The sequence below is a fragment of the Spinacia oleracea genome, chromosome 6 (genome assembly GCF_020520425.1).
Source record: "Spinacia oleracea cultivar Varoflay chromosome 6, BTI_SOV_V1, whole genome shotgun sequence".
Classification (NCBI taxonomy): domain Eukaryota; kingdom Viridiplantae; phylum Streptophyta; class Magnoliopsida; order Caryophyllales; family Amaranthaceae; genus Spinacia; species Spinacia oleracea.
The window spans coordinates 3,768,723-3,884,808 of record NC_079492.1 but is presented as its reverse complement, the minus strand read 5'-3'; the positions used below and the strand labels follow the sequence as shown (position 1 = coordinate 3,884,808).

At 36.5% G+C, this 116,086-nt stretch overlaps 7 protein-coding genes, 1 long non-coding RNA gene and 2 other non-coding genes across 17 annotated transcripts; 7 read left to right on the top strand and 3 right to left on the bottom strand.

Annotated features, from left to right (window-relative positions):
* Positions 1-33,367: 33,367 nt before the first annotated feature.
* TRNAI-AAU (transfer RNA isoleucine (anticodon AAU)) lies at positions 33,368-33,441 on the bottom strand. Its single transcript has one exon. It is a non-coding gene; the product is annotated as a tRNA-Ile (tRNA).
* A 9,466-nt stretch (positions 33,442-42,907) lies between these two features.
* On the top strand, positions 42,908-46,430 carry LOC110777465 (uncharacterized). Of its 5 annotated transcripts, none has more exons than XM_056831434.1 (3): positions 42,908-43,201; positions 43,293-43,353; positions 44,457-46,430. In XM_056831434.1, exon 3 carries the CDS (start codon positions 45,107-45,109, stop codon positions 45,668-45,670), a length of 564 nt encoding a protein of 187 aa, XP_056687412.1. In that variant the 5' UTR covers positions 42,908-43,201; positions 43,293-43,353; positions 44,457-45,106; the 3' UTR covers positions 45,671-46,430. The 5 variants fall into 5 exon arrangements, 4 of the variants coding, with proteins under 4 accessions (XP_056687412.1, XP_056687414.1, XP_056687415.1 ...); XM_056831436.1 differs by adding an exon at positions 43,865-44,371 and having other exon boundaries at positions 42,908-43,353; XM_056831437.1 differs by adding an exon at positions 43,860-44,371 and having other exon boundaries at positions 42,908-43,353.
* LOC130462875 (putative F-box protein At1g33530) lies at positions 44,007-45,005 on the top strand. The gene is made up of 3 exons (XM_056831842.1): positions 44,007-44,062; positions 44,112-44,184; positions 44,457-45,005. The coding sequence occupies exons 1-3, from the start codon at positions 44,007-44,009 to the stop codon at positions 45,003-45,005; spliced, it is 678 nt and encodes a 225-aa protein (XP_056687820.1).
* A 12,286-nt stretch (positions 46,431-58,716) lies between the features above and the next one.
* LOC110777466 (protein S40-6) lies at positions 58,717-62,351 on the top strand. 4 transcript variants are annotated; one of them, XM_021982073.2, is made up of 3 exons: positions 58,717-58,872; positions 59,089-59,195; positions 61,309-62,351. In XM_021982073.2, the coding sequence occupies exon 3, from the start codon at positions 61,339-61,341 to the stop codon at positions 61,933-61,935; it is 597 nt and encodes a 198-aa protein (XP_021837765.2). In that variant the 5' UTR covers positions 58,717-58,872; positions 59,089-59,195; positions 61,309-61,338; the 3' UTR covers positions 61,936-62,351. The 4 variants fall into 4 exon arrangements, with proteins under 4 accessions (XP_021837765.2, XP_021837766.2, XP_021837768.2 ...); XM_021982074.2 differs by having other exon boundaries at positions 59,089-59,208; XM_021982076.2 differs by lacking the exon at positions 58,717-58,872 and adding an exon at positions 58,976-58,994.
* Positions 62,352-64,527: 2,176 nt separating this feature from the next.
* LOC110777464 (F-box/kelch-repeat protein At3g06240) lies at positions 64,528-68,355 on the bottom strand. Its single transcript, XM_021982071.2, has 2 exons — positions 67,035-68,355; positions 64,528-64,961 (listed from the first exon to the last, which is right to left on the bottom strand). Exon 1 carries the CDS (start codon positions 68,263-68,265, stop codon positions 67,060-67,062), a length of 1,206 nt encoding a protein of 401 aa, XP_021837763.1. The 5' UTR covers positions 68,266-68,355; the 3' UTR covers positions 64,528-64,961; positions 67,035-67,059.
* Positions 68,356-68,699: 344 nt separating this feature from the next.
* On the top strand, positions 68,700-69,183 carry LOC130462532 (uncharacterized). Its single transcript, XM_056830966.1, has 2 exons — positions 68,700-68,843; positions 68,938-69,183. Exons 1-2 carry the CDS (start codon positions 68,700-68,702, stop codon positions 69,181-69,183), a joined length of 390 nt encoding a protein of 129 aa, XP_056686944.1.
* Positions 69,184-71,792: 2,609 nt separating this feature from the next.
* Positions 71,793-79,918, top strand: LOC110777462 (probable beta-1,3-galactosyltransferase 3). The gene is made up of 11 exons (XM_021982070.2): positions 71,793-72,169; positions 74,163-74,247; positions 75,002-75,063; positions 75,151-75,362; positions 75,470-75,533; positions 76,421-76,493; positions 76,614-76,734; positions 77,732-77,819; positions 78,235-78,360; positions 78,506-78,615; positions 79,227-79,918. Exons 1-11 carry the CDS (start codon positions 72,045-72,047, stop codon positions 79,373-79,375), a joined length of 1,215 nt encoding a protein of 404 aa, XP_021837762.1. The 5' UTR covers positions 71,793-72,044; the 3' UTR covers positions 79,376-79,918.
* A 3,141-nt stretch (positions 79,919-83,059) lies between these two features.
* On the top strand, positions 83,060-87,435 carry LOC110777468 (uncharacterized). The gene is made up of 2 exons (XR_002530442.2): positions 83,060-86,807; positions 86,907-87,435. It is a non-coding gene; the product is annotated as an uncharacterized lncRNA (long non-coding RNA).
* Positions 87,436-87,439: 4 nt separating this feature from the next.
* Positions 87,440-88,730, bottom strand: LOC110777467 (uncharacterized). The gene is made up of 3 exons (XM_056830964.1): positions 87,711-88,730; positions 87,552-87,620; positions 87,440-87,469 (listed from the first exon to the last, which is right to left on the bottom strand). Exons 1-3 carry the CDS (start codon positions 88,728-88,730, stop codon positions 87,440-87,442), a joined length of 1,119 nt encoding a protein of 372 aa, XP_056686942.1.
* A 16,643-nt stretch (positions 88,731-105,373) lies between these two features.
* Positions 105,374-105,479, top strand: LOC130464682 (small nucleolar RNA R71). The gene has a single exon (XR_008925042.1). It is a non-coding gene; the product is annotated as a small nucleolar RNA R71 (small nucleolar RNA).
* Positions 105,480-116,086: the final 10,607 nt, after the last annotated feature.

Here is a 116,086-nt window from a genome sequence, read left to right as displayed (position 1 = left end):
GCTTTTCACTGTTGATGTTCGTGCTCATAAGAAGATGATTAAAGAAACCGTATATTATGTTGAATAAAGAGTAGAATGCTTCAGAGCTGGCAAAGAAGATAGGAATTTTCCCAGGTGAAAACTAACTTGAATTGAATACTTTTAGATAGCCTTCTTTCTCCTTTGTTGACGACGAAAGCTAAGTTGGAGCCTTGTTTGGAGATAGGATCAAAGTATACCTGATCAAATTATCAACTCAAGGCCCTGTTTTGTAGCTTTTTAAGTATGCCCAAACTTAGACGGGTAATTAGCCATTTGGTTGGGTTCTCGATAAATGTGGCAAATTTGAATGATTTTGGAGATTTTTTTTTTACTCCATACTTCCACTTTTTACCTCATTAATACGTGGAGATTAAAACTGACTAGTGTATTTTTTCAAAAAAAGTATTTTATCACAAATTGGTTGTAATGTTCGGCAATTTTGATCATGCAATCAACGATTTTATTTCCTATTTGCCCTCCAAAATGAGGAAATAAAATACCATGTATTTTCGGAAGATGATAGAAGTACAAAAGGTGTGCAAGAGTATGTTGCACAGTTGCACACCACCACATGCCACCTTAATTTTAAAAGATTCATCTCTTATGAAAAATTTTAAACTGAAATTTGAAATGTGTTTTGAAATTTTAATTTTGAATTTCAGTTTTTTTTTTAAATTCCCAACAATCAGCAAATAATTATCTTTAGTTCTCGTAAAGACAACGAGCACATTCCCTGTAAAGACACCGAGTAACCAAAAAATCATCCAGTATTTTCTCTTCACATTCGAGATAAAAAAATCCAGTTAAAATCCTTATTGCAAAACATGGAGAATTATGTCAACACGATAAATTTTACTTTGGGAAAAAGATGGTTGGACAACTTTTGTTCACATATCTATATTGGTGCACTTAATTTATAATTCTATAAATTCTTACTTTGATTGTACTATCTTACAATTAGTAAATTAGTTCAATCAACTATGTTAAACTATTACTCATATTTCATTCATACAAGTATTTGGTCTGACTATAATTTTATCCTTTCATGTATTGGAATCATTAATTGCAATATAGAATATAATCACTGTTTAATTGCAATATAGAATATAATCACTATTTAACACGAAATCATCAAAACGATATTAAGAACAACAGCAAAAACGACTTAACACGGAATCATCAATGTTTATCAGAATTATAATAACATTTTTACGAAGATTCAGAATTATAATAACCTTGAATCATCATTCTCAGCATCATTCTCAGCATCATCATTCTCATCATTGTGGTCAAGAAAATCAGTGTCTAGATCATTATATCGTCCATATCACTGCGATTGCAAAATGGAATAGTAATCAGTATACTCTGAATTCATACATTTAAAGAAAATCGAAATTATAATTCAAGCATATTCAGCATTCAAGTCAACAAAATCAGGACACATTATCAACCGTATTACATTTCAACTAAATCCTTTTATAAACGCAAGAATTCCTTAAATTGTTTAATTAGTTTATTAATAATTAATTGCTCAAACCATCGTAAACCCTAATTTTTTACGAAAAAAAGTAATGCACAATTGTACAATTAGAATTTTACAAATGACCTTGCACAATTGTTGAACACAGCTGTAGATCAAATCGAAATTATAATTCAAGCAAATTCCGCATTCAAGTCAACAAAATCATTACACATTATCAACCGTATTACGCGAAATGGTATTTCAACTAACCCTAATTTTTGACGAAAAAAAGTAATGTAAATTTAGAATTTTACAAATTACCTTGCAGAATTGTTGAACACAGGTGTTGTAACACCCCGACCTCTAATTCAATTATTTAATCATAATTAGCAGCGGAATTAACCTAATTCGGTCGGGAAATTACCCGCCGTAACTCCCTCTTGGGAATTACAAGGCAACTATCAATCATAAGCTATTAAACTCCAAAATTCACATAATCATCCTTCTCAATTCCTTAATAAAAGTACGAAACTTAATCAAGAATCTTTACTTAAACTTGTTACAACTTAACATTAACTTAGGTGAACTTGGTAATAGTGAAATCCTCGCCACTACTCGTTTCCGTGGTCCCCAGCAGTACCTAAAACGGAAAACAAAACGGTGAGCCGAAGACTCAGTAACTGAAGGAAATAATGCCCTTGGTCCAAGTATGCATTCAATGTTAAGTCTAATAAATGCGGTTCAGTATTAATTAACAAGTTAATAATTCAGTGAGATCAAGTGAGCTGAATGCCTAGCTAGAGGCCGCTTCAGTTCAAGTGGAATTAATGATATTAATCCACAGCTTACTCTTGACTGAACCCGTAGGGTCACACAAATAGTACGTAAACGGATCAAGTATTTAATGGCATTAAATACTCCATCTATGGATATTCGGAATCGACGGATCTTGGTTTCAGTGGGAGCTGAGATCGTCACAGGCAAGAAATGAATACTCCGGAAACGATGATATTGCCGGAAACGGAAATATGGATCGTATCGGAAATATAAATATTATCCAAGTCGTAGATGTTGCCGGAAACGGAAACATGGTACGTATCGGAAAATATTATCGGAAATGGAAATATTGCCGGAATCGGAAATATTGCCGGAAACGGAAATATTGTCAGAATCGGAAATATTATCGGAATCGGAAAATAATTCCGGAAACGGAAATATTAAATATTTGTTCGAAACGGAAATTGATTCCGGAATCGGAAATATTGAATATTGTTCGTATCGGAAATGAATTCCGGAATCGGGAAATTAATCGGAAGCGTATCGTACGAATTAGCATCGGACGAGGCCTGCCAGACGAAGGCCCAGCACGAAGCCGGGCCATCGCCCAGCATGCCAGCGCGCCACAAACGCACCAGCCAAGGCTGCGCCAGGCCCACCGCAAGGCAGGCCCAGCGCGCGCCAAGGCTACGGCAGCGTGTGGGCTTGCGGCAGTGGGCTGCGAGCTCGCGAGCTGCGCACGCGCGCATGGCGCCCCTCGTGGGCTGCTGTGCGTGCGTGTGTGTTTGTGTGCTACTCGAATCCTAAAGCTACCGGGATTTGTCATATGATTAAATCTAATCCTAAAAGATTTAGTTTATTTAATTAGAGTCCTAGTAGGATTATAATTAAATAAATTAGTATCCTAATAGGATTCCAAATCCTTTTCCATAACTCTATAAATAGGTGCCTAGGGTCACATATTTACATCGAGCATTCAAGTATTCAAAGTGAGTTTTTGAGAGCAAAATTCAGTCATACAATTGCCTATAAAGTGCCGAAAATTCTAAGTACCTTAAGGGCGATTCTAGTTGGTCAATCTTAAGGCGGATCCGGACGTGCTGTGTGAAGGAAATAATGCCCTTGGTCCAAGTATGCATTCTATGTTAAAGTCTAATAAATGCGGTTCAGTATTAATTAACAAGTTAATAATTCAGTGAGATCAAGTGAGCTGAATGCCTAGCTAGAGGTCGCTTCAGTTCAAGTGGAATTAATGATATTAATCCACAGCTTACTCTTGACTGAACCCGTAGGGTCACACAAATAGTACGTAAACGGATCAAGTATTTAATGGAATTAAATACTCCATCTATGGATATTCGGAATCGACGGATCTTGGTTTCAGTGGGAGCTGAGATCGTCACAGGCAAGAAATGAATGCTCCGGAAACGATGATATTGCCGGAAACGGAAATATGGATCGTATCGGAAATTTAAATATTATCCAAGTCGTAGATGTTGCCGGAAACGGAAACATGGTACGTATCGGAAAATATTATCGGAAATGGAAATATTGCCGGAATCGGAAATATTGCCGGAAACGGAAATATTGTCAGAATCGGAAATATTATCGGAATCGGAAAATAATTCCGGAAACGGAAATATTAAATATTTGTTTGAAACGGAAATTAATTCCGGAATCGGAAATATTAAATATTGTTCGTATCGGAAATAAATTCCGGAATCGGGAATTTAATCGGAAGCGCGTCGTACGAATTAGCATCGGACGAGACTTGCTAGACGAAGGCCCAGCACGAAGCCAGGCCTACGCTCAGCAAGCCCAAGCGCCCAAAAACACGCTGCCAAGCCACGCCCGGTCCAGCGCAAGGCCAGGCCCAGCAATGGCCTTGGCGCGCGCGCGGGGCTGCGACAAGTGGGCTGGCGCTGTGCGTGGGCCGCAAGGCCTGCGTGCGGTGCTAGCGTATCACTCGAAGTGTGTTACTCGAATCCTAAGGCTACCGGGATTTGTCATATGATTAAATCTAATCCTAAAAGATTTAGTTTATTTAATTAGAGTCCTAGTAGGATTATAATTAAATAAATTAGTATCCTAATAGGATTCCAAATCCTTTTCCATAACTCTATAAATAGGTGCCTAGGGTCACATATTTACATCGAGTATTCAAGTATTCAAAGTGATTTTTGAGAGCAAAAATTCAGTCACACAACTGCCTATAAGTGCCGAAAATTCTAAGTACCTTAAGGGCGATCCTAGTTGGTCAAGCTTAAGGCGGATCCGGACGTGCTGTGGACTATCTACGGAGGGACGACACTTGGAGTCCTAAAGACTTGTTCTTGTTCGGTTCGGGCGCAGCTAGGGAAGGCACGCAACAAAGAGTATGCATCTAAACTATGCTAAATGATTATGTGTAAATAATATGCTTTCCTAGCTTTATGGTTTTTCCGCATGATTTATGAATTGTCATATGTATCATAACCTCACAGTGGTATCACGAGCCTCTTATTATTTTCATAATCTAAATTGCATGAACATGGTTAAATATTACAAATTTGCAAGAATTAAAAGGGGTGATTAATTTTCGTAATTGTTAATTAATTGCAAATTGCGTTTATTTAATTATACGTACGCAGTTTTTCGGCAGTTTCTTCGTTACTCATCCAAATCGAGTGATTTTTGTGTCAATTCCGCATGTAAAAGGCATTCTAAAATTTTGACAAAAATAATATTTTTCGGCCGAACCCAGAATTCTCAAATTCGAAGCCTAACTATGACTTTTCGGAGGTTTTAGTTTTTTGAATGCAAAATTTCGTAAATTTAAGATGTTAAATTAAATATTTGCGATTCTTGTTGATAAATCTTGAATTTTTGATTGACCTACTGTATATGTTTAACAAGTTTGAATGCCTAGCCTTGTTAATTATGCAATCTAATTTGTAATTATGATTAATTTGTTGAAAATTGGAATAATTTAGAATTAATTTGATTTTCATAATTAGTTATAATTTAATTAGATACCTATGATTAAAAACCACCATAAAAATTGTAAATTTATGTTAAATTTTAAATTTTTATGACCTAGACTTGAATCCATGTTAATCGGAAATCAATTGAATAATAAATTTTCGATTTTTCGCCCTAAAATCATGAAATTAATATTATTTATTAATTTGTCATTAATTTTGAATATAAAATTTAAATTTTTATGCGATTCGCTCATATAACTTGCACGCACAAAGCAATGGATGCTACGTGTTACCCTTAAGGGGTGTTGTATAGTGCGGGCATGTGACGACGAGCAAGGGAGCTCGTCGCCCATGCGGTACGAATGCAATGAGCAAGGCCATGGTGCACGAGTACAAGGCAGCAGCCCTGCCTTGTGTCGTGGGCTGTGTGCAATGGGCGAATGGGCGAGGGCGAGAGCAAGGCACGAGCAGTCGCGTGTGGGCAGCAAGCGAGCTGCGCCACAGCGCGCACTGCCTCGCGCAAGCGTGCGGAGCCTCGCACGCAGCGAGCGTAAGCTCGCGTGCCACGAGTGCTGCGCCAAGCATCGATCTCTCGCGCGCAGCGAGCGCTATTGTGCGTGCGACGAGTGCTGCGCCCAGCGATGGCGTGCGAGTGCTTGTTGTGCGTGCGACGAGCGCTGCGCCCGGCGATGGCGTGCGAGTGCTTGTTGTGCGTGCGACGAGCGCTGCGCCCAGCGATGGCGTGCGAGTTCTTGTTGTGCGTGCGATGAGCGCTGCGCCCAGCGATGGCGTGCGGGTGCGTGTTGCGACGTGCGACGAGCGCTGCGCCCAGCGATGGGCTGCGGCAGCATGCTCGTGCGTCGAGCGCTGGCGCGCGCAGCGAGCACCATGCGTGATGCCTTGCGATGGTGAGCAGCAGCGATGCGAGGCAGCGCATGGGCTGCGCGCACATGGCCAGCGATGGCTGTGTGCGTGTGGCCCATGGGCGTGCGATGCGTGGGATTGTTGCGTTGCGATTAGATCGTTTTGAAATTTTTAATTTGAAATTTTCAGTTTACGTAATTTTAATTAATTTTAAAATTAATAATTTAAATTATTTTCTTGGATTTTAATTTTGAATATTGTAATTATAATAAATTTTATTTATTCTAATTATTTTACTAAAATTAAAATCATGAATTAATTTAAATACAACTGAAATTAAATTAAACTTTTTGGATTCAATTATAAATTTATATGAGCTTTAAATTTTAATTAAATTTGTATGTTTCCGGTTAGACTAGAAATACATTTTTATGTTTAAAATTAGTAAAGCATATGAATTTATTGGTTTAAGTGGGAGCCCTTTTTAGTCATAAACTCTTGATTAGGTCTACAAATCCTTAAGGTTAAAACAACTTGATTAGAATTAATAAGGACTGAATAATTGGTAGATTATTGGTGCCCTTGATTAATTGCTGCAAATGTTTACGTGATGCATAATGTGTTTTACTAACCAGCTATGTGGGCCATTCATGATAATGAATGGGTGAATGGTATATATTGTATATGTACTGTTTTGCAGGTTATGAAGTGACTAGTATGGCCCAAATAGGATAGAAAATATGGTATGCGTACCATTAATTTGAATGTAATTGGTCTAAAGTACCAAAGTTGTTTTTCAATTCAAATATGGTCTGCGTACCATCAAATAGTTGTAATTAGTTTTAATTATAGCTTATTCTATTTGAAGAAAATGGTGCCTCCCACGGAGATTTTCAAGACGGACTTTGAAGTTAAAGCTTCAAGATGAAGTCGGGCCATACTAGATCACATTTATCTTATGCATGTTTTAAGTTATTTATTGCTTTTAAATATGTCTTAAAATGCATGAGATCAAAAGCTTGATTATGTTGCATGATTAAGGATTTTAGTTCACTTAAAATCTAACCAACATAGTAAGAGCCTTAAGTTCCAAACTTAAAAATTGAGTTAAAAGGTGCCATGCCAAAATATACACTTGCTTGGATATCCTTTACATCAATCTAGTAATAGTTTTCGCTCAGCGAGGTGTTACTTATTGGCCCTAAAGGGGCAAGGTACACAAATAATTGTGGGTACATGTTAGTTTTGGTGAAACTCAACGATATAAGTAAAGAGTCCTTTTATGCCGTGGCAAAATCGATAGGTTTACCTAGTTCTTAGACGTACCTATCAACCAAGAATAGTTTCTAGACTATTAGCAAAAGGCTTTTGCTTACCTAAGATGTTTTAGGATTAAGTCGACAAACTGTGCTTAGTTCTTCAATGATTTTAGGATCTTGGAATCATTTTATTCACACCTGCCGGAACACATAACTTGAATAAAATGCTTAATAAACATTGAATTATGCATGTATGCTAGAATTTAAGTTTATTAAGAGAAACTGTGAATGGTTATTTATTTGTTTATTCTTTTCAATTGTAGTTTTAAATATGGCAAACAACAATCAAAACATCATCATGGGTTCTGAGCTTATGGTCAAGCTGAACCTGGCAAATTTTCTTGAATGGGAAGCTAAGCTAGTTGAAATAGTCAGACTCAATGGACTTGAGTATGTACTGACCAATCCCATGCCAAGCTACTATGCCAGAGACATGACCCCTGAGAGATTTTACGCCTGGGATGCGGATCTCAAAAAGGTTATGAGTCTCATGCTGAACAATATCCCTGATGATTGGGCTAGAAGGTTTGTAGCCTATGAACCTTTTACGCTCATCAAGAATCAGAGGGATATCTGTCGTGGAAGCACGGAGGACAGGGACCTGAACGTCCATGAGTTGATTGAATCAATGTCTGGTCTAAAGGTTAGTTCTCCCAACAGGTGTTATAGGATGGAAGTCCAAGAAACACATGTTCAGCTCCTTCGCACTAAACAGAGGGTAGGCGTCCCACTGAGGTTCCATGTGGATCTTATGCGTTCATACTTTGATCGCCTAAGTCTACTAGGAACACCAATAAGCGAAAGGATGGCAGTCTCTATCTTGCTCAATTCACTACACAGTGGGTTTGGTCGCTTCAAGCAACTATACCTAAGTGAACCAAGAGAAGAAACAGTTGCAGAATTTGTTCACCTTGTCAGAAAGGCTGAAATAATACTGGACTGTGAAGCCAAAGATTTACTCAAGGCTAGAAGGAGACCGTTCAAGAAAAGTGGAAAGTCCAAGGGCGATGCTAAATCAAAGCAGGACAAGTCCACATCAAGCTGTCTTTATTGTGATGGAATAGGCCATTACAAAAGAGAATGTCCAAAGCTAAAGGAAGATCAGAAGAACGGAACAGTCGTTCCATCTTCAGGTATTTTCGTTATAGACTGTATACTTGCTAATTCAACTTCTTGGGTATTAGATACAGGTTGTGGCTCACACTTATGTTCCAATCCACAGGGACTAAGAAGAAGTAGAAAGTTAAGCAAGGGTGAAGTCGACCTACGAGTGGGAAATGGAGCACGGATTGCTGCATTAGCTGTAGGAACTTATTATTTTTCGTTGCCCTCCGGGCTAGTTTTGGAACTGGAAGAGTGTTTCCATGTTCCAAGTCTTACTAAAAACATCATTTCAGTTTCTTGCTTAGATGCTAAGGGATTTTCCTTTTTAATAAAAGACAATAGTTGTTCGTTTTATTTTAAAGAGATGTTTTATGGATCTTCTAGATTAGTCAATGGATTTTATTTATTAGATCACGACAAACAAGTATATAACATAAATACCAAAAAGGCCAAAAAGGATGATTCAGATCTCACCTATCTGTGGCATTGTCGATTAGGCCATATAAACTTGAAACGCTTAGAAAGACTTCAAAAGGAAGGAATTCTAGAACCATTTGACTTAGAGGATTATGGTAAATGCGAATCATGTTTACTTGGCAAAATGACAAAGCAACCTTTCTCTAAAGTTGGAGAAAGAGCAAATGAACTATTGGGTTTAATCCATACAGATGTATGTGGACCAATGAGTACAAATGCTAGAGGTGGTTTCAGCTACTTTATCACTTTCACTGATGACTTCAGTAGATATGGTTATGTCTACCTAATGAAGCATAAGTCTGAATCCTTTGACAAATTCAAGGAATTTCAGAGTGAAGTAGAGAATCAATTAGGCAAGAAGATTAAGGCACTGCGATCTGATAGAGGCGGTGAATATCTGAGCTATGAATTTGATGACCATCTGAAAGAATGTGGAATTCTATCAGAATTGACTCCTCCTGGAACACCACAATGGAACGGTGTGTCGGAACGGAGGAACAGAACCTTGCTAGACATGGTCAGGTCAATGATGGGTCAGGCCAAACTCCCATTAGAATTTTGGGGACATGCACTAAACACAGCTGCACTCACTATAAATAGAGCTCCGTCTAAAGCTGTCGAAAAGACTCCATACGAATTATGGTTTGGAAAGCCTCCAAATGTGTCTTTTCTTAAGATTTGGGGATGTGAAGTATACGTCAAACGATTAATTTCAGACAAACTTCATCCAAAATCTGACAAATGTATCCTTGTGGGCTATCCAAAGGAAACAAAGGGGTATTACTTCTACAATACATCTGAGAACAAGGTGTTTGTTGCTCGAGATGGTGTCTTTTTGGAGAAAGATCACATTTCCAAAATGACAAGTGGGAGAAAAGTAGACCTCGAAGAAATTCGAGTCGAACAACAAACTCTAGAGAATGCTCAAGATGACATTCAGGATGAAACTCAGAGATCTTTAGAAGAATCTGGTGAGAATCATGGTCAATCTAGAAATGTTACCCCGCGTAGATCGCAAAGATATAGATCTCAACCGGAAAGGTACTTAGGTATTTTGACGAACGAGAGCTATGACGTTCTATTACTTGAAAGTGATGAACCTGCGACTTACAAACAAGCTATGACGAGCCCTAGCTCCAAGCAATGGCAAGAAGCCATGCAATCTGAATTAGACTCCATGTCTGAAAACCAAGTATGGGATTTGGTCGATTTGCCAGATGGCTACCAAGCCATTGGAAGCAAATGGATTTTCAAACTGAAAAAGGACAAGGATGGGAAACTTGAAGTTTTCAAAGCTAGATTGGTTGCAAAAGGTTACAGGCAAGTCCACGGTGTGGATTACGATGAAACCTTTTCACCAGTTGCAATGCTAAAGTCTATTCGGATAATGTTAGCAATCGCTGCATATTACGATTACGAAATATGGCAGATGGATGTCAAAACTGCTTTCTTAAACGGTGTTTTAACAGAAACTGTGTTTATGACACAGCCTGAAGGTTTTGAGGATCCAAAGAATGCTAAAAAGGTATGCAAGCTAAAGAAGTCAATCTACGGATTGAAGCAGGCATCCAGGAGCTGGAATATACGTTTTGATGAAGCAGTCAGTGACTTTGGTTTCATCAAGAACGCAGACGAATCTTGTGTATACAAGAAGGTCAGTGGGAGCAAAATTGCTTTCCTAGTATTATATGTCGACCACATATTACTTATCGGAAATGACATTCCTATGTTGAAATCTGTCAAGATTTGGCTTGGGAAATGTTTTTCGATGAAAGATCTAGGAGAAGCACAGTACATATTGGGCATCAAGATTTACAGAGATAGATCTAAAAAGATGATTGGACTTAGTCAAAGCACTTATATCAATAAGGTGCTTGATAGGTTCAAGATGGCGGACTCCAAGCGAGGCTACCTACCCATGTCTCATGGAATAACTCTAAGCAAGACTCAGTGCCCAAAAACACTTGATGAGCGTAGACGAATGAATGGGATTCCATATGCATCATTGATTGGTTCAATAATGTATGCTATGATATGTACACGCCCGGATGTTGCGTACGCACTCAGTGCTACGAGCAGATACCAGTCAGACCCAGGAGAGGCGCATTGGACTGCTGCCAAGAATATTCTGAAGTACCTGAAAAGGCACAAAGATGACTTCCTGGTCTATGGTGGAGATGATGAATTAATTGTTAAAGGCTATACGGACGCAAGTTTCCAAACCGACAAAGATGATTTCAGATCACAGTCTGGGTTGTCTTCTGCCTCAACGGGGGTGCAGTAAGCTGGAAAAGTGCTAAGCAAAGCACCATTGCGGATTCTACAACTGAAGCGGAGTACATTGCTGCACATGAAGCAGCAAAGGAAGCTATATGGCTAAGGAAGTTCATAGGTGAACTTGGTGTAGTCCCCTCCATTAAAGGACCAATAGCCCTGTATTGTGATAATAACGGAGCTATTGTACAGGCAAAGGAGCCTAGACACCACCAGAGAGTCAAGCATGTACTTCGTAGATTTCACCTTCTACGAGAGTTCGTTGAAAGAAAAGAAGTCGAGATAAACAAGATTGGAACTGATGACAACATATCAGATCCATTGACTAAACCTCTGCCGCAGGCAAAGCACAACTCGCACACTGCAGCTATGGGAATCAAGCATATTGGAGAATGGCTTTGATATCCCTGTTTAATGTTTTAAAGTTTTAGAGTTTAAATCTTTGTAAAAGATTGTTGGTTAATCATTCACAATAAATGAAAAGAATTCATTTTTCCATTTAATTTGTGGTTTATTAAATGATGAGTCCCTTCAATTTGACGATATATTCAAGATAGACTGTCAGGACCAGTCCTGTGACTAAGAAATGTCTATCAAGTGAACTTGAATGTCAAAGGTTGAAAATGGTCCCTAGTCGGAGTTTTCTATAAAATTGGACGCATAGAAAACGTTAGACGATTAGAATGCAAGATGACTAGTAGTTCTGTTTCTTGAACTATGTGGACATGGCAATGTCATAATCATTTGCATAGATACTTACTTTGGGAAGACTAGTATCGGACAAGACCTATGAAACTTTACTGTAAGAGATGAAAATCTGTCATAAGTAAATTTCATTAAAATTATTAGACACTAAATCCTCAATACCTGAGTGATTTGAGATTACTTGTTTGACAACTGGTTGCTTTGACGTTGACCAACCGTCGCACCGTAAAAGGAGGCTATAAAGGCAACGCTCAGGTAATCACCTATCAAACGAAGTCTAATCTCAAGATTGCAAGATTGGGATTGTCCTCCCATAAATCGGGATGAGATGCTTAAAAGTTGTACAAGGCCACTCGGAGAGCTAGAAACTGTGAAATGCATGGCCGTGCTCGGATGAATCATAGGCTATGATTATCTGTTTATTTGATCAGTTGAACTCTGAAACCGAGGAACACCTCTGGACATAATAAGGATGACAACTTCTACCTTATGTTCAAGAGCAAGCATCGAGCGACAAAGGAATTAGGAAATGCACACTTGTCCCTAAGGACAAGTGGGAGACTGAAGGAAATAATGCCCTTGGTCCAAGTATGCATTCTATGTTAAAGTCTAATAAATGCGGTTCAGTATTAATTAACAAGTTAATAATTCAGTGAGATCAAGTGAGCTGAATGCCTAGCTAGAGGCCGCTTCAGTTCAAGTGGAATTAATGATATTAATCCACAGCTTACTCTTGACTGAACCCGTAGGGTCACACAAATAGTACGTAAACGGATCAAGTATTTAATGGCATTAAATACTCCATCTATGGATATTCGGAATCGACGGATCTTGGTTTCAGTGGGAGCTGAGATCGTCACAGGCAAGAAATGAATGCTCCAGAAACGATGATATTGCCGGAAACGGAAATATGGATCGTATCGGAAATATAAATATTATCCAAGTCGTAGATGTTGCCGGAAACGGAAACATGGTACGTATCGGAAAATATTATCGGAAATGGAAATATTGCCGGAATCGGAAATATTGCTTGAAACGGAAATATTGTCAGAATCGGAAATATTATCGGAATCGGAAAATAATTCCGGAAACGGAAATATTAAATATTTGTTCGAAACGGAAATTAATTCCGGAATCGGAAATATTAAATATTGTTCGTATCGGAAATAAATTCCGGAATCGGGAATTTAATCGGAAGCGCGTCGTACGAATTAGCATCGGACGAGACTTGCTAGACGAAGGCCCAGCACGAAGCCAGGCCTACGCTCAGCAAGCCCAAGCGCCCAAAAACACGCTGCCAAGCCACGCCCGGTCCAGCGCAAGGCCAGGCCCAGCAATGGCCTTGGCGCGCGCGTGGGGCTGCGACAAGTGGGTTGGCGCTGTGCGTGGGCCGCAAGGCCTGCGTGCGGTGCTAGCGTATCACTCGAAGTGTGTTACTCGAATCCTAAGGCTACCGGGATTTGTCATATGATTAAATCTAATCCTAAAAGATTTAGTTTATTTAATTAGAGTCCTAGTTGGATTATAATTAAATAAATTAGTATCCTAATAGGATTCCAAATCCTTTTCCATAACTCTATAAATAGGTGCCTAGGGTCACATATTTACATCGAGTATTCAAGTATTCAAAGTGATTTTTGAGAGCAAAAATTCAGTCACACAACTGCCTATAAGTGCCGAAAATTCTAAGTACCTTAAGGGCGATCCTAGTTGGTCAAGCTTAAGGCGGATCCGGACGTGCTGTGGACTATCTACGGAGGGACGACACTTGGAGTCCTAAAGACTTGTTCTTGTTCGGTTCGGGCGCAGCTAGGGAAGGCACGCAACAAAGAGTATGCATCTAAACTATGCTAAATGATTATGTGTAAATAATATGCTTTCCTGGCTTTATGGTTTTTCCGCATGATTTATGAATTGTCATATGTATCATAACCTCACACTGTGGACTATCTACGGAGGGACGACACTTGGAGTCCTAAAGACTTGTTCTTGTTCGGTTCGGGCGCAGCTAGGGAGGGCACGCAACAAAGAGTATGCATCTAAACTATGCTAAATGATTATGTGTAAATAATATGTTTTCCTGGCTTTATGTTTTTTCCGCATGATTTATGAATTGTCATATGTATCATAACCTAACAGTGGTATCACGAGCCTCTTATTATTTTCATAATCTAAAATTGCATGAACATGGTTAAATATTACAAATTTGCAAGAATTAAAAGGGGTGATTAATTTTCGTAATTGTTAATTAATTGCAAATTGCGTTTATTTGATTATACGTACGCAATTTTTCGGCAGTTTTTTCGTTACTCATCCAAATCGAGTGATTTTTGTGTCAATTCCGCATGTAAAAGGCATTCTAAAATTTTGACAAAAATAATGTTTTTCTGCCGAACCCAGAATTCTCAAATTCGAAGCCTAACTATGACTTTTCGGAGGTTTTAGTTTTTCGAATGCAAAATTTCGTAAATTTAAGATGTTAAATCAAATATTTGCGATTCTTGTTGATAAATCTTGAATTTTTGATTGACCTACTGTATATGTTTAACAAGTTTGAATGCCTAGCCTTGTTAATTATGCAATCTAATTTGTAATTATGATTAATTTGTTGAAAATTAGAATAATTTAGAATTAATTTGATTTTCATAATTAATTATAATTTAATTAGATACCTATGATTAAAAACCACCATAAAAATTGTAAATTTATGTTAAATTTTAAATTTTTATGACCTAGACTTGAATCCATGTTAATCGGAAATCAATTGAATAATAAATTTTCGATTTTTCGCCCTAAAATTATGAAATTAATATTATTTATTAATTTGTCATTAATTTTAAATATAAATTTTTTAAATTTTATGCGTTTCGCTCATATAACTTGCACGCACAAAGCAATGGACGCTACGTGTTACCCTTAAGGGGTGTTGTATAGTGCGGGCATGTGACGACGAGCAAGGGAGCTCGTCGCCCATGCGACACGAATGCAATGAGCAAGGCCATGGTGCACGAGCACAAGGCAGCAGCCCTGCCTTGTGTCGTGGGCTGTGAGCAATGGACGAATGGGCGAGGGCGAAAGCAAGGCACAGCAGTCGCGTGTGGGCAGCAAGCGAGCTGCGCCACAGCGCGCACTGCCTCGCGCAAGCGTGCGGAGCCTCGCGCGCAGCGAGCGCAAGCTCGCGTGCCACGAGTGCTACGCCCAGCGTCGATGCCTCGCGCAGCGAGCGAGGCTCGCAGGATCGAGCGCTGGCAAGCGCGTGCAGCGAGCAATGGCCCGCATAAAGCGAGCGCTGGCTCGCATGAAGCGAGCGCTGGCGAGCGAGCGCAGCGAGCGATGGCTCGCGTGCATCGAGTGCTGGCGCGCGCAGCGAGCACCAGCTCGCGTGATGCCTTGCGAAGGAGAGCAGCAGCAGCGATGCGACGCAGCGCATGGGCTGCGCGCACATGGCCAACGATGGCTGTGTGCGTGTGGCCCATGGGTGTGCGTTGCGTGGGGTTGTTGCGTTGCGATTGGATCGTTTTGAAATTTTAATTTGAAATTTTCAGTTTACGTAATTTTAATTAATTTTAAAATTAATAATTTAAATTATTTTCTTGGATTTTAATTTTGAATATTGTAATTATAATAAATTTTATTTATTCTAATTATTTTACTAAAATTAAAATCATGAATTAATTTAAATACGACTGAAATTAAATTAAACTTTTTGGATTCAATTATAAATTTATATGAGCTTTAAATTTTAATTAAATTTGTATGTTTCCGGTTAGACTAGAAATACATTTTTATGTTTAAAATTAGTAAAGCATATGAATTTATTGGTTTAAGTGGGAGCCCTTTTTAGTCATAAACTCTTGATTAGGTCTACAAATCCTTAAGGTTAAAACAACTTGATTAGAATTAATAAGGACTGAATAATTGGTAGATTATTGGTGCCCTTGATTAATTGCTGCAAATGTTTACGTGATGCATAATGTGTTTTACTAACCAGCTATGTGGGCCATTCATGATAATGAATGGGTGAATGGTATATATTGTATATGTACTGTTTTGCAGGTTATGAAGTGACTAGTATGGCCCAAATAGGATAGCAAATATGGTCTGCGTACCATTAATTTGAATGTAATTGGTCTAAAGTACCAAAGTTGTTTTTCAATTCAAATATGGTCTGCGTACCATCAAATAGTTGTAATTAGTTTTAATTATAGCTTATCCTATTTGAAGAAAATGGTGCCTCCCACGGAGATTTTCAAGACGGACTTTGAAGTTAAAGCTTCAAGATGAAGTCGGGCCATACTAGATCACATTTATCTTATGCATGTTTTAAGTTATTTATTGCTTTTAAATATGTCTTAAAATGCATGAGATCAAAAGCTTGATTATGTTGCATGATTAAGGATTTTAGTTCACTTAAAATCTAACCAACATAGTAAGAGCCTTAAGTTCCAAACTTAAAAATTTGAGTTAAAAGGTGCCATGCCAAAATATACACTTGCTTGGATATCCTTTACATCAATCTTGTAATAGTTTTCGCTCAGCGAGGTGTTACTTATTGGTCCTAAAGGGGCAAGGTACACAAATAATTGTGAGTACATGTTAGTTTTGGTGAAACTCAACGATATAAGTAAGTAGTCCTTTTATGTCGTGGCAAAATTGATAGGTCTACCTTATAAGTTCTTAGACGTACCTATCAACCAAGAATAGTTTCTAGACTATTAGCAAAAGGCTTTTGCTTACCTAAGATGTTTTAGGATTAAGTCGACAAACTGTGCTTAGTTCTTCAATGATTTTAGGATCTTGGAATCATTTTATTCACACCTGCCGGAACACATAACTTGAATAAAATGCTTAATAAACATTGAATTATGCATGTATGCTAGAATTTAAGTTTATTAAGAGAAACTGTGAATGGTTATTTATTTGTTTATTCTTTTCAATTGTAGTTTTAAATATGGCAAACAACAATTCATTCAACATTCGATCAATTCTCGAAAAGGAGAAGTTGAACGGGAAGAACTTCCTTGACTGGCAAAGGAACTTGCAAATAGTTCTTATGCAGGAAGAAAAGGAGTATGTCCTAGAAGAGGCGATGCCCGAAGCCGCAGGCGACGGGGTCACTCAGGCAGCCCTCAATCGTTGGATTGATGCCAACAAGGATGTGAAATGTCTAATGCTCGCCACCATGAGTGCGGATCTGCAGAAAACGTTCATCAACTCAGATGCTTTCACAATCATCAGTGAGTTGAAGAACATGTTCCAAGATCTGGCTCGAGTCGAAAGATTCGAGACTCATAGGCAAATTCTTGAGACCAAGCTTAAGAAAGGCGAGCCCGTAAGTCCACATGTTCTCAAAATGATTGGACTCATTGAGAATATGAGTCGGCTGGATCAACAATTTTCTCAGGAAATGGCTATAGACACCATCCTCCATTCTCTTCATAGCGGGTATGATTAGTTCAAACTGAACTACAGTATGAATAGTCTGGAAAAAACGCTCACTGAGCTTCACGGTATGCTGAAGACCGCTGAAAAGACGCTCAAAAGTGATAAGCAGGATGTGCTTATGGTGCGTGGGGGCAAGTTCAAGAAATCTGGAAAGAAGAGGAATGCTAAGAAAGGCGGCAACAAGGCCAGCCCAACTAAGCAAACTGGCGCCAAATCTGTAAAGAGGAAGGTCAGTCAACCCACTTCTGAATCCGAATGCTTCTACTGCAAGAAGAAGGGGCATTGGAAGAGAGATTGCTTGAAGCTAAAGGAAGATCAGAAGAACGGAACAGTCGTTCCATCTTCAGGTACTTTCGTTATAGAGTGTATACTTGCTAATTCAACTTCTTGGGTATTAGATACAGGTTGTGGCTCACACTTATGTTCCAATCCACAGGGACTAAGAAGAAGTAGAAAGTTAAGCAAGGGTGAAGTCGACCTACGAGTGGGAAATGGAGCACGGATTGCTGCATTAGCTGTAGGAACTTACTATTTGTCGTTGCCCTCCGGGCTAGTTTTGGAACTGGAAGAATGTTTCCATGTTCCAAGTCTTACTAAAAACATCATTTCAGTTTCTTGCTTAGATGCTAAGGGATTTTCCTTTTTAATAAAAGACAATAGTTGTTCGTTTTATTTTAAAGAGATGTTTTATGGGTCTGCTAGATTAGTCAATGGAATTTATTTATTAGATCACGACAAACAAGTATATAACATAAATACTAAAAGGGTCAAAAAGGATGATTCAGATCTCACCTATCTGTGGCATTGTCGATTAGGCCATATAAACTTGAAACGCTTAGAAAGACTTCAAAAGGAAGGAATTCTAGAACCATTTGACTTTAAGGATTATGGTAAATGCGAATCATGTTTACTTGGAAAAATGACAAAGCAACCTTTCTCTAAAGTTGGAGAAAGAGCAAATGAACTATTGGGTTTAATCCATACAGATGTATGTGGACCAATGAGTACAAATGCTAGAGGTGGTTTCAGCTACTTTATCAGTTTCACTGATGACTTCAGTAGATATGGTTATGTCTACCTAATGAAGCATAAGTCTGAATCCTTTGACAAATTCAAGGAATTTCAGAGTGAAGTAGAGAATCAATTAGGCAAGAAGATTAAGGCACTGCGGTCTGATAGAGGCGGTGAATATCTGAGCTATGAATTTGATGACCATCTGAAAGAATGTGGAATTCTATCAGAATTGACTCCTCCTGGAACACCACAATGGAACGGTGTGTCGGAACGGAGGAACAGAACCTTGCTAGACATGGTCAGGTCAATGATGGGTCAGGCCAAACTTCCATTAGAATTTTGGGGACATGCACTAAATACAGCTGCACTCACTATAAATAGAGCTCCGTCTAAAGCTGTCGAAAAGACTCCATATGAATTATGGTTTGGAAAGCCTCCAAATGTGTCTTTTCTGAAGATTTGGGGATGTGAAGTATACGTCAAACGATTGATTTCAGACAAACTTCATCCAAAATCTGACAAATGTATCCTTGTGGGATATCCAAAGGAAACAAAGGGGTATTACTTCTACAATACATCTGAGAACAAGGTGTTTGTTGCTCGAGATGGTGTCTTTTTGGAGAAAGATCACATTTCCAAAATGACAAGTGGGAGAAAAGTAGACCTCGAAGAAATTCGAGTCGAACAACAAACTCTAGAGAATGCTCAAGATGACATTCAGGATGAAACTCAGAGATCTTTAGAAGAATTTGGTGAGAATCATGGTCAAACTAGAAATGTTACCCCGCGTAGATCGCAAAGATATAGATCTCAACCGGAAAGGTACTTAGGTATTTTGACGAACGAGAGCTATGACGTTCTATTACTTGAAAGTGATGAACCTGCGACTTACAAACAAGCTATGACGAGCCCTAGCTCCAAGCAATGGCAAGAAGCCATGCAATCTGAATTAGACTCCATGTCTGAAAACCAAGTATGGGATTTGGTCGATTTGCCAGATGGCTACCAAGCCATTGGAAGCAAATGGGTTTTCAAACTGAAAAAGGACAAGGATGGGAAACTTGAAGTTTTCAAAACTAGATTGGTTGCAAAAGGTTACAGGCAAGTCCACGGTGTGGACTACGATGAAACCTTTTCACTAGTTGCAATGCTAAAGTCTATTCGGATAATGTTAGCAATCGCTGCATATTACGATTACGAAATATGGCAGATGGATGTCAAAACTGCTTTCTTAAACGGCGTTTTAACAGAAACTGTGTTTATGACACAGCCTGAAGGTTTTGAGGATCCAAAGAATGCTAAAAAGGTATGCAAGCTAAAGAAGTCAATCTACGGATTGAAGCAGGCATCCAGGAGCTGGAATATACGTTTTGATGAAGCAGACAGTGACTTTGGTTTCATCAAGAACGCAGACGAATCTTGTGTATACAAGAAGGTCAGTGGGAGCAAAATTGCTTTCCTAGTATTATATGTCGACGACATATTACTTATCGGAAATGACATTCCTATGTTGAACTCTGTCAAGATTTGGCTTGGGAAATGTTTTTCGATGAAAGATCTAGGAGAAGCACAGTACATACTGGGCATCAAGATTTACAGAGATAGATCTAAAAGGATGATTGGACTTATTCAAAGCACTTATATCAATAAGGTGCTTGATAGGTTCAAGATGGCGGACTCCAAGCGAGGCTACCTACCCATGTCTCATGGAATGACTCTAAGCAAGACTCAGTGCCCAAAAACACTTGATGAGCAGAGACAAATGAATGGGATTCCATATGCATCATTGATTGGATCAATAATGTATGCTATGATATGTACACGCCCGGATGTTGCGTACGCACTCAGTGCTACGAGCAGATACCAGTCAGACCCAGGAGAGGCGCATTGGACTACTGCCAAGAATATTCTGAAGTACCTGAAAAGGCACAAAGATGACTTCCTGGTCAATGGTGGAGATGATGAATTAATTGTTAAAGGCTATACTGACGCAAGTTTCCAAACCGACAAAGATGATTTCAGATCACAGTCTGGGTTTGTCTTCTGCCTCAAAGGAGGTGCTGTAAGCTGGAAAAGTGCTAAGCAAAGCACCATTGCGGATTCTACAACTGAAGCGGAGTACATTGCTGCACATGAAGCTATATGGCTAAGGAAGTTCATAGGTGAACTTGGTGTAGTCCCCTCCATTAAAGGACCGATAGCCCTGTATTGTGATAATAACGGAGCTATTGCACAGGCAAAGGAGCCTAGACACCACCAGAGAGTCAAGCATGTACTTCGTAGATTTCACCTTCTACGAGAGTTCGTTGAAAGAAAAGAAGTCGAGATAAACAAGATCGGAATTGATGACAACATATCAGATCCATAAACTAAACCTCTGCCGCAGGCGAAGCACAACTCGCACACTGCAGCTATGGGAATCAAGCATATTGGAGAATGGCTTTGATGACCCTGTTTAATGTTTTAAAGTTTTAGAGTTTAAATCTTTGTAAAACATTATTGGTTAATCATTCACAATAAATGAAAAGAATTCATTTTTCCATTTAATTTGTGGTTTATTAAATGATGAGTCCCTTCAATTTGACGATATATTCAAGATAGACTGTCAGGACCAGTCCTGTGACTAAGAAATGTCTATCAAGTGAACTTGAATGTCAAAGGTTGAAAATGGTCCCTAGTCGGAGTTTTCTATAAAATTGGACGCATAGAAAACGTTAGACGACTAGAATGCAAGATGACTAGTAGTTCTATTTCTTGAACTATGTGGACATGGCAATGTCATAATCATTTGCATAGATACTTACTTTGGGAAGACTAGTATCGGACAAGACCTATGAAACTTTACTGTAAGAGATGAAAATCTGTCATAAGTAAATTTCATTAAAATTATTAGACACTAAATCCTCAATACCTGAGTGATTTGAGATTACTTGTTTGAGAACTGGTTGCTTTGACGTTGACCAACCGTCGCACCGTAAAAGGAGGCTATAAAGGCAACGCTCAGGTAATCACCTATATAACGGAAATATTGTCAGAATCGGAAATATTATCGGAATCGAAAAATAATTCCGGAAACAGAAATATTAAATATTTGTTCGAAACGGAAATTGATTCCGGAATCGGAAATATTGAATATTGTTCGTATCGGAAATGAATTCCGGAATCGGGAAATTAATCGGAAGCGTATCGTACGAATTAGCATCGGACGAGGCCTGCCAGACGAAGGCCCAGCACGAAGCCGGGCCATCGCCCAGCATGCCAGCGCGCCACAAACGCACCAGCCAAGGCTGCGCCAGGCCCACCGCAAGGCAGGCCCAGCGCGCGCCAAGGCTACGGCAGCGTGTGGGCTTGCGGCAGTGGGCTGCGAGCTCGCGGGCTGCGCGCGCGTGCATGGCACCCCTCGTGGGCTGCTGTGCGTGCGTGTGTGTTTTTGTGCTACTCGAATCCTAAAGCTACCGGGATTTGTGAAATATAAACTCATACTCTTTTGTACTCTTAAATACAAACTCATGCTCTTTCGATACTCTAACAATCAACCTTAAATAATTCATAAACATAAAAGTTCCTTAAAACAGTTCATATCCACAAAATCATGCTGTTATTAATTCTTTCATAAACTTTACTTCCTTGAGGACACCAATGATTCTTAAACATTTCATAACACATCCTTGAAAAAATATCTATGACATGATTCAAATCTAAAACAGGAAACTTAGGTTCAAACGTACATAAGAACTAAATTGAAATAGTATCAGCGTTGGCGTCATCTTCTTCTTCCTTGTCAGCTCTCATCATGTAAGCCTTTCCAGATATTGGTGGTCGTGGTGGGTCATGATTAACCCTAGCATTGTTGTTGTTTCGTTCATGATTGGTTGAGGTTGCTCTTCCAGTATCTGTGGGAGGTGGTTTAGGGCAGTCTCTGACAAAATGATCTTTTCCTCCACATCGGTAACATGTCTTTGTTCCTGCACGACATTCACTTTCAGTATGGTTTCTCTTTCCACACTTAGCACACCATACCTTACGAGATGCTCTTTCATTGCAACCTTGGTCTCTACTATCGTTCCTTCTATTATTATGGTTTCCTTGGTTTGGCCTTTTAGCTCCTCCATGGTTTTGATTATCATTCTTCCTTTTATCACCAACATTTTGTGCTTCTCGAAGTAATACAACTCGTTCAGCGTTAACTGCAATATCAACCATATCTTGATAGGAAGTAAACCTTTGAGTTGCCAATCTATCTTGGTATTTCAAATGAAGACCTCGCTCAAAACGGTTCATCCTGGATTGCTCTGTCGATACCAGCTCCGGTGCAAATCTTGACAATTCCATGAACTTGTTTACATATTCCATAACACTCATTGTTCCTTGTTGCAAGTGCAAAAACTCGTCTTCCTTTTGTTTCCTCAGGGATGGTGGATAAAACTTATCTCTTAGTAACTTTTGCAGTTCGGTCCAACCAAATCTAGGCTCATTCTTCCTTTCCTTATTAACTTTCCACCATAAACTTGCTTGACCCGTTAAGTAAAATACGGCGAAATTAACTCTCCATTCCTTAGGACATTGCAAGGTTTCAAACAACTGATCTATGCGATTAATCCAATCCTCGAATTCTACAGGGTCGGGCTTGCCATCGTAAGATGGTGGGTTTAGGGATGAAAACTTCTTGAACATTGACGCATTTTCATTCGCATTCGTCGATTTCTGTTTCTGAGAATCTTTGATTAATTCAGCTAACATCGTGCTAACGGTTTCTAATCGTTCCATCCTTTCTTTGTGATCTTCGATAGGTTGATCGTCATAGGGATCATCATGGGCAACATCCTCGTAGATAGTGTCATCGTTGACATGGACGGTGTGCTCGTTGTGAGCTCCATCGTTAATATCGTTAGTCACCTCGATAGTCGACATTCTGCATAACGTGCTCAATCAGGAAAACATACATAATAGGAAAATAATCCCTTTTCAGCCCGTTCCTACACTCACACTCATTTCATTTTAATTTAACATGATTTTAACATATTCTTTTATTCTTTAAAACTCTTTGCTTAAAGCCTATTGAATTCTACTATGCGCAAAACCCGTAAGGTTTAGCACTTATGGTCCTGAACCTTGGCTCTGAATACCAAACTGTAATACCGCGACCTCTAATTCAATTATTTAATCATAATTAGCAGCGGAATTAACCTAATTCGGTCAGGACATTACCCGCCGTAACTCCCTCTTGGGAATTACAAGGCAACTATCAATCATAAGCTATTAAACTCCAAAATTCACATAATCATCCTTCTCAATTCCTTAATAAAAGTACAAAACTTAATCAAGAATCTTTACTTAAACTTGTTACAACTTAACATTAACTTAGGTGAACTTGGTAATAGTGAAATCCTCGCCACTACTCGTTTCCGTGGTCCCCAGCAGTACCTAAAACGGAAAACAAAACGGTGAGCCGAAGACTCAGTAACAAGTTACCCTAGCATCGTAACATCATTTCAATTCATTTTACTTAATAAACAGGAAGAATAGAATATAGTAAAACATTTAATAAATCAATATTTCAGAAGCATCATTTCAAAAACATCATTTCAGGAACATTAATTTCAGGAACGTCATTTCATTAATCTTTTTCCTTTTAACAGTATTTATTCTGGTCGTCATGACTTTACAGGAAAACATGGTAGGACGTCTCCTACGAACAGGGGAAGCCAGTGCTTCATAACAGGGGGAGTCAATGCTCCATAACAGGGGAAGCCAGTGCTTCATTTCAGGGGGAACCTTGGTTCCATATCAGGGGAAGCCAGTGCTTCTTATCAGGGGGAACCTTGGTTCCATATCAGGGGAAGCCAGTGCTTCTTATCAGGGGGAGCCTGGGCTCCATAACAGGGGAACTTGACCAGTTCTTACACTTTCATTTATCATGTTTACATTTCTTTTAATAGAACATTAATCAGGAAAATCTCAATCATTCAGGGTGGTTCAATAAACCATTAAATCTCGTTATTTCATAAAATCATTTCTTTCAGGAATAATAATTCATTAAATCAATACTTTCCATAAAGCTGCATTATCGTAAAACAATTCAATCAAATCATACTTGTAATCCTGCAATTCATAAAACATCATTATAAAACATCAATCATTCATAACATCATTCATAAATACATTTCGAAGGGAATGCAGGTACTAGCAATAACCGTTACCTCAATTCCACGATTTGCTAAGCCTTTTCGTTGGTCCGTTCGTCCTGAGCTCCGAGTTCGATTTCTTTCAAAGTATCCAATTATTGAATTAGTTATTAAAACGATAAACACTTTAAAACCAATATTTTATAAATAATGAATTCATAGATAGTGAATTTTGAAGTAATGAATTTCATAAAAATATATTTTTATAAATTATTGAAAATATTATTCAACAAGATTTCAATCAAAATTTCATAAATCGATTTACATAAATATTATTTAATTTCATAAATTAACGAAAAATATTATTTAAATAAAATCGGTACTATCATTTAAAATTTATACAATTAAAATAAATAATAATTGATTTTCATGAAATATTAACATGGGTGTTTAAATAAAAGAATAGAGCTTACTTTAGGATATTGGGCCAAAACAAAGGGTTGGGCTCAATTTGAGGAATAAAAGAAACAAAGTTCCAATCACTGGAACTCGTTTCTTTTCGAAACTGAGGCTCGAAGGAACAGGGGAAGCAACGCAAAGGAAGGAGAGAGGAGAGGGGAAGGAGGAAGAAGGGATGGCGGTGGCTGAATCTTGGGCGGCACGGCGGCGCGAAGGTGCGCCGGTGATGGTGGTTGTTGGCTCACGGCGGCGGAACAACAGGGAAGGGGGAAGGGTGGTCGCGCGAAGCAGGGGAAAAACAGGGGAAGGGGGGGTATTTTCCGGGCTGTTATGGGCGGCGGTAAGGGCGGGGCACCGGGGGTTTTTGGGCGATGGAGATCAGGGTGCAGGGTGGTGATGGTGGGCGGTGGCTGGGAGTGGTGGTGGCTGCGGTACGGTGGTGCGGCAGGGGAGAAAGAGATGAGGGGCAGGGGAGGTTTGAGGGGTGGTTTCCGATGAGTTCTGGGCGGGGACAGAGGTGGTTGAGTGGTGTGGGACGAAGGTGATAGTGGTGGTAGTTGGTGGTTGAGGTGGTGGCAGTTGCGGTTGTTGATGGTGTTTGTTGTGGTGGATCGAATCAGAGGGAGCAAGAGAATGATTTTCAGTTTTTGGTTAACTGATTTTGTTGGAAAAATGGTGACAATTGTGGCTTGTTTATAGTGTGAAGTTGAGTGATCAATAAGCTGAAATTCTTGGGAAGCAAGGCATGCATTTGGACTGAATTGTGGGTGGAGAGGAATGAAGGAATTCCTTCATTCTTGTTCTTGTTTGTATGCTGTTGTTTGAACGTGAATAGCAAGGAAAGAGAAGGAAATATGCCAATTTGTTCCTTAGGGGCATTTTGGTCATTTCACTTAGTTAGGCAAGATTTTCTGAAAATTTGATGCTATTTTAGGAAATTAATAATAATGTTTAATTAAAATCAAGCTTCCAAATAATCTTTTGTTACGAAAAATAAAATTTAGTTTTTGAATAAAATAAAAACGTTTCGAAATTATTAAAAATCCGAAATAATTAAGATTTAAAAAGAGTCGTTGAGTTCGTAAATTTGAAATTAAAATCGTGTAATGATATTAACATTTCGCGGGAAATAAAACTTCGTAATTAAAAATAAAGTTCGAAATTAGGATTTAAAACGATTTTAAGCTAAATAAAAATAATTAAGCCTAATTAACCGAGTATTAAAAATTCGGGGTATTACATTCTTACCCCCTTAGAAAAAGTTTCGTCCTCGAAACTTGAAAATTAGATTTATAAAATGTTTGTTGAAAATTGAAAACGCTTGAATTAAAGTATGATGTTTTATTTTAAAACCAAGATCTCACAATTTCAATTCTGACAATGTCTAGCTTTCATTCCGCCATCATCTTTTAGGACTCCGCTTCAACTCGAGACCTAGAATCGAAGAGTAAAGTGTACAAAAGGGGCAAAATTTATATATTGATCCTTAATCGTCATTAAGGTCAATTACATTCCGCCATCGTCTTTCGTATCTCCACTTTACTTCATAAAATAGGATCGAGGAGCAAAGAACATAAAAGGGGCAAACTCGTTAGCATAGACTAGGCTCCTATTTTACTTTGCGAGATCTTGTTTGAAAATATTTCCTACCAAAAATATTAACTTTTAATGCAACTTATAATTCTGAAAATATATGTGTACATAATAAATATTCATCTATTAATTGCAATACTCAAATAATTTGTAAAAGTTGTTTATTATATCAATCTCGTACTCTGAGCTCAGGAGAACTTCCATCGGAGGCGGCATCCATGAATAACAATTAGATTACCAGTACAATCATGTCAGCATAAACATAATCCATATCATAGAGACATAATTCATATGAAAATTCAAATTAAGCATAACATTCATAATCATTTGATCTACCACACGATCATGGTTGACCATAACATAATCATTCATAGAAAACATAGTCATTTGCACATCATATCGTTCGTGGGAGAATAATTAGAGATATTTCGCTTTCATTCTCTATTGGTCTCTTGTTGCTGGAATCTTGTCGTTGAATTGACTTCCGTTATTCGATTCGTTTCGATTTCGATTTCTGATCTTTTCTTCTACGTCACACAACTTGTTGACTACGTTCGTTGCGGGGGTTCGAGTCCATTCACGTGACGGGAAATACATCGTTAATATACGACTTCGCTATATCCTTAGTATTTTAAGTCGACAAACACTTGGGCTTTGGCGGATAATTCTAAGCCATCACACGTGCCTTTATCAGAAACAATCTAGATTCCAGAAACTTAGTTCATACTACCTGGTTTTACAGACATGTCATTTTGTCGATTTTCTATTTCTCAACTCCATTGCATTCCTCAATCATTCATAAATTATTATTATTTTCGAATTTCATAGCATTTATTGATACCATCAACCTGATAGACATACTAATTCTTGATAACTTATTTTGGTAAGATCCTTAAAGCTTATATGCAAACTCAATCTCATGCTTTCACCATAAGTCATATTTTTCCACATAACATTTTTGTGAACCTTACATTTCCTTGCTTAGCTTCCTTTATGGAGATTATCAAGCATTCTTTCAAAAACAATCCCTATAAATGATACGGAAAGGTATACTAAAAACACCATCAATCTTATTGACAGACTAATTCATGATAACTTCCTTTGGTATAATCCTCAGAACTCCATGTGTAGCCTCAATTTCATATTTCCATCATGTTTGGTCTCGATCACATAATATTTTTGCATAACTTTTTTAAGATTCTAGCTCAGATTCCTTAACATATATGAAAATACACTTAGGTACTTACAACCACAAACAATCATTATGAAGGGTGCGGAATAATAACCCATAAATCATAGCTTAAACGCTTTAAACCTTAAATAACCTTGAGTTAAGTGATGATTTTCCATTTATGAAATATAAACTCATACTCTTTTGTACTCTTAAATACAAACTCATGCTCTTTCGATACTCTAACAATCAACCTTAAATAATTCATAAACATAAAAGTTCCTTAAAACAGTTCATATCCACAAAATCATGCTGTTATTAATTCTTTCATAAACTTTACTTCCTTGAGGACACCAATGATTCTTAAACATTACATAACACATCCTTGAAAAAATATCTATGACATGATTCAAATCTAAAACAGGAAACTTAGGTTCAAACGTACATAAGAACTAAATTGAAATAGTATCAGCGTTGGCGTCATCTTCTTCTTCCTTGTCAGCTCTCATCATGTAAGCCTTTCCAGATATTGGTGGTCGTGGTGGGTCATGATTAACTCTAGCATTGTTGTTGTTTCGTTCATGATTGGTTGAGGTTGCTCTTCCAGTATCTGTGGGAGGTGGTTTAGGGCAGTCTCTGACAAAATGATCTTTTCCTCCACATCGGTAACATGTCTTTGTTCCTGCACGACATTCACTTTCAGTATGGTTTCTCTTTCCACACTTAGCACACCATACCTTACGAGATGCTCTATCATTGCAACCTTGGTCTCTACTATCGTTCCTTCTATGATTACGGTTTCCTTGGTTCGGCCTTTTAGCTCCTCCATGGTTTTGATTATCATTCTTCCTTTTATCACCAACATTTTGTGCTTCTCGAAGTAATACAACTCGTTCAGCATTAACTGCAATATCAACCATATCTTGATAGGAAGTAAACCTTTGAGTTGCCAATCTATCTTGGTATTTCAAATGAAGACCTCGCTCAAAACGGTTCATCCTGGATTGCTCTGTCGATACCAGCTCCGGTGCAAATCTTGACAATTCCATGAACTTGTTTGCATATTCCATAACACTCATTGTTCCTTGTTGCAAGTGCAAAAACTCGTCTTCCTTTTGTTTCCTCAGGGATGGTGGATAAAACTTAACTCTTAGTAACTTTTGCAGTTCGGTCCAACCAAATCTAGGCTCATTCTTCCTTTCCTTATTAACTTTCCACCATAAACTTGCTTGACCCGTTAAGTAAAACACGGTGAAATCAACTCTCCATTCCTTAGGACATTGCAAGGTTTCAAACAACTGATCTATGCGATTAATCCAATCCTCGAATTCTACAGGGTCGGGCTTGCCATCATAAGATGGTGGGTTTAGGGATGAAAACTTCTTGAACATTGACGCATTTTCGTTCGCATTCGTCGATTTCTGTTAATGAGAATCTTTGATTAATTCAGCTAACATCGTGCTAACGGTTTCTAATCGTTCCATCCTTTCTTTGTGATCTTCGATAGGTTGATCGTCATAGGGATCATCATGGGCAACATCCTCGTAGATAGTGTCATCGTTGACATGGACGTTGTGCTCGTTGTGAGCTCCATCGTTAATATCGTTAGTCACCTCGATAGTCGACATTCTGCATAACGTGCTCAATCAGGAAAACATACATAATAGGAAAATAATCCCTTTTCAGCCCGTTCCTACACTCACACTCATTTCATTTTAACTTAACATGATTTTAACATATTCTTTTATTCTTTAAAACTCTTTGCTTAAAGCCTATTGAATTCTACTATGCGCAAAACCCGTAAGGTTTAGCACTTATGGTCCAGAACCTTGGCTCTGAATACCAAACTGTAACACCCCGACCTCTAATTCAATTATTTAATCATAATTAGCAGCGGAATTAACCTAATTCGGTCGGGACATTACCCGCCGTAACTCCCTCTTGGGAATTACAAGGCAACTATCAATCATAAGCTATTAAACTCCAAAATTCACATAATCATCCTTCTCAATTCCTTAATAAAAGTACGAAACTTAATTAAGAATCTTTACTTAAACTTGTTACAACTTAACATTAACTTAGGTGAACTTGGTAATAGTGAAATCCTCGCCACTACTCGTTTCCATGGTCCCCAGCAGTACCTAAAACGGAAAAAAAAACGGTGAGCCGAAGACTCAGTAACAAGTTACCCTAGCATCGTAACATCATTTCAATTCATTTTACTTAATAAACAGGAAGAATAGAATATAGTGAAACATTTAATAAATCAATATTTCAGAAGCATCATTTCAAAAACATCATTTCAGGAACATTAATTTCAGGAACGTCATTTCATTAATCTTTTTCCTTTTAACAGTATTTATTCTGGTCGTCATGACTTTACAGGAAAACATGGTAGGACGTCTCCTACGAACAGGGGAAGCCAGTGCTTCATAACAGGGGGAGTCAATGCTCCATAACAGGGGAAGCCAGTGCTTCATTTCAGGGGGAACCTTGGTTCCATATCAGGGGAAGCCAGTGCTTCTTATCAGGGGGAACCTTGGTTCCATATCAGGGGAAGCCAGTGCTTCTTATCAGGGGGAGCCTGGGCTCCATAACAGGGGAACTTGACCAGTTCTTACACTTTCATTTATCATGTTTACATTTCTTTTAATAGAACATTAATCAGGAAAATCTCAATCATTCAGGGTGGTTCAATAAACCATTAAATCTCGTTATTTCATAAAATCATTTCTTTCAGGAATATTAAATCAATACTTTGCATAAAGATGCATTATCGTAAAACAATTCAATCAAATCATACTTGTAATCCCGCAATTCATAAAACATCATTATAAAACATCAATCATTTATAACATCATTCATAAATACATTTCGAAGGGAATGCGGGTACTAGCAATAACCGTTACCTCAATTCCACGATTTGCTAAGCCTTTTCGTTGGTCCGTTCGTCCCGAGCTCCGAGTTCGATTTCTTTCAAAGTATCCAATTATTGAATTAGTTATTAAAACGATAAACACTTTAAAACCAATATTTTATAAATAATGAATTCATAGATAGTGAATTTTGAAGTAATGAATTTCATAAAAATATATTTTTATAAATTATTGAAAATATTATTCAACAAGATTTCAATCAAAATTTCATAAATCGATTTACATAAATATTATTTAATTTCATAAATTAACGAAAAATATATTTTTTAAATAAAATCGATACTATCATTTAAAATTTATACAATTAAAATAAATAATAATTGATTTTCATGAAATATTAACATGGGTGTTTAAATAAAAGAATAGAGCTTACTTTGGGATATTGGGCCAAAACAAAGGGTTGGGCTCAATTTGAGGAATAAAAGAAACAAAGTTCCAATCACTGGAACTCGTTTCTTTTCGAAACTGAGGCTCGAAGGAACAGGGGAAGCAACGCAAAGGAAGGAGAGAGGAGAGGGGAAGGAGGAAGAAGGGACGGCGGTGGCTGAATCCTGGGCGGCACGGCGGCGCGAAGGTGCGCCGGTGATGGTGGTTGTTGGCTCACGGCGGTTGAACAACAGGGAAGGGGGAAGGGTGGTCGTGCGAAGCAGGGGAAAAACAGGGGAAGGGGGGGTATTTTCCGGGCTGTTCTGGGCGGCGGTAAGGGCGGGGCACCGGGGGTTTTTGGGCGATGGAGATCAGGGTGCAGGGTGGTGATGGTGGGGCGGTGGCTGGGAGTGGTGGTGGCTGTGGTACGGTGGTGCGGCAGGGGAGAAAGAGATGAGGGGAATGGGAGGTTTGAGGGGTGGTTTCCGATGAGTTCTGGGCGGGGACAGAGGTGGTTGAGTGGTGTGGGACGAAGGTGATAGTGGTGGTAGTTGGTGGTTGAGGTGGTGGCAGTTGCGGTTGTTGATGGTGTTTGTTGTGGTGGCTCGAATCAGAGGGAGCAAGAGAATGATTTTCAGTTTTTGGTTAACTGATTTTGTTGGAAAAATGGTGACAATTGTGGCTTGTTTATAGTGTGAAGTTGAGTGATCAATAAGCTGAAATTCTTGGGAAGCAAGGCATGCATTTGGACTGAATTGTGGGTGGAGAGGAATGAAGGAATTCCTTCATTCTTGTTCTTGTTTGTATGCTGTTGTTTGAACGTGAATAGCAAGGAAAGAGAAGGAAATATGCCAATTTGTTCCTTAGGGGCATTTTGGTCATTTCACTTAGTTAGGCAAGATTTTCTGAAAATTTGATGCTATTTTAGTAAATTAATAATAATGTTTAATTAAAATCAAGCTTCCAAATAATCTTTTGTTACGAAAAATAAAATTTAGTTTTCGAATAAAATAAAAACGTTTCGAAATTATTAAAAATCCGAAATAATTAAGATTTAAAAAGAGTCGTTGAGTTCGTAAATTTGAAATTAAAATCGTGTAATGATATTAAAATTTCGCGGGAAATAAAACTTCGTAATTAAAAATAAAGTTCGAAATTAGGATTTAAAACAATTTTAAGCTAAATAAAAATAATTAAGCCTAATTAACCGAGTTTTAAAAATTCGGGGTATTACAGGTGTCGATAACAATTTTTCTTATCTTTTTCTCTCTCTTTCTCTAATCACAAATGTAATGATCGGTTTTTGTTAGCTTATGTCATAATGATCTCGGCTTTTTTTAAGAAAGGAAACATACGTGTTTTGTACTTCCAACCCTCCTTATTTCTCTTTCTTTCAGCAATAATTTATCATTTCATTTTCTATCTTCTGATCGAGTGACCAAAGCTGGATGTGTTGAACAAGGACGCCAAGGATTTTGAATCCCGTCCTTTAACACACTTAACCATTGAGATCGCACTTGATAACATTGTAGAAATTTGAGGACGCGCGCGGAAGTTTTGATGGACCTGATAATATAACAAAATTAGATTGTTATCATTGATTACATTAATAAGATTTATACAACACTATTTGCTTTGGTAGAACACTTGTTTACCCCTTATATTTTGTCGGAGCTCTCTTGATTGGTCCACCTCTCAATTTATGCGCATTCAACATATTTATAGTTGGTGTATCCTAGTTTCTAGATTTTTCTACACTTGTTATTTATCTAGATTTTTTTACTAGATTTTTCTTAAGATCATTATAGAAATTTTCCAAGATTATTTTAGATTATAATTTACATTCATATATTTCTAGATTGTTCTACATTAACACATTTCACTACTAGATTTGTACAATCATATTATCTAGATTTTTCTAGACTAATATTTTAACAAACATCACTTAACCATTGAGCTCGCACTTGATAACATCACCTAACCACTGAGCTCGCACTTGATAACATCACTTAACCACTGAGCTCACACTTGATTATCTTGGTTGAATGGTTTTCTTCCTAATTTTCTTTTCAATAACTTAATAATCTGTCATCAACTTTTGTTGACGTCAGCAATCGCGGGGCATCTTGGGTGCCATGAAAATGGTATTTTATGTAAGACCGCATGTCTTATGTAAAAGTGTGTAATAATCCATAGACATGGTATTATTATCCATCACTATCCAAAAAAAAAAAAAAAATGTCTATGAAATAATTACAAAGGGTAACAAGATCTCTGGGGGAAAAACAAAAATGGCCCATGCAGGTCTCGAACCTGCGACCTTCGCGTTATTAGCACGACGCTCTAACCAGCTGAGCTAATGGGCCAATTGATGAACAAACCATATTTTATTTATGTAATATTAACCTCAATTAACTCATTTTTATTAGTCCATACTAATGGACTAATGGTAGATACGTATTATGGTAAGATCACAAGTTGTTAGTTTGTTACTATAATGATACATTATTAGGTTTATATTATTCATTTGAAACATTCTAGGTTATAATTCTATAAACGGATTTTTCATGAAATGACTCCGAGGTTTGCGTTAATGCACCAAATAACCTTAATGTCTCCCGAATGCACCAAATACCCCTGACGTATTAAAAAATAACACAAAATGCCCATAATGAGCATTTTCCGTCCATTCCGTTAACTTTTCCGTTAAACTTAATTTTTTTTAGTTTTTTCCCCTTTTCCCTTTTTTTTTCCCTTTTTACTTTTTCTTTGGATCTTCAATGGCAGCACCATGGGTCCATGGCCTTCCTTTTTCTCTCCTCCTTTCCCCTGAAATTGGATCATCTTCAAAATTGAGAATACCTGGTATCACTAAACACTCGAAGAAGATTAAATTCCCAAAAATCAATTTCACAAAATCACAAAATAGAAGTAGTAGAAGTGTTTGATAGTTGAAGAAAGGGGGAAATTAAAGAAGAAGAAAGAAGGAGGTAGGTCGGCCGTCGGCAGCAGTGGTCGGTGATGTGGAGGTAGGTGCCATGGAAACCACCAACCTTCTTCCATCCGCTTCCTTCATCATCAAATTTTGTCTCAGGGATACAAGAATTTAAACCGTAAGCAGCAGCCCCACCGACAGCTCCAAGGGCAACCGCGACACCAATCACAACATTCCGGGAACCCCCAAATCGAGACCCTAAACCAAACCCAGCAACAGAAGCAACGAAAACAAAGATGAACTCGCTATCCTCGTCGGAGGTGACAAACTTTCAACCAACGATTGGACACCCGACAACTCCCGTTGGTGCCCGAACACATAAGCGGCGTTTTCATCACTTGTACTTGAAAATGTGGGTGTTACGTATCAGAGAAACGGAGCTTCGAGATCGACACGAAAACGGTGCCATTTGAAGGTGGATTTGATTGGTATACGGATGAATTTGGTTTGGGATGAATGGTTTGATTAGGTTTGATTAGGATGGGTAAAAGACGAGGAGAGAAGTGAAGAAGCAGATCAGTGGTGGAGAAGCCAAAAAAATTGGGGGTCAATTGATTTTTTTAGATAATAGAGTAGTTAATTGATTTTTTAAGGGTTTAATTAAATTAATTAAGGGTTTAATTAATAATCAAGGGTTTAATTACTTAAATTAAGGGTTAATGTTATAATTAATAGATTAAATGGTTGATTAAGGGCAAAAGGATAAACCTACGCTAACGGCGACTTAACGTCCGTTAGCTTTATGGGCATTTTGTGTTATTTTTTAATACGTCAGGGGTATTTGGTGCATTCGGGAAACATTAAGGGTATTTGGTGCATTAACGCAAACCTCGAGGTCATTTCATGAAAAATCCGTTCTATAAATGTTTGGAGTTACATTATGTTGTTTTAATTTCATCATCAATTATAAATCAATCATTTCAACCACGAAAATCAAGAAGGTTGATTAGATCAATTGTTTATCGTATCAAAGTCATATAATTAGCTCCTATCCATGAAATCTTACTAGATTTGTAATGGCATGAGAGATATGATTGTCACCTTCTATTCATAAGCCGAAAGAGTTGGATTCAGAACATAACCATAACCAAGGCGGAATAAAGTATGCACCCTTTCTTAACTTATGTAATTATCTTATAACTTAACAATATCAAGCTATAAATATGTTGCACTTTTTTAGTAAGTAAATTTTAATATATCCTTCATTTCCGTCATCAAATTATAAATATGCATTCTTTCTTTAACTTATGTAATTAATTATCTTATAACTTAACAATATCAAATTATAAATGTGTTGCATTTTTTTAGTAAATAAATTAAATTTTAATGTATCTTCGATCAAATAATTTATTTTTGCGTAAAAAGTTTTGTAGGATCGGTTGTTTATTTTTGTACTCAAATAATTTGTTTCTTCTTCGTAAATAATTGCTAAATTGCATGTAATGTGAGTAACAATTGAACGTACATATATTATTTGAAATATATTAATTTGAACCTAATTTGAATTGCGCATATGTCATTGTAATTTGTGACTTTGTGAGCATGTGAGTTTTGAATTAAAAGTACATAATAATATATTTTGAACGTGTATTATATATTTTGAGTTGAACTAATGTTAGTTTAACAATTTCTTTATATCTGTGATTGCTTGCTTGCTAAGCTTGTCGTCATCCATTCAATTTTCAAGTGCTCGTTCTCCGTATCTCTATGATATCGAGCTAAATTATAGAGAAATATGTATATGAATATATGATGTCTCATATTATAAATTCATACAAACTTTTAGGAAAGACGGTCTAATGGTTAGACCACTTTTATGTACTGGAACCAATTAGTTATTCACTTTAATTAATTAATTAGTTAAACACTGAAACCAATTAGTTAAGTCTGAAATTCAATTAGTTAAGCAACAAAACCAATTAGTTATGCAACCGAACCAATTATTATGCATTGAACCAATTAGTTAAACAATGAAACTGATTAGTTAAGATTTATGAGTTTTATTTAATACCCCGTAATAAGTTTGTTCAAAAAATAATAACTATTTGACTCATAAATTTAACTACTTGTCTTTATACCTTAACTATTTTGTTATTCAATTTAGTTATAATTTTGTTAATTTTAGTTATATTTTACACTAGTTTAGTTAGATCATAAAACTGGTCTAATCATTATGCGATCTTACACAAAAGTTTATGATTCATGACATATGCCTTTGTTTATATATAGTACAAAAACTAGATACCGTTTATCTCTATTCTATAAAGGAACAGCTGAGGTCTTTTAGGTAATTTAACTTTTCGTGTCCCCCAATTAAAAGACAAAAATACAGACCTCAATTTGACTGAAAGAATGTAACGCCCAAAATCAAGAATATGGGCCCATTACCACAGAATAAAATCCTCTTTAACTCAGTTACCAAAATTGGTGTTGATTGATGGATTAAATCAGGAAAGAAATGAAAAAAAGGAAAATAAAATATTACAATTATAACAGTTTCCAAATGAAACGAAAATTATTACAATACAAAAAAAGAACAACACATCTAAACGAATAAAAAGTTTCAAATTAACTGCAGAAACCAAAAACATTCAAAAAATCTCCATTGTAAACCAAAAGAGGCAGAAATTTTCCAGAAATCTACTGCTGCATCACTGTTCTTCCTTCTTGAAGTCGCCCACACGTAAGTACACTTTTCGTATGAATCCTTGCAAAAAAAATACACACAGAAACTAAAATTTTTTTTATAATAATAATTCATAAATTTTAATACATAACCATAAAGAAACAGAAATTAAACAATTTTTCTTTTAACAAATTCGTGATTTTCTAATTTAATTGTATGGACATATTCAAATCTGTGTATGCATAAAAATACAAGAAATGTTGTACGCATAACAATATCATTTTTATTTATACAAGACTATAAAAAATAAGAACAGAAATTAAATTTGTGAATGTATGCATAAAACAAATGTTCTTTTCTAATATTGTTGCGCTTATTTAATTTGCAGATTTCAAGATACAAGGTAGGTTATATTCTTTGCTTTTATAGATTTTAATTAATTATTTTATATTTTAATTTATGCATTTGGTTAAATAATCTCTCATAATTTTTTTATTTTTTAATTGTAGATTTCAACAACGAAGGTTTGTGATAATATAACTTTTTGTTATTAGAATTATGATTTTAAATATAATTGACTTACATTTGTTTTAATGCAGAATTTAATTGGGGTTTGAAGTTGATAACGAGGTGCAACGACCAACGACATACGGTAAACTCTTAATCTTTAAAATCTGGAAGGAAAACTAAATACCTCACATCTATCAGATCTTTGCTTTCCCAAATCTAAGATGTTTTTCATTTTTTGATAAATTTAAGGAAGTCTTGCCAGATGGGTTTGCATTTTTTGTTCATTAAGTAAATCAAAAATCTGAAATAAATTGTTCTTTTGCAGGTTATAATTTCGGTTTTAAGTTTGATTTTGAGTTGGTTGTTAAGTTCATCAAGGCATACTATAACAACGGCATAAGGTATGTGGCCAACCAATCTCTTAAACAAAATATTTATATGCATGCTTTTTATTGATTTTAATTACTTATTACAGATTACTTTTCATGCTTTTAATTGAATAAGTTGTTATACCCTTCTCATTTTTAATTATCAAGTAACTCAGTTAAACATGTGTTCTATAAAATTAGAAATTGATTATTACATCTACATATAACTTATAAATAGCAAAAGGGGAAAAAAATACTAAAGGTATACATGCGTTTACAAATTTTAATTAACTATTACAGATTTTAGATCATGCTTTTAATTACATGGAACGAAAAGAAAATCATCAAATTTCATTCTAACTAAATCAACAAATCTCACCATAACAACATACAATCACATTTGATCCAATAACACCCAATAGTCTCATGAAAACAGCAAAATCAGATGAACAAATAAAACATCAATAAAAGTGAAATTCAAATCAGAATATAACCCCATGCACTCAAGCTATGTTATTAAGTCCGTTAAAACATGTCTTAAACCCCAACTAACAATAATATATTCCAAAACTAAATTAAACAAAAAAAACCTCAAAATTCAAGCAGAAATCGGCATCAATTGTCAATCAAGAACGAAAAAGATAAGGCTGAAATAACCGAACCCTTCTGCAACGCCTTAGTTTTAACGAGTTCATTCCTCTGTGTAGCGAGCATCCGTAAATGCAGCTCCATAAATTCAGCGTTACGGATTCCATTGACTCGGCATTGTGAGCTACCAGAAAATAAGGAAATATCATTTATAAACTGATTCTGCATTGTGAGATATATCAAAATATGAAAAAAGAATTATCTGGCGCTAATCAGAGTCGAGGGAAACAAATCAACTGAAAACAGCCATCCTAAATGCAGTCACCTTAATATGTTCAAACTGAAAAAACCCAAATTCTTTTTTACTCAAATCTAACGTTAAACGCAGTCACCTAAATCCAAACATTTGGTTAACTTATAAAATCAAAACACAGATAATACATCATCATCATAGAGTTAATTAATAAACTGCCATCCTAAGTACTTAAAATGTGTTTTTTAAGAAACCTAACAAACAAACAAACAAAACCCACAAATTCCTCACATTAAAAGAGATTTAAACTATTCCCATAATTTCACATTGATAAGTTTAAAGCATGTCAAAGACCCCAACACTTAACCTCACCAAATTAAAACATGTCAACAATCACATCACTATTCTATGATCAATACTTAGAAAATTCGCATTTCATCAAACAGTGCAATTTTTAAATTCCTAACATGAATTTCAGTCCAAATCTAACAATTTGATCATATTTGTCAACCATTTATGGTCATTCCAAATCAATTTCTACTGTATTTTCCAAAATCTTAAGTTTTTGATTAAAAAACCCACCAAGAATTCAAAAACCAAAATTGATTAATTCAACTGATAAAGGAAACATTCAAATCCACAATTCAAAAAACATGCAGAATAAACAAGGATAAAATTCAACAATACATCATACAAAATTACACAAAAACAATCAGGGACCAGAAATTAAACGAATCTACAACAAACTCACCAGAAATCTAGATGCGCCTCCCATCGTCTCGCCCAAACGCCTCGCCCAAACGCCTCGACCAGCACCTCGACGGCTTTCTCTCCAACACGACATGCAAATCAAAATTCCCAAAAAAATCAATTAAGCAAAAACTGAGAAAACAAACCCCAAATTAAATTAGCTAAACAAACCCTAAATAACTATCTATTCTACAATTCGATTTTGTGCATGAAGTAAATTTCGATTATTAACCCAAAAAACATGAAGTGCATAAGTAAATGTCGATTATTAACCCAAAAAACATGAAGTAATCAAAACCTTAAAATTCTAAATCAAGGTCAAATAAGGCAAATTTAAGACGAAAATAAGGGTAATATACATGTGAAAGGAGAGAGATCCTCCCGATATTTAGATTTCATAGTGTTGTCGCCATTTTTTTCCTCAAAACATAGAAAGAAACAATTTTAGGAAAAAACATTTTTTGATGAGATCAAAGAAGAACCGGTTAGAGAGAGAAAGGAATGAAGAAAAGAGAGAAGAGTGTTGCTGCTGTGAGATCGGCGGTGGTGAGAAAAGAAAGAGAAAGGAAAACAAACTAAAATGGAACAAAGAAGAGAGAAGAGGGGATGAGCGGCGGTGAGAAGGAGAGAAAAAGTAAAACAAATCCAAATAGGTTTAAGGAGATATAAAGAGAGCAACAAAAATGAAATAGGGCAGCTGACATTTTTACTGAAATGACCCAATTAATCTATTATCAATATTTGAGAATGAAATGGGCCAGCCTATTATCCGAAATAAGTTTAAAAAGAAATTAATACTATATATCTCTTATTATTCCTTCAAAAAAAATATATATATATATCTCTTATTAGCTTGACAAGTTATGTTTGATTATAGACCCGTTATCCACACTTTATTAAAACGCAAATGAATAGACTTTTATTTTCACGGAAAGTAAAATATAAATAGCATCAAACTAAAACATTTTTTTTAATTTAAGTCTTAAATTTTTGTTTAAGCAGAAAAGAAAAAAAATGAAGCACAAAAAAATAGAAAAGAAAAACAAAAGGCACCAAAATAATAAATTATTTTTATATTATATTTTAAAATAAAACTTTGTATTAGCAGAAAAGAAAAACTTGATTATATCTTAATTAATTCATGTTGTTTTTATATCTTAATATATTTTTTAACGTTCATGCAATCTAATGGACGTAATCGAGTGGTGGAAAAAGTATTTGCGTGTTTCGGAAACAGAGCTTTTTCATAGGTGCTACATCCACCAACTGGAGCTTTTAATCCTGAACATTCGTATACGGTTGGTTATGTGTTGCATCTCGATTGGGCGAAGGAGTGCATGTGGTTAAATAAATATATTGCGAGCAACCGAAGAAAGTGATACTTACTATTTTTTATGTTTAATAACTTTACTTCAGTACTAATTTTGGTTTTTCGATGGGATATGTTAGTTGTATCAAAAATAATGTTAAGTTTTTTAATAGCTTTTATTGGTCATAAGATTCGATCATTCGTCATGTAAGGCTACGAGTATTGTATGACCTCAATATGCAAAATATGGACTTTTTGGTGCCTAAAATTTGTAAAATTCTGCACGCATCGCTTGCTTGAAACACTAGGTACAATAAAATTTCTAAAATTCGCGCACGCATCGCGTGCATAAAATACTAGTAATATATGTGCGTACAAATAACCTGATTTAATTTGGACTATTGTTTTGCACCAACAGTTAGGCCCGCCTGACTTGTTGCCCTTCATTAATCTAGGTTAAAGAATCCGAAGTAGTAAAATAATCTATTCTCCAAAATAATCTGAAATTAAGATGTTTTGATATGATTATAAGCATAGAATTCAATTGAACTCACCTTTTTCAACTTTGACATTTTTACACATGTTAATATTACTACTTATTTCGTTCTCTTTCAGTTGCAATGTTTGACTTTAACGTCATTCTTATTATTTATTTTGACCATCTTTCGTGATTTGTTCGTAAATTAAAACATAGTCATGTGCATGCGATCTTGTTAGTTTTATCTCAATTTTTAGTTTAATAATATTATATAATTCTTACTTATCAACTAAGAAATGAATGGCTAAAGATGTGTGTTGAAAAAACGTGAAAGTCAAAACGTTGTAACTAAAAGATAACAAAGGAAGTATAGTCATGGTAAATTATCATATGACGGTCATGAATAGTTGAATACATATTTTGTGCAAGTTGGGGACAAAACATAGAGAATTGGAAACATTTCCATTATATTCTTGTTCATTTTTGGCCCCGGCTTCACTATTTATTGTTTGTAGGACATAGCTATATATTCATGTATTCTTTCCGTCTCTAATAAATGACACATGACCACACGTTTGACTAGATATTCATACATAAAGACGTGACAACAATTTACACTATCGGAGTGAAAAAAAGGAGAATAGTATGGACGATTGTTTGGATAGCTACTTAAGTACTTAGCTAGTGCGGGACTAAAGATTACGTAGATAAAGGGCGTAAATCGTGTATTTCATCTGTTTCTTTTTAGTTTACACGTTTTTGTTATCACGTTTGTCACACTGCAAAACTTCACTCTTTAATATCTTTAATATTCATGGCCAATAAAATACGGAGTATACCTTTAATATTCAACAAGCACAAATCACAACAAGTTGGTATTCTAGAACTATGAAACGAGACGATGCTAACAAAATTGTGAATATATAATTTTTTTTTCATTAAGTATAACTCATGCAACTCCGACAAAGGGTAAAAAGTGGAAGAACTCGAATAGCACACGTCGACTCGTCGTGCGCGGTAGGCAAAATGGGGCTCTGGCTCTGCGCACCAGCTGACACCTTTCGAACCACTTTCACAACTGTTAATCAAAATAGGTTATGTGAATAGTGTCAAAAGTCAAAATAATGCAGGAGGCTAGCTCTACTGCAGAATGTTCTCCAGTGATGATAATTGATGGTGATAGAATGTAGAAGATGAGTTGAGGGAGAATATAGAAGAAGATAGAAGAAGAATTAGAATGCTTTAGAGAGAGAATAGAGAATAAGATGAAGATGTTTGTATTAATTCTTGAATGAAGAATACAATCTACGATGCAACTTATTTATACAAAAGTAAAGCTAAACAGACAAAATAATTAACTAACTTTTACATTTCTCCCCTAACATTCCTCCCCTAACACAAAACTGCTTTGTAAAGTAAATTTTAAGAAATATAAATGTTGTTAATGTAGTAATCCGTGACATCACACGGACTCAAAAACTAGTGTAAGTTTCCAAAACTTATTAAGTTTTGTTGATTGAGCCTTGCTTAACGTACCCTTTTCTCTTTCCCATGTGTACCAAAACACCCTTTCTGGGAGCAAAAGATTTTGTGTGAGACTGTCTAATTGTTAGACCACTTTTTTTGTACTAACTAAATTAGTGTAAAACATAACTAAAAGTAATAAAATCATAACTAATTAAATAACAAAATAGTTAAGGTACAAATACAAATAGTTAAATTTATGAGTCGAATAGTTATTATTTTTTAACAAACTTATTATTAACTAAAACTCATAAAATCTTAACTAATTGATTTTATTGCTTAACTAATCTGCTTCATTATTTAACTAATTGATTCAGTGCTTAACTAATCAATTTTATTAGGTGATAACAAAGTGGTATAATCGTTAGACGGTCTTTCATGACGGCCCAAAGAATGGTATGGGTCACCCTTTAGTTTCCAATACTCCAAAAAAATCGGGAAAAGTCTTCCTTCTTCCCTCACTCACTCACTCACTCACACCGACTTTCTCCCTCCTCTTCGCACGAATTCCTTCCTCCTCAGTCCTCATCACTCCGATGCACCACCGTACTGCTACCACCGTATCGCCTCCCTTCCCCGTCAGTTTTCATTGGTGTTGTTGTGATTGTTGCTATTATTGCGGTGCTCTACTTCTCCTCTCTCATTTCTGCTCTACTCTCGTCCTCCTCCGTCGCCACCAACAATAGTCGAGGTCCCATCGTCAACTTCACTTCATCTTCAATTGAGTAATCTATCTTATCCTTTATAAATTGGTTGATTGAATTGAAAAATTTGAAACCCCAAATTATAAAACCCTAACTTTCTACAAGACTACAGCTAATATAGTCAGATTCAAAGCTCTACAAGACTACAGCTAATCTGCTATTGCTAATTACAGGTATTTCTATCCCAATGTCATCTTCATCTTCAAGTAAATTCCGATTTCATTTTATTTGATTTGATTAAGTGTTGCCTATTTTCAATTCTTAATTCTTAATTCAAGGAAATTCCGATTTCATTTTATTTTGTTTGATTAAGTGTGGCCTACATTTCAATTCTTAATTCTTAAATCAAGTAAATTCCGATTTCATTTTATTTTGTTTGATTATACTTTTCAATTCTTAATTCTTAATTCTTAATTCGAAGTAAATTCCGATTTCATTTTAGGCAAAATTGTCAAAAAGTACATTGTTTTTGCCTCAATTTGTGAGCTAGTACCTTATATTTTTTATTTTGTCAAATAGTACCTTGAATTAAAAAATTATTTAAAAAATGGGACCTTACTCCAACATTCCGGGCATAAATTAACTTTTTCCGGCCAATTTTTCAAATTTCCCTCCAAACTATTATGCGTGTGCAACAAACAAGCCACAAACTCACGCGCCTTTGCTTTCCTCTTATAAGAACAGCAACAACAACACCTAGACAACACTTTAAGATCTACGACATTTTATTTTGGAGGGAAGCAGCAGGTTTATTGGGGGGAAACCAACTAAATTGAGCCAACAAACGGAATGGATGTCAGTTTTTGGACCACATTAAAGGACGAAGATGACAGCAGCAATTGGAATCAATGACAGCAACCAGAAAGATAAAAGTGATAAATGGTGTGGTTGAGTTTTTAATGTTGACTGAAAATGGTGGTTGAGGATTCAGTGTTGGAGCAGAGAATGGAGTAAATGAGAAGATGAAAGGGCGTTGGATGTTTAAATGTGGTTTGATGTTAAAAGTGTGTGTGCACGCGTTAATTTCCCTCCCAAAATGAGCCAACAAACGGAATGGATGGCCGGAAAAGGTTAATTTTGCTCGGAATGTTGGAGTAAGGTCCCATATTTAAAACAATTTTTTAATTCAAGGTACTATTTGACAAAATTAAAAATATAAGGTACTAGCTCACAAACTGAGACAAAAACAAGGTACTTTTTGACAATTTTGCCTTCATTTTATTTTGTTTGATTAAATGTGGCCTACTTTTCAATTCTTAATTCTTATTTCATGCAGGTTTCGATTGATTGCAATATGAAGAACAAAACCCCAAAATCTGAACCAAGACTTCAATACCCAACTCTCCCCGACGATATAATAGTAGATCATATTCTTCCGAAACTCCCGGTAAAATCCCTAATTCGCTTCCAATCTGTTTCCAATTATTGGCACAAAACTATTTCAAGTAACAAATTCGCAAAAAAACACCTCGAATTCTCGTCTTCTAACACTCGAACTATCCTATTTCATAATTCTGAAGATTCCTATTTCTTAGCTTATGATGAATGTAGTAGTAGTTTGAAAGCTTTTGCTAAATTGGAATACAAACTCACCCCCGTGAAACCTCCAATACCTCCTGAATACGAGATGTCCAACCTTACTTATGAGGTGGGATCTTGTAATGGACTCGTTTTGTTAAGGGACTCCGAAGATTGTTGCTTGTATTTGTGGAACCCGGCAACGAATGAATGCTACGCTATTAGTTTTCCTGATGTTGTTTATGAGTTTGAAGTTAGTCCGTTTTTGGGGTTTGGGATATATCTTCCATCAATGACTATAGGATAGGGTGTTTCTTGTTCCATGGCGTTGGTCATGTATATGTTTATTCCGTCAAGTCTGGGGAATGGAAAAAAACAGCTACTTTAGATTCGAATCTTAATTCTTCAATGGCTTCACCACATGCGACTGTGTGTGTTGATGATACTATATATTGGCCCCCCAGAACAATTAAAGATGATGAGAAAAGCATTGTCGAGTTGAATTTGGTTAGTGGGCAGATGAAGAAGAACGCTGTGACGAATTTGCTTATTGGTTACAGCGAAGTGTATATGTATCGGATAAAAGGATGCTTGTCATTGTGTTGCATGAAGTATGTGAATGGTGACTATAACCGGCCTTTTTATGATATTTGGAGGTTGAAGAAACATGATGATGACTGGGGTTCTTGGGAGAAAATATTCTCTCTGAATATTAAAGGCATGATGAGACTTCTTTGGTTACACGAGACGGGAAAGTGTCTTGTACTATACAAAGAAGGTCAACTTATGCTACATGATCCAAGTCAACATGAAAAAGATATTGATGATTTTGACACTCAAGAGAATGAGCAAGAATCAGAAGAAGAAGAAAGTCCTCTCGCTTATGCTCAAGTTGTGGGGGAATATGCTGAGAGTCTCATGTCGCCGTATGGAATCTTGTATGATTATGACTCTCTACTCTCTAGAGAGTAAAGAACCTGAACCTGAACCTGAATCTGAATCTGAATCTGAATCTGATGAATCTGAATCTGAATCTGAATCTGATGAATCTGAATCTGATGAATCTACATAGAGAGTTGAAGAAAGCATCAAGCATAAGTGTCATTGTAATATTTAGTAAGTTTCTTCTGCCTCCAGCTTTTTGTGTTGCTCGACTGCTTAAGCCGCCTTAAGGGTGTATGTTACATGTACTAGCTACTACTAAGTACTAACCAGGAATTACTGTGCTGCTTATTACTCCAGTAAGAATCGTTTGCTCTAATTTGCTATGTGAAACTAATTGGTAAGTTGATGGTGTTTAACCTTTAAGTACTATCACTGTTTAGTAGTTCATTTGTTGGTTCTTGGCTCTGTGTGCTTTTGTGACCAACATATTTGAAGATCTCTCTTTGGAACTCTGTTGCAGAACATTTGGCACTCGATGCGTAACCTGAATTCCTCAAGGCTTTGTTTGGTAGAGGGGATTTGGGAGGAAAAGAAAGAAAAAGTTGTCATTTATATTTCCTTTCTTTTCTCTTCATTTCTTTTCCTTAAACTAAACACAGTAAAATAAATTATCTTTCCCTTCCCTTCTTTTCCTTTCTTTTCCCTTGATGACCAAGTAGGGCCGAAATCATTTTTACTGTTGGGCCGTCTGGTTATGTGTTTTCCATTGCTGACTACAGGATTCCATGTTTGTTGTAATTTGTGTTTAAAGTAGTCTTTATATATGGTGAGTTTTTATTGTTCGGAATTATCACACATGGATAGTCTTTATATATGGCTTGTGGTGGGCTATTAATATTAGTATTTCCTCCGTCTCTTAATACTCGCCCCGTTTCTGTAAATAGCATGCTTTTTCTAATATTATATCATTTTCACTTAATCACGTACCCACTATATTCCTAACAATTCAACCCCTATCCCCATTCGCCATTTCCATCCCTTTATTTGTGAGTATATATTAATGGTCAAGATTTGCACGAGGCGCGAGCGTGAGATTTAATTAAGAGTATTAGTTAATATTTAATTACGTTTTTGGTTAATCACGTAATATGAGGTTAATTAACTTCCTCTTAGAGCAAGATCTAGGGGGTCTTGTCTTAAGATTTTCTTCATTTGCCATGTCAGCATTTCATTAATATTAAATAATTAAATTATTATTAAGACTCCTTAAGATTCAATCAAATTTAGCTCTTCACCCATTAAATCATTTAAGACTTGTAAATTTATGTAAAATATCATTTTATTATTTAATTTAACTCACATATCAAGTTTTAAGTTGAGTCTTAATTTTTCAAGACTCACTTTAAGACTTTGATAAGACTTGTCTATTTCAATGTTACAATTTCTATATGTCTGATCTTAAGATTAATGAATCATATGCCATGTCAGCGCAATTTATGTCTTAAGACTTGGGGTTGATCATGCTCTTAGTCATTATTGGTTTGCTACAATCAATCTCAGTTTAGGGAAATCTTGGAAGTATTAATCATTGGTTTGCTAGAATCAATCTCAGTTTAGGGAAATCTTGGAAGTATTAATCGTTATTGGTTTGCTACAATCAATTTAAGTTTAGGAAATCTTGGAAGTGTTTATCATTATTGGTTTGCTACAATTAATCCTCAATTTAGGGAAATCTTAAAAGTATCTTAGCCGGTAACTCATAGCAAAAAATAATGGGGACTAATATATACTTTAAGGACAGTGATAATCACGGCCCTAACTCTTCATCCTAAATTCTTTCTTAACAATTTGGTGATAGAGCCTAGGAATATATGGATTAGTATTTACGGAGGACTGGAAAAAGGGCTAGTTTAGACAAAATAGGCTCGAAATTTCTCTATCAGTTGATACATTTGATTCTGCGGTACTCCGTATATAATTATTTCTGATTTCTATAGGTTGTTTTTTTAAACTTGGCCAACGAGCGGTTAATCCCTCTATATTTATTTAAGGGATATACTTGGCTGAACGCGGGTATTAAAAAGAAATATTATATGAATAAAGTAATAAAAAAAGTGGGGTTATGGTAGATATTTTAATAAGTAAGACAAGAGGAGACCATGTCATTTTAGAAGGGTGGGGTGTAGTTCTGAAATTATTTGTTAAATAAGGTGGTGGGACATGGAATATATTAGATAGATTATTTAATTAGATGGTAGAGTTGATAACTTACTAAAAATGACAAGTGTATCTCCTAAATGAATACGGCCGAAAAAGACAAGTGTATCTCTTAAGTAAATACAGAGGGAGTATTTGAGTTTAATGCGGGCTTTGCACCAGTAAAAAAAAAAATTAACTGCCCGTTGGTATCGTTTCATTAATGGGGCCAATGCAATGATTTTTTTTTTGTAAATTTGTAAGAAAATTTGATATTCATTCCTATGGTAATGTTAGTTCACTTAAAATTTTATCTTTTATTTCATAAACTTCTATTACGGAGGACGGAGTACTATACATTACCATTTGGTGGAAATGTAAATTTATGAAGAAAAACACTAAGTGTGGGATAAAATTTCATTACTTTGTATATCATTATGTTATTTTCTTGTCAAATAATACTTTAATTTGTTCTTATTTCTACCATCTATTACCGGCTATTGATCGGTCCATAAAAGCTTTGCAACTGTCGATAAGCTTCACAAGCCGTCATGAATAGTTGAATACATATTTTGTGCAAGTTGGGGACAAAACATGGAGATTTGGAAACATTTCCACTATATTCTTGTTCATTTTTGGCCCCAACTTCACTATTTATTGTTTGTAGGACATAGTAATAGATTCATATACTCCTTTCGTCTCTAATAAATGACATACGATCAGACGTTTGAATAGATATTCATATTTGAAGACGTGACCAAAACTTAGCACAATATCAGAGTGAAAAAAGGAGAATATTATGGACGATTGTTTGGATATGTACTTAAGTACTTAGCTAGTGCGGGACTAAAGATGACATGGATAAAGGGCGTAAATAGTAGTGTATTTCGTATGTTCATTTTTAATTGACATATTTTTGTTATCACGTTTGTCACACTTTAAAACTCCACTCTTTAATATCTTTAATATTCATGGCCGCATGGCCAATAAAATACAAAGTATATCTTTAATATTCAACAAGTACAAATCGTAATAAGATGGTATTCTAAAACTATGAAACGAGGCGATTCTAACAAGATCGCGACTTTATAATTTTTTCCCCCTTTAAGTATAACTCATGCAACTTGGCAAAGCCGAGCCAGCATAAAGGATAAACGGTGGAAGAACTCGAATAGCCCACCTCACGCGGGGTTAGGAAGATTGGGGCTTCGGCTCTGTGCACCAGCTGACACCTTTCGAATCACTTTCACAATTGTTAATCAAAACAGGTTATGTGGATAGTGTTAAGGTCGAAACTACTTTACATAGTAAATTTTTAAGCATACTTTAATTCCAATCATGATCATAAATAGGGCAATTCAATTTGCTAGTACAAATTTCTCAACAACACTACACCACTAGAGTCTAGAGTAGTACTAGTACAATTATATGATGAATTGAGGGTGTTGTTAACTCTTTCCAAATGGACAAAATTAAAAATGAAGATAGTACTAACAATAATTGTAAAAAAAGGGGGAAAAACAAAACAAGTTGACCCACAAATAATCTAATAGGTTAATTTGATGACCCGAAATCAATCCAAATGGTGTTTGATTATGACCCTTCAGCTCTTATCCCTACTATACTACCAGTACTATGTGCTGACATCTACATTGCCTCTCTTACAACTTACAAGCCCCCCACCAAAATTCCTTAATAATACTCTATTAATTAATACCCCTCCAAGTTAAATAATTATCGTTTTAGCATTTGCAAAGTAATTAAGGAGGACAACAAAAAAATGAGGTACCCCATATTTTATTTGTCATATAAGAGTAAGTAACATCATAATTAAGAAAAGTGAAGCCCTGAAAGCAGTGGCGGATCTTGGCCAAAAAGTTAAGAGGGGCCTAGGTTTGAAACTTTAATATATTAATGAATACGGAGTATATATAAAATTATAAGTGCAAACAATCAATATGTCACCATCATTTTATATGTAATTTTAGCTTGTACGAAGTATAATTTATAATTTCAAAAAACTTATCAGGGGTCTGGCCCCCTAATGGCGCCGATGGAAGGTCCTCCCCTGCCTAAAAGCCCCCAATATACTCAAAAACGCTTCATCATTTTACATTAATACTTTTATTTAAGCATCATCACTCGGAAATACTTCAGAAGTTACGCCTTTTGTAGTTTAAGCTCACACCAAGGCGTAGACTTATGCATTTAAGATCCTGTCGTGGTACGAGCTTAAAATTCATAATTCTACACCATGGTAAAACTCAAAATTCATAAGTCTCTAATTTTTTTTTCCAGAAATATTAATTCAAATTCAACAACAAATCAAACCCTTAAATACACATATACTTACACATATTAAGCTCACACCATGACGTAAACGTATTCATTTTAAGCTTCTGCCATGGTACGAGCTTAGAATTCATAAGTGTGTGCAATGGTACAAGCTTAAAATGCATAAGTATGTGAATTATTTTTCCGAACAAAAAAAATCATATGTTGTAAAGTCGTCGAGGTTCCGCCGGTAGACTCGGACATGTAACAATTGCGACGCATTTTCTCGCCTGCAACGTTAGCCTCGATGCGGCGGTCGGAGTTGGTGGTGGTCAGAAATGTGGTGGGAAGGTTAGAGGTGGAAAAAGATAAACGAGGAAGGTAAATGGTGAAAGGAGTGAGGTAAGTATAGGAGGGTATATGGTAAATGAACGAGACTGTTTTGAGTAATACGAGGTGGTAAATAGTAAATAAATCAATCAATTTCGATACTTTGTAATTGTTGAGATTCGATCATTAAAATACTCTTTCTCCAACATTTCTCTAGCTTGGAAATATTCTGAATTCCTCTTTTCCTCGACGTGACTTTGAATTTCCAGCTTAGTTCTATATTGACTATTGATGATCAATATCTTAGTGCAATAATGTACTTCATACATTATCAAAGTGAAAGTTACCTCGACTCTTTAAAAGCGACAATTATTTACTCCCTCCGTCCCGGAATACTTGACCTGTTTTCCTTATCGGGCCATCCCTTAATACTTGATCTGTTTCTAAAAATGGAAATATTATAACAATATTATATTATTTCTCACTCCACCCCTATTAACCCACCTACTCACTACTTCATACAAAAAATAATTAAAAATTCAACCCCTACTCTTCCCCAACCCCACCCCTTTACACATTTCCCACTAACTACATTAAAATAATACCCCCTATCAACTACTACCTATTAAATTAAATAAGTCAATTCAAGTCCCTTAAACTCTGTGCCGATCAAACCGGATCGAGTATTCCGGGACGGAGGGAGTAAAAAAGAACAGTTAAAACGATATAACTATTTAGAAACGAGGGAGTAATTATTAAGAGAATAATAATAATACTCCATATAAGGCCAAATTTCTCACTGATAATCTGTTTTTATCTCTGGAATTGTCTGTGTATTGGCCACAAAGCAATAATTTCCCAAAACCAGGGAAGTACGGAGTAGAAGAGCATTGATGAATGAATTTAAACAATGTAATTTAAACAATCCTACTTTCTTACAGTCTGCTATCCTTACGTTATTTTCCCTACGTTATTTTCCCTCGTCTAGGTTCAAATAAGATTATGTAAGAAAAGAAATAATATATTCAGATAAGATCAAATAAGAGTTAATATTTTCAGATAAGTTCATGGAAGATATAATAAGCTCAAATGTGATACGCAATACTTGTATTTTAGAAGGTAAAAAACGGTTCAATAAATTTTGGGTTAATAATATGGAGTATAAGATTATAAATAAGAAAATTTCATGATCAACAAAATAAGATAAGATAAGTTAAATTCAGATGAAAAAATATCACCTTTTTGTTTTTTTTGACCGGAAGTAAAAAAAAACATTACCTTAATGTATCACTATTTACTAAGGATTATTTTTGTGTGGACCTGGTCGGCTGGCCCACAATTTATTCTAGCACTCCTCTAGTCCTCTTGCATGCCCTTTGTTGTGGACCTAAAGCCAACAATTTATCCTAGCACCCCTTTTACCTGACAATTTTTGTTCACTATAATAAATTAAGCACAATTTCCTTAGATATAGTAACCTTTTTTTTGAAAAAAAGTAACCTTATGTTTTTTTAGAAAAGAGTGGTTACTTAAAATCACATTATTCAAGCACAACATGATAGTTCTTTTTAATAATAATTATAATAAACACGTCAAAATAAATTAGAATCAAGTTGTTGATTTTTTTTAGGCATGATTCACATAAATTAGTGTGCACCATATCCATTTAAGAATTAGGGTAAGTATTAGTCGTAGAAAATAATTAACATTACCAAGATATATTTCCGATAGTACAAGTGTGTATTCTTTGGACATTATTAATTTCTCATCCATATCCCATGAAACTAGGTACACAGGAATTCCTAAGCAATATTTGATAAAGACAAATTTTATATACAAAAGTATATATTAATGGAAAACTTGCAATTTTTATTTTAATGTAAAATCAATTCATTAATAAAAAGTCATACGCCATCAAAAATAGAAATCGAATTGAACAAATACATAACAAATTGAATCAAAAAGAGGTATGCCTTCATCAAAACTACCATCACTGGGAAAATATTGCACTATGGGACATCTCTCGCACATATCGCTGAAATATACAATCTTTTCGGATAGACAGTCTAATGATTTTTTTATTGACGCGAGGACGATTACCATCCGATTCATCTAAGTCACTTTGAAAATTTGATAATTGTTCTGATCTCGTATGATTCTTTATCAACGAACTGTATTCCCGACGATACTCCACCAAAGTTATACTAAACCCCAAAAAATCAATTAAACCAACCATTGAGGAACTTACTATACTCAAACAATGTAGTTTTATTGAATCTGAAGACAAAAAAACATGAATATTAAAATCAAAAGGGTCGAAAATAGCCAAATTTCTTTAACCTTTGAGATTTGCAAACCCGAGAGAGACAAAATGGAGGAGAAATGATAGAATGGAAAACTTGCAAATAATTGCAGAAAGAAAAAAAAAGATGAATTTTGCTTTTACATATACAACATTTGTTCTTCTTGGAAACTCCTTCAACAATTTCAACGCGGAATTATAAAATACCCCCTTATTTTACACCCGGTATACGCGAATTCAAAAATTTATACGAAGTATATGACGGTCTTATGTATAAGACCAAGTCTTGACAAATTTTAAACTTTTTAATCAAGTCATTACTCAATGTGATCAAATAGTTATATTTTATTGCAAAGTATTATTAATTATATTGTCTAATCAAATAGTTATCGTTTATAAATAGTTATATTTTATTGCAAAGTATTATTAATTATATTGTCTAATCAAATAGTTATCGTTTATAATATTGACATCAACAGTTTTACACAGATGATGGACCGATAGCAAACATATACATGCACGAGCTCCTAGGTACATTCAACATTTTCCATAGCATAATTCTATGCATGCATATCAATGCAAGAATATTTCATAAGCTCCTCGATGTGCTTTTAATTTTATTCCAAAGCTAGTTTATTTATTGCAACTATGGTGTATAGTCACCATCTTCAAGACCCTCTATTTTTAATAAGAAAAAGAATTTTAAAAAATAGCATAATTTCAGTTGCGTGAGTTTCATTTTCAATGTGAAAAGATAATGTAAAATATAAGATCAAATCAAAAAAATAAATAAGCATTTTTGCCATGAATACATGACAATATGTAATGGAAGTTTCAAAGTGGGTATAACTACCTTAGCTTGTAGATACAACATTCCCAAAGGTTATAGTATTGTTTATTGTATAATAAACTTAATAAACTTAGATCGTCGTACTACGTTTCTTAAGGTTTGATTTCGTGACTTCAAGGTCATGAGATTAAAATACCGTTATAGTCTCTTTAAGGATGGGAGAATTTAAAACTAATCTGCCTAGTCCTATACTCCTATTTAGGTCATGTTCTGTTCATCTTATTTGCACTTATTTCAGGAAAAATATGTTAAGATAAGTTTAGTTAAGTTCATATAAGATAAGTTCAGGAAATATAAGGGTTAACCAAGTGCATTTTATAATTAAAATAAGTTTAGATAAGTTTTAACAAATTCAGACAAGTTCAGATAAAATAAGTTCAGAAAAAATAAGTGAAAATCAGGTGAATAGAAAGCACTTTTAGTGGGTTTGCGTTAAAGATGAGGTATTAGCTTAATGGTTAAAATCAATGGCCTATATAAGATATATCTTCTTAGCCTCTTAGATTTCTATTTTCCTTCTATTTATAATTTGTATTGCTCTTATGGCTCATTCGCACCAAAAATAAATAAATGAATTTAAAGTGCTTAAATGTACTTCGGTTATTGCATTAACCCAAACGGCTAGAAAGAGCAACCGAGTGGAGTTATTATCTACATTTCTTGGTTTCAATTTCAACGAGCAAGTTCTTTTACTACCCTTTTTTTTTCTTCTTAGATATAGTACTATGTAACATTTATTTAAGGGTAAACAAATAACATAAGTTGTACCAAAATTAGTTGGCGGGAAATGTAGGGATGATGGTAAACAAATAAAATAATTCTATTAATGGAAGGTGTGGAAGTAAAATTGCCTTGGAACAATAAAAACATGGGATGTGTTGAGAAAAACAGACACAATACATGATGGTTCGTAGGTCATGTTGGGTTAATCTGGTTGAATGTGAAAATTATTAGATGCATCCGGATGTACCGTGCATCCAAAGGTATTTTTATGCCCACCAATAGTCCCTCTTACATTTTCTCCTCACATGTAACTATGTAAAGGGAAAATGTGAGAGGGTGCACCTGATATGTTTTAGGTTGAATGGGTCTAGAGTATTTAGATGGTTTTGGAGGGTTGCGTGAGTTTGGTGAGTTTGGCGAGTTTGAGCCATTCAGATTGGATTTGGAAACTTATTTAGGCTCAAAAATACAAAATTAATAGTATGAATTAAATTAATTAAGTTTGATATTATTGACATACTCATATAAATTAAGTAATGTATCCGAGTTAGGTGAGTTGTGTCATGAATTTTAAGTGAGTTTGGTAAATTTAACCCGAGTAAACTATACTGGAGGTCCCTAAATTTTGGCAAAAGGAGCAGTTAAGTCCCTCAAGTTTCAAAAGGAGCATTTTAGTCCCTCAAAATGGATGGAATCGGCTACTTTTGTTAACACCGTTTCATTTTCTGTTAAGTTCAATAAAATAATAATAAAACCGCTTTAAAGAAAAGGAAAATTAATTTACACGTGTATAAATAAATGAAAACAGCTGATTTTAATTATGACTTAGCTTTTTCATATGGCTTTTTCTCCATTTACACGTTTCACCCTTTATATTCCCCTTTTCTAGGTTTTTCCACAACTCTTCCTAATCAAATCGAATTTAGTGAGTAACCCAAGCAAATTTACTCTAAATTTTCAGCAATTATCGCCATAAACTTCAGCTAATTGTTGTTCTTCCACAACTCTAAAGTTTCAAATTCTCTTCTCCCAGATGTCTGCTACTACCACTAGTTCTTCTTCTACCTTTTTCTCTCTCTTTCTCTCTCCTCTTTTATTATGGATTCTCTTCAATCTGCTTCTCTTTCTTAATTCCTGGATTTCTCCAACAATTCCATTGTAATTTCACATTTTCACTGATTTTCCCTTTTTTTGTTCCCCTGTTTTTTATTTATTTTGGGTTGGTTTCGATTTTTTTTTTCTTATTTATTCTGGGTTGGTTTCAATTGAAGAGATTCTGGGTGGGTTTCGTTACCACATGGTGACCCACACCCCTGCTCCCCCATTTTCTCTCTCCTCCCTTTCTGAAAAAAATTGATCTCCGATTTCATTTGGGGAAACCACTTTCTTCTTCATAATCCTATTCAATAATTCTGAGAAAAATAGTTACTTCAATATTTCAAAACTTACTCCGTATTTCAAAAGATTGTTACCAAGAAAAACAGAACGATGATGATTGATGGTGATCATGATGAGGATCAACGATGATTGATGGTGATCATGATGAGGATCTCAAGCTCAAGTTGATAGATGATTATTGTGATCTTTGAAGGTGCACGATTATTGTGATCTCAAGCTCAAGTTGATAGATGATTGATGGTGATCATGATGAGGATTACAGTGGAATTTTACACTTAGACCCCGCATTGTTGTTTGATCCACAAAGTTATGTTAGCTAGCTAGGCTGTTGATAAGAATATAATTGAAAGAGTATGGTTGAGCAGAGTACTAGTAGTCGTAGGCTCGTTAGATTTCATGTATGAGTTGCTGATTAAACATGAGACTGAAGATGATGATGATGCATGGAGTTTATGGGTTTGAGCTCGGATGAATTTTACCGGAAATGTAAGTTACTTGGGTGTGCACACAAGGTGTTTGATAAATTGTCTCTGAGAAATGTTGTTGATTAACCTATGCTTGTTGGGTGTGTTAATTTGGGGGATTTGATTAGTAGGAAGCGTTGATCCTTTATTTTATTTTATTAAGTGTTGAATAATTTGGGTACAAATGGCCTTGTTAAATACTTTGAACTGCTAGTTTTTGTAAAAAGCTAACTTAAAAGGGTTTCCCTTTATTTAATTATTGTTAATATGTAAAAGTAACTGTTATTTTGTCATTTTCTGCCTTTTATATTAATTTGCCTTTATTTTTAATTCATTTAACAGACGTTAGTAACAGAAGTCAAAAAGCAGCGGTTTCCATCCATTTTGAGGGACCTAAATGCTCCTTTTGAAACTTGAGGGACCTAACTGCTCCTTTTGGCAAAGTTTAGGGACCTCCAGACCTATTTACTCAATTTAACCCACTACAGGCTGTGTCAGAGTAAGATTTTAGGTTGTGTCATACCTGACCTACTAACCATCTTAATCCATGACAAATACTTTCTCCATATTTTTAAAAAGATATACACTTTTCTTAAACGGGCGTATTTTAAGAATATTTTTAAAAAGATATACACTTTCCTTAAACGGGCGTATTTTAAGAAGAGATACACTATCTTTTTTTTACTTGTCTTGATCTCCACTTTCAACTATATTAATATTTCTCTCTTTTTTGTCATTATACTTACTAACAACATCTTTTAACTATAATAAATAACCCACCTACTACTCCACGTTTATCTTATTTTAATAAATCCAAATCACTCTCCTAAAACTACGTGTCAGTCAAAGTGTATCTCTTTTTAAAATACAGATAGAGTAACACGTAGTACTTCCTCCAATTCGCAACTTTTGTGATTTCTACACTATTCATATATTATACTTTGACCATTGTTGGTGATTTATACGTAAGATAAAACAAAGTCAGGCGGGATCTTATTAGATTCGTTTTAATTTGTATTTTTAAAATATTAACTTTTTATAATTTTTGCTTAAAGAGAATTAAAAATAGTAATAATCAAAGTTGTGTATTGACATGCGTAAAAGTAACAAATATTACGAGTAAAAATGAACAGAAAAAAGTATAAAATATTGTAAGATGTGCCTTAATTTACTATAAATACATATAAGATGGTAAACAAACAAAATATTTCTAATAATGGAAAGTGTAGAAGTAGAATTGACTTTGAAACAATAAAAATAAAAATAAAAATAAAAATAAACATGGGCAGATAGATAGGGTGGAGAATAGTAGACCACCGTAGGTGGCATTTACTGCTGACGCCGCATCAGCTAATTAGCTGTGTGAGTGACTACTGTGACAGAGACACCAGTGTCCTCCCTGTAATTGAGAGTTTTGGATAAGCTTTACAGATTCAGCAAATAAGCTCATCTCATCACGCCAATCCACCTTTTCTTTATCCAACCAATCATAGCGTTTTCATCAACTCCCTTATTTACTAATCATATCTTCTAATCTACCCAATCTTTTAATGAACAGATAAAGTAATTAATTGATTTTTTAGAGGTTTAAACCTTTTCTATATCGATCTTTAATAAACAGAGGAAGTAATTGACTTTTCAGAGGTTTAAACTTTTTTATAACCTATCTTTAATGAATCGAGAAAGTAATTGACTTTTCATAGGTTTAAGCTTTTTTATAACTTATTTTTAATGAATAGAGGAAGTCATTACTTTTCAGAGGTTTAAACTTTTCTACACGATCTTTACTATTCATATCTTCTGATCTACACTATCCTAATGAACAGAGAAAGTAATTAACTTTGTAGAGGTTGAATTACTTTTTAGAGGTTTAAACTTTTCTATCCCGATCTTAACTGGACATAGGAATTAATTAATTTTTTTAGAGTTTTAAATTTTTCTGCACGATCTTTAATGAACAGAGGAAGTAATTAATTTTTTCGAGGTTTAAACTTTTAAGAATAGGAGAGAAAATGTGAGGATGGGGATTATTAAAAGATCTTGGTCCTGTTGATTCGGATTGGATTGATCTGTTTCAGCTCGATAAGTCAATTACTCAGTTTAGTCGTATAACGACATACACTTTGTATAATAAATTGAGTAGTTGACCAAACTCAAAAACTCAGTTTTATCTAAAATTTTATTCACCAACGTTCCAACTTTCATTTACCGACTTCTATTTATCTTTACTCTATTGAAACTGAGAAGAAGGTCAATGAAGATGTGTATCTAGTTTACTGATGTGGAAAAAAATATGTCTCTTTGTAAACTTCGAGATCTAAACAACAAAAGATGATTTCCAAACTCAAAAGATATAGAGCAAATGAAATGTACATATAAATTGCCTTCAAAAACAATTTACATATTCCTTATTATAAGTAAATTAGCCGGTTCGAATTCAATTCAGTTCAAATTAATTCGAATCCAATCTTATTAGTGTATCGATCCTTTCAATTATACATCTATTAATAATAAGTGGGGATCATTTATGATGGGATGGATAAGGACTCCCTAGAACAAACCAATAGCATTTAAATAATCATCTCTCTTTTACTTTTTTTTTCCCTTTAAATTTTAAATTAATGCTTTAAATTAGATTTCCATAGTGCTCAAAAAATAAATTCACATCTCTGCTAAATTTCTCTTTCTCCTCCATTTACACTCTTTTGAGTGAGCTGGCAAAAAAAAATTATAAAAATACACGAATTCCGAGGTAATGTACTCCTAGAAACTGAGATTCTCTTCATAAATCCCATCACTTTTTAATTTTTTGCTATTTTTGGTTTCATTTCATTGGATCAAATTTTAACCCCTACCCATTAAATATAAATTACAGTATGTGAAATTATGATTTTGTCCTTTTGGTTTCTGACATTTGGTCTGAAAACTCTATCTTCTTCTTCTTTCTGATGGTATTTTTTTTTGGCAGAAAATCAGGATTGATCAAGCCCAGTTTCTTACTGTTGTTAAAATCTTGGAATCCGTGATTTTTTTTGGAGTTATTCATTTACTTGGGTGCCACGTGTAACAATCCAGGTAAATAGAAAATGTGAGTAAGAGATTTTCTTAGAGGTTTCCTTGAAATAGTAACCTTCTGTGTTGTTTATTTAGTTGTCAAGAAAAAAAAAAAAAAAATAACCTTATGTGAATTAGACCTGATCATATATAGCTCGGCTTTAAAATATGTCAAGTTTCAATAGAATTTTAGAGTCTGGGATCTTATATGGGTTTTGAGTAGCTCGAAATAAAGCTGGTTAAAAAAATTAACCCAATTCAAAAACCAGTTATTTAGGTCCAGCGTTGCGGTCTTTGTTAAAAATAATAATTTGGAGTAGTCATTTCCTTTTTACATCTATTCATTTAGTTAAAATGGTGCATGAGGTAGCATAAAACAATCAGATGAGACAAGTAAAATGAGAAGGAAATATGTTACGCAGGCCCTCGCCCAATAAGTTTCAGTAAGGTTATATCAGGTCAATTATATTCAATTTGTTCTAAAAAGAGTAGATAAGTCTAGTTCACATAAATTCAGGTTTCATTCGAAAAAGAGAAAACACCTAGGGATGTTAGCGAACGCGGGTTTTATGACAGACATGTCTTGCATCAGCCCCAAGTAGGCGGGGATGGGGAAGGTTTGACGGGTGATGGAGCGGGGATGGGTATAAAAATTGTACCCGCGCATGGGTGATGAGCAGGTGTGGATGTGTTGGACCCGCCCTATCCCCGTCCGCCCCGCCCCGTCCCATCCCTATCCTCCCTACTTCATACTCGTCAACCCAATCCGAGTATCATTTCTTACGTGAATTAAATTTTTTAAAGAAGATCCAAAAAAATTTTACTTGCATTTTTTCTTTTATGCGAAATATATGTTAATTTTATGTGTAAGGTGTTTCTTAAAGTTAATAAATTTTTCATTAATGGTGTCAGATATTTGCTAAATAAGTAAAATTAAGCGGGTATCTACGTGGGTAGATGGGTGGAGATGAGACGGGGATAGAACCTAGGGGGGTGGTGGGCGGGGTGAGGAAGAATTTGGAATCCGCCATGAGTGATGGCCCGATGGGGCGGAGATGAGAATTGAAATGAAGGGACCTACATTCGTATCTGTACCGTCTCGCTACCTCCGCATCTACCCCGCCCATTGACATCCCTAAAAGCACCCAACTTACAACTTCTTATTAATGGAAATGTCTTTCTGAGTGAAAACAATTTTCTTTTTAACAGTTTTCTAGCTAGTCCATTTTCTTTTCCTTTATTTGGAGGTTCACCTAGCATTTACTCACCCTAGGTTGTAGTTTGGAGTCATTTGCCAGCTAAAAGCCAAAGGAAGATTCCTGGTTTTATTCTCTTTCATCAAAACAACCAATTATGAGTACCTAGATTTCAATCAATTTATACCACAAAGTTAATGGTGGTTATGGAGTTACTTAAAATTGTTACAAACCTAATTCCATATTATGAGTCCTTTTCTAGTAATGAAACAAATTGTACTAATTTATTTTGTACTGTAGTATATTTTTGTTTTAAAAAATCATTTAAGATATACCCCGTATATCATTTTGTTTGTTGTTTTGAACACGCTGATTATATAGGATACGTTACATCATTAACAAGAACTAAAAAATCATATTTGATTATGTAATTAGCACATGATTATGAATAATGTGATCGTCTAACAAATCTAATGGTTATTAGCCCCCTTAATGATAAATGTGACTTTTAAACTTCTCAAGAGTAACATTTTATATATACTTTATATTAGGAAAGAATATCCAACGGATTAACTAAACATACGAACCTAACTGTCAATTTATATGGCTTATAACAATTAGTGAAAGAGTGAGTTCCCACATTTTTTTTTTACTTTAATAAATACACTTTTTATAAATCATCACAAGAAAAATAACATGAAGTTGTACTTGCACCACTTAACACCCCCCTTCCCCCCAAAAAAAAAGAAAAAAGAAAAAAGAAAAACAAAAAAAACAGAGCCTTTTGCCTTCCTATTTAGAGGCTGTGGGAACTCTGTTCTTCCCATTAAACTCACTTTCTGTTGCTCCTTTTTAAGTTTTTTCTTTGAGTTTCTTCAACAAAAATAAATAAAAAATAAATTAGCTTCACTAAAATAATTTCTTCCATTTTTTTACAGATTTAAATCCCAGAAAATCCCATAAAAATTATGGCAGGAAGACATGGTAGGAAATATGTGAAAGATGAAGAGTTTGAAGAAGAAGAAGTGTGGGGAGTTATGGAAGAAAATTCAAGCCCAAAACTCAGAAAATTACCCTTGAAATCTTCTTCTGCAACAAAACATTTTACTGCTGTTACTGGTGGTAATAATTCTGCTGCAAGAATGATACCAAGATCATCAACATCATCATCATCATTATTATCATCACCATCATCATGTGGAAAGCAGTCATCAGCACCAATGGATATTCCTGATTGGTCAAAAATCTATGGTAAGAAGAATAATGGTGCATCATCATGGGTTGATTATAATAATGCTGTTGTTACTACTCATGATGTGTATTATGGTCATGGGTGTCATGGTCATGTGAATCATGGTGATGGGAGTGATGAGGATGAGGATGGGGATAAGGATGATGATGATGATGATAACATGGTTCCACCACATGAGTACTTAGCAAAGAGGTTAGCAAGAAGTAAGATCTCATCTTTCTCTGTTTATGAAGGGATTGGAAGGACTCTCAAAGGGAGAGACCTTTGTAAAGTAAGAAATTCCATTTTGACTAAAACTGGTTTTCTAGAGTGAAATCTTTAGTTAGTTAATTAATTAATTAATTAAATTTATGGGTTAATTAATTAGTACTAGTAATTTTGTTTTAGTTATTATGATACTTTTTGTATAATTGGGGATGATGAAATCAACATCAGCATGGTCATCAATCATCATGAACATGGTTGTCTGTCTCTTTGTTACAAGAGGTCCCATGTAAGAAAGTCATTTTCATCCTTTTATTTTTAATTTTTAATTTTTAGTTAATTACTTAATTAATTAGCTTAATTAAGGGGGTTTAGATAATGTAATGATGATGTAATGGTTTGGTGAGTTGATCAGAGGAACTGCCTAGTTTTGTGAAGTTGTTTTTGGCAGTCCCTCTGAAATTTTGTTAGGAAGAAGTTTACTGCTTAATTATTATTTATTAATATTAATGAGATACATTTTAATGTGGCTTCTTTGTTACTAATTTACTGCTTACTATGTTCTTGTTTCATTTTTGTCAAACTGTACATTTTGGGTCGAGTTTTTCCAACACAGCCCGAATAAAATGGTCTATCGAACTTTTTGTGTTACCTGAACGGTTGTTCGGATAGAGTACAACTCGGGTCAATTCAATTGACTCATCTTCAAACGATGATTGATATGTTACCAAATTTGAGTTGATGCACACTCAAGTCTATCAATTAGTTGATGATTATTGATTAATAATCAATCAGAAGTAATCAAACCGAGTTTTCGAGTTAGGTTGGTAAAACATCAATTCAGATCAAATTGGAATATCTAAAGTTCCGTTCTTCGGAATTTTAGTTAAGCTTCATTCAATTCAGCTAAATAAAGCTCGGAATAATAAGAGTTAAATGTCAAATACTTTTGTTTCTTGTAGGTTAATCATTTGAGTCATTTGAGTAGTTTCTAACAAGAAATGGATAAGATCAACTATTTAAGGTATCTTGAAAAGAAGATGCTTACCTTAATTGGATAACCCATGTTATTCATAGATTATCCTTCTTTATTATTCATGAATTTAATGATAACTAATTAGGATATCCAGTTTTATGTATGACAAAGTATTTTCATCCGCAAGAAAGAAACAAAGAGAGTACAAGATTAGGACTTCGTCTATATTCGGGGGGATGGGCCGGATGCCCGATAACAGATTGCCAAATAATTCATAGGGATGTCAGTAGGGCAGGTTAATTGGATCCGTCACGCATGTGCGCCAATTAGGTGAGGCCATGAGGGTATGGATGAAGGTTTTGGTGCGTGATGTGACAAGACGGGGACACAAATTGTACCAGCCATGGGTGATAGGACGAGTATGGATTTTAAGATGTTCCGGCTCTGCCCCACTGACCTCGGAAATCTTTTAGTTCTAAATGTACTCCCTATAATATATTGGGCAACTTTTGTGTAAGACCATCTTTCCGATTAAACCGCTTTGATTGTTACTAATTAGTTTCAGTGTTTAACTAATTAATTCCACTTGTTTAACTAATTAGTTTCAGTGTTTAACTAATCAATTTCATTGTTTAACTAATTGGTTCAATTGCTGAACTTATATGACACCAATACGGTCTTTTGTGTAAAGCCGCCTTATATAAAAGTTTGTATAATATATTTTACTTTCTTTTAGAATCAATACAATATATTTTATTTCCTGCTCTTGTTTTATGAACCAATTGTCTGTTGGTTCAGTGGTGATTGAGGCTGAGCTTGGTAGGGAGGACCCGTGTTCGATCCCCCGCAACAACAATTGGGAGGGTTTGAAACCTTTCCACCCAGAACTCACCCCGAATCCGAATTAGCCCTAAGAGGAATCGGGTGCTAACACAAAAAAAAAACATTGTAAAAATATTATCACAAATATTAAATTTAGTTAATCAGCTAAAACACATCAATTATTGGATTCAATACTTTTTTTTTGGCAGCTCATAAAAACAAACAAGTTAAGACTCCTTTCTAGCATTAGTAGCTAGTATATGGGCCTTTTGAACTAAGCATCTATCTACTTTAGCAACAGAACAAAAAACTAAACGAACTAGCTAGTAACCGAATGTTAGCCACGATTACTTTGATCTCCTGTGGGGAAATAAGGCCCTTAACCAAGACCAATGAATTAGTCTTCTGAGGGCTGAGCAAAACTATCCGAAAAATCAAAAAAATCCGAATAAGCATCCAATCCGAAAAAATGAGTATTCGAACCGAAATTCGGGTATTGAGTATGATTATAGATATCTTTTTATTAATAACGAGTACCAGATAACGATCAAATAAGCCGTTTTTTGTTTAAGTTTTTCTCAATTTAAATATTTTTTCCCAAGAGCTCAATATCCTAAATGTTACTCCGTAATAATCAATGTACAATATTAGTAAATTATAGCGGGTATAGATACCCATGTGGGTGATGGGGCAGAGATGGTTTAGTTTGTACCTATTGTGGGGCGGGGATGGAGATGGATTTTGTACTCGACATGGAGGTTCCTACATCTAAAGATGCCCGTGGGCCGGGCCCACTACAAGGCCACATTGTGGCGTGTCAGGCCGAAATTTTCAAAACAAGGTAGTACGGAGTATTCAATACTTTCCAATGTAAAAGCCTAGAAAGAAAATCATGCACACAAATATAAGAATGTGTAGTCACAAACTTAGGGTTGCTCCATATAACTGTATACAGAACTACTGTAATAATAAGCCTACATGTAATTTGCTATACAACAACATTGAAAAGCATTACAAAGGTGTATAACGTACAGACCAATATCGCAAGCTTATCACCACTCTCATGGATCAAACCAGGAATAAGAGATGAGTATTGGATAATTTAACATAGTTATTCTATACAAGCCCTGTTTATTACAATCGAAACCATATCATCTCACTAAAAGCGTCTATAGGAACGGACCTGAAATCTCATCAGAACCCAAACACAAGCCCGCTACCAGGCAGCGCGAAAATTCGCCATTTACACTTTGTTTCAACCCACCATCTGTACAAGTTCAGGATCCATCTCCACATCCTCTACTTCCTTGCTGATGAATACATCCCAATAACACTCCCTAAAAGAAGAAAGAAAAACTTAAAATTAGGCCACCTTATGATTATAATGTGACTATGTGAGAAAGCCAAATGTACAAGTAAAATTCTTCACCATACAATAACATACATACAGGCGTACATGCACCATATCGGCAATTCAGTACTGTCACTATTATCTTACCCACAAACCTCAAAGATATCGCAGAAGGGAGGCATCTCCTATGACAAAACATCTCTTTTCAAAAGGTATACTCCCATATGTTTCTGTTTCTTATCCAAACTGCTCAACCTAACATTATCCATTCACAGTTTCCTTCCATCAACCCATCTAATGACACCCTATTATAGTGCTCAACTTTTATTACCTCTCAGTATCTGTATCTGGGAGTGTTTCTGGCAATTGAAGCCACAAGTGCCGTGCTACTCAGATAAGGACAAGTGTCATGCTACTCGGACAAGGAAAAGGACAAGTGTCGAGTATAAAACCCAAAGTTCGGAACTTTGGAGAATTGTGTGGGGTTGGGGTACAATGGTACACTACTACACTCACAATTAAGATGGACTTGTTTGCTAGTTGTGCTAAATATTATTTTTCAAGCTCAACTCCAAGCATATATCACAATCCTTTCTCTTCGCTTTCCCTCTACTGTTATAAACTTATAATTTTCTCAACAAATACATGGATCAAGAAAACTGATGACTCGGGTAAGGATTTCATACGCTGTTCGGATGTCGGCACACGTAAGAGTCCAATAAATACTATAGCACATGTGACTATCAAAGCATATTTGGCATTTTGGCGTGCCTGGCTGGTGATACATTACTATTAAACCCGCCTAGCCATGGTTAATTGGTCATGACATGAACCTTACGATATGCTGAGTACAATTATGGCAGTGTATATCAATACAGGTATATAACATGCACATAGTGGTGTATAGTCCGTACTTTATTAGGTATATCAGGATCACGGTCCAAATCACTGGGATCATTAGGATCGGGGTACTAGACACAATCCTGCTTTTGTAGCAGGTTTTTAGAGGGTTTGGGACTGTTTAACAATATGATATGTAACTTTACATTAATAACTCCTATTCAAACCTAAATCTAAGCAAACATGTCAGAAATTTGGGTGTGAAAGACTCAGTATATTGGTATGTCTCCGTACTCTATTAGGTATATCAGGATCACGGTCCAAATCACTTGGATCATTAGGATCCGGATACTAGAAGCAATCAGGCTTCTGCAGCAAGGTTTTAGAGGATTTGGCCCTGTTTAACAGTATGATTTGTAAATTATTTAGAACTCCTATTCAAACCTGAATCTAAGTAAACATGTTGAATATTCATCCCAACATGTCAAAAATTTGAGAAATTTATTGCAGTAGCTTCTATACTCGGTATATAACTTTTGCACTAGCTTCTTGTTTTCACTAGCTTAAATGTTGAGAAGCTACCGAAAAGCTACTTCACCCGATACTTGTTATGTAATAAGCAAGCGTCATATTATTTTTGCCAGTTTCTCATCAAAGTGCTGTAACAAATCCCACCTTCTGAAGTTAAAGCCTTCTCGCAACTATAAGTCTATAACCCCACCTTCTCAATCGACTCCATATAAGTACGTATACGTTCAAATATGGGAGATAGTTCAATATAAAAACTGAACCCACCATTGAGCTCAGTAACAGAAAAACAAAACCTTTGGTCAATTGTCACTATTAGCTGATCGAAGATTCATCCCCGGTATTTTCAGGGAGTTTCATGTGTCCTGGTCTAAATTTATCGCACAATTCCGTGATTTAGCTAACATCAAAGCCTCAGGAGGTCTAAAGCAAATACTTTGTGTTGCAATTGGAGATCCTAAATAACTAGATTTCACCTTTACCTATCAACCAACTTAATATTGCTTGATTGGAACTAAATGCAGAAAACATTACAGGATCAGGATAGCCAATGACCCACATATGAACATTTCGAGTTCACATATTATTGCACAAAATCAAACACATTTCGAGTTCCTAATCAACACAACATAAGAAAGCAAAAAATCCCAAAACAGAAAAAGCAATATGAACAAACATGAAAGAAATTTACCTTCTTTGGTCCACCATTTCTTGTATTAATCAAGTGAAACAGCTACCTCGGCCGTGCCAATCAACATACCAAATGAGACCAGACTCTCAACATAAGAAGCAACAGCATCAACATCAAAGACATCAACCCTCCTAACTTGTTCCGATTCCGGATCATACAAAGCATGTTCACCATCATCTTCCCCAAGCAACAACACCTCACCATTCCCCAATGTTGCCATAGGCTTCCTAGGCCCACCTTCCAAATCAATGTTAAACAACCTACACCAATTCTTATGTTTATCATCCAAACCTTCATCACCCATCATTACCCAAATGTAATGCCTAGTTACTCTCGATTCGAACTCCCCAAAACGAAGCACAGAGATCGCCAACATCCCTCTATAAACCCACAAAGAATGGTACCTCATCTCATCCCCATCAACACACTCAATCGGAGTCTTAATCTTCTCAAAACGCTCCGTTTCAAAATCAAACCCCAATACAAAGAACTTATCCTTCCTCTCTCTCCTATACGCCCCCCAATACCCAACCCCGTCAACAAACGTACATGTTGAACTTGCCCACAATATGTTCGACGAAATGTCTGAACCAGATATTTTCCTCCAGCAATTCTCCCTTAATGAATACACCTCTGCAATCAATTGAACCGAGTCTAAAACCCTAATCACCTTATAATCACCATCACCAAACCCAAACCCACAATAGAATTTCACCATTGGAGGTCCGGAGAACAACCCAGTAATCGTCGAACTCGGGACCTTCAACGACTCACTCGTCGATGGGTTCCATAAAAACAAGTCGCAATCGATCACCATTCCTTCTGAGAGACCCTTGTGCACAAGAACACATAGAATCCCGTTAATGGAGTTGGAGGTCACGAGTTCGACTCTTGTGGGTCGCATTCTATCATTGTCGTCGTCATCATCAACAGGATGGTGTGATTTATGGGGGACTTTGAGGGAGGTCAACTCGAGGAACGAGTCGGAAGAGAGAGAAAAGTGGATGGTGGTTAGGGACGGAGAGAGGAGGCGGTGGAGGTGGGGATAAGGGTGTTTGAGGAGGAGGAGTTGAGGGTGGAGGGAAGCGCGGTGGTTGAAGGTGGCGATGAAGGTGGAGGAAGTGATGACTGAATGCCATAATCTACAGACGGCGGTGAACCGTTGGAGGGACTTTGCGGGGAGGCAGAGAAGGATTTCGGTTTCGATTTCGGGAGGGAGAACAGTCGCCATAGAAGAGGCGATCGATTTCTCCGAGGAGGGAGAGAGAGAGAGGGATTGGAATTTGGAAATGAGGGGTTTGGTTGATTTGTTTTTTTCTTTTCTTTTTTAGTTGGAAAGAATATTGGGAATATAGGAGATTATTCTATTTTTGGAAAATAATGATTCTAAATTTGAGAAATTTGTTTTATTTGTTTCTTTTTTTTAAGCATAAAAGAAGAACTTATATTACCACCGTATACAATGTGACAGAGCTGTGAGACTTATGGGGGAGTATGGAGCCCGTATCTAAACCATACATTTTAAAATCAATGGCTCATATTGATGAGAAAAAATAGGGGGAATTTCGGAAAGATAATATCTGAACCATTGATATGCTCAAACTCTACACTGTAGAGTTATTTTAGAACTCTAGAGGATCCAAAACCGGAAAGGATGAGGCAGCTATGGCAAGAGAAGTGCCGAATATAGTAGTTGTTAATGAGGAATGTACAAGGTGGAAACCACCGACAGCGAAGTGGTGGAAGGTAAACACGGATGCGGCGGTAGGGGAAGGAAGGATTGGGATGGATATGGTAGTGAGGGATCATGTAGGGGATGTGGCGATGACAAGAGGGTGGGCTAGGGAGGGATCACAAACAAAAAATACAAGCAGAGGCACGGGTTGCTCTATTTGGCTTGCAGTATGCCTTCGATGCGGGTTATAGGAAAGTGGAATTCGAAACAGATTGTAGCAACTTGGTGGAGCTCCTTAATGGCAGAAAGAAGGAAAGATCAGTAACCCAGATGGTAGTAAAGGATATTCTTGAATTAGTTAAATTATTTGAAGCTTGTACGTTTAATTTTGCAAAGAGACAATGTAATAAGGTGGCACACGCCATGGCTAAGGCATCCCTTCTCTTCGAGGACGTCTTAGTGTGGATGGATTAATGCCCCCCCCCCCCCCCCCCCCCCCCCCCGACCTTGTTCAGCTTGTCCTAGAGGACAAAGAGTTAACTTGAATGAAAATCAATATTTTCCCGTCAAAAATATTACCATATTAGTGTTGGAAATCTTTACAAAAGGTAACAGGCAAGACACCAAAAACTTATAGCCCACCGAATACAAAATATAAACACCTACATTACCCCAACTAAGTACCCAAAAAACTACCCCTCCTTTGAACATTACATTCCAAACATTAACTAGCATCCAACATAGGAGGAGAGTGAACCCAAACCAACTACTCCTTCTCACTCGATCCTTCACCTGGCGGTCCCCCTCCATCTTGTGTTGCAATAACCACCTTGGTAGTGACCTTCGTTGGGATTGTTCCGAAAAGAATTTCTCGAGAACCGTTGCCGATGTTCCTTCAACTGGAGGTGGTGCCTCCAAATCTATGACTGCTACCTTTTTTCCTTGTGCATTGATGACTCCCCTTCCTCTTTTAAACCTTTCCTCACTTGTTGCAATTCATCTTGATAAAGTAGATATGTAAATGGGGGAGGGTTGAGAAACATTTTGTATCCCACTACCATTGTGATCGCATATTGTGCCATGGAGTGTGCCAATTTGTTATACATACGGGGAAGATGTGTGATGTTGAAGGAGCTGAACCGTGTCATCAAGCCTGCTACATCCTTGAGCACCGGAGCCAACTCATGATGGTATTGATCATCCATTGAACCAAGAAGCTTAACTAAAATTTCTGCGTCAGTTTCCACCTCCAACTCCTTAATGTCATAGTCAACTGCCATTTGAAGTCCCTCTCTCAGTGCTTACAGCTCCGCAGCTAATGGAGTTACAGCATTATATTTGCTAACGAACCCTATGTACCAACTTTCCAGTTTCACTTCTAAAAACTCCTCGCATTTTATTTGTTTCTTAGTGTAGAAGATTTGATGTACCATGTGACAAAGTACTCCCTTTGTTTCTTAATGTATTTTTTATTTGAAATCTTGTACTTTATGGTCACTATATCACATTAATTATTTGTTAAATCGTATGTATGATACCAAACATACAGAATAAAACAGATCGAAGGAATGAACTACTTAGAATTTGTGAAAATCTATTAATGTTCAAAAATATTAGATAAAACAAAGTCAAATACTCCAAGTCTAATTTATAATCTATCAAATTTACAAGTAGAGTATTGTTCGATTCATCTCTATTAGTGTTTAAGTCCAAAGAAGTTGAGGATAACACAAATAAAACCCTTCAAGTCTAATTTATAATTTTGACACGTCTTGAAAATATATATAACATAAAAATGTATTTCAAATATGAAAAAAGCGTAACCTCTCCGATTCGACCTAACATACTATTTCGTACAAAAATCAGAGTAGAAATCACTTGTACTCAATTTAAGAACACGACACCACTTGTTTGTTGGTTCAGTGGTGATTGAGGCTGAACTTGGTAGGAAGGGCCCGTGTTCGATCCCCCGCAACAACAATTGGGAGGGGACTGGAACCTATCCACCCAGAACTCGCCCGAATCCGGATTAGCCCTAAGGGTGAATCAGGTGCTAACACCAAAAAATATAATTAAGAACACGACCGACTTGACCCATCCCGAGCCAAATCTAACAAAAGTCGAGTAGAGATCTCTTAAGTAGTTAAATCTATTGAAAATGATAAAAAAAAACAATTAACCCGGAACTCGGGACGTTGATCACCCGAACTAGAGTTGGGCGCCTGGACATGGGCCATTGGTTGACATGTGTGTTCTCCGAATACGAATCAACCTGATTTAAGCCCGACACGACACACTGATAGGTCATAGACCGTTCATGACATCATTTTTAGAAACTTTGCACGAGCTCGACAGTCCGACCCACGTACTTGTTTTTAACCAATTAAGAGAAAAATCTTAAAATTAGTAAGGTTGTGATTGGCACAGCAAGACCTGACCAGACACGACACATAGTTGGATGGTTGTGCACGAGCCTCATTTATGAAAAAAAGATAAGAACCCGCATGCCGTGACTTTACCTGATCCATTCCAGACACATAAAAAGATACACTGGCTTGACACATGAGCCTACAGGACGTGACACGTGCCCAACTCTAGCATGAACTAGAGCTGATCAACATGAGCCCGAACCGTTGGCCCGACCCGAAATTAACGGGTTTGGGCAGAATATTTCGACCTGATATTATAGCCTGACTCGGCCCGACTCGAACTTTTAAAAAAAATTACGAGCTTTGGGCAACATAAAACAACAATTTTAGTAATAAATTTGACCCGACCCGAAAATGGCCCAAAAGCCCGGTATTTATGGCCCAAAATAGCGTATTTTGTGCACACAAATTTAATCCGAATTTTGACTTGGCCCGACAGTTGGGTAGATTTTATTGCCAGCACCCGACCCGAACCCGGCCCGCCCTTTTCTAGCCTGAACCTAACCAACCAGTTTAATAGTTTAGTAACTTTTTTTTATTATTTTTTTTAAATTTTTTTCCGGTGAAGGATTATCTAGTCATAATCTTGTTCAGATGTCATGTGGTTGGTGTTGGTGGTGGGGTCTCCATTAGTTCTTGATTTGTGCTTTAATCTTCCAATAATTTTGTTGTTGGGAGAAACGAATTTAAAAACTCCAAATAAAATCACAAGTAGAAATACAATAATACTTCGTGTTACTCCAATTGATTATACTACTCTCCTCGTATGAGTTGGAGTGAGAGAAAGACAGCATCAATTTTGACTCCTGCATTACTTTCTTCTGCACTTTCATATTTTTCACAAAAGTTGCAGGTTTTTGATCCTTTGTAAATGAGCTTTTTAGTGAGAGAAAACCCAGAACGAAAATGTCGGTGAAAAACAGAGCTGGGATTGGAGGAAATGACCATTCTTCAAGGAACTTTCTACCTCGGAAGTTTGTAATCTTGCTGTGCATTGGTAGCTTCTGTGCTGGAATGTTCTTCACAGAAAGGTAAAAGCTTTCCTTTTCTGGGCAGTTCGATTTTTTATTTTCTGTAAATTTTGTTACCAGATTTGGGTTTAATTTCTTGTGAAACTATTTTATTGTGTATTTAATGAAATGGGCAAGCTATGAATTATATGAAGAGCTTAATTAGGGAAAAGGTGTTGAGATTTGATTTTTATTGAGGTTTTCTGATCAGAAATTAATGGGATTTGCTTAATTTCGAAATTTAAGCTGGAAATCTGGAATATTATGTCGAAATGTGTCAAATGGTGTTAAGTAGAAGTTTTGGGAGTTGTCTTGTGGCTTAAGCAGTGATCATTGCTGTAGAATTGTGTGGAATAATCTCAAAGCAGAAGAATTTGAGCTCCAATAATAGTAAGTGGATTAACTGTTTCTGTCATTAGGATCACCCCAATAAGATTTTTAGGAATATTGCAATTGCGCGAAACCGGAAACCTAGGATCAGTTGATGCTTACTCTATCTACAGAAGGGATGATTATTGAGCAATGATTAGAGAAAGTGTCAATGAAGCAATCCATGGAGGGTAATCATCGACCCGGCCAAGGAGTTGTGAGAATGAGAATCATCACTTTTTTTGTGGTGCGGATGAGCCACGAGGCAATATAAATTACAAATGGGGGTAGGGGGATTCGAACCTGGTACACAGGCCTCAGTCTTAACTCTTAAGTCTTAACCACTAGGCCAAGACATCATTGGTAGAATCATCACTTTATGCATAGCTTGAGGAGTAGTTGAATATGTCAAATGTCAACTGCTGTAGCACCCCGGAGGTTCGACATTTCTAAGAGGTTACTACGAGTATTGACTCATTGGTAATTGGTGGGATTCATGGCCATCATGGGTTCTCTTAGACTGTGCTAGGAGGTGTTATGGTGTTATGTTCCTTAGGAGTGGTTTGTAGGTCGGTTTGATGAACTTGCCCATCCTGAATTCCTGATTTTTGCAAGGTATTTGATCAATGTGCATTATGTAGGAGACTGGAAGTGCAAGTGAGGGTAAAAAAGCCTTTTCACTATGATCTCTTCCTCAGTTGCCATTGTGACAAATAATGTTGGAATTAACAGTACGATCCTAATGTTATACTGGTACAATGATCTAGATAGTTGAATCAACGAGAAGTTGGTTAGGAAATTTTCTTGAGAAAATCCTGTTTTTACTTTTTTTGAAATAAGTTTAAGTTTGCCATATTTTACAACACCGCTAGCTATTGGGTTAACATGTGGCACTCATCTTGCATTTCGAATATATTACTCCGGCGTTGTCACAGGGCTTGGACTCTTGGAGTACTGTCGAAGTCTCCATTCTACACGTTGAATTTGAAAAAGGGACAACAGAATAAATTTAAAGTTTCACTCAATGTGTTTTGGTTACAGAAACAAGTTTTACTTGTTTTAAAATCAATATCTCACTCAAAAATGTTTTGATTATCTCCATAACAAAAACGTTGTTGCTTCAGTATTTGACTCTAACATTTAGTCACATTCTTATGCTTCTCGTGGCCATAAGCATCGTTCTATTGACTTCTCGGGTAGAAAACCGGGCTAAAGTTTCATTCTGTTTCTATATAGCCACCATCTTTCGCACTACTATGTGGAATTGCACTACAATGCTTTGGTGAATGAAAGCACCGATCCCCTGTAAAATGGGGTTTGTTAGATGTACACTGGTTTACCCTACAGTCTTAGAAGAGGTTGTTTATGATAAATCCACATTCGATTTCAGGATAACGGTTACACATGATTTGAGGCCTAGATTTTTGATACTTGTAGTCCTATTGCTCAAAATATGATTTAGTTTCAGCTGGTTGAACCATACGCATCTGTTGTATTATCATTACGAGAATTTTAAAAAATATAGTCAACAGTAATCTCAATAATTGCTTCTGCCGTTCTGGCATTGAACTCTTAGTTAGTAGTTTGTTTTAAAGCTCATGTTGAGCAGTTGAGGTTTTCCTTCATAACATTGTTCATGTCCCAGGATGTGGATGATGCCTGAAGAAAAAAATGTAGTGAGTACAAGGAACAGAGGTGAAAGCATACCAATAAAACAAGACCGCAAACAGGTTTCTATCCTCTCAGAATACTAATTTTCAACCCTAATTCAGATATATGTATGAATATTTGATCGATTTCACTATTAATCTAGCTATCTACCAGTAAACTAGACTTTTTTTGTAGAAAGATTCAGTCAATCATACCTTGGCTTCTGTGAAAGTATGACATTAAGTAATGTACTAATGTGCTATTTCTTGTGTGACTTAGGTTTGAATTGATTTAGTAATAGTTCAGCTTATTGCAATTATGTGTACAATATTAACTTACCTTTGATGTTACAAAGAGCTTATCATTAAGTCAGTATTTTGTGATGCTGCGAATGTTGAGCAATAAATTAGTATTCATATGTGATAAGTTAACTGCACAATATCTGAAAACAACACCTAATCTTTTTCGACGTCATAAACTATTCTTCTCATTTAACTACTGGAAGACCCATGCTTATATTTAGAAGTTTCAGTTGTGAAGTTTCAGTTAATAACTGCCTCTTTCTTCCCAGCTCAGTTATATCCCTCTTACTATGTAAATAAAACAAAATCTACACAACTACATATAACTCATTCCCATCTCATTGTGAAGGTGTTTCGGCAAGAATCTAATCATCTTATATTTAGAATTTGCACTGGTGAAGTTTCAATTAATAACTGCCTCTTTCTTCCCAGCTCAGTTATATCCTTCTTACTATGCAAGTTATCGTTACGTCTTTTAAGTGAAACAAAATCTACACAACTACATATAACTCATTCCCATCTCATTGTGAAGGTGTTTCGGCAAGAATCTAATCATGTTCCTAGGGATTTATCTGTAAAAGGAAACAGCATACAGTAAGCTCTTTGATGCCTGGATTAGATGACTCATTCGCTCCTAACTTATGCCTTATTTAATTTGCCGGATGAATCATTCAAATACAGGTCATTAGATAAAACAATTTCAAAACTCGAGGAAGAATTAGCTGCTGCAAGAGCAGCACAGGAATCAATAATAAACGGATCTCCGGCAGCAGAAAGCTTGAATATTGCAGACTTAACTTCTAAACGGAAATATTTGATGGTCGTAGGGATTAACACTGCTTTCAATAGCCGAAAACGAAGAGATTCAGTTCGTGGGACTTGGATGCCCCAAGGTGTGTACAATCTTGCGGTTATTGAGTGTTCATTTTGTAACATTTCTGTTTTTCTTCTATAAGAGCGCATGGTAATGTTGATATGTGTATGTTCTTTTGTAAAATAGGTGACAAAAGAAAGAAGTTAGAAGAAGAAAAAGGCATCGTTATACGATTTGTTATTGGACACAGGTAATGTTCTTTTAGGTAATGCAGTTCCAAAGAATAAATGTTCTACTGTACCTTGATAAAAATGAATACGGAGTAACTTTCACTTCACAACATAGGACATTCGATCCTATGAAGTTATATGTGCATCAAGGGGTTCTTTTGCACTTGGTTCTATTCGTTACTGAGTACAGATTAGCACTTGCAGTAACAATGGCTGGTGGTGAAGTGGCATTTTTTAAGTAGTCTTGGGGTGGAACCTAAACCGGCAATTATGTCAAAATAATCTCCGGTTTACCTATCTGTTTGCTGTGAACATCTACGTGCTTAAATTGAGTTATTTGCAGCCATCAACTTAGCACTATGCAGGTTGACAAGTGGTGAAGCGCCAATTTACTGTAGTTTTGGGGTGGAACTTATATTAGTAGTGAACTAGTGATGCAGAAAGTTATTACGATAAAAGAATTTTGAGAAAGTTCCCTCGAGTATTTTATTTTGTTCTAATTTCTTTTCATCCCCCCGTGACACACACTAATCCACCGAGGAAATAAATGATGGTTGAGAAGATTTGCTTAGGACGAAGTTGAGATATCTATTACAAAGTATAAACTACTGTCCTCGAATGTTGAGGCTTGTGGTTGATTTATATGTGTAAAGAAGCATACATTATGACTTGATGATCCCTTTCACCATGCACTAAAAGACAGATTTGGTTTCTCATGATTCACAACAGTGTTTTTAATACTTCGTAATATATTATTCATAATCTGATGTTCATCTTGCCTTGTTGTTATTTCCTCTTTTTCTTTCTCCAATGATCAATGGGATATGAGCAAAGTTATTATTATTATTTTTTTGGTAAGAGAAAGTGTACAAAAGTGTAACTGTGTGAAACGTCTTTTTATCCTCAGTTCAACATCTGGTGGCATTCTTGATAAGGCCATCGAAGCAGAGGAAAACAAACATGGAGACTTTTTGAGATTGGTGTGCTCTTTTTCCTTTTTGATCTTAGCGAAATTAACTAAGGTTTATCAGCTTTTTATCTGCGCATATTCATAATTTTTAGCAGCTTTTTAACTGTGCATATTCATAACTTTTGAGCAGGAACACGTGGAGGGCTATTTAGAACTATCGGCAAAGACAAAGGCATACTTCTCCATGGCTGTTGGTTTATGGGATGCTGACTTTTATATAAAAGTTGATGACGATGTTCATGTTAATATAGGTAAAGAGTTTCTCAAATACCTCCACTCTTTTCATTTTCCTGCATATCCATGGTAGAGTGCCTGCTTTAAAACTAAGCTCTTTATTTGAAGGAAGTTACCTGATCTAAAATCAATTTTACAGCATAAAGTGAAGCAACTAGAAAACGGAGGTTTTTCACAGGAAGTTATATATTGCAACCTGTTTGTCTGGCTCTCAGAATAGTTTTCTCAATTAATGTTCACAAATTGAATAATTATTTCAAAAACAGAATTCCAGGAAACATAAAAGTAGTTATTTAGGCATCCTTGTGCAAGATTTTCTCTTGCATTTTTTAACACAGAAAAGCAAAGTACTTTGATGCTTTGCACTGATTTAATAATCTAACCAAGCTCTGGTATAATGTATTCTGCAATGTTGCAAAATTAAAGGCAAATATAAGGAGATTATGTTGGCTGAAGGTAGCTACAGATTTTGATGATGGACATCTGTATACTGGTTATTCTTATTGCGTAAATATGAGAAGAATCTCCTGTGGATATTTGCGTTTTCTCGTTTCATGGTCTCCCTTTTTGTAATTTATATCAATATCCAATTGTGTTTAGCTAAGCAGTGGAATTCATGCCATCCTCTTCACTTAAGGATATTGATATAAACTAGTTTTTGGGCCGGGGCGATGCCTTGGGTTACCACATTAATAACATTCACATTTAGTTAGATTTATTTTGCAATGGTAACATGAAACATGTCGGGGGGTTCAAACCTTATACAAACCATGTTTTACATTTTTTTTATGTATATAAAGATTACATAGAGTGAAAAACTCATAAACCGAGCGCAACGTGTGAAACAAACTTTTAATATATAGTATGGATTACATATTCTTATCTTACAATGTGGCAAGACATGTTTTGCATTATGATTAATTATCTGATAATGAAGTTCTCATATCACAAGTTTTATTATGTATACTTTCCCCTGATGATAGGCCTGATATTAACTGAGTTTTATTACTGCAGCCACACTGGGGAAAATATTATCCAGCCATCGCCTGAAGCCTAGAGTATATGTAGGTTGCATGAAGTCTGGTCCAATCCTTGCTAAAAAGTAATTCGAGTTTTCCGTCATTTTTTATATACTACTACCTCCGTTTCAAAATTGATCTTTACACTTTTCGTTTTAGTCTTAAAAATATACTATTTTTTGAGCTACACTCTTCGTTTTAGGCTTTATACTATTTTTTGACATAAAAATGTACCATCTTACCCCCCTTACTCCACAAAATTTACATATTTTCACTCACTTTCTCTTACTTTATTCATTTTTTTCTTACTCTTACCCACCTTTTTACATCCTCTCTTACTTTATCCACGTTTCATTATATTAATCCACATTTTTACACATTCTCCCTCTTTTATCTTAATATTTGTGCAAATAGTAACTGTAAAGATCATTATCATACAGAGGTAGTATAACGAACCAATGATATAAATCTCATAAAGGCTTGCTTTATCATGAACAGGGGAGTGAGGTACCAAGAACCAGAACACTGGAAACTTGGTGGAGAGGGGAACAAGTATTTTCGGCATGCTACAGGACAGCTATATGCTATTTCAAACGATTTGGCGACCTATATAGCCATTAACCAGTAAATCTGCAACTTTTAGCCTCTTTGTGATTCGTCATTCTGTTTTTCAAATGATTTGGTTACCTACACGTCAATGTAACAATGTTTCTTTTCTGGTCAGTAATAATATGATTTGTGTTGGTAACTTTTATGGTTTGCTGCACAGGCATCTGCTGCACAAATATGCGAACGAAGATGTTTCATTAGGAGCATGGCTCATTGGTCTGGATGTAACACATGTTGATGACAAGAGTCTATGTTGTGGTACTCCACCAGGTAGGATTCTTTCCATATTTATTAATGGAAAATTTGTCAAATCATACCTTTTATATATGTCTAGTTTTGCGAGAAACAACCTTATATAAATTTTCTGGCAAATTCAGACCCTAAACCCTTTTCAACTAAATTTTCTCCTTGAGTGACACGGGAGAGGGAGAGAGGGGTTTAGGAAACCAGACGCGCTTTGAAGGCTCATGTAGTTCCAGGAGTGGCAATAAGACGAGCATTAAAAAACAAATTTAGAGATTTAGACGCGATCCTCAGACATCTGTATGAAGTATGAACCATTCCATGAATTATCATATACAAACCTCGTTACTATTCCTCACACTTTTTATCCTCAGCCCGTTTGTTATCGTTTTTTGTTTCCAATTTCTGTTTTTTATATAGCTAAAAAACAAAATATGAAAACCACATAAGGTAGTTTCTAGTTTTTTTGTTGCCAGTTTTCAAAATCAACATGATTACTATAGGCATGAGTGTTTTTAACTTCATGATTCGATCTAATTCATATGACTCTAAAAACTAAAAAACCAAAAACTGACAGTGATACCGAACGAGCTTGTTTATTTATTTATTTATTTATTATGTTTAATGTATCACTACAGATTGTGAGTGGAAAGCTCAGGCAGGCAACGTTTGTGGTGCTTCATTCGATTGGACGTGCAGTGGTATTTGCCGGTCTGATGAAAGAATCTACGAGGTTCACCAACGTTGTGGGGAAAGTGAGGATGAACTATGGAAAGCCACTTTCTAAATACACCCTAAGTCGCGCACAAGCATCTCAGCTGTGGAGAGGTATGTACGTACTCTAGAGAATACGGTAGTAGAATCATACTATTCTACTTTTACCTTGCCCGTGTATATGAAATACGTATAGAACAATGTACTGTAAAAGCTTTGCGATCTGCTGCTATACGGGTGGTGCTCCATTTTGAACGAAGGAGGAAGCCACAAGCAGTGTTTTCAACTGGTTAGAGAACCAATATTGAGAGTTTCTTTACCAGTATGTAAGTGGCCTTTTGTTTTTGCTTTTGTTTATGGTTTATGTTTAGCTAGCTTGCTTATTAGAAGAGCTTATTGCATACGTGTAATATCAACAAGAGGTTATTAGAAGAGCTTGTTTATGTTTATGTTAAGCTAGCTAGCTTATTAGAAGAGCTTATTGCGTACGTGAAATATCAACAAGAGGTTTTGATGGCTGTCTCTTGTGTAATTAGGTATGTTGTACTATAGAAATGGTTTGTAAAATGTTTGTATCTTTTGTGGTTCCTTAATTAATCCTTACATATTGAAGAAATGGGCTCAACAGTCCAACACCAACTTTGATGTTTTCTCCTTCGATCTGTTAGTGAAGATGATGATACTTATATGTAAGCTTACCAGTTATACCCATGCATCTAAGGGGAGTGCTTTAGCACTCTCCTTGCTCGTTTGATATACGGTAATAAATGACGAGTAATTTTGCATTGAAAATATCGTGCCACAATCGATGGTAAAAAATGGGCTTGCCCCCACAAAAGAAAGCCCAATTGTTTGCTCTTTTTTTTTTTTTTTTTTTTTTTTTTTTGACAAAAGGACTAGCAACAACCCAATTGTTTGCTTGATGCATGGAGTATAAATTAAGTCATTTTGGTCCCAATTTTGATGACTTTCTGGTCTAATAAAGATAAATTATTTTTTACCACCTAAAAAACTAAAATTTGTATTTTACTGTTTAATTTTTTATTTAAAACTTGTTTTTTACAACCTGAAAAATGGGAAAATAGATGAAAATATTATGCGGGGGCTACAATAACGGTAATATTTCTGATATGTTATTTTTTTCCACGATTTCATATATTTAACTCTCTTCCACCCCGCAAGTTGGAGGGAAATTGAATTAGGTAGCTACACAAAAATGTTTCATCTATTTTTTTTTTCCGTTTTTAGGTGGTAAAAAACAAGTTTTAATTTATTTTTAGGTGGTAAAATACAAGTTTTAGTTTTTTAGATAGTAAAAAAACAAATTTTCGATTTTTATAGGTGGTAAAAAAACAATTTGTTCTGAAGATAATTATATTTTCTCACACATAACTTTTCGACGAGAGTGATTTTAGCACTCCATAAGTTTTTACTTATACTGCTACTACTATTATCTGTTCAAACTAACATTTTAAAGTAACTTTCGACCTATCTAAAAAGGCTAGGAAAGTATGGAGTAACTCTATAAAAAGGCTAAGAAAATACGGAGTAACTCTATAAAGTCCGGCAGCTTTTGACCGAACTCTATAAAGTTTGAGTTTGGCTCGTTAATTATTTGAACTATTTTTCAAGCTCGAGCTTGACTCGTTTATAAACGAGCCGGACTTTAACCGAGCTGATACCAAACAATTCGATTTGTTTTCTACTCCTACATATACATTTTAAAGTAATTTTTGGCATATTCTAACAAGGTTTAGAATGTTTTTTTCACCATAGCAGGGACAAAAATACATGTCATAAATGAAAGAATTCAAAATTAAAAAAAGCATCTTCTTCTCTTTAACCATAATAGCAGTGTCGAAGTTATTACACCATTTTGTATAGACAAACATATGTCTGCCAAAGGTGGGTCCCACAATATGCAAGTAATAAGAGTTGAGCTCAATGTTTCAGTCTGTCTGTTATCATGAGGAAGTAAAGAACAAGTAGTAATTTGAGTACTTAGCAAAATTTAATATAACCAGCTTTTGTTATAGCCACAAACGATTAAAAACAAACCTGCAAATATAATGTAAAATTAATAGCGAAAACAATAATAAAGGCCACAAGAAAATGAGATTTCCTCCCTCAATAATATCGTATTATTAAGTTCATGTAAAATAATACAATAACTCTCAATTGATTATTCCTCTCATATTTTCCATCTTATTTTCTAACTAGGCATAAATCCTTTTTATAAACTAAATTAGAAAGCTTCGCTTACTAGATTATACTTTCTCCCCAAGACTAAATCATTCTAGAGATTATCACATACGTAGTACCAAAATACTACGGAGTATTAATTTTCTAATTACAAATCTATATACAAAAGGTCTTGCATGCACAAGGTGTACAATAAATTTATTGTACACCAATATAAATTTTATCCAGTTTTCTCTAACTTTTACCCAATTTTCTCTAATTGTTATATTATTAAAAAAAAGTTGATAGATTAACATTTTAAAGGGCTAAATAATAAATTTTATACATTATTAGTGATTTTGAAGAAATATTTTTTACTAAAATGAAAAAATTTATCAATAAAAAATAGATAACTTTTACGTATATAAAGGTAACTTTTAAGCATTTTACGTTAACTTTAATTTCGATGTACAATATTTATCACCCCATATAAATAAGAATTTTGTGATCTATATAAAGTAGGAAACATAAGAGGAGTATTAACAAACAAACAAGAAACTTAACAAACAAAGACCCTGGCGGGGTGCGGAAATCTCTTTTTGTCCCACGTGAAACATTAGTTATACTCCGATACCAATTCCTACGAGATATCTTAGTTTGGCAGCAACCTTGGCATGTCGATTTAATTGCGTTTAATTCCTAACAAATTTGTATAAGAATATGTCTTAGAATACACATGAATATATACACATATTACAGGCGGCAAACTTGATGTATAGGTTGTTGGAAATCCTAGTGAGAAAACAAAAGAAAATGAGTGGGAAAATGTGGGAATATGAAAAGTCCCACATGGGAAAAACACAAACCATATTCAATGTTTATATTTGGGGTTTGAGGGAAACATTTGTTTAAGAAAGCATGTGAGTGGCATGGGTGGTCACAACACACACGCGCGCGCATTACTCCCGTCATTACTCCCCACTAGCCGTTTTATGACTGTTGCAGTTCCCCATTACTCCCGTAACTTCTCCACTAGCCGTTTTTTGCTGTTGCAGTTTCCCAAAGCCTCATTATAAATTCATCGTTTATTTCCACAAAAGATATAGAAACTTACAATCAATCTCTCTCTCAAATTCCTCTCTTTCTGGGCAAATATTCTGGTCTCCAATCGGGGATTGTGAGTGCACATAATTCTCGGTGTCGTATAAACCCTGGAGGGCAACCGCAAGCGTTCTACTGCATCGGAGGTAGCGCGGAATTGTCTTTTAGAGCAGTGGTCCGGCCACGACACGACAATCGTTTCAGTTCGTATTACGCAACATCCAGTTAAGTCGTTCCAATTACTTATTTAGCTAACATACGTGTCAATATGACGAATGATTTTAGAAGTTAGGTGAGATTATATTGTCATATTATTTCCCTCAAAAAAATAAAAATATTATGCATATTATAACTACGTACGTATTAAAGTAATTGAGTGTTCAATTATAACTTCCCCATTTTGTAGTATATCATGAAAAAAACGCACATATCACAAGCATGATGCATGCGACCGACACGTATTGTGTATGCATCATGCTTGTGATATGTGCGTTTTTTTAATTGTTTATTTAATTGTAATGGACACTCTTTGTATTATACACCAACACGTATTATGAACGCATTACCAGTCATGTGTAATTGTTCATTTAATTGTAATGGTCACTCTTTATATCATACGCCAACACATATTATGCATTAGCTCGATTGACTACCCTAATTGTCATATCTCCTTATGTTTCCACTAAAAGATTTGTTAATGATTTCTTTGTCAAACCGTATAATAACTATTTTCACCAAAGAATCCGTCATCATGATATGATATAATCCCCTCTAATTCGAAGTATTAAACATCTCAATCATACACGATTTGGCAAGATCCCCTCAAAATAGAAAAAAGTGGTTAGTTAAAAAGGTGATTAATTCCAAAGTCAAATTCATATATTCATATAATAATAATAATTAATACCAAATCCTAATCAAAAAATCAAATCATATTATTATCGTTATTATTATGGAGTAATTAAATTTTAAAAAAAGCTAATATTTCTGACCTAAAAAATGGACCATAAATACTCATCTACCCCCATTAAAATCAATGTTTTTATTAGTTCACCTACCATTAAAAAAATATTAATAATCTTATTTTTGAAATTCAAAAATTAAATAGAATAGCATCTTTAATTCACACTCATCTTGATTCTTGCCCCCCTCTTCCCATCCTTCCCAACTCATCCTCATAAATACCCAAAACATTGATAGGTTTTAATATCATTTCCTTTTTGCCCTACACCCATTTCCCCCTATTTTGCATTGGTTGTTGGCCAATATTAATTTCACCAATTCATTCTTTAAAATTTCATAAACCGTTCATTCTCTAAAATTTCAAAAACCATTCATTCTCCTCCTTCATTTCTCCAATTCTCTCCCTATATCAATCCTCTAAATTCCTAAATATCTTAAAACACAATCTCGAGCTGAATCGCTCGAGTTTATCAGATGTACGCAACTTTACCCCTACACGTCCAGAAAGATCCTTTTCCAATACTAGCTACACATTTTTTTTTTCTTTTATCCCCTTTTTAGGTTGTTTTTACACATTTTTTTATTTGCTTAAACGTGCATGGGATATTGGTACGATTCAATCAGAAAACCGAGTTCTCATATTAGAGATCGCGGTGTATTTGATTGAGCCGCGCCAATATCCCGTGTGAGATGTATTAACTTGTTTATTTTATGCAGAATTTTGGAGAGCAACATTGCCTTTTCTTGTTCTTAGCCAACGGTTAGTCATTTTTATTGGTGTATATATTTTTTTTTGTTTTTTTTTTATGAAATTATGAAATATTGGTGGAAAGTAGGTCATTCATTTATGGTTATTCAATTCGAGGAGATAAGTAGTAAATTTTAGACAGAAAATGTAGAGAATTGATTTTTTATTTTAAACAGTATAAATCAATGAGTATATATTTATTATATGACTTTGTTAAATGTCGCATTATGTTATGGATTGCTACGTAGACGTTTAAACCATGGTGTAGGTGACAAGATTGATAGTAGTAGAGATCTAATTAAAAGTAAATTGGAGTACTCCCTATTTTTTTTTTCTTTAAAAATAGGTCGACGAGTGAATTTGTCATAAGTTCCCAACATCGAACGATGAGTATGCTACTTCTATTTAATAGCATCGTTCGATGTGAGAATTTGTCATAAAGTTCAATCAGTGAGGTCTTGGCTCAGAGATTGAATTGATTATTGTAACAGAGTGTTTTTTTTTTTGTTTTTTTTGAATAGTTATATATCACATTGGATTATAAATAAGATGTACGGAATATAAACTAAACTGCTGTGTAAGGATGACTTTACAGGCAAAGATCCTATGTATCTATACTAATACATTAAAAGGCATTGTGAAAAACGTATATGTGTCACACAATACTCTTCCTTTTGCGCCACATCATTCATTCACCAAGTGGTATGTCATGTCATGGACAACAAAAAATCAATACAACGAAGTTCGAACTCCAGACCTCAAATATAGATGATAACTCTTATTACCTTCTTAATCAACCACCAATTGTGATTATCTCTTCGCATAAATTTATAAATAAATGTTAACATGAAGTCTAAAACAACTATATTGTTTATGTGCTATGGACTATTTTGGAAAAAAAAAATTAATTAAAGAATTAGGACAACTATGAAGAAATATAGTGTCATAAGTCTCATAAACATCAACTATAGAAATGTCCTTGCATGGTTGCATAAATCTAATTTGTTGTTTATTAATTTGAATTACTTAGTTCCACTAGAAATAAATTAAAGTATACAAATTGTAAAATGATCTAATTGAAAAATTATTTTGCATGATAAATGACGTAGTGTGTCTGTTTAGTTGAAGAGCTTTATGAATGTAATTCACTTTATGGTCACATGTATTTTGTCAAATATTGAATTCAAAAAAAATCTAAAATTTTAATTATTCACTGTAGCAATCGGGACATCGCCCAAACGACACACTGATTTTTCTTTAAAAAGAGATCGGCGTGTGAATTTGTTATAAATTACCAACCACGAACTATAATTATGCTACTTCATGCTTATATTTAATAGCATCCAACGACGTGAGAATTTGTCATAATTTTCATTTTCTCTTTCTATTAATTATTGTGCATTTTAAACTTGTGCACAAATAATATGGGACAACACAAGTTCGTTAATATTTCCGTGTAGGTGGATAATGGCCCGAGCCAAGTTGCACGATCATATCTTAAGGTGAACAACACCCAAGTCTCCAACCCATCAACGACATTACGGCTGCGTTTTATTTACCTGATTTTCACTTATTTTTTCTAAATTTATTTTTTGAACTTATCTGAACTTAACTGAACTTATCTGAACTTATTAGAACTTATTAAAACTTATTTTAGTTATAAATTTTATTTGGCCAATTCTTATTTTTCATGAACTTATCATATCTGAACTTAACTGAGCTTAACTGATCATATTTTTTCTGAAATAAGTATGAATAAGGTGAACAGAACATGACCTACGTGGCATATTGGCATGAGAGGAACAATCATAATCTCCTTACCACTAAACCTCTATCTCACCCTCGTTAAAAACGAAATTTATGATAAATCCTTGTATAAAACTTTTGTTATTTTAGCAACATTGTATAAAACTTACTCCCTCCGTCCCAAAATCATCTTCCTGCTTTTCTAAACGAGCGTCCTAAAATTATCTTCCTGTTTCTAATTTTGGCTACTAAGGTCCCCACTTTCTCATGTACTATATTAATTAAAATTGAATTGAAAACCCCACCCATGTACTATATTCCCTTTTCCCATGTACTATATTCTATTTCACAGAGTAAATAGATCCGTAGGTCCCTAAACTTTGCCAAAAGGAGCAGTTAGGTCCCTCAAGTTTCAAAAGGAGCATTTAGGTCCCTGCGTTTGGATGGAATCCGCTGCTTTTTGTTTTCCGTCACTAACGTCCGTTAAAATGCATTTAAATTAAAAGGAAAATAAATAAAAGGCACTAAACGACAAAAAAACAGTTACATTTACCATTTACCAATAATTAAATAAAGGGAAATTCATTTCAGTTAGCTTTTTACAAAAATATAGCCGTTGAGGCTCTCAAAAAACAAAGTATTTAGCATTCCATGCACATCAAAACAACAACAAAACACTTAAACAAAAAATTCTTTCTTCTCCATCTTCTGCTCTGTGTTTTTTCTCTGTTGCTCCACCATAGCTGACTCTTCTCAACATAAAAAGGTATTTTTCTGCCATTTTTTTGTAAATCTTAAGTTAGCTTATTTTAACAATAATTAAACATATTTAGGAATAAATTATTAAAACGTAATTTATTTGCAGAATGATGAACAGGGCTATCTCTTTGTTCAACAATGGTGATAATGAACACCCTAAGAGGTGCTACTGTGGATTCACAGTATCCATTCAAAAGGCATGGACAAAAGAAAATCCTGGAAGGAGGTTCATTGCTTGTCCAGATTATGATGTTGAAACAAACAGAAGGGGTTGCATCTTTTTTAGATGGATTGATGAACAAGAACCAACAACTTGGCAAACAATTGTCATACTAGGGTTAATGCAAGATAAACAAAGCCTTGCTGCTGAAGTTGATAGTTTTAGGACAAAACTTAGTGAAGCTAACAATTATGCAAGGAAGAGGGAGGCAGACTATGTGATGAGCAAGATGAGAAGACCTATTAGTGTGAAATGTGAAGTGTGGGTTGTAATCCTAGTGGTTCTGTTTTTTTTTATCTGGTTTGTTTTAAGTTAAGTGGGTTAAGTGGGTAGGTAAAATGTAATGATCTGCACTAATGAAATGTAATGAAGACTTTAAATTCAATAAAATCTAACCTCATGGTCTTTTTTCTAATCTTCTAGCCATTGCAAGATCCTGCAATGCTTGGCTTGATATTGTGTGTCCTTGACTTGGTTGAGTCTGTGACAATGGGAAGTCATGTGCAGGGAAGGAGTAGATGGTTTGCTCACCCCATGATCAGAATAGAAAGCTGCAGGAGGTCTTTGCCTCTGTGGTGTGGGGAAGTGTTGTGATATAGGCTGCATTAATTAAAACAAATTAGGAACAAGTTGGCTTCAGTACAGTAAAGTAACATGTAAGAAAGAATTTGAGCATATTGAATGACTTACAGTAGCTATTCTTTGATACCCATTTGGGTAGGTATAAATACCCACACCCCTATTGTGCATTGGTATAGCTGAACTGGTTCTTGGGTGTTGTTGCTGTGGTGTGGTCTGCTCTGCAGTAGCATGATTGTTGCTGTGTTGTTGTTGCTTAGGGGCATTCTTGCAACCCCTTTTATTGTGGCCTATCACACCACATAAGCTGCATTTCATAGAACAACCTGTTCTCTTCAGCTTACCAGATGCAGTTACCTCTCCAACACCATATCTCCTCTTTGTTTTAGGTCTTCCATTGACCTTTTTCACCTTTGGAGCCACAACAATGCTATCAGAAGTAGGCCACTCTTGAGGACCATTTAAAGGCTCTAACAAAAATTCATATGCCTTCATGTAGGTCTGTTTGCAGAAATATGCATTGACATATTGTTCTGGGTGGTCTACTTTATTCCATATAGCAACAATTGCATGTTTGCATGGAATCCCACTCACCTGCCATGCATTGCAACTGCAAGTATGTTGGTTCAGATCCACCACATACTTAACCTGTGTTGCACCTTCTCTTACTCCATAGCAAAACCCACCATCCCAGTATGCATTCCAACCCCTAGCCCAAATTTTGTGTTTCTCTAACTGAATTTGGATCCTAGGACACAACATTATCTCCTTTTTCCCTATGAATTCTCTTTTCTTATGCAGTCTTTCCATCAAACCCTCTCTGATATCTTCCAACATGGTAATAATAGGCTTGTGCCTTGCACTCAAGATGTATGCATTAAACACCTCACTCATGTTGTTGTCTACACTGTCACAACAAGATAATGGAGTGTAGAATGCCCTACACCATTTCTTGTAGTTCCTTTTCAGTAGGTCTTCAGCAGCTTCATGTGAAATACCCCTCATTACTTCAATGTTTTCATTGAAGTGATTTACTGTGTTGCTTTTTGCAATAGTCCAAAATTGTTTTCTGTACTCTAAACCACCTCCAAACACTCCCCTAAAGTTACAGTACACATGCCTTGCACACATGATGAATTAAAAAGTGATACCGCAAGTGCACGGTGTCTGTTGTTAGCAGATACTTAGCAAATACGGGTCGATCCCACAGGGAGACAAGTTCTATTAGTTTTTGCCCAATTATACGAACTATTTCAATAACGAAAGTTGATTTTGGATATTATTAACTAATGAAGCTAAAGCAACAATGTAAATGTGAACTTATCAATGAATTAAAAGGTCTAGGGCGTCTGTTCGGTTCACCATGCTTATACCAATCCAAGAACACAAATCAATCCATAAATGAATAAACTAAGCCGAGTAATTAAAGTACATGTTAATCCTACGGTCGGGTCTTAACACTTTCAATTCAACATATGCAGTACGGTCGCTAACATAATCAGAATTGCCGATTGCACTAAGCCTCTAAAAATACGATCTTTCGATTCTAATTCCTATTAGCTAGATAATCAATTCATGAAACTGGCCGATAACATGAATCAACAATTAAAACAAATCAATCGGAATACTCAAGCAATAATCTATAAATTAACGAACTTTATGCATAATAATCATGGTATAAACATGGCTTCCCTTACTTAGCCCTAGAGTACGACTACTCGCTCATAATTGAATTAATAAACATGATAGAAATAATAAACATGAATTTCATAATCAAAGGAAAAATTAAACTAAGGAACGAAAACAATAATAATAAATTAAAGCAAAAGAAATTATGAAAAATACCTCTATATTGATTTATTGAATGGAATGAACTAGGGCTCAATAATGTGTAGAGAGAGAAATAAAACTGAGCGTTTAAAAGAATTCTAAGAAAATAACCTCCGAGAAATAAATTAGTTCCCTTGAGTATTTATATGCTCCTATTTTCTAAAATAAAATAAATAAATAAATATGAAAATAAAAAATAAAAGTCGTCGATGATTGGTCGATGGAGCGATGATGTGGCAGCCAAACCCGAGCACGAGCCGCGCACACGGGAAGATAGAGGGCGAGGCATGGGCAGCGAGGGATCTCGCGCACCATCCCTCGCTGGCATCATGATGAGCGACTAGCGAGAAGGTAGAGCAGCGAGGGAGCTAGCGAGTCATCCCTCGCTGCCCTGCGCGTGTGTGTAGCAAGCTAAGCGACGAAGCTATAGGCAGCGAGGGAGCTAGCGAGCCATCCCTCGCTGGCCTAGTGAAGTGCAGCAAGACAAGACGACGAGCAGCGAGGCAGCGAGGGAGCTAGCGAGCCATCCCTCGCTGGCCTAGTGAGATGCATAGCAGGCCAAGGCGACGAGCAACGAGGCAGCGAGGGAGCTAGCGAGCCATCCCTCGCTGGCCTAGTGAGATGCATAGCAGGCCAAGGCGACGAGCAACGAGGCAGCGAGGGAGCTAGCGAGCCATCCCTCGCTGGCCTAGTGAAGCAAGCAACTATGAAGCGATGAGGCACGACGATAGATGTAGCGAGCCTACGATAAATGTCTTGCGAGCCAACGAGGGATCTTGCGAGCCAACGAGGGATCTTGCGAGCTATGCACAAGCGATACATCGAGTTAATCATCCCCGGAAAACTCAATTCTCCGATCAAACACTTCGTCTCCGACTCAAACCATCCGGTGATCATTCGTTCCACCTCCAAACACTCCGAAAGCACCCAAATGATTGTAAAATCACCTGAAATATCAAAGAAAACACAAACGGAGCGTAATAGAGTACAATAACGACGACTTATGCAATTATGACTCTAAATGCAACTAAAATGAGACGAATGCCTAGAAATGCAACCTAAATGAGCCTAGAATACCCTATATAAATATGATTCATCAAATTCCCCCAAGCTAAACTGTTGCTTGTCCCCAAGCAACACTAGACCGAAAACAGAGAAATGAGACGCACATGACTTTCATTGAACCTGAACAAACCTACTCAACTCTCGGGCAAACAATCAAACAAAGTTATTAAGACAGAAATTTAGCTCGGATACAAATAGAACCACAAAGCATCATGATCCACAATTGAAACAACCAAGCTTAGCCACAAACCGTTCTCAATCAAGCTAGTCTTCGCCGCATACTTTGTAGAATATGAATATATGATGCAACGCGGGGTAAGATGACAATAGCAAGAAACAATTTTCGCTTATTCACAAAACAAACATGCCGATCAAGAGGTCTTTATAGTAAGCTTGTAACGGGGCTAGGTGGAAAGGAAGGGTAGGATATAATTTGGGAAAAAGTGAGAGTAAGGTCCAACTTGGGGAGCAAATGTGAACTATATGCGTCGGCGTGATAATGCCGAAAATCCAACTCCGTCGAACCATGAAACCCGAACAATCAACCAAGTTATATATGACCAAGGGGAAAAACATAATATAATGTCAATGATCTTTGTTCAATCCCCTTTCCCTGCCTTCAAACTATATACAAAAACGAAAAACGTATTTTTGATTTTTCTTTGATTTTTTTTTTTTTTTTTTCCCTTTTTTTTTTCTTTTTTTTTTTTCCTTTCTTTTTTTTTCTTTTTTTTTTTTCTTCTTTTTTTTTTTTTTTTTGAAAATGAAACTAAAGAATGAAATCGAAAGTACATAGATAAATCTAATTCTAACTGTTACAAGCTTGGGTGCCAACAATAATATACACCATTTCCGAACCACAAATACAAACATAGCCTCGAACCACGAACTATTGGCTTAGTGTGCCAATCAATCAACATCGACGAAACCATTACGAACACCGAAGCTCCCCCAAGCTAGACTCGGGATAAGTAACCAACGGGGCTAATAGGGCTCAATTTTGTGGAGTTAAAAGAATAAACGGACAAGGCTACAACATGGGTATGAAAGGCAGGAACTGATGTTTCTAAATTCGTCTGAAGGCTTCCTAAGAGAATGGCCTCTGTCATACGCGGCATGCGTGAGTTGCAACTAAACTACTAGTGAATCTCAAGCCAAAATCATACGATAACAAGTCACATCAATCACACAAACACATAGTAAGGTGACCTACAAGATAATTGGCTAGCTATTCTTGATACGAGACCAACATCTTACCGCATACCATTCAATTGGTTCACACAATACCAAGCAGTTATCAATGTATAGCACAACCGACTGAATTTCAGAATCATAGCTAAGTTCAAGAGAAGCTCCAAAGAATCAAAAAGAGTCTGAACATGGTTTGAAAGTTAAATTCACTATGCAGGGTATAAGGAAATATGAATGTAATGCAAGTAAAGAAAGACAACTAAACTAATCAATAATACTAGGAAAGCAGTACATTTTTTTCGTTGCACGTAAACTCCCACCCCTAATGGATGGTACAAAGCGTACAACACCTATGAGAGCGATAAAAAGTACACTAAGAAAGCAATAAAGGATAGGATATCCCTCCCCCAAGCTAGAATGATGCAGTGACCCCACTGCGACAATACATAGTAATGCAAGGGAAAGAGAAAAGGAACGACTCACTCAGCAAGCGTCGGGGCAGGAGCTGGAAGCCGTCCAAGAATGGTGAAAACATCCTGTCGCAAAGAGGCAACCTGGTCGTCAAGAGCAGAGAGACGCTCAAAGACAGCAGTATGGAAAGTTTCGCAAAGCGAAACAAAGGCTCCCAGCTGGTGCTCAAGTGATGCAGAGCCAGTAATAGGAGTAGGTGACGTCGGACCCTCGAGGGTAGCAACAATGGGAGACGCAGGAGGACTCACTGAGGGTCCGGGGGGTGGACGCGCGGAGTCTGCCGTCCGGCTCCCCGATCGTCGAAAGTCAGGTGAGAATGTCAAACATCCCAAGGTAGTGAGATCCGCTCGAGAACACGGGAGATAGGCATAAGGGGAGTCGGCCGGGCGGTGTCCCCCTCGTTTCACGTTCCAAATATAACGATCTCCTGTCTCTTTGAGCCAACCAAAACGACCCAATGCCTTAATATCAAGCAAATAGTTTTTCGATGAAACCGGCTTCTTGCCCTCAGTTGACAACCCAAAATGCTTCGCAATACTAGTGATAAAACCGCCACAATGGATATCTCCAACATCTCTGTTGCGAGCAGTATGAAAAGCTGAGACCAAGAAAGAACCATAATCAATCGTAGGAAAGTCCGGGGTCCTTTCAATAGTGAAAGCCAATAAGTGTCTGAGGTCAGATGAGGTGACTTGATTCATCTCCTTTTTAGGGTAGAAGACACTCTTAATCACCCGATGGAGTAATTTGAGGGAAGGATTGATGATCGAGCCACACTTGCTATGGCCGGGATTCCAATCCTTTTTTCCAGTTATTTGAAACCAAAAGTGGGAGAGATCACAAGGTGTACCATCCTCGCCTATCTTGTCATCCAAGAAGGTGTTGAATTCGTATGAGTCAATTAAGCATCCTTTCTCCCATCCAAATATATCATTTACCTCATCGACAGTCAATTCACGAGCTACACCACCAAGTTTAAAATACATCTTTGAGGGCTCTCCTTTAAACTCAAAGGAAGCTAGGAATTCATAAGTCCAATCTGCAAAAGTAAGCTCAGTAATACCAAGAAATTTCTCCCAAGACGAACCAGAAAGAAGTTCGTCAATACTAGAATGAAGTCCCAATTTGGTAGCCGCATCTATGGAGTAGAAAAGTGTAGAACGGACCGGTCTTTTGTGCAAGGCGGCTAGCAAAGATTGTTGGCGAAGCTCAGGATTTAGATGTGGTGGTGGTGATGGTATTATGGGTGTGGGGGCTTGTAAGGGTGGTGGTAATATGGGTGTGGTGACTTTTGATGGTGGGTGTTTTGGGGTGGGTGGCTTTTTCAATGTGGCAGGTTTGGGTGCAGTTGGTTTAGTGGCATTACGCTTAGGATTTGAGCGTCTTGGTGGTGTCATGGTGTATGAAATCTGTGATAAGTGTCACCGCAATCAACAATGCTAATAATCCAAGTAAATCAAAACTCCGGTACTCCAAGCAACAATCAAATCAATGAAACCAGAATTCACAATGAAGCAATTTGTCCCTCAATCAATTTCAATTGACAATCAAGTAATTCATGTAATTCAATTTAACCATAAGCATAGAAATTCTTGAATAATGTCAAAGTGTAAAATAGAGGGAGTAATTCGAATCTTACTACCAATTTGGTGATGAATAGAGCATGAAATTGATGAAAATCTCCTCCTTTGACCCTTATGAAGTTCACAATTCAACCAATTTGAGCTCCAATTATGAGAAGCAAAAACCCCCAAATTGATGAAGTCTAGGGTTTATGGTGTTAAGGTGGGGAAAAGGTGAAGGATTTTGAGGGTGGGTGGCTGGTTTGGGGCGGCGCCGACAACGGGGGTGGTCGCCGGCGGTGTTGTGGTGGTGGCAGTTGGTAGGTGATGGTGAGTGATGGGATGTTGGGTGATGGTGGTGGAGAGTATTGGTGAGTGAGAGTGAGGGAGGAGCGGGGTGTTTGCGTGTGGAAGGAGAGTGAAAGGGCTAGGGTGTGCTGCTTGTGGGCTGAAAGGAAAGGGTGAGGCGAGGCATCCCTCGCTACTGTCGACGCATCCCTCGCTGGGGTTTGCTAGGCATGAGGGCGTGCATTGGGAGAGCTGTGGGCGAGCTCTCTCGCTGGCATCGAGCCAGCGCTCGCTGGGGGATTTGCTGCGCGCGAGGATCGCACGATGAAGAGCAGGTGCTGCGAGCTGGCAGGGGCGCGAGGAGCTCGATCGATGGCGTCGAGTGCTCGATCGCTGGCTGCGAGAGTTGTTGCGCGAGAATCGCTGGCTGGCATGGGCATTGCGCGAGACCGATCGCTGTGCTCGACCCAGCGAGAGAGCAATCGATACCCACGCCATGCCAGCCGCGCACCTGCTCTTCATCGCTCACTAATATTGCGCAGCTCTCACGCCAGCCTTCATTGCTCCAGCGAGCGCTGCCTCGACCACAGCGAGGGATCTCGCGCAGCTCCAGCTCAAAAATTCAAAAATTAGAATCGTTAGTAAAATTAAAACACACAAAAATAAATGAATAAATACGAAGAACGAAAAACTAGTCTAAAAAAAATGAAAATAAAAATACGAAAATAAATAAATAAATAAATGAGTTCAGGTGAACTCAAAAATAAAATATTTTTGTTCTTTTGTTGTTTATATAAATTTTGTTTTTTTTTTTTTTTTTTTTTTTTTTTTTTTTCAATGAAATAACCAAATAAATAAAATAGAATTAGATGAAAAATAGAATTAATTGAAAAAATTGAAAAGAAAAAGAGTTAGAAATCGGGTTGCCTCCCGATAAGCGCTCGTTTTAAGTCATTAGCTTGACTCCAAACCTCAATAGTCAAGCGTCGGTGGGTGGATCGGAGAGATAGATCGTCTCCAATTTTCCAATAAACGCTCCTTCAGTGTATAGCTTCAAACGTTGACCGTTCACTTTAAACTTGGTGCCATTTTCACTAGCAACCTCAATAGCTCCATGTTCCTTGACTTCGGTGATGGTAAAAGGTCCGGACCATCTAGACTTAAGCTTTCCTGGAAAAAGCCGTAGTCGTGAATTATTAAGCAAGACCTTATCACCGATGTTGAACTCCCGTTTTTGAATCATCTTATCATGAAACTTCTTCGTTTGCTCCTTATAGAGCCTATGATTCTCGTAAGCTTCAAACCGTAGTTCATCTAGCTCATTCAATTGAAGAAGTCTCGCTTCACCGGTCGCTTCTAAATCCATATTGATCTCCTTGACGGCCCAAGTAGAGAGATATTCCATTTCAACAGGTAAATGACAAGCTTTGCCATACACCAACCTATACGGAGTTGTCCCCAACGGAGTCTTGTAGGCCGTGCGCAACGCCCACAATGTGTCATCCAACTTCAACGACCAATCTTTTCGAGACTTGTTGACCACTTTTTCGAGAATTCTCTTGATCTGTCGATTAGAAACTTCGACTTGGCCACTCGTTTGAGGATGATAAGCCATGCCAACCTTTTGAGTAACTCCGTGCTTCTTCAGAAGAGCCTTAAAAGTCCTTTGATGAAAATGGGAACCCCCATCACTAATCACGACCCTTGGGACTCCAAAGCGCGGAAAGATGATTTTCTTGAAAAGCTTCTTTACGACGTTAGAGTCGTTGGTTGGCGATGCAATAGCTTCCACCCACTTTGTAACGTAATCAACGGCAACCAAGATGTACCGATTCCCACATGAAGAAGGGAACGGTCCCATAAAATCAATGCCCCATACATCAAATGGCTCAACTTCAAGAATTCCGGTCTGTGGTAGCTCTTGCCTTTTCGAAACATTGCCCGTCCGTTGACATTCATCACATGCATTGCAAAAGAAACGGGCATCCTTGAATATAGAAGGCCAATAGAAACCACTTTGAAGAGTTCGATGGGCGGTCGGAATAGCACCAAGATGGCCACTAGAAGGTAAATTGTGGCAATGCTTAAGAACCCCGTGGGTATCCCAATCCGCTACACACCTACGAAACATACCATCGGCACACTTCCGATACAAATGTGGATCATCCCAAAAATACCGCTTAGCATCATGGTAGAATCTCTTACGTTGTTGATATGTCAATTCCGGAGGATGGGAGCCACCAACCACTAGTAGAAAAAACCCCTGTTGCAGCCCCCTTGTTGCAGCGTACATGTATAAATACGCTTCAACAACCAGTCGGTCAACGCGGGTCAAACCCTTTAAAGGGTTATCGCAGCGTACATTTTAGTTGTTCGCAGCAAATGTGTTTGTTGCAGCGTACAAAATAAAAGCCCGCAGCAACAACCCGACTTTGTTGCAGCGTACATGTTATTGCCCGCTGCAACAAGTCCGCGTTTCAAAAAAATTTACTTTCCTATGCAACAAACCGCGCTCAAACGAGCGGGCTCAAACGTACGTTGTTCTTTCTCTGCTCCAAGATTTTTCCCTTAAACAAATATCCAAACAAACCGTCGAACTCAGCCGTCGAACTCAGCCCTGCGTCGCCGTCGAACTCAGCCCTACGTCGCCGTCGAACCCAAGCGTTGCTCAGCCCTGCGTCGCTGTCTTCGCCGGTGTGTGGTGTTCTAGCCTCATCTCCCCCATCCCGTTCAATTCTCGCGCGGCCTGTCACTGAAAGGTTATATTCTTGGTCGGCCGGGGGTTCAGCATTTCCCCGTCGCGTCGTGGTTCCGGTGGTTGCTCGGCGTCGTGGTTCCGGTGGTTTTGCTATGGTGTGTTCAATTTTTATTTTCGTTTTTTATTTTCGTTTTCAGATTAGGGTTCAATTTTAGTTTTTGATTTTCGTTTTGATTATTGTTTTTGATTTTCGTTTTTGATTTTCGTTTTGATTTTCGTTTTGATTTTCGTTTTTGATTTTTGTTTTGATTTTCGTTTTGATTTTCGTTTTGATTTTCGTTTAAGGGAAAAAGCTCTGAGCTTCTTAGTGTAATCCTTTTCTCTATCCTTCAATTTAATTACCATTATGTTTTATTATTAGGTTTAATTTAGGGTATTCCTAATATGATCGATTTCTGCTTCTATTTTTATAAATTTGCTTCAATTCATCATGTTGAATCGCATGTTTGACGCTCTAATTAAGCTAAAATCCATCTTGCTAATAATTTATGGTCTGTAAATATGACTATATTGGTTATTTGGGGATTACCCTTGAACATTTGTTTGCAATAGATGTTAGATGACCCTTTTTCTTGTTTTTTTTTTTTGGGATTAACCTAGAATTTTGTTTGTTTTGTCATAAACTATGCTCATTATGCAACATTAATCTGGAGACAAATGGGTTTTGTGAATACCAATTAGCTCACATTAGCTTTCGTTGTGTTTTCAATTGCATTCCGTTACTCTGTAGATTAATTGGTGTCAAGCTTCAAGCTTATGAAGTGATTTTTTAGCAGAAAACCTAAGGAATGTCATTGTGTAATTTTACGGTGTTGGTTGGTTGATTTCTTGTGGGTTTTTTGTACTTGTTCTACAATTGATTTGACGTTTTTAGGTTCCAAAGGCTCAGGTTTTTGAGAGGTTTGAGCTTGGGAATGGATATTTGGAGAATAATTTATGAGAGATTAAGAAAACAACAATCACCCTTCTAGCACGGTTCTGTGGTGAATAATAGGGTGAAAGGAGGCAGGTGCCATGTGTTATTTTATTCTTCTAGCCTTTGTTTTCAGGAAATAAACCACCAGGAGTTCAGGTCTAATCTCAGGCCTTAAGGAACATTTTGATATGTCGGTGATCAATGTATTTTACTCCGTACTTGTTACCTTTTTGTAATGTTCTTCGTAGGATATCTGTGTTTTTCTGTAATGTTCTTCGTGATAGCAGTTGTTCTCATAGAGTGATAAATACTGATAAAGATGCGAGTGTCCAGTTTCTTGCTTTATTCAGCATATCAGCTTCCTCTCCAACTTTTTTTCTTGTTCATACAAAAAGGGATAGCAGAAGTGAAATTGTATATGCATGCTCATTTGGCTGGTTTCTTGAATCAACACATTGCTGTATGTTGATGCAGGTCCAAGACGAGCTTGTTTCTTCCATTAAAGATGCAGCGGAAGGACTTTTTCACCTAAAACGTGCCCGGCTGTTACGTGAAGTTGATTCAGCTGTGCAGGACTCTATATATTCCCATAAAGACGCTGCGGTCGAGCTTATAAATCCAGCAAAGTTGGGTGGTTCCCAACTTCCGTGCGAAGACTTAGAGGTAGAACCATTAGATTCTACTAATGTTGAGGCAGAAATATTGGGAGACCCAAGTTATTTTATTGGATCAAAATGTAGATTCCGCCACACCGATGGGCGTTGGTATAATGGTCAAATTGTTCAGTTGGATGGTTCTTCTTCCGCCAGAGTTTCTTTCCTCAATCCAACGTCAGAGAAGATGATGGTGAGTTCCTTGTAATCTAAAGCTGGCCCCTGTTGTTATACTCCCCACCACCACAACATTATAGTTACTCAATACTTTGTAGGTCTGTATTTGTTGTTTTGTACTTGCTTGTCTTATTATAGCTATATATAGGTAATGGCAGAGTATTTAAATAAGATGCCTTGTAGGAGGTGCTGTCATTCTTTGGCAAGATGGTTTTTATCTGTTTGTTCTTCCTCGAAGTGGAAGGAAACCCTATCTGTGGTTTGAAACTTAAAGTAGTATTATTGTTCTGCTTTAATTTGTTTTCTCATTTAATTAATTAATGGAATTAGCTGAAGAAGGATTCCATGTGGGGAAAAAATAAGTCATAAAGCTAATATGAAAATCGGCTAAGTTTCTACTTGTTTTTATTTTTTGGTCTTTAACATGCTCTTGTATTATCTTTCTTTTTCTTTCCCTCCCTTTTTCTTTTTTGGAAATAGGCATAGGTTGTTCTTGGATTTGGGTGGAAATAGGCATATGATTAGTTGTAACTTTCCAAGACTCAATCCAATCTATTTATGTACATTTGAGACTTGTTTGGCTATATAGGTCATATTTAGGCTAAAATGACATTTTCGCTCCCAACTTTGAACTAATGAACCTAAGAACTCATTTCAAACTTACTACATGATTTATATGATTAGCTTTAACTTTCCAAGACTCAATCCAATCTATTTATGCACATTTGAGACTTGTTTGGCCATTATAGGTCATAATTAGGCTAAAATGACATTTTTCGCTCCCAACTTTGAACTAACGAACCTAATGACTCATTTTATTCTTATTACATGATTAATATGCATAATATTAACTTTATAAAACTCATTCTAATCTATGTATGCACATTTGAGACTTTGGTCGTTATAGGTCATAGTTAGGCTAAAATAAGTCATTTTCGCTCCCAATTCATAACTAGATAACCTAAGGATTCATTTCAAACTTATTACATGATTAATATGATTAGTTTTAAATTTCCAACACTCGTTCCAATCTATCTCTGCACATTCGAGACTTCTTTTTCCGTTATAGGTCATATATAGGCTAAAATGTCACTAACGAACCTAAGGACTCATTTTAAACTTACTAAATGTTTTATATGCTTAGTTTTGACTTTCTAGAACTCATTCCAATCCATTTACGCATATTTAAGGCTCATTGTGTCGTTATAGGTCATATTTAGGCTAAAGTGCCATTTTCGCTCCCAACTTTGAACTTAAGAACCTAATGACTCATTTTAAACTTATTATATGATTAATATGTTTAGTTTTAAGTTTCTAAGACTTATTCTAATCTGTTTATGCACATTTAATGCTTGTTTGATAGTTATAGGTCATATTTAGGCTAAAATGAGGCATTTTCGCTCATAACTTTAAAATAAAGAACATAAGCACTCATTTTTAACTTAATACATGTTTAATATGCATAATTATAACTTTATAAGACTCGTTCCAATCTATTTATGCACCTTTAAGGCTCATTAGGTCGTTGTAGGTCATATTTAGGCTAAAATGACATTTTCGCTCCCAACTATGAACCAAAGAACCTAAGGACTCATTTTAAACTTACTAAATGTTTTATATGCTTATTTTTAACTTTCTAGTACTCATTCCAATCCATTTATGCACATTTAAGGCTCATTGTGTCGTTATAGGTCATATTTAGGCTAAAATGACATTTTCGCTCCCAACTTTGAACTTAAGAACCTAATGACTCATTTTAAACTTATTATATGATAAATATGCTTAGTTTAAGTTTCTAAGACTTATTCTAATATGTTTATGCACATTTAATGCTTGTTTGATAGTTATAGGTCATATTTAGGCTAAAATGAGGCATTTTCGCTCCTAACTTTAAAATAAAGAACCTAAGCACGCATTTTAAACTTAATACATGTTTAATATGCATAATTTTAACTTTATAAGACTCGTTCCATTCCATTTATGCATATTTAAGGCTCATTGTGTCGTTTTAGGTCATATTTAGGCTAAAATGACATTTTCGCTCCCAACTTTGAACTTAAGAACCTAAGGACTCATTTTTAAATTATTATATGATTAATAAGCTTAGTTTTGAGTTTCTAGCACTTATTCTAATCTACTTATACCCATTTAATGCTTGTTTGATCGTTATAGGTCATATCTAGGCTAAAATAAGGCATTTTCGCTCCCAACTTTAAAATAAAGAACCTAAGGACTCATTTAAAACTTATTACATGTTTAATATGCATAATTTTAACGATCTAAGACTCGTTCCAATCTATTTATGCACCTATAGACTCATTGGGTCGTTATAGGTCATATTTAGGCTAAAATGACATTTTCGCTCCCAACTTTGAACTAAAGAACCTAAGGACTCATTTTAGACTATTAGGACATTGTCATTAGTTTCTTGAATGTTAAAATGTGATATTTAATTTGTATTTAATCTAATGTTTAATTTAAATTTCTGTTTTTGTAAAGGTCTACACTCCGAGGATTGCGCCTTATGCGAGGAATTTGATGTGGTTCGTGAGCAATGGGCTAAGTTTTTTACCAACAAGTATTTATTATTGGCTTTAGCGCGCTTGATCGAGTTGGTTTAGTTGTTATAGAATAAATTTTATATTAAAATGTATGTTTATGTTGAAATTGGAACATATATTTAAATGTAATATGTGCACTTTGGTTTTGGGATATATAGTATACAAAACTCCAGTTGTTGTTTTTATATTTGTTATACAGGTTGCGTTATTCTATTATTGTTTTGACAGGTTTCTATATTTAGTGCAAGGCACTCTAGGTATCCCTAAACAAAATTAGAATTTTCCCGCCAAAAGTGCTTTTTTGCAGCGTACATATATGTTGTACGCTGCAACAAGGGAAAAAAATTTCGCAAAAATTCAGACTTGTTGCAGCGTACAAATAAATGTACGCTGCAAAAAATTGAGTAATTCAGACTTGTTGCAGCGTACAAATAAATGTACGCTGCAAAAAGTTGGGTCTGTTGCAGCGGGCTTTTATATGTACGCTGCAACAAGTCCAAAATTTTGCCAATTTTTTGGCACTTGTTGCAGCGTACATCTAAAAGCCCGCTGCAACAAATCACTTTTTGCAGCGAACATGTACGCTGCAACAAGTTCAGACTTGTTGCAGGCCCCCCAGTTGCAGCATACGATGTACGCTGCAACAGGGGTCTAAAAGCCCGCTGCAATAAGGGTTTTTTCTACTAGTGAACACAATAGTTCGCAAAGTCCGCATACCATGGGGATTGAGTAGACACAGAGAATAGATGATCGTCAGGAAAAGAATCATTGATAGGCCCGTCTGCGCTAGATTGAAATTTCAACCGAGAGAGATGATCTGCAACAACATTCTCAGCACCCTTCTTATCCCGAATCTCCAAATCAAACTCCTGGAGAAGAAGAATCCATCGAATAAGTCTCGGTTTGGCCTCTTTCTTGGCCAACAAATACTTCAAAGCGGCATGATCAGTGTGTATAATGACTTTCGAACCAACAAGATACGTCCGAAATTTGTCAAGTGCATAGACAACCGCAAGGAGCTCTTTCTCAGTAGTAGCATAATTCATCTGAGCTCCATCCAAGGTTTTGCTTGCATAATAGATGGCATGCAACACCTTGTTCTTTCTTTGGCCAAGCACTGCTCCAACAGCATAATCACTCGCATCACACATAATTTCGAACGGCAAATCCCAATCCGGAGGCTGAATGATCGGAGCAGTTATCAATGCTTTCTTTATCCTGTCAAAAGACTCCAAACAAGCATCAGTGAACTCAAATGTGGCATCCTTGAGCAGTAATTGAGTGAGGGGTTTCGCAATTTTAGAAAAATCTTTTATGAAACGGCGATAGAAACCCGCATGACCGAGAAAACTCCTCACTCCCTTGACATTCACGGGAGGGGGAAGTTTCTCGATCACCTCAATTTTTGCTCGGTCAACTTGGATGCCACGCTCAGAAATAAGATGACCAAGTACCACTCCTTCATTGACCATAAAGTGGCACTTTTCCCAGTTCAATACCAAATTCACGTCAGAACAACGTTTAAGCACTTTAGAAAGATTATGCAAACATACATCAAAGTCAGAACCATAAACACTAAAATCATCCATAAATACCTCCATGATATCCTCGATGAAGTCAGAAAAGATGGCCATCATACACCTTTGAAATGTAGCAGGGGCGTTGCACAAACCAAACGGCATTCTGCGGTATGCAAAAGTTCCATATGGACAGGTGAACGTCGTCTTCTCCTGGTCGTCTGGGTGAATGGGAATCTGAAAGAAACCTGAATATCCATCCAAATAACAGAAAAAGTTGTGTTTTGCTAATCTTTCTAGCATCTGGTCAATAAAGGGGAGGGGAAAGTGATCCTTCAAGGTGGCCGTATTCAACATTCTATAATCTATACACATACGCCAACCTGTGACAACACGAGTGGGGATAAGCTCATCCTTATCATTCTTAACGACCGTTGTCCCCCCCTTCTTAGGAACGACTTGCACCGGGCTCACCCATTTAGAATCTGAAATGGGATAGATGATGCCCGCATCAAGTAGTTTCACTACCTCTTTTCTCACCACATCTTGCATATTAAGATTCAAACGACGTTGTGGCTGTATGCGAGGGCGGTGATCTGCTTCCAAGTTAATTCTATGCATACAAAAGTCAGGACTAATGCCCTTGAGATCGTCAATGCTATACCCGATTGCCTTTTTGTGCATACGTAGCACGGTCAGAAGCTTGGAAAGCTGGCTATCGTCGAGTGCAGCATTAACGATCACAGGAAAATCCTCATTATCATCAAGAAATGCATATTTAAGGTGAGATGGTAATGGTTTTAGTTCTACCTTCGTTACCTGTGGCTCGGAAATAGAGCAAACAGTTGCCAATACCTCAAAACCATCGACTTTCTCAACTTCAATTCCATCTAAATCCGAGATCAAGGAATCAATCTCAAAATCTCCTTCTCCTTTATGGGCTTCCAAGGTGAGAGTCGCCAGCAATAGATCATCATACAACATTCTAGGAATGTTGTCTAGAGAAATCTCTTCTGCAATATCAATCCTGCAACAAGTATTCTCAAGCATAGGAGACTTCACAGCATTGGTTAGATTAAAAGTAACAGTATCATCACCAACACTCAAAGTAAGAGACCCAGACTTGACATCAATAACAGCACCTGCAGTACATAAAAATGGCCTACCCAAAATTATGGGGATTTGACTATCCTCCTCCATATCTAGCACCACAAAATCAACATGAATGTAGAATTTTCCCACCCGGACAGGAACATCCTCCAAAATACCTAAAGGATATTTTATAGAACGATCTGCCATTTGCAAAGTGATTTGTGTGCATTTTAGTTTTCCCATATTCAACCTATTACAGACAGAAAGGGGCATGACAGACACACTTGCACCTAAATCACATAATGCTTTATCAATGAACAATGCACCTACATGACAGGGGATGGAAAAACTACCCGGATCCTTAAGTTTGGGTGGAGACTTATTTTGCAACATGGCACTACACTCTTCAGTTAGAGAAACTCTCTCCACACCACCATAATCCATTTTCTTAGTGATCATCTCTTTCAAAATTTTTGCATAAACAAGAACTTGAGATATTAAATCAGTAAAAGGGACCGTTACCTCAAGATTCTTGACCATTGCCAAGAACTTACCAAGTTGTTGATCAACCTTAGTTTTATGCATCCGGTGAGGGAAAGGTAACTTAGGCACAATAGGGAGAGAATCAGAATTCTTCTCTTTTCCCTTATTTGCACCAACATCATCAGCATTACCAACTTCCAGGACTTGAGGCTCTGCATCAATTGCTTTCCCTGGTCCATCTGTGTTCTCCTTAGCAAGAGTTGCATCATCAGTGGGCATCAGGGGTCCATTATATTTAGTGCCACTTCTAAGAGTGATAGCATTGGCACTTTCTCTGTTCTGGGGCGGAGTAGGTTGCCCTGGTAGTGTACCCGGTTGCCTTTGAGATAGAGTGTCAGCAAGTTGAGCAACTTGATTCTCCAACATTCTATTCTGATTCTTCAACTCTTTGATGCTCTCATCATGGTTCTTTTGAGCTATCTCTGCGGTCTTCTGCATATTTGCAATGAGCTTATACAGATCACCCATGTTAGGCTCTGGAGTAGCACTGCTCTGAGGGGATTGTTGATATCCTTGATGCGGGGGCCTATTAAACCCCGGGGGAGCATTATGTGAGGCTCCTTGTTGAAATGGAGGCCTAGCAACATGTGGTTGAGGTGGATGGAACTGTGGTTGCGACCATTGTTGCTGGGGTTGAGGATTCTGAACATTGTTGCCCCGATATGAGAAATTTGGATGATTCCTCCAACCCGGATTAAATGAATTGGAGTATGGGTCATTGGGTTGTCTCTGTTGAAAAGCATTCACTTGCTCCAATTGCGTAGTATCCTGTAAACTATAAGAGCACTCATGACCAAAGTGACCTTGGATTCCACATACTTCGCAGTAAGAAGTTGTCACTGGAGCTACACTAGACATAGCATTAATACTCATTGGGGGAGTACTAGACTGAGGAGCCTTCAAAGAATCGATCTTCAGGTTCAAGGCTGCCACTTGTGAGGACAATAGAGCATAAGCATCGACATCCAATTTTCCCTTCTTAGATGTGGATCTGGTGGTGCTGTAATGGTTGGCAGCTAAATTGGCAAGAAAATCATAACCCGCATCCACTTCTTTGTCAAGAAAAACACCCCCAGCAGCAGAATCAACCGTGTTCTTTGTTTCATCTTGGTAACCATGGTAGAAAATCTGAACCAAGAACCATTTTTCAATGTTGTGATGCGGACACGACCGCTGCAAAGCCTTAAATCTATCCCAGGCTTCTCGAAGTGATTCACCAGGTTCTTGAGTGAATGTAGTCAGCTTATGCCTTATTTCAGCAGTCTTGGTGGGTGGAAAGAATTCTTCTAGAAAGGCATGTGAAATAGCACTCCACTCTGTCTCCTTGACATCATTCAACCATGTTTGAGCCTTATCACGAAGGCTAAAACCAAACAACATGACTTTCAATTGGTCTTGAGTGACCCCTTGATGCTTGATAGTACCACACAGTTGGTTGAACCTCTGCAAATGGTTGGTGGGTTCCTCAGATGGATGGCCACCAAATTGACTTTGTGAGACCATAGAGATTAGAGCGGGCTTGATCTCAAAGTTGACTGCATCAATAGTTGGCATTGTGAGCCCAGTCGGAACACTATTCGAGGAAGGAACCCCATATGATTTCAGGGATTTAGACATCGTGTGACTCGGTGGAGTCTGTGAGTCTTGGGACCCTGACTGCTTCTTCTTTTTCTGTTGCTTTTTTAGTTGACGAAGGGTCTTTCCAAGATCGGGATCGGGAGGAACCAAGGTACCCGTTCTGGCAGACCTGGGCATAAACAACAACGAAAGAAAACGCAGTGAGATTTGCCTCAATTGGAACTGAGAGTTCCAATGAGACAATGGAAACAGTTCAAATAATCAAACTAAAACTAATAGAATCTAGCCGTCTCCCCGGCAACGGCGCCAAAAACATGATGAATTAAAAAGTGATACCGCAAGTGCACGGTGTCTGTTGTTAGCAGATACTTAGCAAATACGGGTCGATCCCACAGGGAGACAAGTTCTATTAGTTTTTGCCCAATTATACGAACTATTTCAATAACGAAAGTTGATTTTGGATATTATTAACTAATGAAGCTAAAGCAACAATGTAAATGTGAACTTATCAATGAATTAAAAGGTCTAGGGCGTCTGTTCGGTTCACCATGCTTATACCAATCCAAGAACACAAATCAATCCATAAATGAATAAACTAAGCCGAGTAATTAAAGTACATGTTAATCCTACGGTCGGGTCTTAACACTTTCAATTCAACATATGCAGTACGGTCGCTAACATAATCAGAATTGCCGATTGCACTAAGCCTCTAAAAATACGATCTTTCGATTCTAATTCCTATTAGCTAGATAATCAATTCATGAAACTGGCCGATAACATGAATCAACAATTAAAACAAATCAATCGGAATACTCAAGCAATAATCTATAAATTAACGAACTTTATGCATAATAATCATGGTATAAACATGGCTTCCCTTACTTAGCCCTAGAGTACGACTACTCGCTCATAATTGAATTAATAAACATGATAGAAATAATAAACATGAATTTCATAATCAAAGGAAAAATTAAACTAAGGAACGAAAACAATAATAATAAATTAAAGCAAAAGAAATTATGAAAAATACCTCTATATTGATTTATTGAATGGAATGAACTAGGGCTCAATAATGTGTAGAGAGAGAAATAAAACTGAGCGTTTAAAAGAATTCTAAGAAAATAACCTCCGAGAAATAAATTAGTTCCCTTGAGTATTTATATGCTCCTATTTTCTAAAATAAAATAAATAAATAAATATGAAAATAAAAAATAAAAGTCGTCGATGATTGGTCGATGGAGCGATGATGTGGCAGCCAAACCCGAGCACGAGCCGCGCACACGGGAAGATAGAGGGCGAGGCATGGGCAGCGAGGGATCTCGCGCACCATCCCTCGCTGGCATCATGATGAGCGACTAGCGAGAAGGTAGAGCAGCGAGGGAGCTAGCGAGCCATCCCTCGCTGCCCTGCGCGTGTGTGTAGCAAGCTAAGCGACGAAGCTATAGGCAGCGAGGGAGCTAGCGAGCCATCCCTCGCTGGCCTAGTGAAGTGCAGCAAGACAAGACGACGAGCAGCGAGGCAGCGAGGGAGCTAGCGAGCCATCCCTCGCTGGCCTAGTGAGATGCATAGCAGGCCAAGGCGACGAGCAACGAGGCAGCGAGGGAGCTAGCGAGCCATCCCTCGCTGGCCTAGTGAGATGCATAGCAGGCCAAGGCGACGAGCAACGAGGCAGCGAGGGAGCTAGCGAGCCATCCCTCGCTGGCCTAGTGAAGCAAGCAACTATGAAGCGATGAGGCACGACGATAGATGTAGCGAGCCTACGATAAATGTCTTGCGAGCCAACGAGGGATCTTGCGAGCCAACGAGGGATCTTGCGAGCTATGCACAAGCGATACATCGAGTTAATCATCCCCGGAAAACTCAATTCTCCGATCAAACACTTCGTCTCCGACTCAAACCATCCGGTGATCATTCGTTCCACCTCCAAACACTCCGAAAGCACCCAAATGATTGTAAAATCACCTGAAATATCAAAGAAAACACAAACGGAGCGTAATAGAGTACAATAACGACGACTTATGCAATTATGACTCTAAATGCAACTAAAATGAGACGAATGCCTAGAAATGCAACCTAAATGAGCCTAGAATACCCTATATAAATATGATTCATCAACACACCCTACTTTTAGCTTGTGGAAACACATTTGACACAGCAGCAAGTAAACCCTTTTGTTGGTCAGACATGAAAGTGTACCCTGCTCCTTCACTAGTGCCTAAATCAGTAGCTAGAAGTTCTAGAAACCAACTCCATGTGTCAGTGCTCTCAACCTCACAAACAGCCCAAGCCAAAGGGAACATTTGATTGTTTCCATCCCTCCCTACTGCTACTAACAATTGACCCCCAAATGGTCCCTTTAAGAAACATCCATCAAGTGATATGAAAGGTCTGCATCCTGCCAAGAACCCTTTCCTAAGTGCCTCAAAACACAAATACAGTCTGTCAAACACATTTGCATCCAACTTCAACTTCACTGTGTTCCCTAGATTGCTTCTTAGTATCTCACCTGCATACCTTGGGAGTAATGCATACTGCTCTTTGTATTCACCAACAATGAGTGCTTGACCCCTTCTCCTAGCCCTGGCAGCCTTGTCTTTGCTCACCCTTATACCCTTTTCTAACCAAATGGTTTCCTGAATATCTTGCACTCTCATGTAAGGGTTAACCTTAAACAGATTCTGGTAGTGTTCTGCAATCCAATGTGAAGTCATCTTCTTAATGATAGGTGTCCTACCACAAGTGTGCTCACTGACAAATGTTTTCACTGTAAATGACCTTCTTCCTCTCTCCCATGAAGCCCAAATTCTCCATTTACAACCTTTATCTTTGTGCTCACACTCTGCACAAACCCTAGTGGAATCATTTTTAGAAAATGGAATGTTTCTTCCTTTATCAATTGAATAATCTATGATTGCTTTCCTAAATGTCTTTGGATTCTCAAACTGTTGCCCAACATAAAAAGTGGCTTCCCTCTCTTCAGTTTCAGTGTTGTTTTGCTTCTGTTTCCCTCTCCCCCTCTTATGGTGTTGTGGTGCAACTAAGTAACCAACATCATCCTCATCTTCTGACTCACTAGGGCTGTCTAAGTCACTGTATCCATCAAAGTCATCCCCCAAATTCAGACCACCTTCTACTTTACTTTCTGCTAGTTTTTTCAGCATTACTAACTCCTCAAAATAAGCCTTTTCCCTTCTCATATCATCAGATATCTTAGACCTAGCAGTGGCTAACTCATCATCATCTTCATCTGTACCCTCTGAATCATAATCAATTTCAGGTTGAGGCACATTTTGAGGTTGAATTTGAGGTTCAGGTTGAGGTTCAGGTTGAGTTTCAGTTTGTTTGGGTGGGAGTACTGTAAAAGGTGGTTCCACATAATCAGAATTTAAGTCAACCACATCAGTATTCAACAACTCAAGGAAGCTACCTCTCCCTCCTCCCCCTCCTGCACTCCTGTTTAGGTTAAAGTTGTAGGTGGGTTTGATTTTATGTTCAATGTATATATGAATGCTTTTGTATTCAAAGAGTAAAGCTAAGAAAGGGTCACAAGTACTACTATCAAAACCTAAAAACCTAACCCCATTCTTGAATTCTTTCCTAGGGTCCCAGAAATGTACTTTCTCTATATCATTATAACCTAAACTATCGACTAATTCCTTAACATATTTGCCATCTGCATTCTCATGGATGTAATCAAAGACATCCACCCTCCCCCCACTATAAACCATATCACCTTGCACAACCCATTCACCACCATGATGCACATATATGCAAGGGTTCAAAGTCAAATCATCAACATCATCTGATCAAAGTTAAACAATATCAATTAAAAAAAACAAAACTTTAAGAAATCAAACCAAACCAAAGCTTGAATAACAACACAAGAGATAACAAAAGGAAACATTTCATTCATTCATCATCATGATCATTCCAGTTTCATTTACAAAAGGGTAGGCTTCAACCCTAACATTTCAAACCTCAATCCACTATTGAGGGAGAAGCCTACGGTTAGATATAAACTATTGTCATAGCAGTGACAAATACCAAAAACCAACATTTGTCACATTCACAAAAACCTAATTGCAATGACAGTAGTAATGTAATTGTCCTTGAAAATTAAAAATAAAAAAAGCTATAAACAAGCTGGATCAACAAAATCTTGACAAAAGAGGGGCCACCACCAGCGCCACCACCACCCACCCTGCATGGCCTCCACCACCAGCTACTCCTCCTCTTCCTTGAAAAGGAGGGGGAAGCCGTCAAAGTAGACGGTCATGTCCTTGTCCAACCAGGCGTGGAAGTCACGACCATCATTGTCAATGATGTCCATGATGACCCACTCACGCAGCCATGCACGGTAGCATCCTTGAGGGTAGTGGTATGGGAGGCGGTACTGCAGCTTGGCCCACCGACGCCACTGCTTGCACACACTCTGCACAGCAGACTGCCCCTCCCAGTCCAGCCTGGGGAAGATCTGGGTGATTAGAATGTCTTGATGATGGCAAAGGGGGTGTGCCTCCCTTAAAGCATGGGCTCCTAAAGTCAAAGTAACGGCCAAAGTCAATAAAACAGTAAGTAAACCCTAATTATTATACGGAATCTAGATTAAAATACTTCTAAATTAAGAAACAATAGTTTAAATAAACACCATTTTCAAGAAAATGCAAGCATCAATTCGAATTAATCAAACTCTATTTTTTATTTAAGTGAATCAAAAACAGTAAGTGAAACCCTAATTACTACAAAATCTAGTTTAAATTAATTCCAAGTTAGGCAACAATTGTATAATTTAACATATTAAACACCATTTTCAAGAACATGCAAGCATCAATTCGAATTAAATATTGGAAAGTAAAAACGGACGAAACCCTAATTCCAACTTCAATTGATAAATTATGCGAAATCAGCCCACGATTGTTTAAATTAACATATAAAACACCACAATCAAGATAATGCATGCACCAATTTTGGGAAAAAGTTACTTAACAAAAAAGCCCTAATTTATCATGGCTCAACTGCAAACATTTATTGAAAAAACCGACAAATTGAATGAAAATACCTTCGTCCCATCTGGATATTCTTGTTCTCTTCCTGGTGAGACCTTCCCACTTGGAATCAGCAGACCTTTTGTTTGATACGCAAGAACCCATTTTTTTGCAGAAAACTCAGGAGTAATAACTTCTAATTCTCTTAAGTGTTTGAGTAAGTAAATGGCAAAAAGACAACTGAGAGTGAAAATGGGGGGGGGGGGGACCATATAAATAGGAAGTGAAAAGGGGGGAAATAGGGTTGGGAACAGTAAAAAATTACCGCCAAAACATTATTAGGAAGGAACCAGAAAAAACGAGGGAAGTTGGAAGGGTTTCCACGTGTACACATTGAAAAAGTAAGTTGAAAAGGCTAAGTAATTGGAAAACGCTTATTTTCATCAAAATCATCTGTTTTCAATCATTAATCTACGTGTATATTAATTCTCCTTTTATTTTAATAATTTTTAATATTATTAAATGCATTTTAACGGACGTTAGTGACGGAAAACAAAAAGCAGCGTTTTCCATCCATTTTGAGGGACCTAAATACTCCTTTTGAAACTTGAGGAACCTAACTGCTCCTTTTGGCAAAGTTTATGGACCTTCAGTACAGTTTACTCCTATTTCACATGTACTTTATTCTACTTTTCCATACAACTCAATTATCATTTGTACTTTATTCCACTTTCTCATGTACTATATTCCATTTTTCTTAAAATCCGTATTTTTGGTCAAACAGGAAGATAATTATGGGACGGAGGGAGTATCAAAGAATAAAGAAATTGTTCTTTTTCGAATAAATTTTTTCCATATGTCGTTATTTTTAGAACCAAGTACTAAGAAGGGATATAAATTTATTTATTTATTTATTTTTATTTTTTTTTGACATAGGGGATATAAAAATTTGGTTGGGCTAATTGAAGAGCAAATTAGATTCGCATAGGTTGCACTACAAATCAAGTGTTTGATGCTAAGGAGTTTATTACACTACAAATCAAGTGTTTGGGAGTAATGTTGATACCAATAATAAGGTAGAGCAAAGGAGAATTTATGAAATGTTCGGTTTTTATTAAGTGGATATATATTGCTTCTTATTTCTCACACATTACTTCATCATACACCACGTACCTAAATATGTTTATCTAGATTTTTCTAGATTAAACTTTTAACAATTAGTACCCCTGTTCTCAATTTCCCGTTTAAATGAGCTTCGTTGTTTATGCTTCTTCGTTTGATTGTTGCGATTGTCTATTCAGCGAGTATCCTATATGACCAGCCACACCGTCAACTTGATGGAGTGATGTGCGCGCAACTTCCTCGTTTGCAACTATTTTACAGAAGGTCATTAACTAGTGTTACTTGACTTTCTATACTAGTGTTACTTATACATGTATTCGCTGTTACTTTTTTTTTGTTTTATTACAGTTTCTTGAATTCCGTGTTAGAGGTTCATTGTATAGACTGGTGTTACTTGACATTCTATGTTGGTGTTACTTATACATTGTATTCGCTGTTAATTTTTTTATTTCATTGCAGTTTCATGAATTTCGTGTTAGATGTTCCTTGTATAGACTGGTGTTACTTGACTTTCTATGCTAGTGTTACTTATACATTGTGTTCGTTGTTACTTTTCTTGTTTTATTACAATTTCTTGAATTTCGTGTTATAGGTTCCTTGTCTAGACTGGTGTTACTTCACTTTTTATGCTGGTGTTACTTATACATTGTATTTGATGCTACTTTTCTTGGTTTATTGCAGTTTCTTGAATTTCATGTTAAGGTCCTTTCGTTGTTACTTTTCTAGTTTTATTGTAGTTTCTTGAATTTCATGTTAGAGGTTCCTTGTATAGTCACGTATTACTTGACTTTCTATGATGGTGTTATTTCTATATTGTATTCGCTATTACTTTTTTTTATTTTTTTATTGCAGGTTCTTCAATTTAATGTTAGAGGTTCCTTGTATAGACTGATATTACTTATTTTCCATGCTGATGTTACTTTTAGGTTCCGTTAACCAACGCGCTTGACTTATTTATAAGTGTTAACATGCCTCGCCATCAAGTTGATGGTGTAGCTGGTCTCATATAAGACTTTATGTTGTTTATCACTATAAAAATCACAAAACTATTTTATTAGGAGTACGTATTAATGGATTATGACATCATGATTTGCAACCAAAAAGAAAAATAAGGGAAGTTAATAAGATAATTAAGGATCGGACAAAAAAAACCGTGGTATAGTGAAGTATTATATTATCTTTTATTTATTTAGTTGACTATGTTCAAGTTAAAAATCAGTTACAAAATAATCTGTCACTCGCATCTCCCGACCTCGACCGACCCTTAGTCTCGACCTTGAACGCCATGACACTCTCCTTACCTCTCGTTGCCTTGGCGCGCATGGTCTCGGTATTCATAACCGTCTGGTATGCCTCGTCGAGGCCTGGCAACGGCGATCTTGCTAACAGTTGTGCACGAATGGCTTCATAGTGATCGTCTAGGCCAATTAAGAAATAGTGCAGACGATCTTCATCATGAATGTCCCCCACCTGCTTCGCTATGTTGCACGTGCAACCCGCACATATACACCTTGGAACTCATGCATACTGTACGTATTCCTTCCATACCTTCGACAAGCGGCCATAGTACTCCATGACGCCCTCAGACGTGCCCTGCTTGCAGCCACTCAGAGCCATCTTAATATGGCAGACCCTAGTTCCCGACACGACGCAGTACCGCGTCCTCAAATGACACCACAACTCGTGAGCAATATCAAAATCTTCCAGATTCGAACGCAAACTCTCGTCGATGGTGTTTGTGATCCAAGACACCACCATCGAATTGACCGCAATCCAATGTTTCATCTTCGTTGCGTCCGTAATGGGTTCCTTCACAGAACCATCAAGAAAACCAAATTTGAATTTTGAAATCATCGAGCGACGAATGGCTTTGGCCCATTCATCGTAGTTCGATACTCCTCTTAGTTTCACAGGGGTGATAACAATACCGGGACCGTCGCCTGACCCGAGATAGTAGTCTAGGTCGACGGCGGCGGCGGCGATGACCTTTGATGGTGCCTCCTCATCGGAACTCATGGTGATACTTAAGGAATGGTTAACTCCTAATCTCGATACTCAACAAGCGAAGAAATTCGCTGTTCTCAATACTCGGCTACACTCTCTCAGATTATTGCGGAAAAAAAAACTAGGATTTTTAACCTAGGCTCTTGATACCATGTCAAATATTGTGTAATCTCGTATCATTCTCATTAATCACACACGTATATATAGTACAACTCAGTTACCTAAACCCTAGGTACACATTAGGTAACATACCATAGTTAGGACTCTACAGAATATTCACAGAATAATATCTAATATCTTAACATATCTTAACATAAACATATAGTCAAATTTAATGTGGCTATTCGACTTTTTCTCTTCCATTTTTTATGTAAATCCTTCAATTACAATCAGATGAATTATGCGAAAATAATATTTATTTTTTTTAACTTAAACAACCGAATTATATTATACGAAGTATTAGCTTAAAAAGTTTACGAAACTAGGATCACAATCACAAATTAGGATCTCACTAAGGAAGTCACCATTTAAAATCCCAAGCCCTAATATCAAACCTAAAAGTTTTAAATGCTAGACTTAAAATGCAAAAGAAAAAGCCCATACGATACATGGAAGCAGGGCCGGCCCTGGGGCAGGGTATAAGGGGCTGCCGCCCTGGGCCCAGGGAAAAAGCCCAACATTTATTAAGCCAGTTAATGCAAAAATATGTAATATTCAATGAAAAACTTATAGTCAAGTATGCACTGCAGAGCAGTGGTTTGATTGCCTGATATATCAGGGCGTCCACCAAGGTTCGACAACTAGAGGTGGTAGTTTGTTTTTATTTTTTTGTTATTTCTCATTTGCTAACTATGCAATTATAATCTATTACCCAATTAGAATCCAAATAAACACCAAAAGTAGAGCCGTGTACTATCCTTAGAATCATATATTTTCTTCTTCTTTTGTTAATATAATCACACTCCTTGTTTTAATTTGGAGTTTAGCAAAAATAATTGGATTATAGTTTATTGTACTTCAAAAATTATTACTGACTTGCTAAAATTTCAAGTTTCATTTCCCTTCAGTAATTCATCGTTGTCTTATGCTTGATGATTAATATTTAAAATATTAGAATATAATTCATGTTTAATGGCACAAAGTTGAAATTATTCAAGCCTTCATATTTTGTAATAGAGTTAATTTCTCATGGCTAATTTAATTAGATATAGAGTAGTATTGAGTCTTAAGAAGTGAAACGCCAATTATTTACATAAATTTTTCAATAATAAAAGTACATTACATCGATTCACAATTTTTTTTTCTAGCCCTTTTAAAAGTAAGGGCCTCGATTTTTTGTTTCGCCCATAGGCCACCAAAAAGTCAGGACCGGCCCTGCATGGAAGTTCTTTAGAGTTCAGAGCATCATCATGTCTACAATTTAGACATTGTATATAACTTTTTATTAATGAATTGACTTGATTTTAAAAAGATAAATTAAATGACTTTAATCACCTAAACAATTGACAAATTATTTTTAGTATTTACAAAAATAAAAATTATTTTTTTACCACCTGAAAGTAAAATAAAAATTATTTTTAAGATATATGGACGAAAACGTTACATAGGGCTTCATGAGAAGATCGATAGACATACCATGAAAGCCTTACGCCATGCTTTTCGCAGGCAATAATCAATTAACAATGTTGAAGGTACTCCTTCGAAGGTACACTGCCACACATGCACCACCATCGAGTGGTTTGTTGCTATGTAGTTTATTACCAACAAAAAAATTTGGATCCCAATTTTTTGAAAAATATTTATATTTTGTTCTGCAACTGAAAATTAATTATGTTATGAAAATTATGGTGAGAGAGTATGTAAACTTATCACACGTGTTTCACATTAGTGTTAGAAATTTATGGCTTATTCGGTATCATTGTCGATTTTCAGTTTTCGATTTAATTATAAGCCATATGATTTATATTGAATCATGAACTAAAAAATAATCATATTTATAGTAATCGTGTTCATTTTGAAAACTGGCAACAAAAAACTGGAACTACCTTTTGTGGTTTTCATTTTTAGTTTTGGCAAAAACAGAAAATTGGAAACAAAAAACGATATCGAACAAACCCTTAAATGCGAAAAACTTGGTGGAGATTATGGATTAAGGTTGATATCAATGTAGAGCG

Excerpts from the sequence above, each read along its gene's own strand:
- LOC110777465 (XM_056831434.1), top strand. The coding sequence starts at position 45,107 with ATGGCTTCACCACATGCGACTGTGTGTGTTGATGATACTATATATTGG.
- LOC110777464 (XM_021982071.2), bottom strand. The coding sequence starts at position 68,265 with ATGGCGACTGTTCTCCCTCCCGAAATCGAAACCGAAATCCTTCTCTGC.
- LOC130462532 (XM_056830966.1), top strand. The coding sequence starts at position 68,700 with ATGGCAAGAGAAGTGCCGAATATAGTAGTTGTTAATGAGGAATGTACA. Across the intron at positions 68,844-68,937 it reads ATATGGTAGTGAGGGATCAT|TATGCCTTCGATGCGGGTTA; the intron begins GTAGGGGATGTG and ends TTTGGCTTGCAG.
- LOC110777467 (XM_056830964.1), bottom strand. The coding sequence starts at position 88,730 with ATGTGTGCAAGGCATGTGTACTGTAACTTTAGGGGAGTGTTTGGAGGT. Across the intron at positions 87,621-87,710 it reads GGTATCAAAGAATAGCTACT|CCTATATCACAACACTTCCC; the intron begins GTAAGTCATTCA and ends TAATTAATGCAG. Across the intron at positions 87,470-87,551 it reads CTTTCTATTCTGATCATGGG|CCAAGCATTGCAGGATCTTG; the intron begins GTGAGCAAACCA and ends CACAATATCAAG.
- LOC130462875 (XM_056831842.1), top strand. The coding sequence starts at position 44,007 with ATGACAGCAGCAATTGGAATCAATGACAGCAACCAGAAAGATAAAAGT. Across the intron at positions 44,063-44,111 it reads AAAGATAAAAGTGATAAATG|TGTTGGAGCAGAGAATGGAG; the intron begins GTGTGGTTGAGT and ends TTGAGGATTCAG. Across the intron at positions 44,185-44,456 it reads AATGTGGTTTGATGTTAAAA|GTTTCGATTGATTGCAATAT; the intron begins GTGTGTGTGCAC and ends TATTTCATGCAG.
- LOC110777466 (XM_021982073.2), top strand. The coding sequence starts at position 61,339 with ATGGCAGGAAGACATGGTAGGAAATATGTGAAAGATGAAGAGTTTGAA.
- LOC110777462 (XM_021982070.2), top strand. The coding sequence starts at position 72,045 with ATGTCGGTGAAAAACAGAGCTGGGATTGGAGGAAATGACCATTCTTCA. Across the intron at positions 72,170-74,162 it reads GGAATGTTCTTCACAGAAAG|GATGTGGATGATGCCTGAAG; the intron begins GTAAAAGCTTTC and ends TTCATGTCCCAG. Across the intron at positions 78,616-79,226 it reads ATGTTGTGGTACTCCACCAG|ATTGTGAGTGGAAAGCTCAG; the intron begins GTAGGATTCTTT and ends GTATCACTACAG.